This window comes from Schistocerca serialis, chromosome 2 (genome assembly GCF_023864345.2).
Source record: "Schistocerca serialis cubense isolate TAMUIC-IGC-003099 chromosome 2, iqSchSeri2.2, whole genome shotgun sequence".
Classification (NCBI taxonomy): Eukaryota; Metazoa; Arthropoda; class Insecta; order Orthoptera; family Acrididae; genus Schistocerca; species Schistocerca serialis.
The window spans coordinates 756,729,394-756,873,572 of NC_064639.1; the positions used below are offsets into that span (position 1 = coordinate 756,729,394).

Sequence of the window (144,179 nt, forward strand, 5' to 3'; positions counted from 1 at the left end):
TACAAAATTCTGTCAAAAGAATTACAACATAGCCTGGAAAGCCAACTGGATCAGCAGTCAGGGATACCAAGGATGGTTTAGAAGAGGAAAATCTTATACAGAACGAATTTAAATCTGAAATTCATAATCAGGTACAGAAGAATGAGATCCAAAATCATTTATATAACATTCATAGACATTAAAAAAGCATGTGATTCGAATGATATCAGAATATTATTCAACAGCTCAAAAGAGTTTTGAGCTGACAACAAATCAGTTGCAATCATAAAAGGCAAACTAAGGAAAACAAAACTCAAAATTAAATTTTTAGGTGAAACACTGAAGGCTTTTTAAAATCTAAACTGGGGTAATAGAAAGGGATGAATTGACTTCACTGCTTTGCAGTTTTATTCTAGAAAATGTAATAAGGGACTGGAGGAAAAGAATAGAAAAAGCGGAATTTTAAAAAAATCACAATTAGAAGAAAGGGGGATAATGTGAGTTTTGATTGTTTAGCTCTTGCAGATGACCTTGGCATCTTAGCTGACTCAATAGAAGATGCAACAACGTGGGGAACCTGGTACAGGAGACAGCATCAAAAGCAGGCCTACGTATATAATTAGAAAAAAAACAGAGGTTTGCATATGCAGATGCAGAGGAGGTGTCAAAATACATGTTAAATGAATAGGGGAGAATAAAAAGACTATAAAATTTAAATATTTAGATGAAATAATACAAAAATACTTTGGACAAAATAGCTAACTTAGCAAGAACAAGGAAAATGGAGGTGGCTTTTCAACTAACAAAAGACCTGTATAACAAGAAATCTAGTTTCATAAACACAAAACTCTGGCACAATAGCACTGTTGTTACACCAGAACGGCTTAATGCTTCAGTACGCTTTTTGCTAAATACAGCTAGACAATTAGGTGAAACAGAAAAGAATGAAAGAAAAAAAATAATGAGGAAAGTATTGGGAGCAAAATATAAGAATGGGAAATGGAAATTAAGGAGTAACAAAGAAATTTATGGAAAAATAGAAACAATATCAGATACAATTACAAGAGAGGAGCTGTACTCTGTGAACATGGGTAGACGAAAAGAGGATAACAAATAGAACTTTTAACTTTTTTGACAGAAACATGAGTGACATAGGTCAGAGAAATTAAGGCAGACCAGAGAGAAATGTAAACAATGGAGTAAGAAATAGGAGGAGATAAATGTTCAGAGAAAAAGTAAAATTGTTTGAAGGGCTTACAGGAGAAAACAATGAAAAATTCAGGTACAGTAAGGACAGAAGAAAGAAGAATAAACATAGGGAAAAACTGAAAAACTACTGGAGAGAAAAGAGAAAATGTAGAATATAAAATTCTTCAGGGTATCAGACCGCATCGTCTAATTTTAAATGCGCCAACGTTTCGGCCAGCGTTGCAGCTAGCCTTCATCAGGGCCTTACGTTAACTGCTAAATGAACACACTTGGTTCCTTAAATAGCTGCACGAGAAAACCGTGTCGTTACTTGATTGGCTGTAAAAGGAGGAGGAGGAGGGGTGAAAGGTATGCTTTATTGGTGTTTCCTTTATTATCTGTCATTGGCTGAAATAGCTGTTTTCTATTGGTCTTTATATGAATCCACCCCATTGGAGGAGACGGACGAATAGTGAACAGGTGATGGCTGTGACGTCACACTGTTTCCATGCTGTCCAGAAGCCGGCTGCGGCGTGCCATTGCTTTGTGTGCTCGCGACCACTACTGCGGCTCTCCGTGTGTCTGCATGGGCCGCCACGGCTCTGCCGCCGCTCCGTAGCCCTGCTATTGCAGGCAGCCAAGACCTCGGAAGCTTGTACCCGTCCTCTCTATTCATGTTGGCGGGTCTTTTGGCTATTTCTATCGCCTCTCTAATCTTTCTTTTGAAAGTGAGAGGCTGTTTCGCCAGGACGCGGGCTTCTTGAAAAAGTATTGGTTTCCCGCACTCGTCTCGGTGTTCCGCCACTGCTGACTTAGTGTGTTGTTTCAGGCGGATATATCTTTCATGTTCCGAGAGCCTTGTGCTAATCGGACGTATAGTCTCACCTATGTAGACTAATCCACACGCACAACCAATTTCATACACGCCAGCTGCATGTAGTTTGTCAACTGCATCCTTGGTAGAACCGAGCATGTCTGATATTTTGTTTCTGCTTCGGAAAATTGGTTTTATGTCGGCTTTTCGTAGAATTTTGCCAATACGTTCGGTGACCCCATGTACATATGGTAACACAGCAATGCTCTGTGCCTCCTTCTCCTCTTCCCTATTAGTCTTCTCCCTTGTCGACATGGTGCTGTCTATCATCTGCTTCAGTGAAGTGTGGAAGTTAGGAGCTGAGGTACTGGTGGAATTAGAGCTGCAAAGATGGTTTCTGGGTCGTGGTTGGGTAGCTCACCTAGTAGAGCCTTTGCCTGCAAAAGGTGAAGGTTCTGAGTTCGAGTCTCATACCAGCACACAGTTTCAATCTGGTGGGATGTTTCATATCAGTGGGCAATCCGCTGCACAGTCAGAATCTCATTCTGGAACCCCCCCTCCCCTCCCAAGGCTGTGGCTAAGCCATGTCTCTGCAATATTCTTTCTTCCAGGAATGCTAGTCCCTCACGTTCCACAGAACAGATTCTGTGAAGTTTGAAAGGTAGGCGATGAGGTACTGGCACAAGTAGAGCTGTGAGGATGGGTCATGAATCATGCTTGGCTAATTAAGTTGGTAGTACATTCTCCAGCTAAAGGGAACGAGCCCAAGTTCGAGTCTTGGTCTGACACATAGGTTGAATCTGCCAGCAAGTTTCATATCAACACACAAACCATTGCAGAGTTAAAATCGCATTCTGAATATTTATATACTTCTAGATGTGTTTTGGACTCCATATATTTTAATAAATTATAGGACTAGTCAGTGAGGTACCTTCCATTTTGTTACTACGTATATGGAAGTTTCAAATTCCCTGTCTGAAGTCTATCAACAATCTGTTATACTCTTTTACATCATAATACAGAACTGCATTCTGAGCTATAGATAAGGATTCATTGTTGTATGAAAAGTTTTAACATTGTGGTAGCAAACTGTACAGTTTACCTTTAATTAATTCTTGTTATGAACCACAATATTCCATTATGAAATAAATGTATTGGGGCACATAAACAATAATTCCTCTGCCCTGAAGTGGCAGTACACTAGCAATCAAGGTCAACCTAGCAGGAGGGGTTTCTAAACATGAATGGCAGCACTAATACTTTTTGTTAGGTGTGCAACAATTTACTTCTTTTTGCTACAGTTTCCCTGTTTCCTGTATTAAGGGATTATGAGCAGCTGCATCCTTATCTCGATCGCTGTAACCCTTGGTCTTCACTTTCTACAAATGTGTAGCTTCTATATACTGTATCTCAATAAATTCACTAATGATCTCCACAAAACACTGAAGTGTATCAACCTGTAACCTCCCCCTCACTTACCGACCTTAATGACAGTGAAAAATTAAACCGCGTGTACCTAATGGAAATTTGGGAAAAGCAATCGTCACCGAAGTTAATCTGTCGGTAAAGAGGGAGGAAAGGGTTACATCTATATGAAAGGAAAAATGCAAATGAAACTGGTGGAAATTAATTTTGAAAAGGGGTAAAGTTAATAAAGAAAGTAAATGTGCGGCCGTTACGTTAACAATTAACTAGCGGTAATTAGATATTTGAGATTTGGGGGAAATCACGGTCGCCAGTCCTAAGGACAATTACTATAGTAACTGAAAAAGAAAGGTTATTACACATATAATTAACACTAGACGCGTGGCAACTGAAGGTTGACACGTGTAGTGTGAAATCTGAAAGTTTGTCAGAAGTAATAAATTTCGCTACACTCTGACTTAATTTAGCAAAAGAATTAATAAAACCGGAAAATCGAAAGTTAATTTTGTGACTGAAGTTAATAGTGAGCTTTCTTTCTGAAGCACATCGAAATCCAGTAAAATACGGTTAGTCTTGGACTACCTCAACAATCATTTCAAAAGCAACTTGGCTCTACGCAATTTAGAAACAAGAGATTTAACTTTGAACTTGAATTAAATGATTCTGAACTATTAACAATAGTAAAATTTAGTACGTACCAAGCTGAGCTGCAGTCACAGGTAAGCTAAAATATGCTAACAAAACTCGCACTCTAAATTTGTGCTAGTGTAACCTAAATATTGTAGCCAGCTACTGAACTTTGAAATTAAAGCAGTGAAATGGAATTATGCTGGCGTTTGAATTTCAACGACACTCGGGTTCATTTCGGAAAAGGAAGGGACCCTGCTTGGCAATGCAATTGGGACAATGAGCAACAAAGGTTCATGCTAAGTTGCTGTAATTTTGCGAGGCAAATGGAACAAGATTAAAAGCTGAGGTCTGCCATACAGTTCTGAAACTTTACGTGCTTTTAGTCTTCCTTGTTGGTTGATTGAAGGTTTGAAGCCGTCGATCGAGGAGGTGGCGACAGTCACTCATTATCGGCCGTCGCTGTAGCAGAAGCTGGATGTTGGCGCGCCTTCTTCTCGACACGGTCACCAGGCGAAACGGGCTCTTGATGTGCGCCAGCTAATGCTTCCCGTCCGCGACACCATGTCAGAAACTATCATCGCGAGTCGAGCGCAATTACATGCTGCCAAACCCCGAAAGCGCGGCAACTCGCGGGAGCGTCACACAACACCTCCTCCACTCGCTACTCCCGCCAGCTCTCACTCTGCTCCGCCCGCGCTCCACGCGGCAGAGTTAACACCACCAAAGATCCTACACACTTTGATTCTTCACACAACCTATCGATGGAATCGTTCGATAGCAGTTTTCCCTAGGCAAGACCCAGCGTAAAAATACAAATAATCTTTACGAAACAAACCAATTATACATCGACATAAGTGCATAAATATATATATACATCCAAACAGTAAAGCAATTACAATATATAAAGAGACAGAAATGTCATATCTTGCGGTAACAAAACAAGGAAAAAATAATAGTACAATAGATGGAAATAGGAGGATATGCATTTCCGGCGTTACACGTGCCCCACATTGTCTGAGGATGTTCGTGTAACGTAAACAGACTCAGAAAATGTCCCAAAAAAGAAACAGCGGAAATGCATATGCTCAAAACATCAACAAAATTTAGCATTCGTCTAATTAAGCATAAATCAATTTTTAGACCATAATAATTGAGTGGAGACACTCCTAATCTTATTCCACTCTGTCATCTTGCACAAAATAAAACAGGTTGACAACATATATAAATTCATAGAAAACATAGAAAATGGTTTAGCTATTCTAAAATTGTCAAAATTCCCAACAGTATCAAGAAATGGAATAGTATTCACAAAATTAATCAGAGTACATGGTCATAAAAACAGGTAGATCAAAATACGCAAATTAATAATTAATTACATAGAATACACATGTTTACATAACCCTTTCATAATTAATATTCTCGTCATGGGAGTCCATTAAACGCTAAACAAGAAAATAACACACATCAGATCGAAAAAAAACATAAATATTGACAGTAGAATTCTTTCAGCTGTCCAGGAAGAAAAACAATTCCGCCTTCCGTACTCGCAAGTACAAAGAATGCCGACAGCGGCCCAAGAGCCAACAGCGGCACAAGAGCCGACAGCGGCTCGCCTCGCCAGTATTGTTGCGCCCGCGTGTGCGGCACGCTTGATCTCACTCGCCCTTGTGACGGCGTTTCCAGAACGTCCGTTTCACTGAATTCTTTAGGAAAAACTCACTCCCGAGTAATCTCAAGGAGTCCCTTAATACTATCACAGTGGATAACTCAACACTGTCCATCATCACACGCATGTACTACCCTGAAACTTAAAACAGCGTCTAAGTACATCGGCAATGACTAGTAAATCACATATTTATGAAATCTTACAGCTATTTACAAAATCATATTTACATTCCTTAATCTACTGTGACTCAGCTGAAAACTTAAACTAGCAGCTTGGATTTTTCAGTTGATTAGATCATGATTAAATTGATTAAAATTAAATTGATTAATCAAAATGAATTACTTATTAATTACAACTTCTTTAATGACCTTGGTCAGTCAAAAGCATGGCAATCTAGCAAATCGTTAAATCTTACACTCTATTTTACATACTGTATAAATTACCCATTGTGTGGTATTAATCGATCCTAGGTTGGTACAATTTCAAGTCTACAATATTCCGTAAGCATTTGTGTGAGTCATACCAATGACTTTATATGGTCCATTATAAACAAACTTAAATTTAGAGTTTTCATGGTCTATCTCGCTCGATTTCTCATGAGCTTTTACAAGTACTAAGTCTCCGATTGCAAACTTAGCAAAACGCGCTTTAGCGTCATGACGACGTATGCGAGCATCGGCTTTTAGCTTCATTACTTCTCGCAAACGATCTTTTTTCACACCAATACTAATGTTAATCCGTGGAGGGAATTTGATTATCTCTTCCAATTCACTTTCTACACTTTTGTCAATGCCGAAATTCCTCATGTTATGGCAGTTCAAACTCATTCCTACGTCAATGTCATCCGGCCAGTTAACAATGTGTATAGGCTGGTATTGCCTATGCACACCGTCTCCTGCCTCGTTAAAACCAACTACCATTGTTTTATCTAGTGACATACATGTCAAAGTTTTGCTTTCGCAGTTAATCACTGCACGGTACTTTAATAGCCAATCTAACCCGATAATTACTTCCGTAGCTAAGTCTGGCACGACGACAAACTCTTGTTCAAATCGTGCCCCACATATCTCGAAGTTGACAAAAATCTGTTTTGTGACCGGTTTACTGGCCTTCCCAGTAGCACCGATAATTTTCACTCCTGTTACTGGCATAACTACGATGCCAGGTCTGTCTTTCAGTAACTCAAATATTTTCCCAGATACAGCACTCAATTCTGCACCGGTGTCAATCAACACGTTTAGTTGTAGGTCGTGCATATTAACAGACACTACTATCTGTCTACACTTGTCCTCGACTGTTTCTTTATTTTCCCACAGTAAATCCTCGTCTATATCCAGGTCATTCCAGAAAAAACCATCCGGCTTTGATCCTAAATCCGATTTATCTGGCGGCTTTTTCAGCCTCTGTTTACATACAGTTTTAATTTTAACACGTTTGTCCTGAGGCTTAGTCTGTAGCTTCGCCTCCAATACCGAAACCTTTTCCTGTAACTCGTCAACTAGTGAGTGTTGCTTTGCTATCAATTCACTAATCGTCACCTTCGTTGATTCCACTTTGGTCAGATTAATCTCATCCGCCAATCTACCTGGAGAAATGTGCCCAGTAGTATCTGCAATTACTTCCTCTGGATCTGCGCAACCCACACTGCTACCGTCTGACCGTATAACGTCAGCTCTAACCTCGTACACGCTGTAATCTACGTGCTTTCCTACCAATCGTGTCCGGCTATCACTAAAATTTTCGTAATCTTTCTCCTTAATACTCTCGCAATATTTAAACTGGAGGTTTGCGTCGGATGGGTCGGCTAATTCTACCACTACAACTTTCGGTAAAGTCTGCCGGTTAGGGCCAGAACTTTCCGTTACTACTTCAACATTCAATTCCTGCGGGACGAAACACGACGCATCTTGCTCGTGCTCCCCATTAACATCAACTATTTCTAGTAAAGTCTGCCGGTTAGGGCCAGAACTTTCTATCACTTCACAACTACTATCCTCCTGTGGGACGAGACGCGGCAAATCCTGCCCGCGCTCCCTATAAACACTTCTCCCGTACAGGCCCCTATAATCTCTTAGTTCGTCGTATAAGCGACCGAACTGCCGTAACCAGACCTCATCCCTCTCTGCATCCCCTCGCTCAATGACGGACGTGTTATCCGACATCTGATCTTCTCTCAACAATTGCGAATCATTCTTAAACTCAATCTCCAGTTCCGCTGTGGGTATTACAGCTGCCACTTTATAATCGATTTCCGGAACACTACTTAAATTGTTCTCACTGACAGTGAATGTATTTTCTGCTGCCATGTATACAGCTGATTTACTACTTGTGGGCGCACTCCTTTCTCCTAACACTGGCACACTCTCCCGCCGTTGATTATTCCATACGGAATTTTCATAACGACGACACCTGGGTTTTCTCTTGTTATTGGGCCGCCAAAATTTCTCCACGCCCGCTCGGCCCCTCACCGGCGCGGCTAATGGTTTCCCTGTCTCGTCCCAGCAGATACGCTCCCCGGATGCTGCTGAGGCGGCTGATCACACCCTCTGGCGTTATTACTATTCTGTGAAGCCCGTATCACGTTAGTATGATACTGGTTTCTGTCATTCCTGTTATTATTTGCATTGTACCGATTGTTATTACGGTCCGAACCATTATTGTTATTGCTGCGGTATGCATTATTCCCATGGTTATCGTTGTTATGGTTGGGGTGGTACCCGTTGTTGTTACCACGGCCTCTACCACTGTCGCGATTATTGCGCCAATAGTCCTCGTCCTCAACTCTTTCCAGGAAATCATTGATTGTCCTGTAATTGCTTCCTACGTAGCGTTTTGTATCATCTGGAAGCTTCTTGTAGAGTTCCCAGACTATTTCGGATTCCGTGCGGCGATCACGCAAATATCCCAACTTGCGGATCCAGCCCTCACAAAACTCCCTCATCGAACCGCGCGAATTCGCATCGAAAGGCCTCGATACGACAAATTCGCGCCAGACTCTTTGTTGTTTTTGCTCTGACCAGTATTCAGCCAGAAACAAATTTTTAAACTCGTCAAAAGTCAGGTTCGTAATGTTGAGGTTTAAGCCCCAACGCTTGGCATCACCAGCCAGCACATCAATAACCGCATTAATTTTTCTCTCATTAGTCCATGATCTGGGTAAAACTCTTTCACAATTTTTAATGAAATCCGTCGCGTGTATACCGCCTTTTTTCAAGGGGTCGAACCGCTCCTCTTTCGTCAACAATTCCGAACTATGTGCACAGATTGGCACATAGCTCTGTTTTTCGTCAAGTTTCTTTTCTAATTCCGACACTCTCGTAATTACTTGGCAAGTGGTTGTCGCAAGCGTTTCCACTTCCCTCTTTTTCTCTTCGCAGGTATTAGCCTGCTCCCTCACTTTAGTGTCTACTTCGGACACTAAAGCCTTTAAAGTTTCCACCTTCTGTTGATCCTCTTTTTTCACTAATTGAATTTGTTCCGTCACCTTATTCTCGATGATCGGAGCAACTGCTTCTCCTACACTTTTCTCGATTCTGCTAATTTCGGAATCAAAACGAGTATTTATGCTCGCAATTTCCGCCTGAACGCCTATCATTTCCTGTTTAAGATTACCGATTTCGGTATTAATTACAACAATATCTTCTTTGATTTTATCAACTTTTGTATTAACAACTCCAACATTGTTGTTAACAACATTAATAGCTTTGTTCTGATTGTCTAGCTTTCGTTCAATCTTTTCAGACTGAGCTTCTTGCTTGGCAGACAGAGCTATAATTTCTGCCGATTGACTCTTGATTTCATTAATCAAAACATTCAATAAATCAGTTAAATTCCCGGAGACTACCGGTTTTACTTCCGTAGCTGGTTCCTCTATACATGTTCCCCCGTATTCATCATCAAGGGGTACAGATTTGATTTTCGCTTCCGATTCCGAAACATTTTCTAAAGTTTGGAATTCCATTTCTGCTCTTTGTTGCGTTTCGGCGGTCGCGTCTTTCATGCTAGCCGCCTGCCCCTGAACAATGGGAACCGCCGTGCGCGTTTCCCACTGTTCGACCGATTGTTCCGTATCCAAGTCTACCAAATTTTGGTAATTGTTGCCTTCACTCATTTTAATAATTTTCAATATAAATGACAAATCTCAAATGTAATTAGGATTACTCCCACTACTTATTCTCGCTGACGTAACGGCCTGTACGTAACCAGTACTTTGTTACGAGATTTGCACAATGCCAAATTCGTGTCCAGAACAACCTCAAATCCGAAGATTGTCCTGTCACCAGGTCGCCACGTGTAACCTCCCCCTCACTTACCGACCTTAATGACAGTGAAAAATTAAACCGCGTGTACCTAATGGAAATTTGGGAAAAGCAATCGTCACCGAAGTTAATCTGTCGGTAAAGAGGGAGGAAAGGGTTACATCTATATGAAAGGAAAAATGCAAATGAAACTGGTGGAAATTAATTTTGAAAAGGGGTAAAGTTAATAAAGAAAGTAAATGTGCGGCCGTTACGTTAACAATTAACTAGCGGTAATTAGATATTTGAGATTTGGGGGAAATCACGGTCGCCAGTCCTAAGGACAATTATTATAGTAACTGAAAAAGAAAGGTTATTACACATATAATTAACACTAGAAGCGTGGCAACTGAAGGTTGACACGTGTAGTGTGAAATCTGAAAGTTTGTCAGAAGTAATAAATTTCGCTACACTCTGACTTAATTTAGCAAAAGAATTAATAAAACCGGAAAATCGAAAGTTAATTTTGTGACTGAAGTTAATAGTGAGCTTTCTTTCTGAAGCACATCGAAATCCAGTAAAATACGGTTAGTCTTGGACTACCTCAACAATCATTTCAAAAGCAACTTGGCTCTACGCAATTTAGAAACAAGAGATTTAACTTTGAACTTGAATTAAATGATTCTGAACTATTAACAATAGTAAAATTTAGTACGTACCAAGCTGAGCTGCAGTCACAGGTAAGCTAAAATATGCTAACAAAACTCGCACTCTAAATTTGTGCTAGTGTAACCTAAATATTGTAGCCAGCTACTGAACTTTGAAATTAAAGCAGTGAAATGGAATTATGCTGGCGTTTGAATTTCAACGACACTCGGGTTCATTTCGGAAAAGGAAGGGACCCTGCTTGGCAATGCAATTGGGACAATGAGCAACAAAGGTTCATGCTAAGTTGCTGTAATTTTGCGAGGCAAATGGAACAAGATTAAAAGCTGAGGTCTGCCATACAGTTCTGAAACTTTACGTGCTTTTAGTCTTCCTTGTTGGTTGATTGAAGGTTTGAAGCCGTCGATCGAGGAGGTGGCGACAGTCACTCATTATCGGCCGTCGCTGTAGCAGAAGCTGGATGTTGGCGCGCCTTCTTCTCGACACGGTCACCAGGCGAAACGGGCTCTTGATGTGCGCCAGCTAATGCTTCCCGTCCGCGACACCATGTCAGAAACTATCATCGCGAGTCGAGCGCAATTACATGCTGCCAAACCCCGAAAGCGCGGCAACTCGCGGGAGCGTCACACAACACCTCCTCCACTCGCTACTCCCGCCAGCTCTCACTCTGCTCCGCCCGCGCTCCACGCGGCAGAGTTAACACCACCAAAGATCCTACACACTTTGATTCTTCACACAACCTATCGATGTAATCGTTCGATAGCAGTTTTCCCTAGGCAAGACCCAGCGTAAAAATACAAATAATCTTTACGAAACAAACCAATTATACATCGACATAAGTGCATAAATATATATATACATCCAAACAGTAAAGCAATTACAATATATAAAGAGACAGAAATGTCATATCTTGCGGTAACAAAACAAGGAAAAAATAATAGTACAATAGATGGAAATAGGAGGATATGCATTTCCGGCGTTACAAACCGTTTTAGAATTTGCTGCATACGCAAAGACAAGTAATACTGGACTGAATAAATAGCTGACTGAAACACGTTTTTTGCGCCAGATTTGTGATGACCTCCGATTTGTGTGCGCGCATGTGATTTGTGCCCAAAGGTTTGAGTAATTTCGCTCAGACCTCCATCCTGCAGGTTTGCGCACATCTCATATCTGCAAAAATCTGCTATCCATACGCTACGTTCTGTCTTCCCAGATGTGATACGAGCAGACAGATCGTTGCATGTAGTCCGGTCTTTATACAACAGACAAGATTGTATATCGTAAGTCGCTATCAATCTTAGAGAGCAGGTAACATTGTGTATAGTGGATTTAACATTTCAGTAAATCAGATAATTCCAAAACATACACAACCTTAAGCGATCATTACCTCAGCCTATCATTTCTACTCTAGTAGGTGTAAATGCACTAAACTGAATTGTGTTATCACCTTATTCACGTTATCAGCGGCGAGAAATCATTTGATTTCTATGGATTCAAGTAGTCTCAACTTCCACTTTCCTGAAAGTCTTTTTGTTTTTGTAGTTTTCATATAGTACATGACAGTCAACAACTCAAATATCAGAAAAGTGCTTAGGAAGTTATGGCTTCATTATATTCCAGATAATGAATTAGTGATACACGGTGCGAGGAATTTGATAACTCCAAAAGTCAGGCTACACACCTTAGTCAAATTCACAGCAGAATGTCGAAGGCAGTATTGGAAGCCAGCATGTACGAAAAGCCGCTTTTTCCCCGCATTTCTTTGTTGCGCGGCGTAGTAAATCTTTACTCCATTGTCAAGAATTTTGTATTGACTTTTATCCCTACTTCCTGTGTCTCCTACAAAATGTAGTTCTTGTGGTACAATACTGTTAAAGGATTGTAAATAACATTGCAAGTTCATATTTTTTTCTGTTATATGTGTGCAAGTATCTTTGATGCAAAGGTAATGTTTGATGTATTTGTTCTTCGTATTAGAGATCTGTGAAGTTTTAAAAAATATATAGTTGTTCTATTGTTGGTCTTACGTTAAGTTCTGGCACTTTAAAAAATCTTTGCGAGATCATTTAGACGTCGGATGTATATTTTTTTATCCTAACATGGTAGCAAAGTTATTCGACGTATTCGTAAGCGTAAACAGAAAATAAGGGCAAAATATCGTGACTGAAGAAAAACAACAGGTTGAAAAATTAAATGGCGAAGAAAATTGGGGTACCTGGCGTATTCTCATGAAGGCTGTCTTAGAATGTGGCCATGTTTACGATTTTGTAAGCGGATTTTTTGTGAAACCAGAAACAAATGTTGAAGATTGTGTAACGAAATTAAGTGCTTGGACGAAAGCGAATTCAAAAGCGAAGAAACGTCTAGTTTTGTCACTAGAAACAAAATCGCTACTTTGAGTAGCTACATGTGAAACTGCAAAAGATGTTTGGGATAAATTACACCAGATTTATGATATTTAGTCTGCCGAAAATATCGACTTGTTGCATTTAGCAAAGTATGATGAAGTATGAATAAAGATGCCTATGCTAAATAAACCAACAGAGGAAGCTGATATGTTTGCACATTTGCTTCAGACACTGCCAAAAGAATTTGATCACATTTATTTAGCTTAGCATGATCTACCACAAGCTGACAAAACATGGCATAAACTACAGAAAAGGTGTTTGAAATATGGGATGCGAATTCAAGACAGAGAAGAAACAAATGTAGCTGCTGCAATGTTCAAGAACCAAGGGAAGTGTATCTACACAGCAACGAAGCAAAATTAAATTGGGTAATGTGAAAAAGGTGCAAAATTCAAGCTACCGCCATGTGAAGAAATCTTTTTCATGTGGTAAGATTGGACACATTTCGAAAGACTGCAAAACGGGCATAGTGTGTTTTAAATGCAAACGCAAAGGTCATATCTCCAGGAACTGTCCTAGTGCTGGTGGTGGTTCTGCAACGTTATCGGCTGTGAAAACACTGTCACGAGAAATTCCAGAAGAAACTTTGTTTAAAGTACATAATTTACGTACCAATGTAGATGTATCAGAATGTGACAAGTGATATATTGATAGTGGCGCGACACATCACGTTACAAATCGTCAAGACTGGTATGTTTTATACACTCCTTTTGATGTACCACAGAAAATGGACAGTGCTAAAAATGATGTGCATATCGAAGCACTTGGGAGTAGTCGTATTGAAGTTGAAACTTTTAATGGAAGAGAGTGGACCAGACGATATTTTGGAGATGTATGTTATTGTCCAGATGGTTCTTGTAATTTATTTTCTGTTAAAAAGGCTGGAGAAAAAGTTATTGATCAAAGTATCAAAAATGATGGTAAAATATGGCCATTTTACAGAGACAATATTGCAATTGCTATTGCTCTATCAAAAGCAAGAATGAACTTTATCGCTTGGCAGTGAAAGTGATTAAGCAAGGAAAGTCCTGTGTAGTAAAGGAAGCTTCTGATACTCTTCAATTGTGGCATGAAAGATTTGGGCTCCAGAACAAACAACATGTACAAACATTTTTGACTGCTCTTAATATCAATGTAAGGTTAGACAATGAAATATGTGAAGATTGTATGCTAGGTTAACATCATAGGCTAGTTTTTGGCTCATGAGTTGACAAGTCAACTAGCCCAGGCGAATTAATCTTCGCTGATGTCTGTGGTCCAATGGAAGAAAGTGATTTAGCTGGCCATCGATATTTTCTTGTTTTTAAAGATAACTTCTCAGCTTCAGAGTGACATATCTTTTACAGAAAAAGGATGAGTTAAAGAAGAAGTTGCCAATATTTATTGAGATGGTGAAAACACAAGCTCAGTGTACCATTAAAGAACTGTGGACTGATGGTGGCAAGGAGTCTGACAATAAAGATGTGAGAAGATATACTGAGTCAATTGGATTGAGACATTCTTTGACTGTGCCATATACACCACAGCAAAATGGAGTTGCGAAGCGTGAAAACAGGATTATCTGCGAAATGGTACGTTCATGGCTTCAGTCAGCAAAGCATATTCCAACAGCTTTATGGGGAAAAGCTGTACTTGCAGCTACTGCTACTCTGAACCGTACTGGGCTAACAATGGTTAAAGAAAAGACACCAATAGATCAATTTTTGGGAAGGAACAGTCAGTTTAATCATCTAAAAGTATTTGAGACAGATTGTTTTGTCTGGATTCCAGCACAGAAAAAGTTTGATGCCAAATCTTTGAAAGGTTATATAGTTGGTTATGATGACTGCGGCTGTCGTGTATACCTTCCAGATAGGCATTCAGGTATTGTTAGCCAAGACGTAAAATTCAAGGATGAAATATTGAAGCAATCATTGAAGAGTGATGTTACGAAATTAGTTGACTTATCGACTATGAATGATGCAGAAACATCTGATTCTAATGATGACGAAATATCAAAAGAAAACATTACAAGGCTGGATTATCAAGATCATGTAGAAGAGAATGAAAATGCTCATGGTCATCAAGTTTTGAGGGACAGGAAACAATTTGAAGACCGATGCGTTATCTAGATGAACCTGAGCGACCCAAGATGATGATGCTGAGAGAAGATCCAAGGAACTATGATGAAGCAGTGAAATACTCAGATGTAGAAAATTGGAAAGCTGCAATGGATGAACTCACATCAAAAGGTTGGTACTTGGAAATTAGTTGATTTACCAGCTTGATGAAAAATATTATTTAAAGGCAAGAAAACATTTTATTAACTTTGTAATTACAGCCTGGATACGAAAAAAAACACATTTACTGTAAGAAAAAACACAGAAGTTACACACAAGCCAAGAATAAAGATATTGACAGCAGAGTCATGGAGCAGCACATAAATATAGACGTCAAGGAATTTTTTCTTTTCTTTTAACACTTCCTCCAAAAGAAAAAATCATGAAATTATTGCTTTGTCTCTTGCATGCCAATTTCTGAACATAGAAAATTAAATCGAACTCGTTCAAGAGGTTTCGTCAAAATATCTGCCAACTGATTGTGTCCATCAATGTGTTCCAAGAAAATCTCACCGTTCAGATATCTTTCACGAACATAGAAATGTCGGACCTCTATATGTTTAGAACGTCGATGATATTCTGGATTTTTTGCCAACTTCAATGCACTAGCATTGTCAATGTAAAGAACTGGAGGCTGCCCCGACGTTTCCACTAATTCTGACAGCAGACGACGTAACCAAACTAACTCTTTTGCTCCTTCACTATCTGCAATTATTTCCGCCTCGGTTGTGGATGTGGCCACTACTTTCTGCAACTGACTTGTCCATGACACTGCACCACCTGAGTACTTTGCAAGAATTCCAGTTGTTGAGCGCCTTGTCCGGTTATCACCTGCGAAATCTGCATCAGCGTAAATCTTTAACTCTTCTTTTTTATTATATACAATTCCAAAATTTAAAGTCCCTTTCAAATACCGGAAAATGCGCTTTACTCTATTCCAGTCTTCAGTGGTTGGTTTCTCCATAGCTCGAGCAGCTTTATTGACTGCAAAAGTGATGTCTGGACGAGTTACTGTTGAAAGGTACATGAGACAACCAATTGCTTCACGGTAGGGTACAGATGACGAAACTTCTTCGTTTTGATTATTGTCCTCACGTCCAATAGGAGTTGAGATTGTATTGCATTCTGCCATTCGAAATCTTTGCAGAATTTCTTCTGCATATTTCTCTTGACTTATCATTATTGCTCCATCTTAATATTGCTTTATTTTTATGCCAAGAAAATTGTCAAGACTGCCAGTTGTTATTTCGAATTCATGTTGTAAAACATCCATAAAAACAGCAATTTCTTTCATGTTACTGCCGACAATCAGGCCATCATCAACGTAGATTGCCACATAAAGGCTATTTCCATTTTGTCTACGATAAAATAGGCATGGGTCTGCATCACTGTTTGAAAAACCAGCTTTCTTCATGAACTCAACAAAACGTTTGTTCCAGCAACGTGGCGCTTGCTTCAACCCATAAAGACCTTTTTTTAAGAAACATACTCGGCCTGTACCATCTTCGAAACCTTCTGGTTGTTCCATGTATACTTCATCTTCAAGTATTCCATTCAAAAAAGCTGTCTTTACATCGAATTGTTCTAGCAGCATTTTCTTTGAAGCAGCTACAGCCAACAGAGTTCGTATGGTGTCATAACGTGCCACAGGGCTAAAGGCGTCGTCATAATCAATTCCTGCTTTCTGAATACAGCCTTTTGCAACCAATCTGGCTTTAAAGCGAGTACCTCCATTAACTGCGACCTTTCGCCGTAGAACCCAGGGGTTTTGCAATACTTTGGCATTCTTCCGACGGTCAACCAACACCCAGGTATTGTTTTCCTTAAGTGATTGAAGTTCTTCACTAATAGCTTGCATCCATTCTTCCTTCTCGTTTGACTGCAATATTTCTGAAAAACAGTTTGGATCTTTGTATCCAAGTGCATCAACTTTTGTTGCCATACAAAATTCACCACTTTCCATCCAGGTTGATTTTCTTCGTTGTCTTTTATTCTTCTGTTTCTCTTCATTAGAAGATTCAGCAGCTTCTGCTTTTAGAAATTCTGTTAATTCTTTATTTTCTTCAGATTCACTCGACTCTTGACTTTCTCTAGAATCGAGAGTGCCAATTTTTTCTTGAGTTTGGCTTCCTCCAGAAGTGTACAGCCTAGGAGATTTACATTGGTCATCTTTAGATGAATTCGGATCATTAAATTCTTCCCGAGGGACTTCAAATTCAACATGATCACTATGTAAATCACAAACAATTTCTGGCTTAAATTTTACATCGTGACTCAACACCACTTTTCTTTTAGATGGAATCCAAACTCTGAACCCATCTTTGTCATTAACATATCCAACAAGTCGTCCAAACACTGCCTTATCATCAAACTTGGAACGGAATTGTTTGTTAATGTGAACATAGCAGCCTGTACCAAAAATTCTGAGATGATCAAGTCGTCCTACTGGTCGATTAAACCGTAGTTCATAAGGGGTTTTATTTTCAACTGAAGATTTTCCAGTACGATTTATTAGGTAGACTGCTGTGTTACATGCCTCTGCCCACAACCCTTTAGGTAATTTACTCGGATTTAGCATAGACCGGGCAGCTTCAACAATGGTTCTATTTTCCCGTTCAGCCACACCATTTTGTTCAGGAGTGTAAGGAGGAGGAATCAGTAGCTCTATTCCCCTGTCTGCAAGCAGTTCACTGACATTCTTATTGTTAAATTCTTTGCCACCATCACATCTAAATTGTTTGACAACATGTCCATTAGTTCGTGCTTCATTTAAAAACTGCTTAAGCACAGTACACACTTCACTTTTGTGCCTTAAAAAGAAAATTCGACGAAATTTACTAAAATCGTCTTTGAAACATACATGATAATGCTTGCCTCCAAAAGATTTCGTGCTCATTGGTCCATTTACATCCGCGTGGATTAATTCACCAGTACTGGTAGCGCGTATTGTTCGTGTTTTGAATGGCAGCCTATGCATGTTTCCAACCGCACAGCCGTCACAAAATTCACTCTTGGCATCTTCCACATTAATGTTCATTCCTTTTAAAATATTCTTCACATGTTGTTTATTCTGATGACCAAACCTTTCATGGTACACTTGCAATGTTTCGGATGAAGTCATCAAGCTCATACGATTCATTTTTGCATTTCTAGCAACACGCATGTTCAACACATAAAGTCCATTTTTCACATAACCTGTCATAACAATATTGCCACTGACTTGTTTTCGAACACAGACATTATTATAACTAAAATTAGTACTGTAGCCTCTGCAGGCAATGGCTCTCACAGAGAACAGATTAGCACTTGCATCAGGGACGTATAAAACATTGTCCATTCTAGCATTGTACCATTTACTGTTTCGTCGGATTTGGATGTAAACTGTTCCTTGACCGTACGCACACATTTTCACATTTTGTTTTCCCAATGAAATTACTTGAGGAACATCAAATTCGCTATACGAAACAAAATACTGTTTGTTGGAAGTGATATGATTTGTAGCGCCACTGTCGCAATACCATTTATTTGGGTCACTGTGATTACTGGTACACACACCCATAGCGTATGAAGTAAATGCAGCGTGTTCACTGTCTCGCTTCTTCTCTTTTATTTTATTGCTGTCACGAGTGTTCTGTGGACACTCTGCTGCCCAGTGACCTAATTGTTTGCATTTATTACACGGAAACTTCTGTTTTAATTGTGACTTCGTCATCTTTACTTGCTGATTACTTGTTTGCCGTTTTCTTGTTTTAGAAACGACAAAAGCTGCACTTCCATTAACGTCTTGTTCACGCAGTTCAATAGTACAGAGTTTTTCAATCAATAAATTCAAGCTTTGCCTTTCTGTCGGTATCGTATCCTAGAGATCCTTAAAATTGTCGTAGTCTTTTCCCAGTGTAGACAAAATTCGACCATTTAAGATTCTTTCAGATAGCGTATTTTCTTCATGTTTTGATAATTCATCGTTCAGGTCCACAAATAACTTTTGCAGTTTGGCCACATGTGCACTAATATCTTCCGATTCATCACGTTTAACACGGAAAAATGTTTCAATCAACATATTCAAACGCTGAGTACTGCTACGTTCAAATCGGGCGCGTAATTTTTCCCAGATTTCTTTAGCATTCTTGCACGTTAAGACGAGTTCTGCAACAGGTTTACTTAGCGCACTTGCTATAAGACTTGCTGCCTTTGCGTCGTCCTTGTGCCATTCCACGTACGCTTCTTTTTGTTCACTTGTCGCATCTTGCGGCAACTCTACACGTTCACGTGTACCGTTAATAATATCTTCTAGTCCATATGAACGTAGCACCATAGAAATATGCCATTTCCATTTCGCCCAGTCGTCAGGTCCTTCAAGCTTATCAATGCTGACCTTATAATCGCCGCTAGCAGTCATGTTTCTCTACAGACATACGCTCATTTCAAATATTGTTTTAATGAAACTGTGTTGTTTGCCTTTACACGTGTACTGGGCCCATAACCTGATGAAAAATATTATTTAAAGGCAAGAAAACATTTTATTAACTTTGTAATTACACCCTGGATACGAAAAAAAACACATTTACTGTAAGAAAAAACACAGAAGTTACACACAAGCCAAGAATAAAGATATTGACAGCAGAGTCATGGAGCAGCACATAAATATAGACGTCAAGGCATTTTTTCTTTTCTTTTAACATAGATGAACCTGAGCGACCCAAGATGATGATGCTGAGAGAAGTTCCAAGGAACTATGATGAAGCAGTGAAATACTCAGATGTAGAAAATTGGAAAGCTGCAATGGATGAACTCACGTCAAAAGGTTGGTACTTGGAAATTAGTTGATTTACCAGCTGTAAGGAAGGCTATTAGAAATCGATGGGTGTTTGCAATTAAATTGGATCATAACAATGACATTGTACAGCACAAAGCAAGGCTAGTTCCAAAAGGGTTTAGCCAAAGGCCAGGGCTTGATTTTTCTGAAACTTTCAGCCCTGTCATTAGGTTCGAAAATCTGAGAGCCCTCTTGTGTGTTGCTGTGCAAAGAAATTGGAACATCAAACAATCTGACATTAAAACAGCATTCTTGAATGGTAAACTGGAGGAAGAAATTTACATGCAACAACCACAAGCTTATGATGATGGCACAGGCCGTTTTTGCAGATTGCTTCGAAGCAAGCAACAGAATATTGGTGTGAGTGTTTAAAGTTATATCTTAAGAAATCAAATTTGCGAGAGAGTGGTGCTGATCCTTGTTTGTATTTTAATGAAAATGTAATCGTTTTATTTCAAGTGGATAATGGATTGGTAATAGGACCTGGTGAAATAGTTCATAATTACACAAAACAATTACATGACGAGTTTGATACGGTAGTATGTGAAGTGGATTGTTATCTTGGCTTGCAAGTCCAAAGATTTAATGATTGTATGAAGATTAATCAGACTGCATATGTGAAAAGTGTTAGCCAGCTATCATATGCCTGATGCAAAGCCAATATCATTACCAACTGAGCCTGGATGGATACCTGGTAATTCACCACCAGCTACTGATACCGACAGTTACCGAGAAATTATAGGCAGTCTCACATATTTAACACTGGGAACATGTCCAGATCTAGTTTATGCTGTAAATGTTGCTTCAAGAGCGCAAGATTCGCCTACTGAAGCACACCTAAAATTAATTAAACGAATTCTTCGCTATTTGAAGGGTACAATAAATGATGGAATTCAGTATAGGAAAACGAACAATTCTGCTATAGAAGGTTATAGCGATGCTGATTATGCAGGTGAAAAATTGACTAGACGTTTTTAATGAAGTTATATTGTGGAAAAAGTAATGTGGAAAAGTAAACTACAGAAATGTGTCGCACAATCATCAATGGAAGCTGAATTTGTTACTGCCAGTGAGGCAAGTAAATCTTTAGTATGGCTTGATCTTTTATTGAAAGAAATTTACATTGTCGAAAAGAGTTCAGTTCCTACTTCACACATTGACAATCAAAGTGCTATTAAATATATCAAAGGCGCAGGATTCTATGAATGCTCTGAGTGTATTCAAACATGCTATCAGTATGTATGACAGTTAGCCAATGAGAAGAAGATCAATGTCGAGTATGTTTCAACACAAGTTCAGGCAGCTGACATTCTTACTAAGGGCTATCAGCAAAGAAGCTATCAAGAATGAAAACTTTGATTGGGATGGAAGTAACTAATGAAAATAAAGATTGAGTTAAATTCTTGATTTTGTGATGAAATATGAACTTGTGGGAGAGTGTTAAGGGATTGTAAATAATATTACAAGTTCATGTCTGTTTCTGTTATATGTGTACAAGTATCTTTGATGTTTTTGTTCTTTGTATTAGAGATCTGTGAAGTTTTAAAAATTTTTAGTTCTGTTTTTGATCTTACGTTAAGTTCCGGCCCTTTAATGTATCTTTGCGCAATCATTTAGAGGTTGGATATATATATATATATATATATATATATATATATATATATATATATTTAACGTAACAGATATATATCCAAATGTTCCAACTCTCCATATAAAGATAGCAACCTTTTATGTCCTTGCACACGCAATGATCAGCCTACGCAAATTTCTTTGCATGCTACAAATTGCTGCAAATGTCGTGTGTGCATACGACACTAATTCCAATCTACTGCTCGCCTGCCATCTGTCGGTCTAAAGAAAGAAATTTCAGCGACAAGCGATTACATTCTCGCAGCCTCAGAGTGTAAATTCGTAATGGAGAAAATTTGTTGTGGTCTGTGTTGCACAAAAATGGAAACAAAATTGAAGAAACAGAAATACCGATCAAAATTATCTACACAGTGGCTGATTCAGTGAAGGTAATTTTCGCACATAAATTTACCTCTTGGGTTTCACGGCGTACCCGACGACTGACGTACTTATTTTCGGATGGACTGGGAAACGTATAATTATCTCTTAACCTTCACAATTTCTCGTATGATACGAAAAAATACTTCTTTGACGACAGCAATTTCTCCACCTGAGAGGCTGGCGATTACAAAGTTCCTGGTAGCCAGAGACACTCCAAGGATCTAGAATTTTGTAACGCACTTTCGAAACAAGTATGGAGTGAAATCATACCCAACATATGCGAAGCTATTTAGGCTGTTCTGAAAGAGGACTTTATGTAGCCATGTAAAGCACCTCAATCTCCTAATATATCAATTCGACATGTTACACATGATACTTTTACAATTTCAGACGTGTTTGAGACTTCGTATAATTCGCGTTCTTGTCTCGATCGCTGTAGTCCTTGCGTTTAATTTCCCGGAAACATGCGTGATTCGTATACCTTTTACTCAGTTCACCAATAAACTCTCTAGAGCACTGACGTGTATCTGCCAATTTCAAATTCCCTGTGGAGACACAGACGAGAAACACTAGACTGAACAAACAGCTGACTCAAACTCGTTTCGCGCATCAGATTTGCGGGGATCTCCTGTCCACTCGCTACGATTTATCTGCGCAGATGTGATTGGTGCCCTAATATTTGGGTACTTTTGTTCAAATCTACAACTCCCACAGCCAGGTCTAAGCGTCTCTTATATCTGAGCAAATCTTCTTTCCACATTTAACAATCTGTCTGCCAAGTTGTGATGTTTGCCTTCCTTGGATAAATTTCTGTGAACTCCCAAGGCTTTTAGCCATTTATTTAATTATCAACTATCATATGGTCTATTAGTCTAAGTAATCAGTTGATTATGAGAAATATGTTCTTAACATAAATCCAGGCTGGCAATATAGTTAGCTGTTCTTTGAGTTTCGAGGTATTCAGTAACATAAGTGAAAGAGTAAAGATTCCATACTTCACTGCTTTTCATTACCTCAGCGTTAGATTTGCAATGTGATTATTATTACTATAATAACTTACCATTTGTTTTTTAAAAGTGAAAAAATTGCTATTTTGGATTTGTGATTCCGACTTCAATTGGCACCAAGAAACTTGAAAATAATAAAAGACTATTCAAGAAATGTGCTGCCTTGTGATATGCCGCATTGCAAAAATGTTCTGCGCCACGGCTGCCTGGGCAGCTGGTCATGATTCCGCGCTAGAAGCTTATCTTTGGCCACAGATTTGACATTGAAATATAATAAGTGGAGGCTTGTTAATGGCGGTGAAAATAGTGGCGGTGTATATTCGTGTACCCTTATTTGTTGTTATGTGAGGATGTAGCTGTAGGTGGTTGTTAAAGTTCTATATTCGTGAGGGAATGACTGTGTATTTCTACTACTACATGCATGGAATGTTTGTCACAATATTCTGGTAGTGAAAATTTGGCGTTTTTCTTTATATTTTACTGTGACTCGTTTGTTATGGTTGATTAGAAAACTTACTTGGTATTGACCAAAACGTAGGCAGGAGAGCTACGCATGTAGAAAATCGCAAAATTTACGAGAAATTTGAGGGTTGCTGTTTATAACGGAAGTAACGAGGCTCCAGTTTACGTCGCTGCCAGACGAAAAAATAAATCATGACAGGTGTAGTAATTTATCTAAATACATTTATAGATTTTAGTAACTTAGTATCGAAAAGACACATTTTCATAAAAAAGCTCTCATATTAAATTTATCTTGTTATTGTTTCTAGCTCGAAGAAAGACGGTTTTGAAAGTAGTTGTACCCGATTCACCGCCAGTATTGTAAGTGCCCTATATTTGTAAGGAAAATTTGTTTAGCCATACTGTTTTTAAGTTTAATGAATTTTTCGATGCATTAGTTTCGTATATCTCATCAATAAATTGTCACGTTTGTGATAATACATTGAGAACAAAAAGATGTGCTGATTGGTTTGACACTGACGATGCCTCTTTTAACAGCAGTGTTATCGTTGGCCGAATAACTGAATCTGATTTGATTTGATGGTAATGTCAGGTGGCCCCCCCCCCCCAATTCAGAATAATGTATGATGTTATCAAGATATCTTATAGCCTTAAATTTTTTATCAGTCATTAATTTTTCCTTTCATGGCAGAGGTTAGGTTTAACTTCATTAAACTAGTGTTAAGTGTGAGCTGATAATAGGAATTAAGCTAGTCCAGTAATATATATGACTGTGAAGACTCCCTTAAATTGTCTGTCAGGGAATTGAAAACTTACTGACAGTAGCCTTCCCAACATGTTAATCTTGTGTGTAATACATTTCAGTTCATGTGAAATTATAATTTGTTTGAGACTGTTAGTTTTCTGATACAGTATTATAGCTCAAGAGTGCTCAGTCACCAAACTAGATCTTTTGCATAGTATTGATATCTGTGGAACACACATACATTTATTTTTCAAAGTAAATGTGTATTGCGCCATGTGTACTGTTTTCAACAAATTCCTTTCGGAGACACAGCAGGCTATGTGTTATGCAGAACACAGTGCTTACTCCTAGTATTGAAATTCTGACAGCAGGTATTCTAAGACAGTTTAAAAAAATCCCCTTTATTTCATGTGTATATCATGTATAATGACTGACATTTAAATGAGATTTTACTGCTCACACATGTAATAGAAGGGACTAGAAGATACTGATGTCTAATTTCTATCCTTTGACACAGACCTACATCATTTGATGGTTTAAGTACACATGCAGATGCTTCCAATTAGGTGTATTCCTCAGTTGGATGCTTAATGTCCATGCAGGAATTTTCTAGAAATTCTTCGTTAGACATTCAGCAGATTACTGTATGCTGTATACTTTCTCTTTTAGGTATTATTAAGGGCTTGCATTGTAGAGTTTCATGGAAGGCCCCAAATAAAATTTAACTACTTATTTGTTATGGTCAAATGTTTGTTCCTAGTTGATATGATGATTAAAAATATGATGAATGTATGGATGATTAGAGTTTTTATGATGTAGAACCCCGCCACGAAACCTTGATAAAAGAACAACAATTACTATTGGAGAGAAGACTTTTGTTGTAGAGGCTGATGATCTAGAGAAAATTTCTGACCTTGGCAGTGGTGCCTATGGTGTTGTTGAGAAAATGCGTCATATTCCTAGTGGAACAATCATGGCAGTAAAGGTAAGTCATAGTTCTGATTTTTCTGGAATTGTGTCTGAGACTGGGAAAATTTTTCGTGGGATGAATTATGCAATGTATGCACCAAAATTTTTCTGCAGTTTCCTTTATGCATCATATGCTTATAGATGTACAGTAAAATTGAGTTGTTTAGGTGTGCACATTGTTTTATGTATAGAAATGACGATATGGTTATGAAGGAGAGTGAATGTATTACTAATAACCCTATATTTTTAGTTTGCAAAATGTGTGTACCATTGAGTTTATGTTTACTGAGAAAATAACAATAATTGACACTGTTTATTGTGGATGGAGCTGGCTGATGAGCAAGATCCTGGCTAGTGTGTAGTAGTCTCCTCCTTCCCCCCCCCCCCCCCCCCCCCTCTCTCTCTCTCTCTCTCTCTCTCTCTCTCTCTCTCTCTCTCTCTCTCTCTCTCTCTCTCTCTCTGATATGTTGGTTTGTGGTGAGTGATTTGTAGTGTAGCCTGGTGTCATGTTATGCTGTGAAGTGAAAATGTGGTTAGTTGGCAAAGCCAATGAATGTGAGTGTGAAATGACTGTTGTAACTGGTCTGTAGTATTGGCTAATGTCTAAATTCATCCATATTTAACACACTTTTCAGTGTAAAAACCAAAACTACAGGATAATTAGCAATGTGTCTTACATAGTGAACAATTTTGATGCGCACTTTGTGTATGTCATTCATAAAGTATGAAAAATATGTGGAGTACACTATGTGTAGAACTTTTGCCAAGTACTGCTTACATATTAAGGAATGCATTTTTCATAACAGCTTGCAAAAAGTAAACATGTCACTGCTAGCACTAATAATCAATTAAACAGTCAGAGGAAAACGAAATCTTAAGACAGCCACCAGAACAAGCACAAATAGAACACGAAGTGACACACATGTTAGATATAGAAGAAAAATTTCAGCTGACATATATAGAATACAAAGACACAAATACAGACATTAGACCATTCTTGCATAGACCGCCAAATAACCCACAAGTCGAAACAACAATGAAAACTATCAACACAATCATACACAGCAAAATAAATGAAAACACTAATATGGAAGAGTTACAACTACTGTTTTATATAGGAGCACTCACTACACTAAATATACACACTAGGCAGAGATCAGAACCAACCAACACACAGAAGAAACCCACAAAACCGGCATGGCAACACAGGCTACAGATCAGAATAGAAAAACTGAGAAAAGACATCGGACAGCTAACACAATTTATAACAAATGAAATGTCAGAAAAAAAACGAAAAAAGGTTAGGTAAAATCTCACAACAAGAAGTGATAGAGCAATTAGATGAAAAGAAGCAGAAATTACAAGCATTGGCCAAACGACTTAGAAGATACAAAAAAAGTGAAAATAGAAGGAAACAAAACCAAACATTAAACACAAACCAAAAGAAATTTTACCAGACAATAGATAACACACACATTAAAATAGACAATCCACCAAACATAACAGACATGGAACACTTCTGGAGCAACATATGGTCAAACCCGGTACAACACAACAGGTATGCACGGTGGATACAAGCAGAAACAGATACATACAAGATGGTACCACAAATGCCTGAAGTGATAATTTTGCAACATGAAGTTGCCCAAGCAATTAATTCTACTCACAATTGGAAAGCCCCTGGAAAAGATAAAATAGCAAATTTCTGGCTAAAGAAATTCACCTCAACACATTCACATCTAACTAAATTATTTAACAGTTACATTGCAGACCCATACACATTCCCGGATACACTTACACATGGAATAACTTATCTGAAACCTAAAGATCAAGCAGACACAGCAAACCCAGCTAAATATCGCCCCATAACATGCCTACCAACAATATACAAAATATTAACTTCAGTCATTACACAGAAATTAATGACACATACAACACAGAACAAAATTATAAATGAGGAACAAAAAGGCTGTTGCAAAGCAGCACGAGGATGTAAAGAGCGACTGATAATAGATGCAGAGGTGACATATCAAGCTAAAACTAAACAAAGGTCGCTACACTATGCATACATTGATTACCAAAAAGCTTTTGATAGTGTACCCCACTCATGGTTACTACAAATATTGGAAATATACAAAGTAGATCCTAAATTGATACAGTTCCTAACAAAAAATTGGAAAACCACACTTAATATCCAAACAAATTCAAATAATATCACATCACAGCCAATACAGATTAAGCGTGGAATATAGCAAGGAGACTCATTAAGTCCTTTCTGGTTCTGCCTTGCTCTCAACCCACTATCCAACATGCTAAATAATGCAAATTATGGATACAATATTACTGGAACATACCCACACAAAATCACACATCTGCTATACATGGATGATCTAAAACTACTGGCAGCAACAAATCAACAACTCAACCAATTACTAAAGATAAAAGAAGTATTCAGCAATGATATAAATATGGCTTTTGGACTGTAAGAAAAATAGCATAGTCAAGGGAAAACACACTTAACAAGAAGATTATATATTGGATAACCATAGCGACTGCATAGAAGCGATGGAAAAAACAGATGCCTATAAATATCTAGGATACAGACAAAAAATACGAATAGATAGTACAAATATTAAAGAAGAACTAAAAGAAAAATATAGACAAAGACTAACAAAAATACTGAAAACAGAATTGACCCCAAGAAACAAGACAAAAGCTATAAATACTTATGCTATACCAATATTGACCTACTCATTTGGAGTAGTGAAATGGAGTAACACAGATCTAGAAGCACTCAATACACTTACACGATCACAATGCCAGAAATATAGAATACATCACATACATTCAGCAACTGAAAGATTCACACTAAGCAGAAAGGAAGGAGGAAGGGGATTTATCATCTCTACATTATGGACAGGTAGACAATTTAAGAAAATTCTTTATAGAACGAGCACAAACTAGCAAAATATACAAAGCAGTCACTCGTATAAATACATCGGCTACACCACTGCAATTTCATAACCACTTCTACAACCCTTTAGATCACATAACATCAACAGATATGAAGAAAGTAAATTGGAAAAAGAAAACACTACATGGCAAGCACCCGTATCATCTAACACAGCCACACATCGATCAAGAAGCATCCAACACATGGCTAAGAAAAGGCAATATATACAGTGAGACGGAAGGATTCATGATTGCAATACAGGATCAAACAATAAACACCAGATATTACAGCAAGCATATTATTAAAGATCCCAATACCACAACAGATAAATGCAGACTTTGCAAACAACAAATAGAAACAGTAGATCACATCACAAGCGGATGTGCAATACTAGCAAATCAGAATACCCCAGAAGACATGACAATGTAGCAAAAATAATACATCAACAGCTTGCCTTACAACATAAACTTATAAAACAACACGTTCCCACATACAAGTATGCACCACAAAATGTACTGGAGAACGATGAATACAAATTATACTGGAACAGAACCATTATAACAGATAAAACACCACCACATAACAAACCTGACATCATACTCACCAATAAAAAGAAGAAATTAACACAACTAATCGAAATATCCATACCCAATACAACAAATATACAAAAGAAAACAGGAGAAAAAATTGAAAAATACATCCAACTGGCTGAGGAAGTCAAGGACATGTGGCATCAGGATAAAGTTGACATTATACCAATTATACTATCAACTACAGGAGTCATACCACACAATATCCACCAGTACATCAATGCAATACAGCTACATCCAAACTTATATATACAACTACAGAAATCTGTAATTATTGATACGTGTTCAATTACCCGAAAGTTCCTAAATGCAATGTAACATATACCGTACAGTTAAAAGGAAGTCACGCTTGATCAAGGTCCACGTCACCTTCCATTTTTAACCAGGCATAATGTCTGAGACAAGAAAGAAATAATAATAATAATAATAAGTTTGTGTTAATAGACTGCTTTGTAGTGTAACATGAAGCCAGATTAGATTATAAGGTGACAGTTTGCGAGATGGTGAAGCCAACAAATGTCATGACTCATTTTTAAAATACGTTTCACAGTCCTTAGTTACATTTATATCCCTGATGAAAACTCCTATTTTCTCACAGTGGTTTGTTGTTATCAAGTTTTTATTGTGCTTGAAAGCATTAACAAGACCATCCCTGCCCTTGTCCTCCATATTCCCATGGGAGTGGTGCTAGTTTGTTGGTTTTTGTTTTGCTATTGGTTTGCATGCTTTGATGTCATTCATTGGTAACATCTTGAAGTTCGTGTCGTACTATGTTAGTAATAGTATCACTTTGTTTACTAACCTCATCCTTCGATAATATCGCAACTGATACTTTGCTTTCTTGTGTCAAAGTTGTTTTTCTTCAGAGTCTCTCTGATGTGTATGTAAATGACTTCCCTACAATCATTTCTGGACTCAGTCCAAAAGACATTTTGAACGGAGGAAATAAAATTGTATACATGATCCACTTAATAATCATTTTATGATACTACACTTCTGTCTCCTCCATAGGTTGTTTGGCCATTTGGTAATGGTATATGGGAACATAAATTGTAAAGAGTAGACCAGAATAATTGGACCAGCTTTCTCTTGCATGAGTAAAGTAAGCAAGGATGGTCAACCACGTTTACCTACCGCCTAGTTTTGTGTCTTTTGAGTAGTTAAATTTTCTAACCGTCTGCCGATGCCTTAGTAATGGTGATTTATAAAGTATGGAAGTAACTTCACAAAATTTGTGAAATTGAGTTAGAGTACCTTAAAGCATATGATCATAATTACTTACCAATCACTTTGTCAAAATTTTATGGAAACCTAATTAAAATGTTTTTAAATACCCTAGCACCTACCTCCTACTATGGAACCTGGAACACCCACTACTGAGTGGTAGGAACCAGGTTGACTACAACTGATGTACAGTACAGTCTCAAAGGTCTGATGTCACTATTAGGTCATTGACAAACTAGTGTCTGCACTCCCTATCTCCTCGCTGACCACTGAATTTTCTTAGTTCTTCTGGACTCCACCAATGCGATGTTGCACCAAAATTTCATGAAACATTTTTGTCTGTCTGCAGATACAGTCTATTGTGTGGAATTGCGCGTGCCAAATTGGTGCGGCTAGGAAATGGGGCGCTCATACATCCCATTGTTCCGTTAGCTGTGAGAAATTACATTCTCAGATCTTCTGACAGTTTTGGCTGGTCACAGATGACAGTACTGGCATATGTTTGGTGTTGGTTTCTGTCGCTAACACTTACCTGATTGGAATAATATTCCACAATTATCCTTCATGGCTCATTATTAGAGACTTGTTTTTACATGACAACATAACTTATTGCAGTGAATTATATTTTCTACCATGTACAGAAAATGAATTAATAACTCACAAAACCGTAGTTATTTATCTGTATTGTTAACAGTAAGTCTTGTATCGCCACCCAAAAAGGAAAAGAAAGTAGATTTATTGCAATCAAACCCAAACCATCTAGGATCTGTAGTTGTAGTTGCTAAAGTGCAACTATTGAGAGCGAGCGAGCGCACTGTGATTTGGTGGAGACTCGTCTGTGCAAACTGAACTTTCTTTCTACCCAGGCAGACAAGTGTACCAGTTCAGTGTCAATATGAAGAAAGCCAGAACATTTTATGGGTACTGACCAGTAGAAGAGCATACCTAAAATCATTTCGTCAGAAAATCACAAAACTATTTTGTCATTCACTGCAAGACTTCTGTTAGTGGTGCCACTCCCCAGCCCCCTCTGCCCCTTTGCTCCACCTGTCGCCAACTGAGGTCCTGAGCGCACACTGGATGATGGTGGCTTGTTATCACAAGACAAGTGTGTGCTATAGATGTACAGATCCAAGATGCTAAAACTAAGGGCCGTTACAGGGTGTGTCACGAAAGACACCCAGGAGGGACCGCAAGTTGTGGAGCGCATTTCCTGGCTGTTGCTGCTGCATCTGCGTAGTTCTCGGATACAGATACTTAACATGTGCCCCCTACACTGTGTGATTGAGTGTACTGGTGTTTTCTTTTGAGTTTTTTTGTCAACATTTCAAATATTGTTGCTAGACGTCATTATTGCAATTGCGTCGAATCTACATGCACATTGACATTCTGCAAGCCTCCATACAGTGTGTGGTGGAGAGTACCCTGTACCACTACCAGTTATTTCTCTTGAAAAGGCTATCTATATGCCTCCATATGAGCCCGAATTTCTTGTATCTTATCTTCATGGTCTTTGTGCACAAGATGTGTTCACAGCAATAGAATTGTTCGGCACTCAGCTCCAGATGCCTGTCTGTCTCTAAATTTTCTCAGTAGTATTTTTCGAAAGAAATGTTGCCTTTGATCCAGGAATTCCCATTTGATTCCTCTAGCATCTCCGTAAGACTTACATGTTGTTCAAACCTACAGGTAACAAATCTAGCAGCCTGCCTCTGAATTGCTTTGATGTCTTCCTTCAGTCCAACCTGGTATAAATCCCAAACACTTGAGCAGTACTCAAGAATAGGTTTCACCAACATCCTATATGCAGTGTCCTTTACAGGTGAACCAGTCGTTCCTAAAATTCTCCCAATAATCTGAAGTTGGCCATTCACCTTCCAACCACAGTACCCTCATGCTCATTCCACCTCATATTGTCCTGCAGTGTTACACTCAGATATTTAAACGACTTGACTGTGTCGATGAAGACACTAGTAATACTGTATCCAAACATTACAGGTTTGATCTTTGTTCTCATCCACATTAACTTACATTTTTCCACATTTGCAGCTAGCAGCCATTCATCACACCAACTGGAAATTTTGTCTTGAGTTATCTTGTATCTTCTTAAGGTCATTCAGCTTCAACATTTTACTGTACACCACGGCATCAGTAGCAAACGACGACAGATAGCTGCCCAAATCATTTATGTGTATAGAGAACAACAGTAGTCCTACCACACTTCCCTGGGGCACTCTTGACGATACCCATGTCTCTGATGAGCATTCGCCTTAGAGGACAACATACTGGGTTTTATTATTTAACAAGTCTTAAAGTCGCTCACTCATCTCTGAACTTACTCCACATGCTCTTAACTTCATCAACAGCCTGCAATGCGGCATTGTCAAATGCTTTCTGGAAATATGGAATCTGTCCATTGCCTTTCATCCATAGTTTTCAGTACATCGTGAGAAAAGGGTAAGCTGAGTTTGCAGAAGTGATGCTTTCTAAAACATGCTGATTCATGGACATAAGCTTCTCAGTGTCAAGGAAGATTATTATATTTGATCAGAGAATATGTTAAAGTATTCTGCAGCAAACGGAAGTTAGGGGTATTGGTCTGTAATTTTGCTTGTCCATTCTTTTACCCTTCTTTTATACTGGAGTCACCAGCACTTTCTTCCAGTTGATTGGGGTTTTGTGCTGGGCAAGAGACTGACAATAAATGCAAGCTGGATAATGGGACAGTGCTGTAGTGTACTCTTTGTGAAATCTGAGATTCTGTCTGAACCTAGTGATTTATTTGCTTTCAGATATTTCAGTTGTTTTGCTATGCAAGGTATGCTTATTACTATGTTGTCCATACAGGAGTCTGTCCGGTGGTCAAATGGCAGTGGGTTTGTACAATTCTCCTGTGTGAACGATTTCTTGAATGTGCAATTGAAAACAACGGGGGACTGAATAGACGCCTTAGACCTGCCTAGCGATTTTACATAGTCTGGGACTTTCCTTGTCAGTGTGTCAGTGGGCCCAGTCCTTGGACAGAAACACTGTGTGTGTCTTCTATGCTGTGCGAATGAATGTTCGGGTGTTCTGTATTGCGTTTCCTGTCAGCTTGAATTCATACAAAAATATCCTGGTGTGCAATGTCCCCCAATGATTCAGTGACACACAGATTAGTGAAGTAATTTCAAGAGACTGTATCTGTGTTACACAAACAAAGGCCTAGAAAACCTAGTGTTTTAAATGAAAATAAATTGATGAAATAGGGGAGGCCTTGAAAAGAAGTTGGAGAAAAATCACTGCACCGTTTGGCACTTCAGACTGGTGAGTCAAAAGCACCTGCTCACAGAGCTGTGCGCAAACTGAAATTGAAACCATACAAAATAACAGTAGTGCATCAACTGAGGAACTCGGATACTGCTGCTTGTCATCGTTATTGCAACTGGCTGTTAGTTAGTCTGTGTATGATGGGCAAGTTGGTCCTGACCTGCTTTATTTCTTCTGAAGAAGTATGGCTGCATTGTCAGGTTTTGCAAATTCTCAGAACAAATGATGTTGGAGCTCTGAAAATACTCATGAATTACATCAACCATCTCAGCATGATGTGAAAATGGGAGCATGGTGTGCAATTGGGGCAAGACAAATTATTGGACCACTCTTTTACCATGAAACAATTCATTCTGACAGGTATTCAATCAATCATTCTTTCCATGTTCCACATGTGAATGGAACAGGAAGAAACCCTAATAACTGTTACAACGGGGTGTACCCTTTGCCACGCATCTCACGGGGGTTGCAGAGTTTAGTTGTAGATGTAATGAAAAGATATAGGTTATTTCATGCAGGACAGTGCAAGACCACACACATCGCCAATGCTTCTATGAAAGCAATTCAAAGTAGTTTTGATGATAGAAGGGTTGTCAGGCCATCTCGTTCTCTAGATCTAAATACAAGTGATATTTATTTTTGGGGAATGTTAAAAGACAAGATATCTACAACCAATCCCCACACGCTTGAAGAGTTGGAAGACAGGGTTCGGCTAGTTATCCCAGATTTTGGCAGCCAAAATTTGTCGAGTGTTTGCTAATGTGTTCAGGAGATGTCAGGCTGCTCTTACATCTACATCTACATTTATACTCCGCAAGCCACCCAACTGTGTGTGGCGGAGGGCACTTTACGTGCCACTGTCATTAACTCCCTTTCCTGTTCCAGTCGCGTATGGTTCACGGGAAGAACGACTGTCTGAAAGCCCCCGTGCGCACTCTAATCTCTCTAATTTTACATTCGTGATCTCCTCGGGAGGTATAAGTAGGGGGAAGCAATATATTCGATACCTCATCCAGAAATGCACCCTCTCGAAACCTGGCGAGCAAGCTACACCACGATGCAGAGCGCCTCTCTTGCAGAGTCTGCCACATGAGTTTGTTAAACATCTCCGTAACGCTATCACGGTTACCAAATAACCCTGTGACAAAACGCGCTGCTCTTCTTTGGATCTTCTCTATCTCCTCCGTCAACACAATCTGGTACGGATCCCACACTGTTGAGCAATACTCAAGTAGGTCGAACGAGTGTTTTGTAAGCCACCTCCTTTGTTGATGGACTACATTTTCTAAGGACTCTCCCAATGAATCTCAACCTGGTACCCGCCTTACCAACAATTAATTTTATATCATCAGTCCACTTCAAATCGTTCCGCACACATACTCCCAGATATTTTACAGAAGTAACTGCTACCAGTGTTTGTTCCACTATCATATAATCATACAATAAAGGATCCTTCTTTCTATGTATTCGCAATACATTACATTTGTCTGTGTTAAGGGTCAGTTGCCACTCCCTGCACCAAGTGCCTATCCACTGCAGATCTTCCTGCATTTCGCTACAATTTTCTAATGCTGCAACTTCTCTGTATACTACAGCATCATCCACGAAAAGCCGCATGGAACTTCCGACACTATCTACTAGGTCATTTATATATATTGTGAAAAGCAATGGTCCCATAACACTCCCCTGTGGCACGCCAGAGGTTACTTTAACGTCTGTAGACGTCTCTCCATTGATAACAACATGCTGTGTTCTGTTTGCTAAAAACTCTTCAATCCAGCCACACAGCTGGTCTGATATTCCGTAGGCTCTTACTTTATCAGGCGACAGTGCGGAACTGTATCGAACGCATTCCGGAAGTCAAGGAAAATAGCATCTACCTGGGAGCCTGTATCTAATATTTTCTGGGTCTCATGGACAAATAAAGCAAGCTGGGTCTCACACGATCACTGTTTCCGGAATCCATGTTGATTCCTACAGAGTAGATTCTGGGTTTCCAAAAACGACATGATACTCAAGCAAAAAACATGTTCTAAAATTCTACAACAGATCGACGTCAGAGATATAGGTCTATAGTTTTGCGCATTTGCTCGACGACCCTTCTTGAAGACTGGGACTACCTGTGCTCTTTTCCAATCATTTGGAGCCTTCCGTTCCTCTAGAGACTTGCGGTACACAGCTGTTAGAAGGGGGGCAAGTTCTTTCGCGCACTCTATGTGGAATCGAATTGGTATCCCATCAGGTCCAGTGGACTTTCCTCTGTTGAGTGATTCCAATTGCTTTTCTATTCCTTGGACACTTATTTCGATGTCAGCCATTTTTTCGTTTGTGCGAGGATTTAGAGAAGGAACTGCCCTCTAACCACAGAGGGACATCATTTTGAGCGCATACTGTAAATAAAGGTAAGCTTAAGTAACATTGTTTGTGCTTAACTCTGGGGAAGCCTACCTGCAGATGACTACCAGTATATTAGTGTCAGGTTATTGGGCGCAGTGGCGGTGGCCATGCCGCGAAGCCTGCGGACCCGTCCCCGGTGTCTTTTGCGAGACACCCTGTGTATATACGTTGCTGACTAGAGGTCAATTTTGACTTTAGTTCAGAAATTGAGCTCTGTTCTCGAGTCCACTCTAATGTGTAACACTAAACGTGAATCCACTGAAGGAGTTTGTGTTGATCTAAAGTAGCACATAAAAAGCTTGGCAAAACCACAGAAATCGTCTAACATGACTTTCACACTTTGACCACAGATGGTAATGCAAAGGTGTCGTGTTATAATAGAGAAATGTAAGCAGAAAAAAGGGTAATCATCAAACTTCCCTTCAGCCACAGATGATTTACTGCTGGAACTCATATTTGGTCGGTATAAAGAATATTATAAGGTAAAAAATGGGTGGTTGCTATGGCCATCAAAGAAAAGTAGTGGAAAGAAGTTTCTGTTGACTTTAATTCACGGAACATAGGACAAATAGTGACCGAAAATGTTTGAAAATGTTCTAACAATGTTAAGAAGAGGAACAAGAAAGCATTCACACATGTCTGTATAATTGTAAGATGAAATTCACAATTATTACATTATGTGGAGAAAAGAAGTGTCAAAACGTTCGAGTGTTGAAACGCATGAAACTTGAAGCACTAATTTTATCAGGCTTAGTGTTACAGAAAATAGACAGATACTAATTGGATGCCTGAAACCACAATTTATGCCTATTTCAAACCTGTAAGATGACAATAGATATTTATCCCGAAGTTGTATGCGGTGGTTTGTATAAATTTTAATGCGCTTAAATAATTTTTTTAAATGAATTTGCTGTGTAAATGGTAGTTTATAATATTTGTTACGTTCTTGTTCATTTCTTGTTCCAATACAGATTTAAATAACACTGAAGATAGCAGTTAATTCACATCGTCAATGAGTAGACAACTGTAACTTCAAGTGAACAATATTGTTCACTTCGTTGATGACAAGAAAATGGAGGAAGAGAGAGTAGCTTATGTTAAGTTGGTAAGAACGATAGTGTTAAGTTAACTATGGCAGTAATACACCCTACTGGAATTTCTTCATAGACTCTTCTCCTAACAAACATAGTGTCATCCATTTTGTGCTCATTGTCTGACACACTGATAGCTATGCATTATTGGCAAGTAAAATGCTGCAACTATAACAACTGCCACACAATTTAGTTTTACTCTAAGTCTTGAACATTGCCAGAGGTGTGAGAAATGACAAGTGGGGAAAAAAATTTTGAGAACTGATTGGGATCAAACCTATGATCCTCCAGAGTATATTCTAGGCCACAACCACTGAGCTGCCACCTGTTTACTACAAATTCTCTTATGCATACTTTTTACCAGTTCTCTTCGTCAGTGTATGTGCAGTTGTCATAGCATTTTAAGGACTTGTTTTTTAGTTGAGAATTTAATATGAATTCTGTATTTATTGCTATTAAAGCTTATAGAAGATTATTTTTTTCTAAGTAGTGCTCAGTTGCTATTGCATGCTGTGAGACTCCACGTACGAAACTTTTAACTACAAATATTTAGAATTTACATTTCTTTCTCTACCGTTAAGTATCTGTAAAATGTTTTAAACTAATCACATTAATTAAGTTGTCACAATGAACTGTTGTGAAATCAGTTTTATCTGCACTCATTACATACATAGCTGATAATTGCCTTACGTTAAGGCTCAAAAGTGCTATTTAGAGCTTCAGCAGCTTGAGAGTGGTGCATTCTTACAATTTTTTGTGTATTGTGGTGGGAGGTCAAAGTGGCTGATTGAGAGCAGGAAAGGCATCACAGGGCATTTTAATTTCCACTGCCAGTACCTTTCCGAATAAATTTATATTTTTTTCTCAGCACATTAGGAAGGATTCCGTGTTCACACTCGTAGCAGTGAAAGTTCTGAAACCTAACAGATATTTTTTTCACCCTCAAGTAAAACTGTTCATTTTTTTCACTGACTTTTGGATGCACCTGATGATGTAGTTACCCTTCTCTTCATAAGTAAGAGTTTCTTCGATGTGTACAAAGCATACTTGTAGATGTTTGAAACTCTGGAATTTATTTAATTGATGAAGAAATAAATGAACACTTACATTTTAAGCTTGATGTTTAGAAAAAACTCAGAATTTGTTGTTAATTATTTCAATTTCTGCTACATTTTTAATAGATTCGGAAAATTCTATTTTGCATTTAGGAGGTTGGGTTTTGTAAGCATACCAAGTTTGGAAGTAATATGACTTATACTTTGTTATATGTACCTATGTACACAAATTTGTTTTGCGGAAAATGCCCATTAAAGTTTCTGCTTGTGTTTTGGATTCTTTTAGAACCGTCCAGCACCATAAGCTGCTTCTCTTTTCACTTTGTGTATCAGTTTTCTTCCTTTTCACATTTCTATGAAACTCTTCTTGATTGTGTCACCCCCAAAAACTATGCCCTCTCTATCACACACAAAGCTTTCGTATCATTCACTTCAGGCTTAGTTGTATTTTCTCTAAAAGATATTTTCTGCTTTGCACACCATCATTAAAAACATGAAACTGTATCATAAACACCAATAGCAACTGCATTTCTTCCCAGAAAAATGCTTTTTGGCAATCTTTCCCATACACATTGGTTAAAACTCGCATTTGGGTTTTGGTATCACCATGAAGACATTTATTGAATAAGTTTCCATTTGAAAGGTCTGTGAATATATATTTGATGACTTCCGTTACAGCAATTGGTAGAGAATTCTTGTGATGATATTCATCATCTCCAGCAATTGACCTTTGGAAGCCACACCATTATTCACTTCCCTTCAGGTACAAGTTGTGGATAGGATTATTGTCTGTGGACATTTTATCGAAATATAAGGCCCATGTTTTTCAGGTTCCCCGCATCCTTTCTTATTGCTAAGCAATGTATGTAACCCTCTTGTTTTATTCCTTTCATCAGATAATTTTTCCTGACAGATCTTGCGTCAGCTTCTTAACTCTAGGGCCAAGTCTTTCCCGTACATGTCCCACACATTCTAACTTCTGCACATTAGTGTCAGTTGCAAGTGGAGCACATTTTTGATCCTCAAGGAAAGGTTCACTGTCCCATGACCAGGGTACTTCCCTTATATCAGGCTACAGGAGGCAGCTGATATGGTAAACAGGCTGACAACTCCCTGCACTTGATTCTCTATAGTTCATATTGCGTTTCATGATCTGGGATCCGTTTCACGCAACTGTGACAAAATCTGCTCAAACCTTTGACATCTAGTACTTTACTATAGTTGAATTCTTTTATCTTGGCGGCTCGCGCATGCCCGCCCAGACGCTGGAGATTGCTGCGTTGCCAGTTGCACGCGACGCACGCGCCAATAGAAGCAGCGCCATAGTATAGCATAGTTCGCAAGCTTACGTGTAGGGGGGAGCGCGCAGTTCATGAAATAAAGCCACCACGGCAGCATTAACTCTTTCGCTGCTACAAAGACGTGCTCCCTGCATTACGCGCTGTGGGCGATTTTGTCACTGCACTGCTCGCCTGTGCAGACACATTGTGTTCCGACTGCTTTGACACTCTTTATCATTCGATTCCACAAAAACTATTTAGCTCAAAAATTAGATTTTTACCTATCTTCTTGACTGATACCTTCCCCCCATAAATGACTTAATTTTGTTTCGATGTTCAACGCAGTTATTATGCAGCATTAAATATAGTAAACCTTTGCACGAAATTTTGAAGAGTTTGCAGAGGTAGAAGTCCATAGAGTATACTTTCCGTATGGTCGATTTTAGTTGCCACAATGTTGAGAATGAAATGTGGACAAGATAGCTATATATTTTATTTAATTTAAGTACCACATATGTGTCGTATGTAATATTGAGAAATATTCCACCTTTCGCGACTGTAACAAAAGTTTTACTTACACTGGGCACGTTTGACTTTATTTTAAAGCACTTCAGTCAATCAAAAGGAAGTAGACAAAATACATTAAACAAAACTGTGGACTTACAAAAGCATTAGGACTTGAATATACCGTCTGTCAGTGAAGTGCTCAGAGCTATGTCAAATATAATTTTGTGTGTGGCACACACAAACAGCATTTATTTGCTAAAACACTGATGAGCCAACACAAACGTTGAATATTGTGCTACCGCAGCACAAAACTACGAAAGGTGACTTGGCACTGGAGGACACAAAATACAGTCCTCTTATGATGCTTCAAAAGAGAGACACGCGTCTGGTCTAAATAAGTCGCTTATTACAGTTGCAGAAGAGGGATATATTTCAATACCATTGGTAAAGCTGCGACTGTGGAACAAAAACAAGAAATAGAACATGAATACCATTGTGTATGTGCCATACCTTTCATCGATGGAAGTGCTTTAAAATAAAGCCAAACGCGCTGTGTGTATATAAAACTTTTATTACAGTCGCGAAAGACTGAATATTTCTCGATATTACATAGGACACCTATGTGGTACTTAAATTAAATGAGATATTGTTATACAGTAAATATTATATGAAATTTAGGTATCTTGTCCACATTTCATTCTCAACATTGTGGCAACTAAAATCGACCACACGGAAAGTATACGCTATGGACTTTAACCTCTGCAAACTCTTCAAAATTTCGTGCAATGGTTTACTACATTTAATGCTGCACATCCAAACAAAATTAAGTCATTTATGGGCGTAAGGTATCAGGCAAGAAAACGTGTAAAAATCAAATTTTTTGGCCAAATAGTTTTTGTGAAATCGAATGATAAGTGTGTCAAAGCAGTGGGAACACCATGTGTCTGCACAGGCGAGAAGTGCAGTGATGACAAAATCGCGCACAGCGCGGAATGCGGGGAGCACGTGTCTGCAGCAGCGAAAAAGTTAATGAAGAGGCAAAGCACTAGAAATTTCATTCAAACGAATAAAATTCGTGAAATAAGGCACTCCAATATTGTTTTTAAATAAAGAAAATATTAAGCACCACACAAGGATTGAACTCATAACCTCTCACTTGTCAGCCCAACACCTTGACTGTTCCACTACCCCAGCTCATCGAGCAGTGTAACTTTATAAAGACTCTAACACCTCACGCAACTACTTATAAACATTGTTGGTATGACTATGAATTACTCACGCTTCGTCGAAGTACAATAGGAAATAAACAATTACCGCTGTTCTTTATTGCGAAAAAGCAGTTCGTGAGATTGAAACAAACACCTTTCCTTGCTATCGCCTGAATTAGGAGTCTTATTGCTTGTTTGGTTTAATTAATTAATAGAATATGAAGCAATTGGTATAAAGAATGCTTTTTCCAAACTTTCTGTAAAAGAAAGTCTGCTATCAAGACATTGCTTTTGTTCTATTACTTTATTTATGACTGAACGTTTCTAAAACTGAAGACACTCGTCCGTGCTCTGCACTGCTGTCGAGATCTGGCAACGTTGTTCTCTGTTCATTGGCTGACTGTGTTTTGTGATGTCAGATGCGCAGAACAAACCTAAACTCGGCCGCCAAGATATATGACGCGCACTTTAGTATCAACATGGGCCACTATGTCCGTGTCACCATAGTTTTCAGCAGTAGATTCTTTACCAGCAGTTTTCATTGATAATTCTGCAACTTCTCTTACTCCATTGAGTAGTAAGCTACATTATCTCTTAAATATTGCTGGAAGATGTGAAAGATTCGTAACAGCACAAAGCTTCCTTGGTGCCTTCTGTCCTCTACTGTTGGAATTTAGAATTGATGTCTCTGCTACATATTACCTTTGCTGCAGTTGCTACGGACATTTTTATAGGTGTTCCTATTTATGTGTATGTGTTTTGCGTACCCTTGTGTTACATTCGTTCTGTGTGTGTTAATAAAAGCTTTTATGTTTACTTTCAAACTGTAACCCCGTGTTTATTTCAAGTTCAGTAACAGGTTATGGGCCCAGGCAGAGTCACACAGCAGTTTATTTGAAGTGAATAAAAACTGTTTTTTTCGTCACGTCAAGACACAGGTACAGAACGCCGATCTCATGAGTTCAGTCAGTGCTAATTCCTTGCCGTTAATTGAAAAAAAACCGAAAGGAAGAGAAAATTAAAATACATGGCAATTTGCAATGAGAACTTATTTACAGCACAAACAATTGTGGCAGTGTATAACGGCGAGATCAAAGATGAAGTTAAGATATGCACCACAAGGGCCAAAATAATCTTATTAGTTGATCCTGCTATTTATGTGCATCTGCAGAGCACGTCGTCTGCAAAAGAAGTGTGGGATAAATTAAAACAAACTGGCGAGGATTCAGGACTTTATCAGAGAATAGGCTTGTTGAGAATACTTTTAACAACACGATTAGAGAACTGTTCATCTGTGGAAGAATGTGTGTCGCGAATAATTTCAACGTCAAATAAATTGACTGATCTTAACTTTGAAGTGAAAGACGAGTGGATAGGATGTCTCTTGTTACCTGGGCTACCTAATGTGTACAAACCAATGATAATGGGTTTAGAGAACTCCAACATGCCGATAATGGGCGATTCCATTAAAAACAAATTACTACTGGAAGTAAAGGATGAAGCATGTGGCAACTCGTATGTTAATGATGTGGCTCTCCAGGCGAATAAAAAAAAGCGAATCAGCTCACACCACAATCCCAGAGGTCCAAGATGTTGAAACTGTAACAAATATGGACACACAGAGCAAAACTGTCACAGTAAAAACAAGACAAGCAAAAAATCAGTAACTAAAGAATCTGGTTACAAGGGATTCTTCATGATGCCACCATCAACTAAAGCTATATACAAAGACTGATTTGTGGATTGTGGTGCGTCAGCTCACATGTCAAACCATCCATGTGATTTAAATTTCGTATCGTTAGTTCCCAGTTCACAAGTGGCTGTGAGCAACAATGAAAATTTTCCCATTAAAGGAACAGGTTGCACATATATTAAAGCTGTGACAGGCAGAGAGAAAATAAATATTAAGGTGGCAGATGTATTTTATGTTCTTCAGTTGAGTAAAAGTTTACTATTCTGTAAGCAAAATAGTGCAACAGGGTTACTCAGTCATTTTTGACAATAGAGGGTGTCGCATTTGAGATACAGGGAAGAAATTGATACCTACAGCATCGTCAATCAACAGAATGTATAGGCTGGACCAACCAAGTAATCAGTGTGCAGAAACAAAATATGCATCCTTGTCTATTGATGCGAATCTATGGCACAGAAGATTAGGCCACCTACACTCAGATGCGATAGAATAATTATGAAACGGTTTGGCTAATGGCATGAAATGTAAAGGAGCCGTTGACACTCCGTGCGTTACGTGCCTAGAAGGTAAGCGAGCTAGATTTTCCTTTCCTCACTCCACTTCTAGAGATAAAAGAATTTTGGAGTTAGTGCAATCAGATTTGTGTGGTCCAATGCAAACCACATAAGATTGGTGGAGCTAAATATTTTCTAACTCTGATTGATGATTGCTCTAGAAAGATTTTTGTACACTGTAAGCAATAAATACCAAATACCTGACATTATACGCAATTTTATAAATTCATAGGGAATCAGTCAGGCGAAAGGCTTTGTATCTTGCGACTGATAATGGTAAAGAATATGTAAACGAGAGACTGATGAAATTTTTAAGGGAAGAAGGAGTTAAGCATGAAACCACTGTTCCCTACACTCCAGAACAAAATGGTGTTGCAGAAAGGTACAATAGAACAATCGTGGAAAAGGTAAGATGTATGTTATTTGAAGTGAAATTACCTACGAATTTATGGCGAGAAGCAGTCTCCACCGCAGTTTCTCATCAACAGATCACTGACAATAGCTTTGAACAACATAACGCCAGAGGAAGCTTTCTCAGGAAAGAAACCTGACCTCTGATATCTAAGATTAATCGGCAGTAAGGCATCTGTCCACATACCAAAAACCATTAGGCGCAAATGGGACAAGAAATGTGTTCAGAGCATACTTGTCTGACACTGCGAAGACAGCAAGGCATACCGGTTGTTCCATCAGGTTCAACAAAGAATCATTAAATCCAGAGATGTGATATTTACAGAAGAAATAATCCGAGAGAGTAATAACAAGCCAGGAACATGTGATCGTTTGCTGGAACCAAATCATATATTTATTCCATTCACAAATGAGGAGGAGAAAATTAGGATTCAAGATGACTCGAGGGACAAAAGATCAGATAACAGCATTTCAGAAGAAACAGGCTCAAGTGAAATAGAAGAAGAATCAGAACTGCCTCAAGTGCTAAGATGATCTTCCAGAATACCCATATCGAAGAAGATGGATGATTATGTGACCTGTTGTACTAAAGAAGATTCACAAGAATCAGAGCCATCAACTTTGGAAGAAGCTTTGCAAACCAAAGATTCAGATAAATGATTTCAAGCAATAGAAGAAGAATTGAAGTCGCATGCTGAAAATAAAACTTGGCAATGAGCTATCCTGCCTCAAGGCAAAAAAAGCAATTGATGCTAGGTGGGTCTGTAAGATAAAAAGATACTTAAAAGGACAGGTAATTTGCCATAAAGCTCAACTTGTAGTTAAGGGATGTTCACGAGTTAAAAGGTTTAGACTATGAAGAAACATACTCACCAGTGATACAATACAGTTCACTCAGATATTTGTTTTTATTCTAACTGCTAAATACTACTTGGACATTGAGCATTGTGGTGTGGTGACAGCATTTTTGCAAGATGAGTTGAAAGAAGAAATTTATGTTAAAATTCCCACAATTGACTACGTGACAAAAACAGTCAAATATGAAGGTATTAAGACTCAAGAAAGCAGTGTATGGACATAAACAGGGAAGTCACTGTTGGAATATCAAACTGGACGAAGTTCTACTAAGTTTAAATTTCAGCCGATCCACCACTGATCCATGTGTATCACAGAAACCAAGGAAGTGATATATGAAGTGTAGCTATTAACATAGATGACATGCTGATATTTTGTAACAGTATGCAACAGAAAATTGCATTTAAAGAACAACTAAAGGAACAACTTAAACTAAAGGACCTTGGAGAAGTATCCAATTGTCTAGGGATCCGAGTGACAAGAGATCGTAAGTTTGGACTTTTATGGTTGGATCAGACTCATTACATAAATCAGATTTTATGAAAGTATAACATGGAAGACTGTAATCCAGTATCCACTCTGCTTGACAATAACAAAGTATTAACTCATGAAATGAGCCCAAAAACAGAGAGAAAAAGAGATACCATGAAGAAAGTCCCATATAAAGAAGCCATAGGTAGCCTGACTTTTGCACAGCTAGGTACTTTACCAGATCTAGTTACACAATTGGAGTTGAGTTGGTTTAATAATAACCCTGGAATATCCCACTGGCAAGCTGTAAAGCGAATCCTAAGGTATATAAAGAGAACTAAATACTTCAAGCTACAATTTTCCAAATAAGATCATGATATCACAGGATACACTAATGCTGACTGGGCTGGGGACATTGGAGATAGAAAATCAACCACTGTTTTTTTATTTATGTCACAAGGTGCAGCAATTTCATGGAATAGTGAAAAACAACCAGCAGTAGCTCTCTTGGTGATAGAAGCAGAAAACATAGTTTTAACTTCTGCATGTCAGGAAGCACTTCGGCTGCAAGGTCTGCAAAGAGAGATATCCCCTTTCCCAAAAGAGGGTCCGATAAGATTGTTTTGCGACAACAAAGGTGCACTTGATCTGTCAAAGACAAGTGGATGCAAAGGTCGCACTAAACACATTGACACCAGGCATCATTTCATCAGGGAAAAGAGAGATACAGGAGAAATCACAGTGGAGCAAATTTCCGCAAATGGAATGCTTGCAGATATGATGACAAAGCTATTGCCAAGAACTAGACGTCAGCAACCAACACAAGAATTTGGACTCGGAGAATGAAGTACTGAGAGACATCGCTTCTAGTGGGGGCGTTGGAATTTAGAATTGATGCCCCTGCTACATATTTATCTTTGCTGCAGTTGCTACAGACGCTTATAGATGTTCCTATTAACATGGATGGGTTTTGTCTACCATTGTGTTACATTTGTTCTGTGCATGTTAATAAAAGCATTTATGTTCACTTTCGAACTGTAACCCCGTGTTTATTTCAAGTTCAATAACAACATCTACCAATACAGCACATGCCATGCACTATCCTCACATTTACATTGTATCCTTTGTTTATGATTGTAGATGGCATGCAAGATGCATCCCTGTATTCAGTGTGCTGCTACATATCAACATGTTTACGTATCATAAAAGTTAATTTTTGATTTATTAAATAGTATGCAAATGAAATTTGCCCGAATGCTACCAAAATTAAATTGGCTGTTTGGATGAAAATGACTGCAACATTTTCTAACAGTTACTTATGATTAATAGAATATCATCCTTCCATTGAACTCAAAGGAGAAGCAGTTCTTTTCTTCCTAGAATAGTATTTCTGTTCAGTAAGCAAGCAAAATGAGAACTAATTTGTTACTGACAACTTTTGGCCTTTGCGTGCCATTTTGTGCAGTTGGTAAGCTCTCATTTGCAGTATTAGTTTTATGTAGGGAAAGGTAGTAAGTAAAAAAGCGAAATTTTTTAAGGAGAAGCAAAAAATAGTTTGTGATGACGCTGATACCAAATGAAAGTGCTGTCATGTTGATAGACACACAAACATCACACAAAATTCAAGCTTTCGCAACCAACGGTTGCTTTTTCAGGAAAGAGGTAAGGAGAGGGAAAGACGAAAGGATGTGGGTTTTAAGGGAGAGGGTAAGGAGTCATTCCAATCCCGGGAGCGGAAAGACTTGCCTTAGGGGGAAAAAAGGACAGTATACACTCGCGCATGTGTGCGCGAGCACGCATGCACGGGCGCGCGAACATCCATCCGCACATTGGTGTGTGTGTGTGTGTGTGTGTGTGTGTGTGTGTGTGTGTGTGTGTGTACGTACCTGTCCTTTTTTCCCCCTAAGGTAAGTCTTTCCGGTCCCGGGATTGGAATGACTCCTTACCTTCTCCCTTAAAACCCACATCCTTTCGTCTTTCCCTCTCCTTCCCTCTTTCCTGAAGAAGCAACCGTCGGTTGCGAAAGCTTGAATTTTGTGTGTATGTTTGTTTGTGTTTGTGTTTGTGTGTCTATCAACATCATCTTTGTTTTTAGATATATTTTTCCCACGTGGAATGTTTCCCTCTATTATATATAATGTAACTTACCAAACGAAAGCGCTGGCAGGTTGATAGACACACAAACATACACACAAAATTCAAGCTTTCGCAACCAACGATTGCTTCATCAGGCAAGAGGTAAGGAGAGGGAAAGATGAAAGGATGTGGGTTTTAAGGGAGAGGGTAAGGAGTCATTCCAATCCCGGGAGTGGAAATTAGTTCATACTTCCACAGAATAGAAAGTTCAATTCAGTCAATTCTCCTACATTAAACTCTTTGTTAGGTACAAGTTCCCTGTAAAATAGACACTTTTCATCCACAAAGTCCGTTATTAGTAATAAGTCTTCTCGTTTGCCACATTCAGGAATATTCTTCCCCTAAGTACTGCAAACTCTGAAGATTGATGATGGCCTTGATAACTGATAGCTTTTGAATATGTTATTCTTTCCATATTTCAAGCAGATTGAATGGCTGCCTCACTTTAATCATAAGGAAATATTCTCTTGAAATTTGAATCCAGTTGAGAGTGCTTATCTTAAGAGAAGTCACATCCAGACATTTATCGGCTACAGCAGGAGAGTCAAAAAGTCTTCTAATGTCAGTATCATTACTTCATAGGGCTGGTGGAAGACTTTAGCACTGTGAATCATTTCATCTACTTCTCCTGGAATCATATTCCTACACTACTTTTTTGTCTTTTCAGTTATGTAAAAATCCTGGTCAACGGGCACATGGAATTATTCAGAAACCCGGAATTTAAATATTTTTTTGCAACAGCTTAAGTCATAACAATTGATATTATTTGATTCTTAGTCTGCCCAGCACATTATCACACATTATTTGCAAATTTCATTTCTCATTGATACTGGAAGAAAGAACTTTCAGCACACAAGAAGTGATCTCGTTCACACCACATTCAGCAATACTCCACGCCACAGCACATGAAATTTTGCCCTGTGTCATCAATGTGAAGGTGCAAGCTATAATTTGAAAGTTGCTGACAGTAAAAAAAGTTGGAATGTATTAGTGTAGGAATCGAAATAACTTATTGCATGTCGACACTCAAAGTTGATGATGTACTCAAGGGCATACATGATTCGGTGTTATCAGAGTGGAGAGCTTTTGTAGCCTTTCCAGCTTTGTATGGATGTAGTTTTTGCCACAGTGTAGAAGAAAACTTTTCTGACCCAACTGCACATTTGATTTTCATCTTTTTCGGTCCCAAATCATACAAGTATCATCATGATACCTACGAAATAACAAGCTATGATCATTGTTTTTGTTGAGTTTGAACATCCTGTAAATGTTGAGGCCATCACTAAACTAATGTTTTGAAGATTTAGGAGAGGAGTATAGCTTTCTTTTTACAAGTTTCAGTTTGAGTTTATTTCACTTTGTGACTGTGTGTGTTAGGTTTATTTCACTGGTGTTCCCCCCCATCAGTTTTTCAATCGCAGTGAACACACATTTGTGTGTTAGTCCTAACATGTCTTTAAATGATCTGCTGCACACCACAAAGTTTTCATTGTCAGAGGGTAAACAGTAGGTTACCAAAACTTGCTGCACACCTCCAAGTTTTCATTGTCAGAGGGTAAACAGTAGGTTACCAAAACTTGCCTTTTACTTCACTCTTGATCATTGTGTTTCATGTTCAGTCTTCTCCGAATGTTGATAATGTTAATCAGACATAGTAGAGATGTGCCTTCAACATTAGTCATTTGCCTCAAGAACTTAACATGGACTTTTCTTAAAGCCTTTTGAGTGAAACTGTGGCACTTTTAATGACATTTAAAGAGCAAAATATATGTTAGGTTATGTTTGTTTGCAAAGTAGTTCCTTATAACCCCATCTATAAAAACAGCAATAATAAAGTGATGATACAAATTTCCAAAATAATGCTATTTGAACTTACCATTTTAAAAGAAAAGGCCTTGGGCAAGGTTATTTGCAACAATACATTCATTATCACTTCCAAGCATCACACTGCCAGCTCCCATACCCAAACTTAAGAGATTGAGTTTCAGGCATCAGAGATGTACAGATTAAACAGCAATGGAGCAAGGACAGATCTCTGATGTAGTTTGCCATTTAATATCTTTGAAGAGCTTATCTTGTTGCCAGCGTGACCCTGAATGACCTGCCAGATAAGCTCTTCAAAGACACTAAATGATAGGCTACCTCATGGATTTGTCCTCACCCTATGTTGTTTAACCTTTACATCTCCAGTATGCCTGAAATTAGATGTCGAAAATTTTGATACACCGGTGGATAGGTGCTGGCAGTGCGACATCAAATTTTGAAGAAATGGAAGCAGTCTTAACATGATCCGGCAATAAATGGGAACGCACTTTCCAGTATGGAGACAGAAATCAAACCCCACCAGATTTGTGAGTAGTTAGCTCCATGTCTATTTTGGTGACAAAGCGCTTCACCACAATCACTAGTCTCATTCTGACTGAATTGTGGTTGTCTGGTTTATGGCTCTGTGGCACCTTCAGCTTTGAAATTGTTTGACCCAGTCTACCATCACAGTGTTTAACTGGCCACTGGTCACTGGTGCCTTACAGATTAGTCCCATAGACAGTTGCCTTGCTGAAGTGGAAGTCTTCTCTCTTCAGCTGATGGTACCAACTGTTGTTATATGCAACACCATCTGACAGTTTCATCGTCCAACGTATCATGTTCGTTTTGCATAAGAGGGGCATTGCCCCTGCCGTCTGCCCTCGACGGAGTCACCAGTTGGAATGCACCCTGCAGCCATCTGCCGAGATCTCTGCCTAAGCACCTTGAAATCTACTCCTTGCGTTTTTCCACACTACCCCCCTTGGTTGGTACCAAGGCCATGAATTAGGGCCTGCATATTCCACAGTCCTCAAATTTCGATCGCCCCCCGACCTTTAGACACGTGACCCTTTCAGTTCTCCTAGACTACCAAGGTGCTACCATCATTTACACAATGGCTCTAAAACGATGGATAAGGTGGAATATTTTTTTCTTTTACTTATCTCACTTGTCAGGTGCTGGAAACACACAGTGTTTGTATTTTGGAGATGATAGCCATTAACAAAGCCCTGCATTTTATTAAACAAGCTGCCATTGACTGCGTTTTAATTTGCAGTGACTCACTAAGCAATCTCAACATTGACCACTGTTTCTCTCGTCACTCTGTGATATGTGCTACTCATGACCTCTGTCATTAGTTATACTGCCTGCTCAGCTGTTTTTTCTCTAGGTCACAGGTCATGTTGGTATTCCATAGGAATGAACTGACTGACCATTTGGCTAAAGAGGTGATAATCCACCACACATTTGTTTCGATGATCACAGGTGTGGATGTGCGGGTGCAATTACGGCCTCTTTTCTCGTATAGAGGTGGAACATTATACAGTGGGCTACTGCCCTTCTAATAAAACTCTGTACTATCAAGGAGACTACTGTTGCATGGCGTTCCTCCTCCTGTTCCAAATGGAATCCACCTGCATTGGTCATACCAGACTAACCCATAGTTTTATTATACACAACAAACCATCTCCCACATACTTACAGACAGTAGCTCCTGTCCTAGTGGAATGCCCCCCTCCCTCTGGCCCTCCATGCTGCCTCTTTCATCCCTTTTTTACTCTGTTTTAATTGCTTTCAGCTGTGGTTTGCCTCTTTCTCCTGCACCCAGTTTCCCCTCTTAGGGATTGCTCTCTGTTGAATAGTGGGAGCTGTTAAATGCCTTGATTGTATGGATCAGGGACGGGACAGCTCTTGTCACATACAGAGCCCCAGGGACATCCATCTGCTGCCATTGTTTTATTCTCGACAGTCCAACCTGATGTCCACTACATTTTTAGCTTCCTCACTGTTCTGAATGTCCCACCTAGAATGCAATCTATGCTATATTACTACCTTAACCCGTAATTGGGTTGGTAGGAGTCAGATGCATATGGGGTTTCTCTCACCATAATTGAGTTCTGAAACACACACACACACACACACACACACACACACACACACACACACACACACCTCTGCTCCTTCAATCGATGTATTAGCCCAGTACACATACATCTCTGTAAATTATTTCTCAGCCATGACATCAGTGTTGTCTTCAGTGCTTAGATTTTACTGCTCCTGTACATCAGAACATGACCCTGGTAGACGTCACAAAATCCAGATGAACTATCCCTGGTCCAAAGGAATGATGACCTCACTGTTTAGTCCCTTAATCCTCAACCAACCAACCAATCCAGATTAATGTTGGTCAAATACTTTATATATAGGTGGTATCAGTAGCTGCTGTGTCGATATCTATTAATATTAGTACTGTGTATGCAGCAACTGAAATGATTTTTCTCGATTCACTGTCCCCCAACCCTTGCAATAAATGTTGTTTTATTCAGTTAAATATAGGCTTTTGTCATTTATTTCTTGCTTGTAGTGTGTATATGATGTTTGCATGTACATTTTGCTAGACGTTTCCCCATTTCTAATTGCTGCTGTACATAAAAAAAGTCAACTGGGGGATCATAAATGACAGTGAAACCCAACAAGGCTGACATTGAAGTCTATTGGTAAGACAGTATATTCAGGATGGCCAGTAACACAGACCAATGGCAGCCACAGGGTGGAAGGGTGCGAGGGTAAGGAGTGTTTCTCCACTTCAGCCCTCACTGGCATATTTCTCAGCTGCCTACTGCTTTGATAATGAAGCTGTCACAAGTTAGAGTTCTTGCATAAAGTGTTCAAATAGTATCTCACAATATTCTTCATGGATTATCATAAAAGGGGCAGAAAATATCAGTAGTTTCGATCCCATTGGCCCTCTGTCAGTCAAAGCATCTACTCATAAACACTCCATGTAGCTGCAAAGGATATGTTTAAATGTATGTGTGTACAAGTGTGTGCTTAAACTGGAAGAAGTGGTAGCTGAAAAGCTACTCTCTGTACTGCTTCACATCTCCATCTGCCATGTATCAAAAAGTTTAAGAGTGGTTGACTTGCTTAATATGTCATGGCCAAACTAACAATAGAATGAGGTGGTGCAATGAACCATTTCAGTGGCCCCATCATTGACACCATGTGTACCTGAATCTTTCTTCATTCCATTGCAATATTGACGTTTTCTGTCATTGTTTCTGAGTAAATTTTAAGTCTGGTGTATTTTTGGAAAACTGCATTTAAGCTGTCCATTTGATGACAGTACATTATGACCATGTCAACCATGATTATTGCAGTATATTTCTTTACTCAAACTGGACTAGTGCTAAAGTGCAAGAATGTAATTATTATTTTTGTATCCAGGTCAGGAAAGTACAATTACATACAAATTCAAAACATATCTATAATAAATACACAAGACTTTGTACGTGTCAAATTGATTTCAGGAACAGAATATGGCAGTCTTCATTGCTGGAACATTTGCTGAAACCATGTCATTCAGCATGCAGGCTTCAGGCAGACAAAGATATGCTCAGCATGCTCCCCATTTGCAAGTTGCGTCTCCACTATTGCAGCCGCACCACTTCAAGTTTCGTTTGCACCACATCACACCAGTTTGCAGTCTGTTCAGTGTCTTCTGCATGTGCTAGTTGTAATAGGAAACCAGCAGCAGACTCTTTCTTTAGGTTTTGGCTATTACTTCAAGTTGCATTATTCTGCCACAGTTGTATTTAGTTGTTCGAAGAAAGCTCTGTCTAGACTTCAGCCTAGAATGTGCGATGTGGTGCTTTGCTTCCAAATATGAAATGCCCGAAATAGTTTTCCCGTTTTTTCTCAACATCTGCCACTGTTATTCATCTAATATCCGAGGGTGCTAAGCCTGCAAGATGGTAAACTATGTCAACTGGAGTCGGTTGTAGGCAACGAGTTACGATGTCGCCTGTCTCATTAAGAATGGTGTCAATGAGCCTGGTGTGCTGTAGTGAGCATGAGTATAATATTAGTGCAGACTTTGAACTTCATGTAACCACAGTGGTAGTGGAAAGTAATTGTGCATTAGTTTTACTCAGAGGTATGAAGGGATGTCCCAGTGTTGTAGCTGTGTTCCCGTCCAAGTTACTTAGTTTTTTTCTTAGCTTATCTGTTTCTCAAGTGAAATGCACAGACGTGCTTTGGATGGTTTAGGCTTTAAATGGTTGTTGTCATAGTATTCTGCAGATCTTGAAGGACTGCGGTCATTTTCGTTTCTACCTCCTGAAACGGTCTTCCTCGGACTGCAACTGCTATATTGTTGGCATAAATTATACTGTGCAGCAGTGATGACAGCACACTGCCTTGATGAAGACTGGCCTTCTGGATTCTCCATCAGCTTTTGTTGCTGTTCAGTGTGACAAAAAATGGCCTGTTTTGTAGTAGGCTTTGGAAGAACTGCATTAATTGGCTGTCCCTTGTGACTGTATACATCTTTGCGAGTTTGTGATGGTCTAGCCCCATCCGAATCACTTTGTGCAACTCGTAGGTCGTCTAGGCCTGTAGCTTTGTTATTCTTCATCCTCTAGTTCCACGAAAGTGAAAGGGCAGTCTTTTATTCGACGTATGTTTGTAGCTTCATCCTTTCAGATCGTATTTGGTTTTGCCATTTAGTAGCAAATAATGAGCTGCGATTGCATTATACATTTCGGCGGAAACTCCGGTGTGGTCATCACTGAGGGTTTTCGTGAGTTTCTGTGCTTGATGACTACTGTGCTTCATGTCTGTGTCACTAGTTTGCACCGATTTTCTTTTGTGGAGGAAGATAATTGTTCACCTGTTTGAATTGTTTCTACAGACGAGGGTCTTCATTGAATAGTTCATGTTTCTCCAGCAGTGCTTTTGCAACTTTGTCAAGTCCTGGGATGTATGTAGTTCTACAGACCCTACAGGTGAGATGTTTTTCACTAGGGTGGGAAATTTGACAAATTGATCATACCTTTCTGGGATAGTGTCCACACGGTTCAAGAATATATCACTGATCGTATACAAAAAGGAAAAGAAAAAGAAATGTGTATATGATATTTTTTCCCAGGAGCCCCCTTCTGGTCAGTTCGGCTGCCTGGTACAAGTCATTTTGACGCCATTTCGGCAATTTGGGTGCTGATGGTGAAATGATAACACATCCAGTTCTGAAAAAGAGAATTTCCTGCCCAGTTGGGAATCAAACTTGGAGTTTTGTGATTGAGAGTCAGCAGCAGTATCCCCCGACCATGGGCTTCTGATTGATCTAAACAGTGGTTGATAATACTGACTACTGCAATTATGTATGAAATCATTTTGAAGTGTTACAGATAGACGTTTATCTGAGCATACTGTCGGCAGAAGTATTAGTTATCCATGATAAAATGTGAAAATATTTCTTCCATGTCAAATAAAGTAATGTTTTTAGGCATTCTCTCATAGATTAAGAGTGTAGTGGAAAAATATTGTTTTTTAATTATTTTTTATTTTTTTATTACAATATACAGGTCTTTGCCTATTAAGTGCTTTTGGTGATAATGTTGACATAAGATGATATTCAGCAAAAACTCTAGATTTAGATTTAATGAATTTATAAAATCAACAGATACCACATTTCATTATGTACTCTACACCATTGACAGGGACTTGGTGCAGTGGTTAGCTTGTGAACTTGCATTTGGGAGGTGCATGGTTCTTATTACTCCCAGGCAATGCTGATCTAGCTTTTCCACTTTTTATCTGTATCCTATGTTTGATCACTACAGATGGCAACAGGTGCTCTGTAGAGATCTAGGGGCGGGGGAGTAGTCAAGAGTTTTTTATGAGCGTTTGTTTGGTGAACACGAGCCCAAAGTCCCTACAACATTTCTGTTTGTGTCTTGAAAGTCTAATTTCTGTCCTTTATACTCCAACTAGGCGTTGAGCCAGTAATGGTTATGTAAAAGCATGGCAAACTTGGATTTCCTGAGCTGGAGGATACTAAGTGCTGTCAGTCCCCTACCACTGGGGTGTGGCAGTGGAATGTTGCATGTCTCGGACAAGAAGTTTTGGCTTAAATACCCAGACCATGGGAGGGTGCAATAAATGTCTTCGTGTGTTCTGAGCTGATGTGATGATTGTCTATTGAGTTCAAGTAGTGGTTAGCAGAAAATGTCTCTTGTACCATTTACACCAAAGTTATATTAGGCTTTTCAGGTATGCAGGACCTTAAGATCTTAGTATTGACTGTTGATGAAAGGTCAGCTGGACAGGTTTCATGCTTTCTCAAAGAGTGTGCCTTTTATTTAATGATAAGACAAGACAGTACTCAAGTTGGCAAGTGGGATGGTAGTGTAAGGGATACCTCCTACTGCATGTTGAGTCGCGGGGGAACCTTCGACTGTGCCTAACCCACTTGCCAAACAGGTAATTCTCTTTTACCTTCTATTGTATTTCACATTTCCAATACTTGCTATGCTCACAGCTCTCCTACACAGGAGCCCAATTTTCCTTGCATTTTTACGTTTCTTAAAAGAGCCTTTGAATCTTAGTGTCACCAGTATTCTAAACATTTGTTATACTATTTTCCTTATGGTGAGGTACAACCCTTAGATGACTATTATTTTTGGTTTGCAGTTGTGTTCTCAATGAATTTGTACCATAAATCGTACTTTTGTCCCTTAATCTCTATACTTCCAACCAATCTGTTCCTGTAGAGATGGAAAGAACTATTGATTATACAATACATACTTCCACAGCTAATATTTATAAACTTGTTGCCATTGGTTTTATGGGCATTAGACCATGGTCTAAGGCATGTTTTTGTGCCCAATGTTCGTCAGAGGATGTCTACCACAGAGATGAAATGAGGCACAGAAACAAGGCTTAGACTACTGTCCTAATTCCGCGTGGGGGAAAAAAATATATAAAAACAAAGAAGCTTTAACTTACCAAACGAGAAAGTGCTGGTATGTTGATAGGCACAATAAAATAAAAAAAAACCCACACACAAATATTCAAGCTTTCGCAACCTATGAAGCAACCATGGGTTGCGAAAGCTTGAATATATCTGTGTGTGTGTGTGTGTGTGTGTGTGTGTGTGTGTGTGTGTGTGTGTGTGTGTCTGTCTCTGTCTTTAAACAAAGATGATATAACTTACCAATCGAAAGTGTAGGTATGTTGATAGACACACAAACACACACACACAAAAGTCAAGCTTTCGCAACCAACGGTTGCTTCATCAGGAAAGAGGGAAGGAGAGGGAAAGACGAAAGGATGTGGGTTTTAAGGGAGAGGGTAATGTATAGGTAATGTGGTTACAATCTTAACTGGCCAAAGCTACTAGGAAAACTACCATCATCTATGCTTGCTTATGAGAGTCTACTATAGCCTTCAATAGTTTCGCAGGTTTACACAACATTGTAATAGTGGCATCTGCTTTTACATCAAGCTTACTTATTTCATCACGGGGAAAATTCTAAACTGATATATGTGATGATAATTTGATTTAGTGAATCAGAACTATAAAATATTCTTCACCCTTTTTGTGTATGTCACTTCTGTTATTCATGCTTGGAGTCATACAGACTTTTTTGAAGGAAGCTGTTTGTGCATGAAAAGTTTCAGCAACTGAAAATTAAGTTTATTTTTCAGGTCATTCAGAGTAATTGAAACTTGCATGAATAAAATGTAGCCTCTAATTGAAGAAACAGCAAGGAGGAAAATTCACTTAAGGGGACTGGTTCATGAACACAAGGGAAAATCTTGAAAAATTTGTCAGTTTCCTAATAATTGTAGCTTAAAGAAGTTGTAAGCCTATGCAATATTTACCATCTTTTTAACAGATCTTTTGGGAAATACTTGCTGTATGAACCACAGCTTTTGGTCTCTCACTTTTTTGTGAATTGGATTTTGTATTACAAGTGAAATAAAGCATGTTAAGAGGGGGGGGGGGGGGGGGGTAGGATGACAAATGGGCCAACTTAGAGCAGGAGAGGCACCACAGGACATTTTAATTTCCAGTGTCTATACTTTTACAAATAAATTCATAAAACTTTGTCAGGGTGACCAGGAAGGATTCAGGATTCACTCTCATAGAAGTGGAAGTTCAAAAACATAACAAAATAAATATTTTTAAGTGTGGAATTTCTTCAATGAATATTGCATAGCATACAAGCCATACTTCCAGGTGCATGAACTCTAGATTTATCCAAATCTGTTAAAAACTATGGTAAAAATTGAGATACTTAAATATAAAATTGGAGTTAATTCTAAACGCAAAGTTTAAAATGTAGCAGCTCATTCATTTTTTCATAAATTCAATAAATTCTAGAGTTTCTTACACCTGTAAGGAAGGACACTCTTTCGTTCTCATCCTGTACGGTAAGTCTCTCCTGACCTGTGGTTCTGGGTGACTTTCCCAAAATCTACACCTTGTCCTAGACCTCTCCATTCCTTTTCCTTCGCCCCTCTTCCTTCCCCTTCTGCCAGAAAAAGGAGCCACTGGCTCCGAAAGCTTGACAGTTACAACTGTCTTTTATGTGTGTCTTCTACCACCACTTGGTGAACTACTATTTTGCTTTATAAAACTGAAAATAAGAGTTTCCTTATCTTTGGTTGTAAAATTATTCTCAGTCTCTGTCTCCCGTTGTTTTGTGTAACTAAAGCAAAAAGTGCCCTGTGATTACTCTGCAATTCACATTTAAGTGCATGGCAGAGGATTCATCGAACCACAATCATACTGTCTCCCTGCCATTCCACTCCCGAACAGCGTGCTTTGTGAACATGGTGCTCCATTCCTGGCTAGAGGAAGGGGTTTTCAAGGTGCTGGGTGGGGGTGCCGGATGTATTATGGTTAAAGGAAATAAGACTTTCCAAGGAGTAGGTGTGAAAGTTGCCCAGGAACCAATGGTATGACCAGGCATGATGACACTGAACTATTAACAAGCATATCACCTGCAGCATCACACTGTTTTGTTCAGAGTCGTCTGGCTTATGCCAATTGAAGACTAGAGACAGAGGAAAATACACTCCTGGAAATTGAAATAAGAACACCGTGAATTCATTGTCCCAGGAAGGGGAAACTTTATTGACACATTCCTGGGGTCAGATACATCACATGATCACACTGACAGAACCACAGGCACATAGACACAGGCAACAGAGCATGCACAATGTCGGCACTAGTACAGTGTATATCCACCTTTCGCAGCAATGCAGGCTGCTATTCTCCCATGGAGACGATCGTAGAGATGCTGGATGTAGTCCTGTGGAACGGCTTGCCATGCCATTTCCACCTGGCGCCTCAGTTGGACCAGCGTTCGTGCTGGATGTGCAGACCGCGTGAGACGATGCTTCATCCAGTCCCAAACATGCTCAATGGGGGACAGATCCGGAGATCTTGCTGGCCAGGGTAGTTGACTTACACCTTCTAGAGCACGTTGGGTGGCACGGGATACATGCGGACGTGCATTGTCCTGTTGGAACAGCAGGTTCCCTTGCCGGTCTAGGAATGGTAGAACGATGGGTTCGATGACGGTTTGGATGTACCGTGCACTATTCAGTGTCCCCTCGACGATCACCAGTGGTGTACGGCCAGTGTAGGAGATCGCTCCCCACACCATGATGCCGGGTGTTGGCCCTGTGTGCCTCGGTCGTATGCAGTCCTGATTGTGGCGCTCACCTGCACGGCGCCAAACACGCATACGACCATCATTGGCACCAAGGCAGAAGCGACTCTCATCACTGAAGACGACACGTCTCCATTCGTCCCTCCATTCACGCCTGTCGCGACACCAGTGGAGGCGGGCTGCACGATGTTGGGGCGTGAGCGGAAGACGGCCTAACGGTGTGCGGGACCGTAGCCCAGCTTCATGGAGACGGTTGCGAATGGTCCTCGCCGATACCCCAGGAGCAACAGTGTCCCTAATTTGCTGGGAAGTGGCGGTGCGGTCCCCTACGGCACTGTGTAGGATCCTACGGTCTTGGCGTGCATCCGTGCGTCGCTGCGGTCCGGTCCCAGGTCGACGGGCACGTGCACCTTCCGCCGACCACTGGCGACAACATCGATGTACTGTGGAGACCTCACGCCCCACGTGTTGAGCAATTCGGCGGTACGTCCACCCGGCCTCCCGCATGCCCACTATACGCCCTCGCTCAAATTCCGTCATCTGCACATACGGTTCACGTCCACGCTGTCGCGGCATGCTACCAGTGTTAAAGACTGCGATGGAGCTCCGTATGCCACGGCAAACTGGCTGACACTGACGGCGGCGGTGCACAAATGCTGCGCAGCTAGCGCCATTCGACGGCCAACACCGCGGTTCCTGGTGTGTCCGCTGTGCCGTGCGTGTGATCATTGCTTGTACAGCCCTCTCGCAGTGTCCGGAGCAAGTATGGTGGGTCTGACACACCGGTGTCAATGTGTTCTTTTTTCCATTTACAGGAGTGTGTTTCATGTAAATATTATTTGGCAATTTGAATAAGACTTTGGACATAAACTCCAATGATTTTTTTTAATTGCAGTGAAAAAATATGAAAATCAAAATTTGCGTTAGATGCCTTTAAAAGTATTCTCCAGAAAATGAATTTATCTAGTTCTGATGTAAATGGAATTCTGTTCATAGCTTTGTGATTTTCCTTTAGACACTATTAATTTATTTAGATTTGAGATACATTACATGTATAAAAGCAGTTAATTTGTTGTTAATTTAAGTCAAAGTTTATTTACTTTTTGTGTCCGTTTTCCAGAGAATAGCTGCTACTGTGAATACCCAAGAACAGAAAAGACTGCTTATGGATCTAGATATCTCGATGCGCTCTTCTGATTGCCCATATACAGTTCAATTTTATGGTGCATTATTTCGAGAGGGTGACGTATGGATTTGCATGGAGGTTATGGACACAAGTCTTGACAAATTTTATGTCAAAGTATACAAGCATGATCGCACAATCCCAGAAGATATCCTTTGCAAGATAACATTTGCAGTAAGTATCTACATCTAAGTTTGTTTATAACCGTGTTTTGAAAACTAGTGGTTGCTTAAAAATGAACTGTTGAATCTGTATTTTATTTCATACTTACATGCACTGTCAATTGCAATGTAGGCAATGTTATCGGACTAGAGTACGCAAGTTACAAGGGAATACATAGGATAAAGTCTACTTACTGATGAAAACAGATTGACAAATGTGTATAGAAGTGGACAAGTGGATTGATAAATATGTATAGAATTGACCTTTTTATGTAACTTTGTGAACATGGTGCTCCATTCCTGGTTAGAGGAAGGGGTTTTGAAGGTGCTGGGGGAGGGGGGGGGGGGGGTATTATGGTTAAAGGAGTAGGTGTGAAAGTTGCCCAGGAACCCATGGTATGACCAGACAGGATGGCACTGAAGTATTAACAACATGAAATATCTAAAAACCAGAGAAATAACACTTCAAAAGTGAAAGACGAGATAAAATGTGATAGAAGTATAGAAGAAACAGAAATGGGGAAATGAGGTTCTTTGCATGTTTGCATGCATGCAGGATACCTGAACCTTTTTCTGATTACTTATAATTAGTTACTTATAATTTGAAAGGGAAGAAAATTTGAAGCATATCATTGGAGACTCTCCAGAGATCTATGCTACTTAATGCTGTGTTCCACTTTCTTCTATCTGCTTGATGATTTGGGAATGTAGTTGCCCATAATTTTGTAGCGTGCACAACATTTCATCTGGGCATCTGCCAGACATCTTCATATTAGCTGTCAGAGATGGTTTGGTAAGAAACAATTTGGTAATTCCCATTATTGAGATATAGCACACTACCTTTATTCATACATAATAGATGAGGAAATAAGCATTGAAGAGGCACAACCTTTGTAGCTTCAGTACTTGATCACTGCCTTTCTTATCAGGCTTATCTAGGGGACAGTGGAAGTCCTCCTCCACCTCAAATAATAATGGTTAAAGCCAAACCTGATACATGCAAAATTCGTTGGTTGATGGTGTCAAATATTTTAAGTGATCCCCTATTTACTTTGTCCACAGTACTTTAATAGTACCTAAATTTTTCATAACTTCAGCCTCAAAGATTCAAATTCACTAAAAATACTTTTTGTTTTTTGTAGTTCCTCTTGTTTTATGTAATCGTCATGTTCCTGTTTGTCTTCAGTCCATTTCAATTGAGGTTCTGTTGTTGCATATTTTTTTCTGTTCTTGATGGAGAAGTTTATACTTACACACTTTTCAGTCACAGAATAGAAATTTAAAAAATTTAGAGAGATGTTACACTGAAAGACTACCATAATGTCATTGTGTTGTGTAATTCTTGATTACAGCTAATCAGTTACTGATGTCAGTGATACTAGTCATCTTCTCAGCATTTGGTTCTCCACACTTAGGAATATTCTTCATACCAAATAGTGGCATGTTGTAGAGGGAAACAAGTGAAAGATGGGACAATTTGTGGAAAAAACTGAGATGAAAATATAAAAGGGATTTATGTCAATAAGACTAGCAGCACCACAACTTCAAAAAATTTATTGTAGGGCCAGTTTTTTATCATTTTTGTTTTTGAATCCTCTACATTATTCAAGTTTATGTTCATAAATCTCATTAGATAGTGACAAATAGTAGGTGCAAGAAGTCCAGGAGAAATTAACCATGAATAATGTACCATTTTGCCCTCTGCAGCAAGCAAAACAATGAGAGACCAAAATGATATTTAATTTGAACACCATATAAAATTTGATATAAATAATGAATTCATAAGATTTCTTTGAGGTTGTGTGAAAAAAAAGTCTGGGATCAAATTTCATGTCTTCAATTTGTAGACTTAGTTCTTACTGATTCTGTATGGGTCACACATTCCTCTCAATTTTCTGTCAACTCCAGTTTAGTTATTGTCTCCTGCTCTTGAAGTATTTGAGGCATTGGAATGTCACTTCTTTCACGTTACACCCCTTGATGACCCTTGGCCTCCTCAGCAAGATACCTACATACTTCACTCTTCTCTGGTTTTCTCTTTAATCCTTGAATTTTCGTCTTTGTAAGATCAGCCAACACATTGTCCAGCCATCCAGCTCTTGGTTGGCCCTTCCTTGTGGTGGAATACAGTGTGCCTCTTATCAATCGTTTAGGAATCCTGTCATCTCTCATCTTCTCCACATGTCCTAACTGCTGTATTCTTAGAGATTCAACCAACTTCAGTATGTCCTTCACTTGCATAAGACCTTGTATTTCATGGTTGTAACTTAATCTCAAACATTCAGCATTTTATAAAGCCCTGAAAGGCTTGGGGACATGAGATGAGCAAAGGAGGGTAGGTGAATTTACATTGAAGGCCACAAAGGCAAAAGTAAAGGTGAACAACAAAATGACAGAGCTTTTAACGTTAAAGATGAGTGAAACAGGCTGATTGTCTCCCTGCAGTCCTGTTTAACTTACCACTGCTTGTCTGATAGGGGGAAAAAAAGAAAAATAGACGATAGGAACAGTAATGATGAAGTACAATCAGATATGTGCATATGCAGACAATATTGCAATTGTGGTAAGAGATGTAAAAATCTTTAGACACATTTATGAAATAATGGAAACCAAAGGCTTGTTGTTGTTGTTGTTGTTGTTGTTGTTCTTGTTGTCTTCAGTCCAGAGACTGGTTTGATGCAGCTCTCCATGCTAATCTATCCTGTGCAAGCTTCTTCATCTCCCAGTACCTACTGCAGCCTACATCCTTCCGAATCTGCTTAGTGTATTCATCTCTTGGTCTCCCTCTACGATTTTTACCCTCCACGCTGCCCTCCAATGCTAAATTTGTGATCCCTTGATGCCTCAGAATATGCTCTTCCAACCGATCCCTTCTTGTCAAGTTGTACCACAAATTTCTCTTCTTTCCAATTCTATTCAATACCTCCTCATTAGTTATGTGATCTACTCATTTAGTCTTCGGCATTCTTCTGTAGCACCACATTTTGAAAGCTTCCATTCTCTTCTTGTCCAAACTATTTATTGTCCACGTTTCACTTCCATACAAATACTTTCAGAAACGACTTACTGGCACATAAATCTATACTCCATGTTAACAAATTTCTCTTCTTCAGAAGCGCTTTCCTTGCCATTGCCAGTCTACATTTTATATCCTCTCTACTTCAACCATCATCAGTTATTTTGCTCCCCAAACAGCAAAACTCCTTTACTACTTTAAGTGACTCATTTCCTAATCTAATTCCCTCAGCATCATCTGATTTAATTTGACTACGTTCCATTATCCTTGTTTTTCTTTTGTTGATGTTCATCTTACATCCTCCTATCAAGACACTGTCCATTCCGTTCAGCTGCTCTTCCAGGTCCTTTTCTGTCTCTGACATAATTACAATGTCGTCGACGAACCTGAGTTTTTATTTCTTCTCCAAGGAACACACATTTTTTTGTTTCCTCCAAAAACATTCTGCTCTGAGTTACAGCCCTCCAAAGGTAACACTGCGCATACCATTTTGAAGATGCGAATTTTGGAAAAATTTTTTAAATGCTGTGTCTCTGGGACAGTTCTAGATATTTTATTGTAAAGTTCTTTTACTATAGTGTTCCGAACTTTTTTATAATTTATGGAAAATTTTTAAAAATGCAAATCAATAAAATTTTGATTTTTTTTATTTTTTTTATTTTTTTTCTGTTGATTCGTAGTATATGGTTCTACATTCACTGAAAAGGAGAGCTTCCACTTTTAGGTTGAACAGGTTTTATAAACAATCGAATTTTTTGTCGTACATAAAACCTCTTTTACTACCACATTATCACATGACAGGCTCATAAAAAATCAAAACCTAGCCTTATTTAACATAATTTTAGTTTTGAAAGATGAGTAAGGGACTCATTTTTAAAGCATTTTAAGTGGTTCCTAAATGTATTTGTGAAAGGTCCCAAGACTCAAAGGTTTCAATTTATACAACTTCTGTGCACTCTGTTTTGTACTGAAATTAGCCAGTCAATGAACTGAAAATGTGTTCCACTGCTTCAGTATCTTCCTTTGATATAGAGTGATGCTGTCCTATTGAACCATTACGAACTGGAGCAATTATAGTCTTCAAAACATTGTGAGCAGGAATTGGGTACTGATAGCATTGTTGCTGTCCTTCAGCTGGAAACCTATATCCAGCAGCTGATACCCATGGTAGCATAAAGTTCACTACAATTTCGTTTAACTGGTGTCTATAATCTCTGAAATCCACCAGTCATACACATGCACCACAAACATCCCCCTTCTCAGGTTGTGAATCAGAATATTATCCTGCTGTTTCTGAGATGTTGGCCAAATGAACGAAATTTCTTCTTTCTTGGTCTTTAAAGTGCATGCAATATGAGTTTGCCCATCACTGTGAGTCCAAAAATGTCTTCTGAATTCCTTTCACAGGAGCTTGTTTGGACCATTCTTCTTTTTCCTGCTCACGAAATTCTTCGATTTCCTCTTTGTACAAAAGCATGAGGTCTGTGGATGTGTAAGATTTTACGACTCTTGTAAAATCCTCAGCATTCTGAATTGCAGTTGTATTTGGTCTTGAAAGATTATGTTTTGTAGCATGGTGCTTCAGCAGGCCTCCTACACCATCACAAGGCTCCTTTTTGTGACCAGTGGCACCGTACACCCAGTCAGTTAGCACAAGCGACTTAACTCAATTCAAACAGCTGGTAATGATTTTTAAAATGATTAGGAGCTCCATGAGAAATAATGATCTTCTCTGCCTCTGTTTGCAGTTGAATTTTGCGCATTTTTAGCAAAGCATGTGCCGAGTCATGTCGTGTGTCATCACCTGTAACTGCAACGCTTGGGGTCTTGTTTTGAAAATGTCAGTCACTCCTTTAAAAAATTGAAACCTGGTCATTACTCCAAAGATAACCTTGTACTTCTTGTGGCAGAATTGCAGACCTGTTCTCAGCAAAATCACAGTGAAGCACTAAACGTAGTTCTTCAGCCTGTACACACCCTTTCACTTCTGCAATGTGCTGTTGTTGCAATTTCTTCAGATGCTGGTGTGTTACTGCTTTCACTGACCATTTGCAAGTTGATCAATGAAACTGTCAAAGGCAACAGTTTTCTTAATTAGTTTATTTTCCTCCCATGCTGCATATATAATTTCTGCAGAGTTATCTGCTATGTCTTCCAGGCCAAGTGTCTGTAAAGACAGTCTTCCCTTTCCAAGACAGTCACCACATTCTTGAAACAAACAAGTCTCTCCAGCACTACATTTGTGAAACAAACAAGTCTCCCTCTTTGCGTCACAAACTACTAATGACTTCACACGCCCAATCAGTGTTGGTCACTTGCTCCAGTGAGTTCTTCAAAATTACCACACAAATTTCAAAATTAGCACAGTACACACACAAAAAATTTTCTCTAGGTGTGTGTGTGGAAATACCCACTTAGGTCGTAGTACACAAAATTTTGATCTTCTAATATCTGAAGTTCTATAGTTGCTCTTATAAATTGCAAAAGTTTCTTTAATATTGCGAGTCATGTACTTCTTCACTTTCACAACTTTTTGACTATCAACTGTTACAGTTATTAGTGTCTTTTTGTTGGTGCTCTGGTGAGAGCAGTCCCATTTGTCTTCCAGATAAACTGACTGCACTATTTGAACGTGAGCTGCATTTGCAGAATGACAATAATAGGAATCTGGTCTTCCAAAGATTCCTTTTACAGACCTCACATTTCTTGATTTGTTTGCCATGTACTTTGATACTGATAGAATGTGTTTCAAAATTGTGTTCTTTGAAAATACCTCTGGAATAATAGTTAAAACTTGCACCTTTTAACTGTAGGATGCACAATATTCAACAGCTGAGTTGATATTTGTGAAAAATTTGTGGCAAGAGGTGCAAGAATGCTTTGGTTCATTTTCTTCTGAAGATGGAATTTCTACTTTGAAGAGTGTAGTCAGTTTTACTGTAGTGTATTCATCCATAGCTTTAGTAATTTCTCTGCACTGTCTTCAACACACAGAGCTTATGACTTGACTTTACTGACCACGGTTTCTTAACAGGACTAACACCTACCTCTGAGTTGACTGATTATGGGTATTTAATTCAGAGTCTTCAAATGAGAACACTTATTTCCAACCCGAACAAAGTCTGTTTTTTTGTTTGTATTATATATCACTCTTCTGTGGATATGTAAATAGTCAGCACACTTCACTGTCCTGTAGCCCCGGTCAGAAGACATTTCAAACAATCTGTTTCACAAAACACACTGCAACTGTGCCAACTGGCAAATTCCTCACAAAAACACAAAACTCGCTGGATGGTCTCAGATTTCTTAGAAGCCTCTTCACTAAACAAATCGGCACTGAATGGCTACAATACAGAAACCCGCAATGAACAACCCAGACAAAGAAACTGACAAGAAACTACAACAAAGTGTACGAAATATCTGCAACAATGAAAGTGAAAAGAAGTAACTGCAACAAAGACAGTAGAAACAAACATTGTAACAAAGAAATTAGTAAGAAACAACTTCCGTGAAGACATACTCTTTTTTTTTTAAAAAAAAAAAAAAAAATATTAAACCTGTCCAACTTAAAAGTAGCTCTCCTTTACAGAGAATATAATACTACATAGTACTAATCAACAGAAAAAACTCTAACTTTTCTGGATTGGCATTAAAAAAATTTTCTGTAAATTATAAAAAATTCAAAAGGTGACAGTAAAAGAACTTCGACAGGTATGTCTAAATGGAGCATACCATTGTAATCATAAAGCAGTTATCACTCAAATAAAAAAACTCTAACAAAATATCTAGATTTGTACAGATACAGCATTTAAAATTTTTTTCCAATATTCGCATCTTCAAAATGATGTTTGCAGTGTCATCTTTGGAGGCCTGTATCTCAGGGCAGGAATTTTTTTGGAGGAAACAAAATTGTGTTTCCTACTTACTCCTGAATTTTAACATATGAATAGTCCAGCGGAAAAACCTGAGAAGTCACAATTCTTATTTCTTTCAGGAGATGAAATTTAAAGTTTTAAGACTCATAAAATTTTAGTTTTTCAAGTTATGTGCTTCATTTTTGTTTTAGACCTTAATGTATCTTACAGAGAAAGAGTACTGCAGCAATTATACACATCTGAATAGGATTTACAATAATATGGTGCATTTTTATTACAAAGGCAGGCCATACAGAGGAAAAATGACAAGTCCATAACATACTGTAGGTAACTACAAGATTTCAAATTCGTGTTACAACAAATTATCTCATATAATCATTTAATATTCTTCTATAAATGGTCCTGCACTTTTTCGATGGTGGATTAATGCAAAAGACGATCAAAATACACTTGCACTTCACTACGGCTAAATCTTTTCAAGTCTTGTAAATCTCTGTATTTTGCAGCAGATATTTTAAGATCACCTGCAAAAAATCAGAATCTCTTAATTTAAATAGCTATATGCCTAATACTAAAAAATACTTATTTCCATAAATAAAAAAAACTTTCAAATCATATTGCTGTAAAAGAATTACTGTACCTTCATATTTAGCGGAGGGTAGGCTGAACTTGTCTTCTTTCAGGCTGGAATCTTACCCTTTCTTTCCACAAAGAAGTAATGAAGCTTGCTCATATGCTCCATTGTAGCTTCCTCTATACTGTACCAGTGCTGCATGGTGTCGTGTGACTTCCAAAAATGGTTCAAATGGCTCTGAGCACTATGGGACTTTACGTCTGAGGTCATCAGTACCCTAGACTTGGAACTACTTAAACCTAACTAACCTAAGAACATCACACAAATCCATGCCCAAGGCAGGATTCAAACCTGTGACCATAGTGGTCGTGCGGTTCCAGACTGAACTGCTTAGAACCGCTCAGCTATACCAGCCGGCTCGTGTGACTTCCAATTCTCTTATTGGCCTGGACTGGAAAGGGAGTTTCTTCTTGTATATTGTATTATCCAAATGCTCTGTCCAGCATTTGATTATCTCTGGTTTCTCCTCAACATCAATGATGACAAAAGGCGAAGGGTGTGTGCGTGAATTGTGTAAAACCTGACACCAGTCCTTTGGAATTTGACATTCCTGAGTTTGGTCTATCATACCAACATTTTTATCACATTCGAGGTACGGATGACCTCATATGGGGAATGTCATCTTTACATAGTCCAATCGGTTTTTCTGTATCAGCAGATGGTGAAGGAATCTGAACACAGTGGCATTCTTGTTTTGCCCTCTGCTGAAGTCGCAGAAGATCTCCAGATGTCTGACTTCTGGATTTAGAAAATTGCGCGCAAAATGATGAAGGAATGATGAAACTTCGTCTGCTCCTTTTCGGCCTGTGCTCTCTGGATACATGTAAAAATAGCTGTCCCCTGTTGCCAAAACATGAACATTGAATATAAAGACAGAAAGCTGTTGTTTATTATAAACTTCATTTGTCATCATATTTGGACAAGGAAAGTTCATTGTTAAGTGCAACCTTTGATGGATTTTTTGACATTCCATCTTTGACTTTTTTTCCTGTCGTAGAACACTTTTTGTTTTCTGAGATGCAATTCATGGGCTGTTTCATTGGATCGAAGTTCGGAATGAAGCCTTACTTTATTTTCAACAGATGATGTTAAAGTCTGTTCCTTCTCCACATTTTTCTTCTTGGCTGGATACTCCTCAGAGGAGCCACAAGTATCAGATCGTGGATATCCAAAACTTATATTGAAATCTGAATTGAATATAGTGCGGTATGTTCTGATCCTGATACGTCTCCTTGAACATATGGAACATTTTTTTTTAAATATTCAAAGATTCTGGTAGATAAATTTTTTCTGACTTTGTCAAACTGTAGTGGCTGTTACGACCTTTAAATGATTTAATGTGCCCTGTTATTATTGCACATGTTTCATCTTTCAAAGCCTGTGGGTGGAATCTGTTTTTCCCTTGGCTGTCTCGTAGAGGTTGATCTCCGGATTTAAGTTTCTTCAGTAAATGATCTACACTGCCCTTCTTTATTTTATGTAATGACATAAATGCTTGCTTGCACACATGTACTTCTTGGACACTTCCATTAATGGTAATACAAACACTGAATTTATATGATGCATCACGAAACTTTGCTTCCTGCTCTTATCTTCTAACAAGGGAACTTCCCCATCGCACCTCCCTCAGATTTAGTTATAAGTTGGCACAGTGGATAGGCCTTGAAAAACTGAATATAGATCAATCGAGAAAACAGGAAGAAGTTGTGTGGAACTATGAAAAAATAAGCAAAATATACAAACTGAATAGCCCATGCGCAAGATAGGCAACATAAAGGATAGTGTGAACTCAGGAGCGCCGTGGTCCCGTGGGTAGCGTGAGCAGCTGCGGAACGAAAGGTCCTTGGTTCAAGTCTTCCCTAAATTGAAAAGTTTACTTTCTTAATTTTTGCAAAGTTATGATCTGTCCGTTCGTTCATTGACGTCTCTGTTCACTGTAATAAGTTTAGTGTGTGTGTTCTGCAAGGCCTATCCACTGTGCCAAGTCATAACTAAATCTGGGGGGGGGGTGCGATGGGGAGGTTCCCTTGTAAGACGCCTGCACTGTACAGGGACCACTGTGATTAAACCACTTCAACAGAGGTTTAGTTAGTGATTTTGAAAGTGGTTCATGTTATTAATAATATTCCTTTTATTTTCATCACTGACAATATCAAAACAATTGTTTTTGCACTTTACATGGTTCTCCTGTTTCAAATGACTGCAATTTTAAACATTTGACGGCATCTCTAATGTGACCATACTTCTTCCTTTTCTTTGTCAGTTTCTTTGATGACATTCTATGTTTTCTTCGCAAGTAGATGAGTCACTGTGTTCTTTATTCATTTTACACATACAGAAAAGAATGCTAGATCTAACTTCCTTCACTAGCTCCACAAAGCTAACAACAATTGTCAACTTATACGCAACAATGATAAAATGACGATAACATTAGTGAAAACAAACCTGCGCAGGCTGGGAATCATTGTCATAAAATTTTATTGTTGCATTCTCTGGGGTTGTCAGGATATTCCCATTTTGCATGGACTTAAGTTTTTTGCCTGCATATGCTTAAAAGATATCAGAATATATCTTGACTCGTCAAGTTTTTGACCAGTTCTGTAAAACCAGCTGAAACTACACTGGCTGGTCTATTAAATTATGAAAAAAAACCAAAATTTTGGAATTTTGGACTTATCAGGTTTTTCCCCCCGGACTCTTCATATGCTAAGTTCAATAACATTGGAGACTATGAAGGTAACCCCCTGCCTGAAGTCATTATGCTACAAGAAGCCAAAATTGGACTTGCTGTAAATGAAAACAAGACAGAATACATCGTAATGACTGATTGTATGGCCGAAAAACCACCACATGACCTGAAGGCATCTAATAAATGTTTCAAAGTTGTCAGTTGCTCCCATTATTGATCAGTGATAATAATGAAACAATGGATTGAAGAAAAGATAAAAGCAGGAAACAAAGCCTATAACAGTATTTGAACTTTTAGGTATTTAAGAGTTGTCTACTTTCAAAAACAACCAAGTTACAAATATACTACTCCTTTGTTCACACTGTTGTTGCATACAGGGCAGAAGTGTATATGAACAACCAAAGGGCATTCTCTTGGAAGAAATGTTATTAAATTCCACAGCAAAATATGCATTTGGCATCCATACAATTTGCTGAAATGTGTAGTGTAGTTTGCACTGGTAGAAACTCTTCATTCACAATAAGAGGTAGCAAATGAAGTATCCAAGTCTTGTATCATAAGTTAATACTAAGACTTGAGTGTGAAGACAATTGCATTTACATCCAGAAAGCATTCAAAACAGCCCCAGATGGTTATAGTATATGTCAGAGTACTGTGGAGGTTGATTGAAGATGTGGGCAGACTTTAGCATTGGCTGACATATCAACCTCCTCATGGACCAAATGGTTTTTGACGTCTGAGGCATATAAAAACGTTCATTTCATTTTGTGAACAAAAAATGGATTCACTATGGAGGTGAGGCAGTGAATGAAATATTGCTTAATTTGGACATGATTAAAATTGGTGTTGGTCATGGAGTGGTTTTCATAAGGTGAAGCATTTGTGCTATTTGTCTGAGGTGATCCAGTTGAATTTCAAGCAATCGGTCTCATTAGCCTTAGAGGAGTGTCAGCCCCAAATCCCACATATGATAGGGAGTGAAGCATCTGTTTCAAGGGTTGATAATGTGTTTGAATTTCGATGAATAGTCACTATGGCCCCACAAAACAGAAAAGTGTGATGTTATAATTTTGTTAACAAGTGAATTACTTCTTTCAAATGAAACTGCCTTTTCAGTTCCAGAATAGTAATTCCATCCGGGCTCTTGGGATCTTCGCATATTCTCAATATATTACTACATAATTGCCTAATTGTTCTTTAACTAAAGATCATTGTCATCCTAAAAACATTTACAGATTTATACTGCTAAGACACTAAATAGCTTATGAGCAGCATAAATTAGCTGAACTTCGGTATGTTGTCATGTCGTAACCACAGTCGCATCCAAATCAGAAAACTGGGTCATCAATGTTAAGTACAGCACTTAGCTCTTAAAGCACCTTTATTATGGATGCAAATATTCAGACAAAACAGCACTACCTCCTGGACATACACCACTGTTATTTATAGAAACATAAAATATTCCAAAATATGCAAACATTACAAACACAAGAAATTTTGGGTACCTTCAACAAATGATAAATGCTAAATAACAAGTAATTGCTCAGGATTGGATTTGAACTGGCAACTTGCAGCGTGCCAGCCAGTGACACTAACCATTACTCGAACATTCCATGCAGCACAACTCGTGGCATTGCTGCTCCTTCTGGAGAAGCAGTGACCCAATGTTTCAGAAGTTCTCTCTGGAACTGACTACAGCATCCTAGATCTAGATCACTTCAGTTTCCTCTATGTGGCGCTGCTGTAAGATACTTGCATTTGAGGCTTGTCACATCCTCTTCACTATGGGTAGCATCAAATGTAGTCCCTCCCATCGAATCTTTGTGATTGTTGGATGAGCTGTCAGTTTCCTTAAACAAGATGCCACCATCATTAGTATGCTCATCAGGACTATAATAGGGCCTCATACTGAGGTCATGGGTGATCTCTTTGCACTTTTGTCTTCTTGATGAAGGGTCATAACCTTAGATGGCTGTCATGGAAAATTCCACAGTCCATACTAGTGAACAAATCCATACCAAGTCTCCTGGACAGTACCTCAGTGGCAGGTGCTTAGCATTATAGTGCATTCAGTCCTTCTCCTGACTGTCCAGGATCTATCTTTGATCCTGATGATGTGGTGTTTCACATTGTCATCCTGAGTATTGCCCCGTTGAAATGGGGGCAGTATATCCAGTGTTGTCATTTCGGCTGCAGGATGGTGAATCAGAACGTTACACCTTTAGTGTCATTGATGGGCATTATTGTATTCCAACCTCTCCATATAACTTCAATGTACACTGAGAGAATATCTACACCAACATCTTGTGAAAGTATCTTGTGAGGCCAGTTGTCTGTGGATGGTAGACAGTTGTCAACCTGTGGGTGACATCATAACGATAAATTCTCTTATACTAGTCTTAGCTGGAAAAGTTTCCCGTGATCAGAGATCAGCGCATGGTGTACTCAGTGCTTCTGAATGATGTCTTCCACAAGAAACAATTAATAAATCATTTTAGTGTAAGTGAAATACTTTAGCATTATTGCTATTCATTTTAGTTTTGTTGTTTTCTAATTTGTTTATTTCCTTTTATTTAGGTTGTTAGTGCATTGCATTATCTGCACTCAAAGCTGCGTGTGATTCATCGTGATGTAAAACCATCAAACATTTTAATCAACAGGAAGGGCGAAGTGAAAATGTGTGACTTTGGAATTTCTGGTTACCTTGTTGATTCAGTTGCAAAGACTATTGATGCAGGATGTAAACCCTACATGGCTGTGAGTACAATGACCCTTACTGTATAAGTTGTCAGTTCCTTATTTAGTGTTCAGAAATAGCTGGGCCTTGATCATTGAAAGCATAGTGCACTCCTAAATTTTTAGCCTTGAGATTTAGGTTATTAGTGACTTCAGTCAAGAGGACCACCCCTAATGCAGTTAATTCAACATTCATTAGAAGCTACACATCCTTCTCTATAGGATAACTAATTCCGTTTTGGTATGTTTTCAGATATACCAAGAATTATCTAAAATATGTACATGCAAAATTTTACAATTTAAGAAATTTGCAGTAATTATGTCTTATTTTCTGGAAAATCTAACTTTCATTTATCTCAAGGACATCCCATTCTTGAAAGCTAAATTTTACGTTTTCCACAGAGAAACCACCCCAAAACAAATACCCCAAATCAGAGCTTTCTACAATTACTTCAGGAAATAATTCTACCTGACCTTTGAACATTTTCCATTACAGTGTAACTTCCTGATAACTTTGAATGTTTTTGGTGCAGTGAATTCTTCTAAACCTTTTACAACCCACAATATTGAACTAGTATACCAATTATCAGGGATGTATGTTAGCCATTTTGTGACAGGCACCACCTGAAGAATGATGAAAACTTTTGCATCTTCTTCTGAAATTTCTACAGTTCTCATGTAAGCAGCCCCTAAAGACAAGTATGGCATAGTGAGAGCCAAGAATTTGTTTTAATTACCTATTACACGTTTAGGGAACTTGACACATTGTATAAACATAATCGGAGGTGGTAAGGTGGGGATTGTTCTAAAATCTGACCACTTCACATGGAATGACCAATACATTTCTTTTGTCATTCACTCATTAGTTTGATTTGTGTGATCTGATGCTTTCATGGCACAGAGATTACTTGAAAATGCTCTTTGTAGTGTGTGAACATGGAAATGTGTGATAGCAATATCCGCTTTGGTTGCTAGTCAGATAGGGGGCAAGTGCAGAGTTCATCAGAAGTACTGCAGCACAGGCGCAAAGGGACCAAATATTAATATTTCTGTTGCATAATACTTCCATTTTGTTTTATTTTGAAAATATTTTAACCTCAAAACAAGTTTCTAGTGTCCTCATTTGCTGTTATCTCATTCAAATTAGCCTAAATTTGATAATCTCTATTTAAAGCACCACAGCTGGCACATCTCATATCTCATGGTGTCCTAAATTTTCTCAGTAAATAGAATAAAATCAAAATTACTTTTTTCCGAAGTAAAACAAAGCAAACAACTCTGATGGACGATTTCTTTTGAGTGGAGATACACTCCTGGAAATTGAAATAAGAACACCGTGAATTCATTGTCCCAGGAAGGGGAAACTTTATTGACTCATTCCTGGGGTCAGATACATCACATGATCACACTGACAGAACCACAGGCACATAGACACAGGCAACAGAGCATGCACAATGTCGGCACTAGTACAGTGTATATCCACCTTTCGCAGCAATGCAGGCTGCTATTCTCCCATGGAGACGATCGTAGAGATGCTGGATGTAGTCCTGTGGAACGGCTTGCCATGCCATTTCCACCTGGCGCCTCAGTTGGACCAGCGTTCGTGCTGGACGTGCAGACCGCGTGAGACGACGCTTCATCCAGTCCCAAACATGCTCAATGGGGGACAGATCCGGAGATCTTGCTGGCCAGGGTAGTTGACTTACACCTTCTAGAGCACGTTGGGTGGCACGGGATACATGCGGACGTGCATTGTCCTGTTGGAACAGCAAGTTCCCTTGCCGGTCTAGGAATGGTAGAACGATGGGTTCGATGACGGTTTGGATGTACCGTGCACTATTCAGTGTCCCCTCGACGATCACCAGTGGTGTACGGCCAGTGTAGGAGATCGCTCCCCACACCATGATGCTGGGTGTTGGCCCTGTGTGCCTCGGTCGTATGCAGTCCTGATTGTGGCGCTCACCTGCACGGCGCCAAACACGCATACGACCATCATTGGCACCAAGGCAGAAGCGACTCTCATCGCTGAAGACGACACGTCTCCATTCGTCCCTCCATTCACGCCTGTCGCGACACCAGTGGAGGCGGGCTGCACGATGTTGGGGCGTGAGCGGAAGACGGCCTAACGGTGTGCGGAACCGTAGCCCAGCTTCATGGAAACGGTTGCGAATGGTTCTCGCCGATACCCCAGGAGCAACAGTGTCCCTAATTTGCTGGGAAGTGGCGGTGCGGTCCCCTATGGCACTGCGTAGGATCCTACGGTCTTGGCGTGCATCCGTGCGTCGCTGCGGTCCGGTCCCAGGTCGACGGGCACGTGCACCTTCCGCCGACCACTGGCGACAACATCGATGTACTGTGGAGACCTCACGCCCCACGTGTTGAGCAATTCGGCGGTACGTCCACCCGGCCTCCCGCATGCCCACTATACGCCCTCGCTCAAAGTCCGTCAACTGCACATACGGTTCACGTCCACGCTGTCGCGGCATGCTACCAGTGTTAAAGACTGCGATGGAGCTCCGTATGCCACGGCAAACTGGCTGACACTGACGGCGGCGGTGCACAAATGCTGCGCAGCTAGCGCCATTCGACGGCCAACACCGCGGTTCCTGGTGTGTCCGCTGTGCCGTGCGTGTGATCATTGCTTGTACAGCCCTCTCGCAGTGTCCGGAGCAAGTATGGTGGATCTGACGCACCGGTGTCAATGTGTTCTTTTTTCCATTTCCAGGAGTGTATAATGACTTAAAACACATGTAGTGTAGTGTAAACAGTTAAAAGAAAATTTCAGATTCTGTCAGTCAGATAGTTCCACTAATTACCCATGCAGCCCCACTCCCCTTTCCCTTGCTGCATTGAGAATCTTGCGTGGTGTGGAACAATGCGGTTACTGCCAGGGTAAGAACTTGATTGGCATGAGATTATATCCTTGACCTCCAAGCATGAAGTGTTAAAGCTGGTGGTTGTATGGTATCATCCCATAGTCTCTAATTAAAACAGTAAATTTGGTTTATGCAAGTGCTGTTCATGAATACAGTTACCTGAATTTACTGATTATACTGAAGAATAACTGTAGTGTGTGATCTACAAGGATAATTTTTTCCAGTGTAAACAAATCGCGTGAATATTCATGTAATATGTAGAATTGTCCGGTAAAGTAAACTTATAATTTATTTTTGAATTTGTGGGTACTCTCAAATTCGTATCTGATGGCTGTGGGCTGCTTGTAAAGGACGTTTATGCCTAGAAAACGTCGCTTTATACCTTAAACAAGAATACAGAATCTATATAGACGTTATTTTGTATCTTTATTGTGGGTGTATATAATACAGACTTTCGTATTAGTAATAAGTTCATTTGTGTGCAAATGTAAGAGTGCAAATTCCCTTAGGTTTTCTGCACGCATAAATAAATATTATTTTTCGTTTGCAGCCAGAGCGCATTGACCCTACAGGCAATCCTTCACAGTATGATATTCGCTCTGATGTTTGGAGCCTAGGCATCTCTCTTATTGAACTTGCCACAGGCAAATTTCCCTATAAAACATGGGGTACACCATTTGAACAATTGAAGCAAGTTGTGAAAGATGATGCACCAAGACTGCCTCCTGATACATTCTCACCAGAGTTCGAAGACTTCATCTGCCAGTGGTAAGAGAGAAGTTGTCACATTTTTATGTGTCAGGGAAAAATATTTATAAAAGTATTATTTCCTCTTTGAAAATAGTTATTTGTTATTAAATTGAAAATTTGCTTGAAAGATGTCTAGTTGTTGTATAATACAGAATTAAAATGCTTGTTTGAGAACCATAGACATTGTTAATAGTATGTGTGGATGCAACACAATGTTCATAAAGTGCACACAGGAGCACAGAGTGCATGCAGTGCTTTTCTCAGATCACAAATGAGTTGTCATTCCTCATGGATGCAGAAAAAGAAGAGAGTAGCTGCAAAGCTATAAATTTGCAATAGCAAAAGATATAATACTTTTAAGTTATGTAAAATGTAATAGTACATGTATTTGGAACACATTCCAAAATTGCTATATCCTTTCCACAAAAGGCACTTATGCCTTCATAAGTAAAGTATTCAGTGCTGCTGCTTTTTTTTCCATTGGTGTTTACATCATGCATAGAATAAATGGATTATTACATTCAGTATGCTTGGCAGCTATTTTTGTATTTTTGCATTTTTGCATTAGTTGGATAGCTCCACTATCCATTGTTTAGATATCTTAAGGTTGTGGGAGAACCATTTTGGTGCATACTAGTACAACTTTAAAGGTGAATGTGTTGTTTCATTGTGTTTCAGCTTGCAGAAAGACTTCACAGAGAGACCCAACTACGAAAAGTTGCTCAAGCATCCTTTCTTAACTCGGCATCAGAATGTGGACGTAAATGTTTCAGAGTTTGTGAGTGAGATTTTAGACCTGAAAGATGAGGAAGCATAGTAACTTCACTCGGGCACATGAAGTACAATATAGAAATACATTGTGCTCAGTATTCCTCAGTTTTTGGAAAACTGCATGTTGTTAAGTTTCTAGTATTGCACCACAGCAAAGATTCCAAAATTTTTCTACTGCCAGATGACACATTGGTGTTAACACTTTGTACATTTGATTCACCTTTGTTTAATAGCCTTGTAAATAATATAGAGGTATCTTACTGTGTAGAAGTGTGCCTTTTGAGTCCAAGCAGTTTTAAACAGTGTTTGAACATCTAGAACGTAAAGTTGTCAGTGTTCTGAGCTGTGTACTGTGATATGTGTAATTTAGGCCATTACTGATTTTCAGTACTTCTTCATAACAGGTGCCTTTGCACGGTGCATTCTGTTGTGGGTTTAAAGTATGTGTTACTATCCTGCAATTTCCTGTTGAATCACTGTAGTGATCAAAGACAGTTTGTAATGATCTATTGCAAATTCTTGAGGTTATCAAATTTTGTCTTGAACTTTGTAAAGCATCTATCTAAGAACATAAAATCCTAACTGTAAATGAGTATCACACTGCAGAAACCAATATTATTATTGGTTATGTTGCAGGACAAAATTTAAGCATTTAGAAATTTGTTGTTGGAAGTGTGCAGTTTTGACACCAGGCAACTGTCTCATTGATTTATCAAATTTGTTTTGTATACTAATATGTCAACTGTGGCAGCTGTGCCTGTCTGCAATGTACTAAGTGCAAAACATAAAGATGTATTTTCGTTGTTGTTGTTGACAAATAAACTGGCATAATTATTGTAGCCAACATAAGAAATATACCACTTGTGCCAGTCCATTAGCATGCGGTTTCTATTCTGTAAAAAAAAAAATCAGCTTGTGCAGTTACTTGACTTGTTAGACTCTTTTTAATTGGAGCCAATTAAAGAAATGAATATCCATATTAAACATGGTTCAAATAACATACTACTATGAACTGATATACTTATTCGATTTTCAAAAGTTTTAACACTTCAGATCATTTTGATCAGCCAGAAACACAAAAAAGTCATGTGTCTATACAAATTAGATGAATGCCTACTGGGGCTCTCAGGTTAACAGTTAACAGTGAAAATACACGCCACAAATTACTTTGTTTGGGACACAACTGCACATCTGACTCTTCAGTTATCAACTGGGTGAAATTCTTTATAAATACTGTATGTTGCAGAAAGTTGTACAATGAATGGAAAATGAAAACCAGTAGGGGGATCGTTGAAAATATGTTGACTGTTCAGATTGCTAGACTGACAGTTGGAAGTAGGCTATTTTGCTGCTTTTCTTAGTTAACTGTGTGTCTTTGATTTTGTTCTTCCAATATAACATGCAAGTTTTTGGAATTTTGTCATATTTCATAGAGGTTTGAAGAGGTAGCACTATTTTCAGTGCCTTTATTTTGTTTGTGCTTAACAAAAGTAAAAATATTGTGACTTTTAAGCTCTTACAAAAGGGGTGCCTTATTTACTCTTCTTAGTTAAGGAGTCAAATTTAAATTAATTTATTAAAGACGAGTATCTCCTCCTTGGATGTATTATTCAGCTCATTCATTTTAAGCTTCAAACCAGTTATTTTTGCAACATTCTACATTGTCAACTTAACTGAATAATCCAAAAAGAAGCATTGTGGCACTACTGATACATTTAATCTATCTGTATGTATTATATTTTTTAGTTAATAAATCAACACATACAGTAATGTTCTTTTAAAATTAACAGAGACTTACCTGCCTTGAGTTGAGACAAACAAGCACAGCCTTTAACAATGAGACTCAAATTCTTAATCATGTCCTTTCAACCACGCCTTTGAACATGCATAAACAAAAAATGATTGGCTTCAAGTCAAAAGGACTAGTCTATTATTGATTTTTAAGTGTTGTTTTGTCTTGGATGCCTCTTATGTACTGAAGGTAGGAATTCAGATCTTTTACAGTATATGATGCACATGCACTTGCATGCACCTCCCCCTCTCTCCCCCCTCCCAGTCCCCCTCACAACTAGACCAACTCGGAAGGCAGAGGAATAGGTGTGTGTGTGTGTGTGTGTGTGTGTGTGTGTGTGTGTGTGTGTCATTGGAGGTGTTCTACCATTACCTGCAGTCTCATTTTCATTTGCTCCTATAATAGAATGAATTCCTCGTATTGTAATAAATTATTGTTGGATATGAAAATAAAAATTCTAAAATTATATATAAAAACAAAGATGAGGTGACTTATCGAACGAAAGCGCTGGCAGGTCGATAGACACACAAACAAACACAAACATACACACAAAATTCAAGCTTTCGCAACAAACTGTTGCCTCATCAGGAAAGAGGGAAGGAGAGGGGAAGACGAAAGGAAGTGGGTTTTAAGGGGAGGGTAAGGAGTCATTCCAATCCCGGGAGCGGAAAGACTTACCTTAGGGGGAAAAAAGGACAGGTATACACTCGCACACACGCACATATCCATCCACACATACAGACACAAGCAGACATATTTAAAGACAAAGAGTTTGGGCAGAGATGTCAGTCGAGGCAGAAGTGTAGAGGCAAAGAAGTTGTTGAAAGACAGGTGAGGTATGAGTGGCGGCAACTTGAAATTAGCGGAGATTGAGGCCTGGCGGATGACGAGAAGAGAGGATATACTGAAGGGCAAGTTCCCATCTCCGGAGTTCGGATAGGTTGGTGTTGGTGGGAAGTATCCAGATAACCCGGCCGGTGTAACACTGTGCCAAGATGTGCTGGCTGTGCACCAAGGCATGTTTAGCCACAGGGTGATCCTCATTACCAACAAACACTGTCTGCCTGTGTCCATTCATGCGAATGGACAGTTTGTTGCTGGTCATTCCCACATAGAATGCATCACAGTGTAGGCAGGTTAGTTGGTAAATCACGTGGGTGCTTTCACACGTGGCTCTGCCTTTGATCGTGTACACCTTCCGGGTTACAGGATTGGAGTAGGTGGTGGTGGGAGGGTGCATGGGACAGGTTTTGCATCGGGGGCGGTTACAAGGATAGGAGCCAGAGGGTAGGGAAGGTGGTTTGGGGATTTCATAGGGATGAACCAAGAGGTTACGAAGGTTAGGTGGACGGCGGAAAGACACTCTTGGCGGAGTGGGGAGGATTTCATGAAGGATGGATCTCATTTCAGGGCAGGATTTGAGGAAGTCGTATCCCTGCTGGAGAGCCACATTCAGAGTCTGGTCCAGTCCCGGAAAGTATCCTGTCACAAGTGGGGCACTTTTGTGGTTCTTCTGTGGGGGATTCTGGGTTTGAGGGGACGAGAAAGTTGCTCTGGTTATTTGCTTCTGTACCAGGTCGGGAGGGTAGTTGCGGGATGCGAAAGCTGTTTTCAGGTTGTTGGTGTAATGATTCAGGGATTCCGGACTGGAGCAGATTCGTTTGCCACGAAGACCTAGGCTGTAGGGAAGGGACCGTTTGATGTGGAATGGGTGGCAGCTGTCATAATGGAGGTACAGTTGCTTGTTGGTGGGTTTGATGTGGACGGACGTGTGAAGTTGGCCATTGGGCAGGTGGAGGTCAACGTCAAGGAAAGTGACATCAGATTTGGAGTAGGACCAGGTGAATCTGATGGAACCAAAGGAGTTGAAGTTGGAGAGGAAATTCTGGAGTTCTTCTTCACTGTGAGTCCAGATCATGACGATGTCATCAATAAATCTGTACCAAACTTTAGGTTGGCAGACTTGGGTAACCAAGAAGGCTTCCTCTAAGCGACCCATGAATAGGTTGGCGTACGAGGGGGCCATCCTGGTACCCATGGCTGTTTCCTTTAATTGTTGGTATGTCTGGCCTTCAAAAGTGAAGAAGTTGTGGGTCAGGATGAAGGTGGCTAAGGTAATGAGGAAAGAGGTTTTAGGTAGGGTGGCAGGTGATCGGCGTGGAAGGAAATGCTCCATCGCAGCGAGGCCCTGGACGTGCGGAATATTTGTGTATAAGGACGTGGCATCAATGGTTACAAGGATGGTTTCCGGGGGTAACAGATTGGGTAAGGATTCCAGGCGTTCAAGGAAGTGGTTGGTGTCTTTGATGAAGGGTGGGAGACTGCATGTAATGGGTTGAAGGTGTTGATCTACGTAGTCAGAGATACGTTCTGTGGGGGCTTGGTAACCAGCTACAATGGGGCGGCCGGGATGATTGGGCTTGTGGATTTTAGGAAGAAGGTAGAAGGTAGGGGTGTGGGGTGTCAGTGGTGTCAGGAGGTTGATGGAGTCAGGTGAAAGGTTTTGCAGGGGGCCTAAGGTTCTGAGGATTCCTTGAAGCTCCGCCTGGACATCGGGAATTGGGTTACCTTGGCAAACTTTGTATGTGGTGTTGTCTGAAAGCTGACACAGTCCCTCAGCCACATACTCCCGACGATCAAGTACCACGGTCGTGGAACCCTTGTCCGCCGGAAGAATGGCGATGGATCGGTCAGCCTTCAGATCACGGATAGCCTGGGCTTCAGCAGTGGTGATGTTGGGTGTAGGATTAAGGTTTTTAAGAAGGATTGAGATGCAAGGCTGGAAGTCAGAAATTCCTAGAAGGTTTGGAGAGGGTGATTTTGAGGAAGAGGAGGTGGGTCCCGCTGTGACGGAGGACGGAACTGTTCCAGGCAGGGTTCAATTTGGATGGTGTCTTGAGGAGTTGGATCATTAGGAGTAGGATTAGGATCATTTTTCTTCGTGGCAAAGTGATACTTCCAGCAGAGAGTACGAGTGTAGGACAGTAAATCTTTGACGAGGGCTGTTTGGTTGAATCTGGGAGTGGGGCTGAAGGTGAGGCCTTTGGATAGGACAGAGGTTTTCGGATTGGGAGAGAGGTTTGGAGGAAAGGTTAACTACTGAATTAGGGTGTTGTGGTTCCAGATTGTGTTGATCGGAATTTTGAGGTTTTGGAGGGAGTGGAGCTGGAAGTGGGAGATTGAGTAGATGGGAGAGACTGGGTTTGTGTGCAATGAGAGGAGGTTGAGGTTTGCTGGAAAGGTTGTGAAGGGTGAGTGAGTTGCCTTTCCGGAGGTGGGAAACCAGGAGATTGGATAGTTTTTTGAGGTGGAGGGTGGCATGCTGTTCTAATTTACGGTTGGCCTGTAGGAGGATGCTCTGAACAGCCGGTGTGGATGTGGGAGAGGAAAGATTAAGGACTTTTATTAAGGATAGGAGTTGACGGGTGTGTTCATTGGCTGAGTTGATGTGTAGGTGAAGGATTAGGTGGGTGAGGGCAATGGATTGTTCAGTTTGGAACTGGTATAGGGACTGATGGAAGGAAGGGTTGCAGCCAGAGATGGGAACTTTAAGTGTGAGGCCTTTGGGGGTGATGCCAAATGTCAGACAAGCCTGAGAAAATAGAATATGGGAGCGTAATCTGGCTAGGGCGAAGGCATGTTTGCGGAGGGAATGTAAATAAAACTTAATGGGGTCGTTGTGGGGGTGTTGTGAGGGCGACGTGGTATTAGAAGGTGGAAAGTGTAACATGAGGTGAAATGAAATCTGGACTCACAGTGAAGAAGAACTCCAGAATTTCCTCTCCAACCTCAACTCCTTTGGTTCCATCAGATTCACCTGGTCCTACTCCAAATCCGATGTCACTTTCCTTGACGTTGACCTCCACCTGTCCAATGGCCAACTTCACACGTCCGTCCACATCAAACCCACCAACAAGCAACAGTACCTCCATTATGACAGCTGCCACCCATTCCACATCAAACGGTCCCTTCCCTACAGCCTAGGTCTTCGTGGCAAACGAATCTGCTCCAGTCCGGAATCCCTGAATCATTACACCAACAACCTGAAAACAGCTTTCGCATCCCGCAACTACCCTCCCGACCTGGTACAGAAGGAAATAACCAGAGCCAGTGTCTCGTCCCCTCAAACCCAGAATCCCCCACAGAAGAACCACAAAAGTGCCCCACTTGTGACAGGATACTTTCTGGGACTGGACCAGACTCTGAATGTGGCTCTCCAGCAGGGATACGACTTCCTCAAATCCTGCCCTGAAATGAGATCCATCCTTCATGAAATCCTCCCCACTCCGCCAAGAGTGTCTTTCCGCCGTCCACCTAACCTTCGTAACCTGTTAGTTCATCCCTATGAAATCCCCAAACCACCTTCCCTACCCTCTGGCTCCTATCCTTGTAACCGCCCCCGATGCAAAACCTGTCCCATGCACCCTCCCACCACCACCTACTCCAGTCCTGTAACCCGGAAGGTGTACACAATCAAAGGCAGAGCCACGTGTGAAAGCACCCACGTGATTTACCAACTAACCTGCCTACACTGTGATGCATTCTATGTGGGAATGACCAGCAACAAACTGTCCATTCGCATGAATGGACACAGGCAGACAGTGTTTGTTGGTAATGAGGATCACCCTGTGGCTAAACATGCCTTGGTGCACAGCCAGCACATCTTGGCACAGTGTTACACCGGCCGGGTTATCTGGATACTTCCCACCAACACCAACCTATCCGAACTCCGGAGATGGGAACTTGCCCTTCAGTATATCCTCTCTTCTCGTCATCAGCCAGGCCTCAATCTCCGCTAATTTCAAGTTGCTGCCACTCATACCTCACCTGTCTTTCAACAACTTCTTTGCCTTTACACTTCTGCCTCGACTGACATCTCTGCCCAAACTCTTTGTCTTTAAATATGTCTGCTTGTGTCTGTATGTGTGGATGGATATGTGCGTGTGTGCGAGTGTATACCTGTCCTTTTTTCCCCCTAAGGTAAGTCTTTCCGCTCCCGGGATTGGAATGACTCCTTACCCTCCCCTTAAAACCCACTTCCTTTCGTCTTCCCCTCTCCTTCCCTCTTTCCTGATGAGGCAACAGTTTGTTGCGAAAGCTTGAATTTTGTGTGTATGTTTGTGTTTGTTTGTGTGTCTATCGACCTGCCAGCGCTTTCGTTCGGTAAGTCACCTCATATTTGTTTTTATATATAATTTTTCCCACATGGAATGTTTCCTTCTATTATAAAAATTCTAAAATTTATATATGGTGGTTTCCCAATTTGTCGTCATTTGAGAATAGTGCAGTCTGCTTTATTAAATCATGTATGCTCCCAAAGATGAGCGAGAGTATCAAAATACTAGCCGTTAATTGCCGTGGTATTCACAGCAGTCTCACAGTTCACATGTAGTCATTCTTGCATGTACTTTTAACTGCTAGAACATCATAATGTAGCAAAGGTGCTGTAAGATAATAGTGCTAAAGTGTCAAGTTTGTAGGTGTGATACCCTTACTTTAATAAACTTGTATTTCGTCAAAATTTTTTTCTTATTCTGTTTCAGGTCATGACAGTCATAACAACATAGTACAAAAATTATGCACCAAGTGTCTTTTGGATCATACTTGGTGCAAAAAAAAAATATTTCATTTTAATTGTCAGAAAATAAGTTTTAGTTGGGTCATCAGTTCTACCAGTGCTGAGACACATACTGGATGTACATAATTTCAATGGCATTGAATCTTTCCTATTTGCATTGTATGTATTGAATCAGTCAGGACATATGTAACTCAGTTCACCGTCATCTGAAATTGGTGGCCATGTGCCTTATTAAATTATGTATTTTCCCAAAGATGAGTGAGGATCTGAAAATATTAGTTATGTCAGGGTATTCACAGCAGCCCCAGAGCACTCACCTCATAGAATGCTGTTGCTTCACTTCATACTAGGAACTGAGTTCATTGAAACCCAAAGTTGAGAGTAGAAATTTTCTACAATATTTGGAACATACACTGGAAAGATAGAGGAGATTCTCAAAGAGTAGTGCTTTAAAATAGCTTCAGGAATAGTAAGTATAGTGAGATCCAAATAAATCTGATTTAAAAACTAATACAACAATAGTTGGGGTTGGTGGACTTTTTAAGTCATGAAATGTGTGTACTGATCACCAGATTCAGCTGCCTCGGTAATAGAGCTAAACACAATACTACAAAAATACTAGCACTGTACTGATGTAGTATGTGGTGACATTAACCTGCCAGCTCAACTGTGAAAACTACGCATACATAACTGGTGGAAGTGCTCGAACAAGTAGTCTGATAATCCACAAAAATTTGACATTTTAGACCCGATGGTTACAAACATCTTTTTTTGAAGATGTCACCAATGAGCAATGGGTTAGTGAACATGATGCTCTTAAAAGAACAAGTCACCAAAGGCAATAAGATCTCAAGAAATCTAAGAAACTTGGATTTGAAGAAACTAGTGAGATCTTTTTCTGTAAATCCATATAACACCCCTACCAACACAGTCAGCTGTGTGTATTAGTTTTATTTAATTGCAACTGGTTTCAGAGGTAAGATCTACCAAATTCAGGCTCTTCTGATACAGATTGATCGCACTTTCAATGGGAATCATCACTATATTTGTAGTAATAGGACCAGAAACCATTGGCTTCTGTGGAACTTATCTTGTGTGGTGTGTCTGGTTAAAGCTCATTAACTCAACTCAGTTGAGTTGATGTTCTCGCCTCAATAAGCAAGCCGCTTTGCTCTCCCCCCCCCCCCCCCCCCCTACCACTTGAGATTCCCACCCTAACTGTTTCCTGTAACCTAGCAGCCAGCCCCTGGCTGCTTATGGCTCACATCAGTGGCCTGGCTGCTCTACTGAGAGCCACGCCTAACTAACTTATTTCAGCCACAACATGACATCTTGCTGGCCACAAACCACTTAGCCAGATATTTTGTGCTCATACAATTCTTAGCAGGCTATTTGCTGTTCTTTGCATGAAGCCCTCATTTGTCACCCATACATTTGAACCCAACACCTGCCGTTCCAAACTGAAACCTTCGTGGATGGAGGATTGAAGTCTGCCATACCAAGTAATCCCCATGGAGCTGTGGAGAGTAAGTTGTGAAGTTACAATGGCACACAGAGACATACTGTGCTTAAATATATTCTATATATTTATTCTGATTTTCAACACCGCACTACTGTACACAAAAGCAGACTTAACAACAGCTGCTACACCCCCCCCCCCCCTCCTTCCCTCCCTCACTGTGTTGTGTGTTTGTTAAATTGACAAAATATTTAGCAAGAATTAATAAAAGTCTTTAAATGTATTGTTTTGTAATGCGAAAAGTTTTCTGTTATAAATTTTGTAAAATAAATCGATTTTAAGTTAAGATACACACATGTAAGATTTCATAAAAAACTAATTATCATTCTAATAATTACAATAATACTAACTAGAATGCCAGATCTTTATTATTTTGTACAAAAAAAAAAATCTCCAACATGTACCTAATACTACACTGGTATGCTAAACTTCAGGACGCAAGAACTTGCACATGATGTGCCACTGCCAAGTAACACAGCTCAATGAAACTTGAACCATGCATTGCAGTACAGAAGGTAACTGAAACAAATACGCAGTGAGAGTAATATAAATGACACTTTCCTTCAAAGATAATAAAAACACCGAAGTCATCGTGATTTATAATGACCCCCTGGACCTAACAAAAGGAAGGACATAGTTCTTAATAGGATGTGTGATCACCATGGACAATAGTGCATGCTCTATTAGCTGCTGCCATCCTGACAACAAGGTTAGTAAAGCGTTCTTATGGTAGGGCATTCCATTAATCTACCAACATGGTTGACAACTGCAGGATGGTCATTGGTGCATGTGTACATACAGCAATACATCTCCCTAATGCATTGCACATGTGCTTGATGGGATTTAAGTCAGGGGATCGAGCAGGACAGTTACTTGCTAAATTTCCTCTTGTTCCAAGAGCTGCTCCACCTGCACTGCTAGGCACAGCTCCACATTGTCATTCATAAAAATAAAGCCATGGCAAAATGCAACCTTGAAAAATTTGTTATGGGGAAGTACAGTGTCATGATGTTGCACAGTCAGTGTACTGTGTTCAATGAATTGGTGTCGGTATGCCCATGCAACGTTAGGCCTCTTAACACCATAACAGTTGGACCACCAAAACAATCATGTTCGAAAACGTGCCTGGGTGTATTGTGTGTTCCCACCCCTTGCCATATGACAGTACATCCAAAGCCACTGCTTGTACTGGATTTCTCCCATCCGAGAGCAGCACGCAACCCCGCTGTTTGGTGGTCTGTTCCTCACAAGTGACTCCTAATCGGACTGCGTGCCTTTGTAGTATAGCTTCAGTTGTGTGGCTGGATTCATGAATTCCTGTCAGAAAGGCCACCACACATAGTAATCGATGGAAAATAGAATAAAACAGAAGTGATATCCAGTGTTCCCTAAGGAAGTGTTAATAGACCCCCAGCTGTTCCTAATCAGTATAAACAATATAGAAGACACTCTGAGCAGCCCTCCTACATTGTTTGCAGATGATGATGTCATATACTATCTAAACACATCGGTTCTGAGCGTTCCGGAAAGTGTATAGAAAATTGGAATAGAGATCAACATAAACATCATTTCCGCCCTTTTTATTGCTCATGAGAACCACATGTTGCATGTTGTACCACTATACAGAGAGACCTTCAGACGTGATGGTCCAGATTGCTGTACACATGGGTACCTCTAATACCCAGTAACATGTCCTCTTGCATTGATGCATGCCTGTATTCGTTGTGGCATACTATCCACAAGTTCATCAAGGCACCGTTGGTCCAGATTGCCTCACTTCTCAATGGCGATTCAGCGTAGATCCCTCAAAGTGGTTGGTGGGTCCATAAACAGCACTTCTCAATCCATCCCAGGCTTGTTCGATAGTGTTCATGTCTGGAAAACATGCTGGCCACTCTAGTCGAGCGATGTCGTTATCCTGCAGGAAGTCATTCACAGGATGTGGACGCGAACTGTCGTCCATGAAGATGAGTGCTTCGCCAATATGCTGCCGATATGGTTGCACTATCGGTTGGAGGATGGCATTCACATATCGTACAGCCATTGGGGCAACTTGCATGACCACCAGCGACATATGTTGGCCCCACATAATGCCACACCAAAACAGCAGGGAACCTCCACCTTGCTGCACTCGCTGGAAAGTGTGTCTAAGGCGTCAGCCCGACCAGGTTGCCTCCAAACGTGTCTCTGACAATTGTCTGGTTGAAGGCATATGTGACACCTATTGGTGAAGGGAACGTGATGCCAATTCTGAATGGCCCATTCGGCGTGTTGTTGGGCCCATCTGTACTGCACTGCATGCTGTCGTGGTTGCGAAGGTGGACCTCGCCGTGGACATCGGGAGTGAAGTTGCACATCACGCAGCATATAGCACGCAGTTTGAGTCATAACACGACATCCTGTGGCTGCATGAAAAGCATTATTCAACATGGTGGAGTTGCTGTCAGGGTTTCTCTGACCCATAATCTGTAGGTAGCGGGCATCCACTGCAGTAGTAGCCCTTGAGCTGCCCGAGCGAGGCATGTTATCAACAGTTCCTGTTTCTTTGTATCTCCTCCATGTCTCAGCAACATTGCTTTGGTTCACTCAGAGGCGCCTGGACACTTCCCTTGTTGAGAGCCCTTTCTAGCACAAAGTAACAATGCGGACGTGATTTAACTGCGGTATTGACCGTGTAGGCATGGTTGAACTACAGACAACACGAGCTGTGTACCTCTTTCCTGGTGGAATGACTGGAACTGATCGGCTGTTGGGGTTTGGTCATCTGATGTTTTTAATACAAACTGATTACGCACGATACCTGTATGGTGCAAAAAGTGGCAATTGTCTCTGAATATGGAAAAGAGTCCACCCCATGAACCATGGACCTTGACGTTGGTGGGGAGGCTTGCGTGCCTCAGCGATACAGATGGCCGTACCGTAGGTGCAACCACGACGGAGGGGTATCTGTTGAGGGGTCAGACAAATGTGTGGTTTCTGAAGAGGGTCAGCAGCCTTTTCAGTAGTTGCAGGGGCAACAGTCTGGATGATTGACTGATCTGGCCTTGTAACAATAACCAAAACGGCCTTGCTGTGCTGGTACTGCGAATGGCTGAAAGCAAGGGGAAACTACAGCCGTAATTTTTCCCGAGGGCATGCAGCTTTACTGTATGGTTAAATGATGATTACGTCCTCTTGGGTAAAATATTCCGGAGGTAAAATAGTCCCCCATTCGGATCTCCGGGTGGGGACTACTCAAGAGGACGTCGTTATCAGGAGAAAGAAAACTGGCGTTTTACGGATCGGAGCGTGGAATGTCAGATCCCTTAATCGAGCAGGTAGGTTAGAAAATTTAAAAAGGGAAATGGATAGGTTAAAGTTAGATATAGTGGGAATTAGTGAAGGTCGGTGGCAGGAGGAACAAGACTTTTGATCAGATGAATACAGGATTATAAATACAAAATCAAATAGAGGTAATGCAGGAGTAGGTTTAATGATGAATAAAACAATAGGCGTGCGGGTAAGCTACTACAAACAGCATAGTGAACGCATTATTGTGGCCAAGATAGACACGAAGCCCACACCTACTACAGTAGTACAAGTTTATATGCCAACTAGCTCTGCAGATGAAGAAGAAATTGATGAAATGTATGATGAGATAAAAGAAATTATTCAGATAGTGAAGGGAGACGAAAATTTAATAGTCATGGGTGACTGGAATTAGAGTGTAGGAAACGGGAGAGAAGGAAACATAGTAGGTGAATATGGATTGGGGGTAAGAAATGAAAGAGGAAGCCGTCTGGTAGAATTTTGCACAGAGCATAACTTAATCATAGCTAACACTTGGTTCAAGAATCATAAAAGAAGGCTGTATACATGGAAGAATCCCTGAGATGCTAAAAGGTATCAGATAGATTATATAATGGTAAGACAGAGATTTAGGAACCAGATTTTAAATTGTAAGACATTTCCAGGGGCAGATGTGGGCTCTGACCACAATCTATTGGTTATGAACTGCAGATTAAAATTGAAGAAACTGCAAAAAGGTGGGAATTTAAGGAGATGGGACCTGGATAAACTGAAAGAACCAGAGGTTGTACAGAGTTTCAGGGAGAGCATAAGGGAACAATTGACAGCAGTGGGGGAAAGAAGTACAGTAGAAGAAGAATGGGTAGCTCTGAGGGATGAAGTAGTGAAGGCAGCAGAGGATCAAGTAGGTAAAAAGACGAGGGCTAGTAGAAATCCTTGGGTAACAGAAGAAATATTGAATTTAATTGATGAAAGGAGAAAATATAAAAATGCAGTAAATAAAGCAGGCAAAAAGGAATACAAACGTACCAAAATGAGATCGACAGGAAGTGCAAAATAGCTAAGCAGGGATGGCTAGAGGACAAATGTAAGGATGTAGAAGCTTATCTCACTAGGGGTAAGATAGATACTGCCTACAGGAAAATTAAAGAGACCTTTGGAGAAAAGAGAACAAATTGTATGAATATCAAGAGCTCAGATGGAAACCCAGTTCTAACCAAAGAAGGGAAAGTAGTAAAAAGGAAGGAGGATATAGAAGGTCTATACAAGGGCGATGTACTTGAGGACAATATTATAGAAATGGAAGAGAATGTAGATGAAGAGGAAATGGGAGATAAGATACTGCGTGAAGAGTTTGACAGAGCACTGAAAGACCTGAGTCGAAACAAGGCCCCGGGAGTAGACAACATTCCATTAGAACTACTGACAGCCTTGGGAGAGCAAGTCCTGACAAAACTCTATCATCTGGTGAGAAATATGTACGAGACAGGCGAAGTACCCTCAGACTTCAAGAAGAATATAATAATTCCAATCTCAAAGAAAGCAGGTGTTGACAGATGTGAAAATTACCAAACTATCAGTTCAATAAGTCACAGCTGCAAAATACTAACACGAATTCTTTACAGACGAATGGAAAAACTGGTAGAAGCCGACATCGGGGAAGATCAGTTTGGATTCCGTAGAAATATTGGAACACGTGAGGCAATACTGACCTTACGACTTATCTTAGAAGAAAGATTAAGGAAAGGCAAACCTACGTTTCCAGCATTTGTAGACTTGGAGAAAGCTTTTGACAATGTTGACTGGAATACTCTCTTTCAAATTCTAAAGGTGGCAGGGGTAAAATACAGGAAGCGAAAGGCTATTTACAATTGGTACGGAAACCAGATGGCATTTGTAAGAGTCGAGGGGCCTGAAAGGGAAGCAGTGGTTGGGAAGGGAGTGAGACGGGGTTGTAGCCTCTCCCCAATGTTATTCAATCTGTATATTGAGCAAGTAGTAATGGAAACAAAATAAAAATTCGGAGTAGGTATTAAAATCCATGGAGAAGAAATAAAAACTTTGAGGTTCACCAATGACATTGTAATTCCGTCAGAGACAGCAAAGGACTTGGAAGAGCAGTTGAACGGAATGGACAGTGTCTTGAAAGGGGGATATAAGATGAACATCAACAAAAGCAAAACGTGGATAATGGAATGTAGTCAAATTAAGTCGGGTGGTGCTGAGGGAATTAGATTAGGAAATGAGACACTTAAATTAGTAAAGGAGTTTTGCTATTTGGGAAGCAAAATAACTGATGATAGTTGAAGTAGAGAAGATATAAAATGTAGACTGGCAATGGCAAGGAAAGCGTTTCTGAAGAAGAGAAATTTGTTAACATCGAGTATAGATTTAAGTGTCAGGAAGTCGTTTCTGAAAGTATTTGTATGGAGTGTAGCCATGTATGGAAGTGAAACATGGACGATAAATTGTTTGGACAGGAAGAGAATAGAAGCTTTCGAAATGTGGTGCTGCAGAAGAATGCTGAAGATTAGATGGGTAGATCACATAACTAATGAGGAGGTATTGAATAGAATTGGGGAGAAGAGGAGCCTGTGGCACAACTTGACGAGAAGAAGAGACCGGTTGGTAGGACATGTTCTGAGGCATCAAGGGATCACAAATTTAGCATTGGAGGGCAGTGTGGAGGGTAAAAATCGTAGAGGGAGACCAAGAGATGAATACACTAAGCAGATTCAGAAGGATGTCGGTTGCAGTAGGTACTGGGAGATGAAGAAACTTGCACAGGATAGGGTAGCATGGATAGCTGCATCAACCCAATCTCAGGACTGAAGACCACAACAACAACAACAACAAGGAAAAGAGTGAGGTCATCCATATGATTATGAAAACAATTCCTTTAAATTTTGGTGCAACAATAAATTGCATAAATTTAAAGACTGTCAGTTCAACAAAATACCTAGGAATTGCAATTACCGCCAACTTAAACTGGAATGCTCACATTTGTAATGTTGTGAGGAAGGTAAATCTGAGGTTACGTTTTGTTGGCAGAACACTTAGAAGTTGCAACTTGTCTAGTACAGAGATTGCGTGCACTATGGTTGTTCATCCTGTGCTAGAGTATTGCTGTGCTGTATGGGACCCTCACCACATAGGACTGATGGAGGACAAAGACAGTCCAAAGAGGTGCACCTCATTTTGTGTTATTGCAAAATAGGGGAGAAAGTGTTATGGGAATGATAAGCAAACTGAGACGGCAATCATTAAGCAAAGACTTTTTGCATTGTGGCAAGATCCTTTCATGAAATTTCAATCACCAACTTCATCATCTAAATGTGAAAATATTTTATTGTTGGCCATGTACGTAGGAAGAAGTGAGAAATCACAGCTTGTACAAAAAGATTTAAGTTTTAATTTTTCCTAGGTACTATGAGAGAGTGGAATGGTAGAGAAATAGAAGTTTGTTCGAGGAACCCTCTGCCAGGCACTTAATGTGAATTGCATAGTAGTGATGTGGAGAAGATGGTCTAGTCCTTATACTCTTGGCATCATTACAAACTGTGCCATTGATGTGTGAGTGAGAATGGAACACATGCTGGTTGTTGGGCAACGAGACCACCCCAAGGCAGTAAATATGGAGTATGAGATTTTGTGTTGTGCAGTCCTGTTAAATGTGGTTACAAATAAACACCGTTTGTCGTGGGTCTCTTCTTGCCTATTGCACAATATAGTGACCATCTGGTGCTGTAGGTGACCATGGTCGACTGTGTCCTCTCCTTCAAGCAGCAGTGCCTGCAGTTTGGAACATTCCTCTTGCACATGTAACAATGCTGTGAGCAGTAGAGATGGGCAAACATATTCATATTTGGAAACTAGTTTATTGGTGATCATGCCTTTTTGGGAACTGTTAGTTTTTATTCACACACCAACCCTGTTTTATCTTGATTGTGCATGCTACATGGATTTTAGATAAATTCCAAGATAGAATGTATAACATTAATTACTTGACTCAACATGCCAGTGACTGCAGGCAGTAAAGAGAGGCCAGTACAGGCTGAATAGAAGTACGTATCGCAGAACCTGTTTATGACAACATGGACCACCACAGCCGTAATCCACTTTCGAAGCAAGCTTGTAATCGTAGAAAGTACAGTTTGTTTTTCATTCATTTACAGAAAATACTGTGTACTCACATCTGCTTTACTAGCATGAAATAATTGAAAGTAAATTGGGTGTGACGTCATAAGCGCGTGACTGCGTGTGAGATTGCTCACTAAGTTTTCATCTATTTTTAGGTTGCAGATATATATTTTAACGGTTTTTGTGATAATATTTACTATATAAGTGACTTATTAGTGGTTTCTTCATTCACCTCTGCCTTTCTTGTGTTGTGACCTGATATTTGTGAGTGTTTCGTATTGAGCAACTTAACGTTTCGTATCGAGCAACTTAACCTCTTACCCGTGTTTACATTCCGCGCTGACCAGTTGCAGCTGTAGCGGCGCATCGAAAGCTAAGTACTTATTAATTGTTTGTGTATAGTAGTTTATTTAGGAACTTTAGTAGTCTTCAACCGGTGTTCTTGGTGTTTTCCGGTGAAATAACTTCAGAAGAAATTTTTGCGAACTGCTTTCAGTTTCGTTACTGTCATTAGACGTTTGATTTTCTTTCTGTGTTAGTATTTTGTTATATTCTCATTTGTTGTTGATTAATACTGTCAATAATAGTAGTTACTTTCCTTGTAGAGCAAGTTTGTGATTATTGTAGTCAGTTCTTAACATCTTCTTATTGTAGTAGCGGAACTTAAATAAAGTTGTTTTCTTGTTTCAATAACTGTAAAATTTTACCATGAGTGAGAAGTGTGGGCTTTGCCGTAGGTTCGTGAGTAGTGGATTGCGGTGTGAGACTTGTTTGAAGTATTTTCACTGGGGGGAATGCAGTGGGGAAGCCAGTGGGCATTCTGGTGAGATCCTCTCCTGGAACTGCAGGTTATGTAGCAAGAGAAAGTTGATAGAGGAGCAGGAGTGTAAGATCTGTGCCCTTCAGGTGCAGTTGAGAAATGCACAGGAGGAGCTAGATAGGATGAGGAGGGAGAAGGGGGTTGGGGAATGGGAGCTGGGTGTTGGCAAGAGATCTACTAGGAGGAGGAGATTTTCAGATAGTTTTGCTATTGGTGTTTGTAATAGATATGACCAACTGTCAGAGTCTAGTGGAGAGGAATCTCTAGTAGCTGTAGATGTAGGAAGTATGCAGCAGACCTCAGCAGTTATGGTGGCTAGGACAGTTGCAAAGTCTAAGAGAAAGAAGAAGGCTCTGCTGTTAGGTAGTTCTCATGGTAGAGGTGTAGGCCAGCAGTTGCAGGAAGTTTTGGGGAGTGAGTACCAGGTCACCAGCATTGTGAAGCCTAATGCAGGATTCGCTCAGGTGACTTTTAACATAAGGGGGGTTATGTAGGGATTTTACAAAAGAGGATCAGGTAGTGATTGTGAGTGGGGCTGGTAATAGTATTGATAGGGATGGGGAGTATGACATAGATGGTGACCTGGAAAAGATAGCCACTCAGACTGGCAACACGAATGTGCATTTCGTGGAACTGTTTCAGCGTCACGATCGGCCACATCTTAATACAGGCGTCAGGCGTAATAACATGAGACTTGGGGATGCGCTAATGACCGAAGCCATGAATCACATTTCAGTGGTGTCGGTGGAGTCTATCAGCAGGACGGGTTTCACTAGACGTGGCCTGCACCTCAACAGGTATGGAAAGGGGAGGTTGGCAAAGCTTATAGGTGACAGCATAGTTGGGGGTGGTGGGATCACTCATGGGAAAATTCCGGTAGTTGTGGGTGTTACAGCTGTATCTTTTTTAGATTGAAGTCAGCTGATAGGTTTTCCTGTGTAAGGGATGTCTCTCTAACAAAGAAACCACTTTTGACAAAGCTTAGGTATCCGATTAATGAGGGAATTAGTATATTTCATCAAAACATACAAGACATTAGAGATACAGTTAGTGAACTGCTTATAGATGTTGACTCTGAAATTATTGGTATATCTGAACACTTCATAAATAAGGAAATAATTCAGAGGCTTCCTTTACCAGGATACAGGTTGGCTGGCAGCTTTTCTAGGAGCTCTTTGAGGTGTGGGGGAGTAGCCATGTATGTGAAAAACGGTATCCCATTTGAGTCAATTGATGTTTCAAAGTACTGCACTGAAAAGGTGTTTGAATGTTGTGCAGGTGTGGTTAAATTTAGTGGAGCTAAACTTCTTACTGTTGTTATTTATAGATCCCCAGACTCCGATTTCACAACATTTTTGCTAAAGCTAGAGGAGGTTCTTGGTTCACTTTATAGGAAATACAAAAAGTTAGTTATATGTGGTGACTTCAATATAAATTGTATAAGTGACTGTGCAAGGAAAAGGATGCTCGTAGACCTCCTTAATTCATATAATGTTATGCAAACCGTATTCTTTCCAAAGAGAGTGCAAGGGAACAGTAGAACAACCATAGACAATATTTTTGTTCATTCGTCATTACTAGAAGGGCATTCTGTTAGCAAAATGGTGAATGGCCTTTCAGATCATGATGCACAAATTTTAAGTCTAAAAGATTTTTGTACTGCAACACATGTTAAATATAGTTACCAACTTTTTAGGAAAGCTGATCCAGTTGCTGTAGACACTTTTGTAAACCTTATCAAGGAACAAGAGTGGCAAGATGTTTATAGTGCTGATACAGTAGACGATAAATATAATGCTTTCCTCAAGACTTTTCTCGTGCTCTTTGAAAGTTGCTTTCCGTTACAACGTTCAAAACAGGGTACTAGCACAAACAGGCAGCCTGGGTGGCTGACTAAAGGTATAAGAATATCTTGTAGAACAAAGTGGCAATTATATCAAAATGTTAGAAACAGTCACAATCTAAATGCAGTAGCCCATTACAAACAGTATTGTAAGGTGCTTAAAAAGTTATTAGGAAGGCAAAAAGTATGTGGTATGTAGATAGAATAGGATAAAATTAAAACCGTATGGTCAGTCGCAAAGGAAGTGGCTGGTCTGCAGAGACAGGTCGAGGATATAGAATCAGTGCGTAGTGGGAATGTCCGTGTTACTGATAAGTCGCATATATGTACAGTATTTAATAATCACTTTCTGAATATAGCAGGTGAACTAAATAGAAACCTAGTCCCAACAGGGAATCATATAGTGCTCGTAGAAAAAAGTGTTCCAAGACTGTTACCTGAAATGCTCCTCCATGATACTGACAAGAGGGAGAGTGAGTTAATAATTAAATCACTAAAGACCAAGAACTCTCATGGATATGACGGGGTATCTAGCAGAATACTGAAGTATTGTTCTATGTATGTTAGCCCAGTACTTAGCCATATCTGTAACTTTTCCTTTAGGAGTGGTCGGTTTCCTGACTGATTAAAGTACGCGGTAGTGAAGCCACTTTATAAAAAGGGAGACAGGGATAATGTTGATAATTATAGACCTATTTCTATGCCATCGGTGTTTGCTAAAGTTATCGAGAGGGTTGTATATACAAGGTTACTGCAGCATTTAAATTCACATAATTTGCTGTCAAATGTACAGTTTGGTTTTAGAAATGGCTTAACAACTGAAAATGCTATAGTCTCTTTTCTCTGTGAGGTTTTGGACGGATTAAATAAAAGGTTGCGAACGTTAGGTGTTTTCTTTGATTTAACAAAGGCTTTTGACTGTGTTGACCACAAAATATTACTGCAGAAGTTGGAACATTATGTAGTAAGGGGAGTAGCTTACAATTGGTTCGCCTCTTACTTTAAGAACAGAAAGCAGAAGGTAATTCTCCACAATATTGAGAGTGGTAATGATGTTCAGTCCCAATGGGGCACTGTGAAATGGGGCATTCCCCAAGGATCGGTGCTGGGGCCACTGCTGTTTCTTATTTATATAAATGATATGCCTTCTAGTATTACAGGTGATTCAAAAATATTTCTGTTTGCTGATGACACCAGCTTGATAGTGAAGGATCTTGGGTGTAATATTGAAACAGTATCAAATAATGTAGTTCATGAAGTAAGTTCGTGGCTTGTGGAAAATAATTTGACACTAAATCACAGTAAGACTCAGTTTTTAAAGTTTCTAACTCACAATTCAACAAGAACTGATATTTTAATCAGACAGAATGGGCATGTTATAAGTGAGACGGAACAGTTCAAGTTCCTAGGCATACGGATAGATAGTAAGCTGTTGTGGAAAGCCCATGTTCAGGATCTTGTTCAGAAACTAAATGCCGCTTTATTTACCATTAGAACAGTATCTGAAATAAGTGACATTTCAACACGAAAAGTAGTCTACTTCGCATATTTTCATATGCTTATGTCATATGGTATTATTTTTTGGGGTAATTCTTCTGATTCAAAAAGGGTATTTTTGGCTCAAAAACGGGCCGTTTGAGCTATGTGTGGTGTAAGTTCGAAAACCTCTTGTCGACCCCTATTCAATAGTCTGGGAATTTTGACATTGCCCTCACAGTATATATTTTCTTTAATGTCGTTTGTTGTTAGCAATATTAGCTTATTCCCAAGAGTTAGCAGCTTTCACTCAGTTAATACTAGGCAGAAATCAAATCTGGATGTGGAATGCACTTCCTTGACTCTTGTGCAGAAAGGAGTGCAGTATTCTGCTGCATCCATTTTCAATAAGCTACCACAAGAACTCAAAAATCTTAGCAGTAGCCCAAACGCTTTTAAGTCTAAACTGAAGAGTTTCCTCATGGCTCACTCCTTCTATTCTGTCAAGGAGCTCCTGGAAGAGCTAAAAGATTAAGTAATTCCAGTGTTACATTCTTGATTTTCTTTATTTAAACTAACAACGTGTCGCCTGAATATGTTTCTTATATTTCATTTTATCTGTTTCTACAATTGTGTTATAATTTCATGTATTGACTCGTTCCATGACCATGGAGACTTCTCCTTAATGTGGTCCCACGGAAAAATAAATAAATAAAATAAATAAATAAAAATCCAACATTAATAGTTTTCTTTTACAATTAACTACACATCCCCTGCAGGGAGCTCACAACTTTTTTGTGAGCACGTACTTGGCTACCACAGGGCCTCAGCCTTTGCAGCATTACTTCCTTTCCGTGCTGCAAGATTATACTTCCACTATCCTTTTCCCCTCTGCTCTCCATTGGATGGTTTCCTTGGTGCAGACCCTGCTTGGACGTGGTTTATGACTGGGACTAGTTTCCACTTCTGTCATTTGCTACAACTTTTCATTGAATAAATACGTGTCGTCCCCCCCTAACCCTCCCCCCTCCCCACCCCCAATGTTTATTTGACCTGCTGAGGCGGGGCGGGTTAAAATATATGCCTTCAACATTCGTCGTACTGTTCATATTAAATGTCCACCTACCTCAGTACGGCTTCCGCTCGATGTCTCGTCACTCTGCAATTGTAGGTACTTACTAGACAGTGAAAAAACAGCATTGAAGTAAACGTCACCTAATATCTACCCAGCAGAGTCCGCTTAACTCTAGTGGTGGAAACAATTCCTGAAAGTTACTATTTATCAAGATTTCGAGTGGTAGTATGGTGTATTTTTGACTGAAATAAGCATCCTAAAATGTCAAGACCAGTAATGTTTGTTGCTTAATAACACACGTTTATGGGTATCAAGTCCACATTTAGTGAGGTACTATTCTATCATTCTCAGTTCCCAGTCAAACAACAAATTTCACATGCAAAGCAGCCAGAAGTGCGATCCGTTCATTTTGGGATCTCAGTCTCTGATTCACCACTGCTTGCGAGTTCTACATTTGGTCTCATTCAGTGGTCTTACATAAAAGACATGCTCGCCAAATACTCCATAAATGAATACAGAATATGCCATGTGAAATTTTCACTAAGGCTGAAAGTTCCCCCACTAGTAACTTTCCAACAAAACCGTCCAGAAACTTCAAATTTTCATCAAAATGTTTGTAACTGCGACAGGTTTAGTCACGAATTGTACTAAATGCGAGAACTCAATATTTCTTCATTTTACACATAAAGAGCACCGTGACATTTACCCTGACCTTTCGCGTCCGGTAGCTGGCGATCGACTCTCTCGATGCATTCCCACTCCCTGCATATCTAACTTTCGGTGTGCAGGAAGATGTTAATTCTGATTAACTGGTAAGTCTGACTGACCAATCAGAATGATCCTTCTAGATCAGTGGTCGTCAAACTTTTTTGCTCAAGGGCCAAAAGTAACAATATGTTGTGGCACATCGGGTCGCAGATTTCCAGGTCTTTTTATTAACTGGCAAACCATGTAAATGGTGTGTTATGAACCTCCAATAGACTAGCTATAGTAATGAAGCGAGAGGTTTACCATTGACTTTCTAGCACATATCGTTAAAGTCTACACCATTCGGACCACTACGTGTAGAATATTCTCAGTTTCAGATTGTAGCCACCCTCAATGACCCGTAAATTGTAATACTGTAATTGCACGACGAAATGTTGCTGCATTGTCTTTGTGAACAGATGGACTTATACGTAAATGTATTATGTAACATGAGACATGATCACAACTGTTTTCTACATGTTTTGAAAGTCATTTTTCTTCAACTCACTTGACTGAACTACAACAGCCTTAATTTTATGTCATACTAGGTGAGGTACCTGGCATTGGCTAGATATGTATTTATTCCTATCTTATGTTCTTCTGTCTCTTCCTTCCCTCACTCTGTCATCCATCTCGACTTTCCCCTCATTCACCATCTCTTCACCCCTTTATCTGTCCATTTCACACTTCCCCTGTACGTGTCCATGTCATCCTAAATTTTCGTAATTTTGACTGGTAAGAACCCATACTCTAACAAAGGATATTACTATATCCTGCTACTGCAGAATAATACTGCAGCAATAACGGATTAAAGAGAGAAAATAAAATAAAAAATTGCTTCCGATGAACGTGATGTCACAACTGTTTACATTATAGAGTCGTTACAGCAGTTATGAGCAGGCTCACGCGCATGCGCTTCTGGCTACAGAAATGTGGCTATTGGCTGTGTAAGCAGTCGCAGTAAGCACCTAGATGCTACCAGAAAAATTTTACTGGCATGCCCAAGCTGCCAGCCTCACACATGCACAGAATCTAGGAGGGGCGGGGGGGGGGGGGGGGGCTCAAACCGTGGTATCTGAACCAGTTGGCAGTTTCGGGAGGGGGGGGGGGCATATTCATATTCTTGAGGAAAAAAACTTTGTTTTACAAAGAGCTTAGCATCCAGCGCACGTTGGTCTACCGATTATTCATATGAATTTGAACGCATCGATGTTGGTTTTTTAACATTTTTGAACACCTTCTAACTTGATTTATGAATGAATCATAAGTTGATTTTTGAATGTGTGCCTAGTGTATGTGATGTCTGTCAGGGGAATTCTCGTCATACCTAGAAATAAACTTCCCTGCAGACAAAAGGGGACGGAGCTATGCGAGCTGAGCGGAATAAAGCCGAGCGAATGAATGCCAATCGCTGTCTGATTACGTGGTTGATTGGGTTTGGAAATGATCAGCGTTGTTAAATTTACTAGCAAAATCTATAGATTGAGACTACCAGAGTGGAAATGAATGACTAACAGGTAAGAAAGATTACATATCATCTTCTCAGTGTATCCAAGAAAATGAAATTTTGACAGAAATTTTTTGGCCAGATCCCAGTTGTACCGTCCCAGGCTAGCAGCTGCGTATGTTCTGTTCTAGAAGCAGTGCGGAAAATGTGTCCTATGAACATTTAACAACCCCTGACCGGAGAATAATCACAGGCTAACGAAATTGATGATTCTGTCAGGGTTAGTGAAGTTAACCAGCGAAAAAGTTTATACAATGGCAAGAATAGTTACAGAATTAGTGATAAGATTGTTTGTTAGAACGAGGAAGGAGAAGAAAAGGGGACATCACACAAATTATGGAAAAGTATCACGATTCCAAATTTATAGAAAAGTTTCATACTTCTGCTTTTCTATCTTATGCTCGAGAAACTGGAGTGTATAATGAAATGTGAAACTATTACCTTTTTGTTTGTAGTAGGCTAACAGGCATTTGATACTGGTACTTCGTGAATTATATTCTGTCGTGTTATAAAAATGACCATTTGTTTCAAAACAGTCCCAGTTATTTGATGTGTGTGAAAATTGCTGCAATATTACAAAGGCCTATTTTGTTTTATCAAGAAAACAATGACAAAATAGACATAATCAGATCGAGAAACCACAGAAGTCTTGGGAGCTATTTCTATTATTTGTTTATTTATTTATTTACACGTCAAGTTCCATAGGACCAAATTGAGGAGAAAATCTCCAAGGTCATGGAACGTGTCAGTACATGAACTTACAACATAAATGTAATAACAGATAAAAATAAATGCTCATGAACCTGAAATAAAATCAGTCCATAAGTTTAAGCAAACGCTATCAGCATTACAATGAGATCAGCTTAATTTTTCAAGGAACAGAGTAGAAGGAGTGACCCATGAGGAAACTCTTCAGTTTCGATTTGAAAGCGCGTGGATTACTGCTAAGATTTTTGAATTCGAGTGGCAGCTTATTGAAAATGGATGCAGCAGTATACTGCACACCTTTTTGCACAAGAGTTAAGGAAGTCCGACCCAAATGGAGGTTTGATTTCTGCCGAGTATTAACCGAGTGAAAGCAGCTTATTGTTGGAAATAAACTAATATTGGTAACCAGAAATGACAATAAGGAATATACATATTGAGAGGCCAATGTCAAAATACCCAGACTCGTGAACAGAGGTCTACAAGAGGTTCGTGAACTCACACCACTTATTGCCCGAACCACCCGTTTCTGAGCCAAAAATATCCTTATAGAATGGGAAGAGTTACCCCAAAACATAATACCATACGACATAAGTGAATGAAAATATGTAAAGTAGACTAATTTACGTGTCGAAGTATCACTCACTTTTGATACCATTCGAATAGTGAAAATGGCAGTATTAAGTCTTTGAACAAGATCCTGAACGTGGGCTTTCCACGACAGCCTACTATCTATCTGAACACCTAGGAATTTGAACTGCTCAGTTTCACTAATCATATGCCCATTCTGAGAGATTAAAATGTCGGGTTTTGTTGAATTGTGTGTTAGAAACTGTAAAAACTGAGTCTTACTGTGATTTAATGTTAGTTTATTTTCTACAAGCCATGAACTGCACTACTTGAAACCGAGTGAATGTTACACACAACATCCTTTACTACCAAGCTAGTGTCATCAGCAAACAGAAATACTTTAGAGTTACCCATAATACTAGAGGGCATATCATTTATATAAATAAGGAACAGGAGCGGCCCCAACACTGATCCCTGTGGCACCCCCCACTTGACAGTACCCCACTCAGATCCCACATCACAGCCGTTATCAACATTGTGAATAATGACCTTTTGCTGCCTGTTGCCAAAGTAAGAGGTGATCCAATTGTGAGCTACTCCCCTTATTCCGTAATGATCCAACTTCTGGAGCAATATTGTGAGATCAACACAGTCAAATGCCTTTGTTAAATCAAAAAATACACCAAGCGTTCGAAACTTTTTGTTTAGCCCATCCAGTACCTCACAGGGAAAATAGAATATAGCATTTTCAGTTGTCAAACGACTTCTAAAGCCGAACTGTACATTTGATAGCAAATCGTGTGATATAAAATGATCAATTAACCTTACATACACAGCCTTTTCGATAACTTTTGCAAACACTGATGGCATAGAAATAGGTCTAAATTTATCTACACTTTTATAAAGCAGCTTTACTACTGAGTACTTTAATTGCTTAGTAAACTGACCATCCCTAAAGGAAAAATTACAAATATGGCTAAATACAGGGCTAACATGGGCAGCACAGTACTTTAATATTCTGCTAGACACTCCATCATAACCATGAGAGTCCTTAGTCTTAAGTGATTTAATTATTGACTCAATCTCCCTCTATTCTGTATCACAGAGGAGTATTTCAGACGTCAATCTCAGAAAGGCATTTTCTAAGAAATTTATAAGGTTTCCTGTAGAAACTAAATTTTTATTTAATTCACCAGCAATGCTCAGAAAATGGTTGTTAAATACTGTTCATATATCTGATTTATCAGTAACAGAAATATTATTACTGCAAACTGACTTTATATCATCAACCTTGTGCTGCTGACCAGACAGTTCCTTCACAACTGACCATATGGCTTTAATTTTATCCTGTGAATTAGCTGTTCTATTTACATACCACATACAGGGTGTTTCAAAAATGACCGGTATATTTGAAACGGCAATAAAAACTAAACGAGCAGCGATAGAAATACACCGTTTGTTGCAATATGCTTGGGACAACAGTACATTTTCAGGCGGACAAACTTTCGAAATTACAGTAGTTACAATTTTAAACAACAGATGGCGCTGCAAGTGATGTGAAAGATATAGAAGACAACGCAGTCTGTGGGTGCGCCATTCTGTACGTCGTCTTTCTGCTGTAAGCGGCCTCGGGTTTTCGTTCGCCGTGTTGCAGCTGCGGTCCAAATGACGCCAACGTCCACGTATCGTCTCATGCGCCAGAGTTTACACCTCTATCCATACAAAATTCAAACGCGGCAACCCCTCAGCGCCGCTACCATTGCTGCACGAGAGACATTCGCTAACGATATAGTGCACAGGATTTATGACGGCGATATGCATGTGGGCAGCATTTGGTTTACTGACGAAGCTTATTTTTACCTGGACGGCTTCGTCAATAAACAGAACTGGCGCATATGGGGAACCGAAAAGCCCCATGTTGCAGTCCCATCGTCTCTGCATCCTCAAAAAGTACTCATCTGGGCCGCCATTTCTTCCAAAGGAATCATTGGCCCATTTTTCAGATCCGAAACGATTACTGCATCACGCTATCTGGACATTCTTCGTGAATTTGTGGCGGTACAAACTGCCTTAGACGACACTGCGAACACCTCGTGGTTTATGCAAGATGGTGCCCGGCCACATCGCACGGCCGACGTCTTTAATTTCCTGAATGAATATTTCGATGATCATGTGATTGCTTTGGGCTATCCGAAACATACAGGAGGCGGCATGGATTGGCCTCCCTATTTGCCAGACATGAACCCCTGTGACTTCTTTCTGTGGGGACACTTGAAAGACCAGGTGTACCGCCAGAATCCAGAAACAATTGAACAGCTAAAGCAGTACATCTCGTCAGCATGTGAAGCCATTCCGCCAGACACGTTGTCAAAGGTTTCGGGTAATTTCATTCAGAGACTACGCCATATTATTGCTACGCATGGTGGATATGTGGAAAATATCGTACTATAGAGTTTCCCAGGCCGCAACGCCATCTGTTGTTGAAAATTGTAACTACTGTAATTTCGAAAGTTTGTCTGCCTGAAAATGTACTGTTGTCCCAAGCATATTGCAACAAACGGTGTATTTCTATCGCTGCTCGTTTAGTTTTTATTGCCGTTTCAAATATAACGGTCATTTTTGAAACACCTTGTACTTTTTGCCTTGCTAATAACATTTTTAAGTACCTTACAATACTGTTTGTAATGGGCCACCGTAGCTTGATTGTGACTACTTCTAACATTTTGATATAATTCCCGCTTTGTTCTACATGATATCCTTATCCCACTAGTCAGCCAACCGGGCTGTCCATTACTGCTAGTACCCCGTTTAGAATGTTCTAATGGAAAGCAACTCTCAAAGAGCATGAGAAATGTGTTATGGAAAGCATTGTATTTATCATCTATATTATCGGCACTATAAACATCTTGCCACTCTTCTTCCTTGACAAGTTTTAAAAAACTCTCTATTGCTGTTGGATTAACTTTCTTACGTAGTTTGTAATTAAATACGACGTTGGTTAGAGTACAAAAACCTTTTAGTGTTAAAATTTGTGCATCACGGTCTGAACGCCCATTCACCCTTTTACTAACAGAATGCCCATCTAGTAATGAAGAATGAATAAAAATATTGTCTATGACTGTGCTACTATTCCCCTGCACCCTAGTTGGAAAAAACAGTTTGCATCAGATCATATGAATTTAGGAGATCTACCAACATCCTTTTCCTTGCACAATCATGTACAAAATTAATATTGAAGTCACCGCATATAACTAATTTCTGGTACTTCCTACAAAGTGAGTCAAGAACCCTCTCTAGCTTAAGCAAAAATGCTCTGAAGTCGGAGTTAGGGGACCTATAAACAACAGCAATTAGAAGTTTAGTTTCACTAAATTCAACTAATGCTGCACAACTTTCAAATATCTGTTCAATGCAGTGTCGTGATACGTCTATGTACTCAAATGAAATACTGTTTTTTATGTACAGAGCCACTCCCCCACCCCGCAAGGAACTCCTTGAGAAACAGCAAGCTAATCTGTAGCCTGGTAAAGGAAGCCTCTGAATTATCAAATTATTTAAGTGGTGCTCTGATATACCAATAATTTCAGAGTTAACATCTATTAGCAGTTCACTAACTTTATCTCTAATACCTCTTATATTTTGATGAAATATGCTAATTCCTTCTCTACTTGGAAACATTACATCCTATGGAGGTGAGCCCTTAGTTAGAGGCACTTCCTTTAAGCAGGTATACCTATCAGCTGACTTCAGTCTAAAAAAGGTGCAGCTCTAACACCAATTACTACAGGAATTTTTCCATGAGTGATATCACTACCAGCAGCACCACCACCACCACCACCACCACCCACTACACTGTCACCTATAAGCTTAGCCAGCCTCCCCTTCCCATACCTATTGAGGTGCAGGCCATGCCTAGTGAAACACCATCTACTGATAGACCCAACTGGCACCACTGAGATGTGATCCATGCCCTCCACCATCAGTGCCCTCCCCAGCCCCACATTAACGCGCCTAACAGCCGCATTAAGGTGAGGCCGATCATGACACTGAAACACTTGCACGAAATGCACATTAGTGCCACAAGTTTGAGCAGCTATCTTAACCAAGTCACCACTGACATCGTATTCCCCGTCCCTATCGAGACTGTTCCCTGCTCCACCCACTATCACTTCTATTAACAGCTTTTTCAATATTAGACAACGACATTTCGATTTTCACGTAGAAAACGTTTGACGACCTTTGATGAGGTAACAGATTCTTTCACAGAAAGGAAAGCATGCCGTGTAAAGCTGTAGCAAGATTAGAAAGAAAAAAATGCTAGGAACTGAGGACTGAAGTAATGTGTACTGTCCTGCTTGTCTCTTGTCTTTACTGGTTTTATGTATCCTACATTTAATTTTATGTCACACAAAACAGCAAGTTACTAGCTAATAGGCAATAAGAGTGCAGATTTTCTGAAGAGTTCTTGTCCTACTGTTTACAAATATTCCCATCCAATATTAATTGCGAGCTTCTTTAAAAAAAATGAAAAAGAGAGGCAGGATGTCAAACCGGCCAACTGGAAGCAGGAGAGGCACCACAGGGCATTTTAATTTCCACTATCCTGAATATAGTTTGTTGGCATCCATTACAAAATATACACGTTTCAATTCCACAGAGCGAAATACAGTGACGTGTGATTGAAGAATGCTGTGTGAAGAGGCACGTTGGCGCACTGTCTTACATTTCCTCGAACACACGTTTTACGTATCAGATTCTTCAGAAAGATGTGTGATGCAAAACAAACATATATTTTTGAAAATTCCATTTTTTAAAATTTTTTTACCTCCTATCTCAATCGCTCGGGGGGTGGAGGGTCGCTATCAACTATTGTCCCGGTTCAGAAATATCATTGATCCAGGGCTGATGCGCAGAGCAGTCAGAGTTATAGTGGGGAAGTGGGTAGTCTCCACGTGACCCGTGATTTTGCTGCTTCCTCTTCGTTTAATGATCTCACATCAAATGAAAACAAAACGAATTTCTGTGGCTGGAAGCTATCAAGTGAATTAAAATACATTCACATAATTACGGAAGGCAAAATTTGTTATTAGTTTCAGATTTTATTTTATGTCCACCTTTCTGATAGTCAAGCATTAATCTCCTGGCAGAAAAATGAAGCTGTTTTTGTCGGTATGCTAAAGAAATTTGGCTTTTATTAATCTTTTCCGCTGAGGCAGTCAGTGTATTTGAAATGAAGTGTTTAATTCCACACTGTTGGCTAGGTTCAACTGTTCGCTGCATTTCAAGTGTACGTTTTCATCTTCTAGCACGTGTGGCGTTATGCCATAATAAAGAACCAAACATGAGATAATACAGTACTGGTACTCCAAGAAACTTTACATCCCGAAACACACTGAAAAGCTTATAATATCAGGTCAAGGACTATTTGATTGGGAATCTGGACTTAGAATGTGCACTTTAAGTATGCACTTTAAATGTGCACATTCCGATGCTTTTGGGGTATCCTCTGATGTCTTGTTTCTTTTATGACTTAATATAAGATCTTTTAATGTTTTACAATTACTGTCATGCAAGATGAGATAGATGTATTATTAAAATATTATATTACATTACTCAAATGGCCACAAAAACTTTATTATAATTGCATTAATCTCAAACTTTCAAAAAATGTAGAAATAAATAAAAAATTTAAAAAATAAGAAAAGGACAGATACGCTACACATGCAACAGGCTTCATAAGAAAGCTACAGGTCTCTTATTGAAGCTGATTGATAATTCATTATAATTGCAAAGCAAAAGTAAATAAAAATATATAATTTTTCATTAATGTGACTTGTGATGTTGAACTTTTTGGCTTTGTCGTCTACATCTGCATCGTTTGGGCTGCATACAATCCTCATTGCATCTTCTAAATGACTGAACAACCGATTACAATATTTATTTTTCAGGTATTTCAGTTTTCAAAATGAAGCTTCACAAAGGTAAGTTGAAGGAAATAGTGTTAAAATGAACTGTGCACAGTCTTGTAAATTTTTATAATTGTTAGGCGCACATTTCCAAAATTCAGTGTACTGTTGTGTTTCACAATGTTCTATAAACAGAGCTTTAAGCTGGGTGTCATGCTGAAGTTCGATTATTTCATTTGGCAAATTAGTTTCAGGAAATCCAAATTGGCTGAATAATTTGAGATCATTATGTCCAACATTCCAAGGGTTCTCTATGAGAATGAAACAGCTTCGTATATTTCTAACATCTGCAAATCTGTTTTTTATTTCTTCCAAATAGGCTTCAAAATATTCTTTCATATTTTGGTAAATAGTTTCAGCGATAGTACAGCCTGACTGGAACATAGCAACAGTCGGAAAATTAGACAGATCTTTTACTTCAAGTTCATTTATATATAATTGCAGTTTGGTTTCAAACGAAAATATTTTGTTAGTCATTTGCCCCATTATCTTGTTTGGTCCTTGGAATTCCAAGTTAAGTGTGTTGAATTTTTGTGTAATATAGGTCAAAAAAGCTGTAAGTATCCACCATTCATCATCATCAAGTTCAGGGTAATTTTTGCCACTTTGTTGTAAGAATAAAATAATTTCAGATTGACAAACCGTTCCAGCACTTTCCCTTTGCTCCATCTGACAGTAGTATGTAGGAGAACATCACTGTAATAAGCTTGCAATTCGTGCAGAAGTTCTTCAAATTTTCGGTGATTAAGTTCACGGGCACGAATGAAATTTATAATGCTTATAACCGTGTGCATAAAATTCTTCAATTTGGTATTCGAAATTTGACATGCCAGACTTTCTTGATGCAATAAGCAGTGAATGGAGAGTAAATTTGGCAAATTCCATTCCTTCTTAATCAGTGCTATCAAACCATTGTTGACGCCCGTCATTGATGGACACACATATGTACATACTGATATTAATTTGCTCATAGATAAGTCATTTTTGTTTACATATTCTTTAATTGCATCCACAAAATCACATCCTTTTGTGTGACCTTTCATGGTTATAATTGCTGACAAATCTTCCTCTATTACCCCATCTTGTGCAGTAACACACAAATAATGAAAACTGAGCCATCGAAGCTAAATCTGTACTGGAATCACACGCAAGACTGAAGTATTTGCATAGTCTGACTTTATTAATTATTGCCTCAAACATATATTTTAAAATATCTTCTATACAATGTTGAAAGGTAGATCCTGAAAGTGTGAACTTATTTATTTCAGCTGATATTTGTTTACTGTTGGAGAAATTTTGAAACAAAGTTTCAGAAACAGTCATCATACATTGCTTCACTAATTCAGCATCAGTGAAAGCTTTCATATTTTTTGCCAGAATTGCTAACATAAAGTTTTATTGACGACGAATGGTAGATTTTAGATGAGCAATTTTTTCCTTTCTTTCATTTGAACTCAAAGGAAAAGCTACTGTAAATGAATTGTGCTTGCTTGTATAGTGGCGAATTAAATTGTATATCTTCAGTCTCACAATTGTATCCCGGCATATTAAGCAAGTAGCAGTACCTTCTGTGTGTCCACTTATAGAGCAAAACTCTTTTTCCCATATTTCTTCGTAACTTCATTTCTCTTCACATATTTTCATCTTAGTTACAGTCCTTGAGGGTACATCAGACATTATTTATTCCACTAATAATTATTATCACCAAATATGAGCACAAATACACTTAATACGCGACGAACGCTCAGGAGCACCGAAACTTAGTTCACGGCTGACACACTGACACAACAAAGCTGACAATGAGGCGGCTGCGGGACAAGCCCGCCGCCGACAAACAAGCAGCAGTGGGCATGCGGTGCGTTTGATGCATGGCTCACATTGTTGGCCTGCAGGCCGTTCACACATTTAGCGCTGCAGAACACCGGCAATTGGCGCGTTAAATTAAAGTGGTGGATGGTTTTCAGTTACCTAATTACTTCCCTGACTTTAATCACAATTTTACGCAGTTTCCATAAACAAAACACCACTATGCCAGACAAGCAGATAACTAATGCTACCCGCGCAAAGCCGAGGAGGGTCGTGGGCCGCACGAAAACATGATATGGGCTGCATGCGGCCCGCGGTCCACAGTTTGATGAACACTGTCTAGATAGTTCTAGCGGCAAAACTTGCCTTAGCCAATCCGTAAACAGAAAGTCATTGTCATTCTAAAAAGCAAATATTAATATAATGTTTAAAAAAAAGACTGAGAAGAAAAATAATCTTGAAATTAATTTAGAAACCAATTACACTTTAAACTGATATTTTTGCTGCCTTCTTACAAAAGCAATCACACCTTGACATACGTCATCAGCAATGTGGGTACAATACAGCTTTCCCATGATCCAATTATGTAATGTTTTACAGAAAGTAATATCAAATTTTACCTATGTCCCACATACACACTCTCATTCATTCCCGTAACAACATAATAAACAAATAAAAATTTTTCATGAATTTCATACTACCAAATGCAAAATAAGTTTTTGAAAAAAAAAACTCCCAATTAAATGATTCTACACATTGAGAACTCTGGTTATGATTTCAATTGATAACAAAAGACAAATGGTTATTGTTCCTAACTGAATTTTATACCCTAAGTGTCGTTTTATGGTTTTTAGGCAATTTTCTCAATCTCTGAAACTGTAATAGTTAGAAAGCTGTAATTTGTATGAGATCTTCTACTGAATAACAAAAAGTAGTATAACAAGTTTAAAAACAATTGGTAAATATTTACTATGATTTATTTAGATTTGTAGGGGGTATGAGTGTACAGACAATAAGAAATTCAGCCTTCAGTTGCAACGTAAAATTTTTTTAGTTTACCTAGGTTTCGATGCCAATAATGGTATCTTCTTCAGAACTTATAAATTAACACATACGGACATATATTAAACATTGAACTACATCATCAATCTAATGATTTCATAATAAGGAAAATCATGATACTTCCAAAAATAAAATTATTCTGAGGGCCAAACATTGGCCTTGTCACAGAATAAAACTATTATACTGTGACATAGCCAACGTTTGGCCCTCAAAATAATTTAATTTTTGTAAGTATCACAATTTTCCATATTATGAAATCATTAGATTGATTATGTAGTTCAATGTTTAACATATGTCTTTATGGGTTAATTTATAGGTTCTGGAGAAGGTACCATTATTGGCATTGAAACCTAGGTAAACTAAAAAATTTTACGTTGCAACTGAAGGCTGAATTTCTTATTGTCTGAACAATTCACGGTTGCTGAAATGCTGCATTATGTTAAAGATTTGTATGAATATATAGTCGTACTACGTGACACAGTAGCCCGTTCGTACAGCCACATAGTGTCAGCTGTGCGGTGATTCATAGCTGAGGCGTCTTCCTGCAGCTTCCTCACAGCCACCAGCTCCACATCTACGTATCTTACTGCAATAAATGTTATCCCGTAATAACTTGCAATGTCACACTGCCAACAATTTTCAAAATTCTCCAGAAGTGCGGATTGTGCAGCAAAGGTGTCCAATGCGGTATATCCTCCACCTCTGTGCCTTTCCATGTTTGCAACCTTCCCTTTAATAAGGTAATATGCCCAAAACCCAGCATGGTAACCATCCCATTGGGGGGGGGGATCATCAAGTACCCGCAAGGTGGTAGCCCCCCAGACCATGCAGGTATCACATTGTTGGTGCCTGAGCTGAAAACTCCCCATGTATGCCAAGGAGTATGTGTGCATCATGACTGGGGCACAGGGACTCTGAGCGACAGATTACTGGCCTGGCAGTTACTGCTGAGGCTTGGTGACGCCCATAGAGGAAGCCCCCATTCCGAGTGGGTGGCATCATGGCAGATGGCTGCAAATGAAAGGGATGAAGTTATCTCCCGCTAATGGCCATGTGGCTCCCGAAGTCTCTGTGGAACGAAAGTCCTCTTTCTTAATGCAGATTGATATGATCCTAAAATGTTCCCTTCCCTGGCTGCGCCATGGGAGGAACACAGAGCAAAGCGAAAAGCAGAGAAATAGTCCCCCCAATACTTAGTTTGCGCAATGACTGATGGGGATTACTTCTCAGTCACAAAGCTCTTATTCTCTGTGGAGAACTTATAAGACAAATTTGAGGAAGTGGCAGCCATTTCTAAAATAAAACGTGGGTTAATTTTGACCAAAACAGCATCCCCAGCCAGTCACAGGTGCTGCTTGTTTGTAACAAGTTGGGTAACATAACGGTGACTGACACTCCCCATAATATTCTAAATATGGCTCATGGCATCATTTTCCACCAAGACCTGCTCTTGCAGTCTGATGATGAGCTACGTGTCAACTTGGAGCAACAAGGTGTACATTTTGTCTGTCATGTACATAGGGGGCCAAAGGACAATAGGGTTGCCACTGGTGCCTTACTCTTGGCCTTTCAGGGTGATTCATTGCTTGAAATGCTCAAGGTGATGGTATATCGATATAGTGCTTCAAGTGTTTGAAATTCGGGCACATGTTTTCACATTGGAATGGTAGATCCATCTGTAGAGATTGTAGATGAGCGCTGCATGCGAGCACTCCATGTGCCCCTCCCCCCATCTTTGTAAAGCACCATTCTCCCTGCTCACCAGATTGCACTGTTTTTCAGAGAGAGAAGAAAATACAAGACTCTGGATAAGCTAACTTATCAAGTGGCCAAGCGGTAGCATGAGTGGTGGCAACCAGCTTGTCAAACATTGTCTTATGCTACAGCTAAAACGACGTCACCTCTTTTGGAGAGGGTAGTCATGCCTGTTTCACCTCCTAAAGTGGACACTCTGGACTGCTCAACCATGCCTGCCATTCTCATGGTTGGGGACTCCCCTCTTGCTGCTCCCCCACACCTTCTTTGGGATCGATGGCTTCCCAACCACCAGAGCCATTGGTCCTTACCTCTCAGCTGGAGACAAATTCCTACAGCTTCTTTGGCAGGAAGGGGTCCGTAGGGACACTTCCTTCCAAGGTTTCTGTCAGTCTACAACCATACACCAGCCCAGTGATCGAAGGAGCCATCTTTGCCTGAAACTGAATCATCGAAATCCTCTAAGGAGAGGTAAGAGAAAAGAAAAAGTTATCCAGGAAGGACAGCCAGGTGGCTCCCATGCCAACAGATCTTGCCTCCCCCCCCCCCCCCCCCCACTTTCTCTCTGGCAGAGATTCTGATGGCCCCTGTGGCCCTGGTTTGCACCACACAACAGAACTTGGAACCTATGTGTACTGATGCCATAACCCCCCAACCTGTGACAGCAGGTGGCCAGTGGGCATAACCTGCCTGCTTAGTCCCTTCATGGCCTTGCAGTTCAGCGACAACATTATTCTCCATTGGGATTGTAGCTGTTTTCTATATGACCTGGCTGAGCTACGACATCTTTTGAGTACTTCCCCAGCCTTCTGCATTGCCCTTCAGGAGACGTGCTTTCCAGCAATGTGGGCCCTGGCCCTTGGTGGACACCAGGGATGTTATAAGAATTGTGCTACCTATGACAGGGTGTTGGGTGGAGTTTGCTCATATGTTCTGGACACTCCATATAGCGAACTTGTGCCACTTAATATACCCCTGGGGGCTGTGGCTGTTTGGGTAAGGGCATTTCAGGATATTACCATTCATAACATTTACCTCCCTCGATGCTGACATGTCTCAGAACATACTGTCTGCATCGGTTTCTCAGCTACCCCCACCTTTCCTAATCTTGGGTGATTTCAATGCCCATAACCATTTGTGGTGTGGAGCCAAAAACTTACTGGTACAACTTGACCTTTGCCTCTTGAATACTGGTACCCTATACACTTCAATGAAGCGCACAGAGCTTTCTTGGCCAATGACCTTTCCGTTGGCAGCCCTTGTAATCTCCCATACATCCATTGGAGAGTCCAGTATGACCTGTGTGGTAGTGACCACTTCCTCATCTTCCTGTCCCTCCCTCAGCATCACTCCTTTGGACGCATGCCCAGATGGTTTCTCCGAAATGTTAACTGCAGTGCGTCTGCCTCTACTGTCGTCTTTGGCTCCCCATCACATGGAGGTATCAATGAGGCAGTCCAGAATAAAACTACAGCCATTCTGTTGGCAGCTTGATGATCCCCTGTTCCTTTGGCCCACCCCAATGCAAGACAGCACCTTGGTGGGCATCAGGAATTGCAAAGGACATTAGAGGTTGTAGGTGGGCTCTCCACTGCCACAAGTGGCACCCATTGATGGAACACCGCATTGCCTTTAAATGGCTTAATGTCCAGTTCCACCACCTAATAACATGACAGAAACAACAACATTTCAACCGTTAAACCATGTACCTCCCTTTGCAGGTTTCGCAAAAATCAAGTGTATGTACAGATACCAGACACCAGTAGATGTACCTGGTATTACTTTGAATGGAGCTGTTGTGGGGAAGCAGCCTACTCACGCCGTATAAAATTCACATCAGTCTTTCCATTATGTGTCAGCCTAGTCCGCTGTAACTAGCTCTGACATCATAAATGTTGTGCAATACTTTAAAAATCAAGTAAATAACCTGAAACATTTCTAGCATGTCAGGAGCAATACTAAATCAATATGTGTTGAATGCCAGTTCAATAACTTTAACCATTTCGAAATTTGCACATTTTTCTGTAAAATTCATTGGCGCAACAGAAAAGAGCTAGAAACTTAAAAATTTGTATTTAGATTCCTTTTGCATAATAATTTAGTAGAAACAGTATTCTGGATCTCACAAATTAAAATTTTAGTTGAAATTCATGATTTTCTGGTTTTTGTCTTAGAAATTAAGGAAGCAAGATAGATTAAGTAGGTGAATAAATAAGGCTAGGATATTTAAATTTAAGTAGAAGGGAGATCCGCTATAATCATAAAGATGTGAGAAGTTCAATTGAATAACTGTAAAACTATAGTGATAGCTTATCTCCAAAGGGCAAGTTCAGAGCTCGTCTACTGCGTGTAGTGTAATTAAATTAATTCTCTCGCCCAAAATATTTGACTTAGCCACGTCAGACTTTTATTATGATTACTTACCTGTGTGCTGAATGCACATTTAAATTGAGAGCTTCATCGGCCATCAGCAAAGGAAGCGATGATTTATTCGATAACTTGAAGTGGTGCATTACTAGGCCAGCGGCTAGTCGGGAGAGCAATTTTGATCAGGCGTTCCCTTAGCCGTCCGCACCGGGGCTTTATATATAAGAACGCTGTGCGAGAAAGAAAGGCCCTAGTTCTCTCCAGACGCTGATTAGCACACCATCTGTGTCGGGAGTCGCGTCGCGTCGGTATCATTGCTATAAACAGCCTTGGATGCCGTAATAAGTTACTCGGGATACGCGTAACCATGAAATCATTTTCGAGTGTAGTGTTAATTCTGGGATGACTTTAACGATCTATCTTCAGTTTGCGTATGTCGTATTTTCACGTGCCGCCGCGGGACAGACATTCTACCTTTATTTAGCGTGGCGTTTGATGAACATTATCATCAAATTATGGCGAGCATTCACTTAAACATTTAGTTTGAACAGTTATAATTGCATCAGCGCATTAGACTCTGAACTGCTCTGGTAGTTGGATTGTGTGGACTCTTTTTGGTCTGTGACTTTCAGAATATAGTGAACATTTTTAGAGAATCGTTTTTGATTTTGAATCCCAGACAATCTCCTAATTCCTCAGAGCTATAAGCTGTAGCTATAAGTGTATTTCTCAGATGAAGTGGGCACCAGGAATTCTGATTACAGGCTTTACGTTTTGCTAATCACTTTCTGGTTGCCAATATTGTAGTTAGTGAGCCAGTGTTGAGAACGGCAAAAGAAGCATTAAATAAATAATAGGAACATTTATATGACAATTAATTCCACCCGCCGCCCCACATATGGTTAATCGGCCGGGAAATGCATCTTTTCTACATTACATTCTACATTTATAAACCAATTAATTCCACCAGCCGCCCCACATATGGTGCATCGCCCGGGAAAGAAACTGAGTAAAAGTGAAAGTGATTTTTAAATATTCGGATTCGGGAGTGAAATGCGACACGCAACTGAGTAATAGAACAGTGATAGTGTTACGTGTGCATGTGGATGACGCAACTGGATTAACAACGCATCTGGATTGACAGAGCTGGCACTGAGTCTAGCAGCGCTGCCGGCATCGTGAGAAGCCAGTTTCGCCTCACTGCAGTCGTCTGCCGGAGCAACTGGAGTCGCGCCTGCAGTTGCGGGCCACGCAAACACATAGCAGCCGTCGAAGTGCTGTCTGCAGTTCAACGCACCGCGTCGCATCAGTAAGCCCGGTACGCCGCGCCAGCAATGCCATACGTCGTGCAGAAGGAACTAAGTTAAGTGAAAAGCTGTTAAAAATTTTACTAACCTGCACTAAAAGACTGTCGGCGATGGAACCGCCAGAAGAAACTGAGATTAAACTTAAATCAGAACCTATGTCTGTTGAGGGAACTGCAAATCCAGACAACGGTTCAAGTGTAAATATGCATGAAAATATTAATGTTAAAGTGAAATATGAAGTATTGTCTCCTGACAGTAGTGTGAAAAGGGGCAATGATTCAATAATAGAGACCCCTGTAGTAAAGCAGAAATTGTTAATTTATTGGATGATAGTTTCTCTGATGAATTAAAAATGAAACAATCATCAGAGATGGTAAAGTTTAAGGAGAAGTTAGATATGACTGATCAATCAGAAGTTTCATTTAGTTTTGATGATTCTGGTGTTGGTGTTAGTTTTTCGTCACCTGAGTGTGATAAAAAGCCAGCTAGTGAGCAACCCAAAGATACTGGGGCTATTGATTTAAATGTTATATTACAAGCAATAGCTACCAGTAATGCTGAATTAAAGTCTGAAATAACTGAGGTCATAAGCAGTAATGCAAAAATGTCAGCCAGTAATGCTAGAATGACAGCTGAGTTAAAATCTGATATAATTGAGGTAAATAACAGGATTGTGGCCAGCCAAACCAATTTTAATAAACGATTGGAGGTAATGGACAGTACCTTCAAGGCTGGTTGCAGTAAGTTGAAAGAGGACCTGGACAGTTTGAATTATAAAATTGATTACAATCATGAGGATATTAAGAAAAAGGTTGCTCAACAATTTTCTGAAATGTATAAAACAGTAAAATCCGAAGTTGCTGAGGTTCGCAAAGCCTTCCAAATGGAAGATACGAAGCTGGAGCACAAGTTAACAGAAAAGATCAAGGCGGAATCTGAACTGTGCTCAGACAGGTTTAAAGATGTTAATATAAAAGTAAACATATGTCAAGCAGAAGTAGACACAATCAAAACTGATACTACTCATATTGTGCAAAGAGTAGATAATGTTGAAATGAGAGTAGAAAATATTAGTACTAACATTGCTAACATTGAGAGTAAAGTAGCTTCAGTAACTTCTGGTAATGGTAGTATGCAACAAATTGTAGCTGCAAACGCCGCTTTTATCGGGTGTCAGCAGTTCTTGCGGTTCGATCCAGATAAAAATATCCACCCGCTAGATTTCTGGAACGATTTTGAAGATGTGATTCCACCAACTTGGTCTGAATGAGAGAAAATCTCATTTATTAGAAGCCATTTAGCAGGTGACACCATGCGTTGGTCAGCTGATGTTATGTGGAAGTGTAAAACATTAGCGGAATTTAAAACAGCTTTCATTAATGAGTATTGGTCTAAATAAGCAAATTGAAGTGTTGAGAGAATTTTGGAGTGGAAAACGCTTCAATGCAGGCAAGGAATCTATTAAAGAGTTTGCTAGGTCATGGATCTCACGTTTGTCACAATTGGCCGAAAAGCTAAAACCTGAAATGATAATACTAGGTCTTGAAGCCAAACTGCCATGGTATTGGCAAACTAGAATTATATCTGCCCCTAGAGACAATCTGGATCGTTTCATTGAATATTTGGAACGTGTAGAGCGTGTGGCTGCCAATGAGGAGCAAGCACGTAATAACAGAAATACTAATAACACTAGTAGTAATTTTAAGAACGAGCAGAATGGCAATGTAAACATCATAACAGTAGGTGTTCACCATCCTAAGAGAGGTAGGAATTGGAGAAACAATTGTCAGAACCAACAATGGCATCCAAATGATAGTAATTTTGTTCCAAACAAGATTATGCAGGTAAACAACAGTGCGGAAAGCAATGCTGTGCCAGTTAACTATAATGGAAATAAAGGAAACAGTAGTAGGCCGAGGCAGGAAAACTAGTTCCCGTCTATGAGGACACTGGCGCTCACCAGGCGGTTACTTTTCCTAAGCCGGTAATTACAGTAATTGGTAGGACAGATCAGAATACTCAAACTGAACATGTGGATGAAGGGTCGGTAGCATCTAAGGATACAGCAGAAATATTAGATCACTCACAGTATTTGATAGATACTTTGTTAGAGACGCTTTCTAAGTGGGAAGAGAAAGAGAAGGCGCAGCAGTGTAACGGTAGGGAAGAGCTACAAGATACTGAATTGTCAGGTGAAGAAGCAGAAGAAATTCATGCTTATATTTACGATGAGGATGATGTGCTCTTATCTAAAGTGCCTGTGTAGGATGTTGATACTGTACTAATAGATTTAGGACAGGAGGTAAGTGAGAATGTAGAGGATAGCCTGTTGGGGGTCGATGAACCCAGTAGCTGTGACCAGTTGTCACTTGAGAAGGAACCCGACGATAATAGTGAAAGTGGTTTAGCTGTAACTAGTGTTATGCCCGGTCTGGAGGTGCAGAATCGCTCAGACTACAGTAATTTGGGTCATGTTCAGCAAACTAAATGTAATGAAGTCGTGCGGTGTTTCGATTTAAAATTAATAGACCGACTGGAAAAGGCAGCTGAGAATGTAATTCAGGAAACCCCTACACACTTTGACCTAAATGTAATGAAGTCAGATGTCGATCACTTTAGTTGGAGACAAATCCAAAAGGAACTATTGGATGAGTTTGAGGAACCACCTGTACAACCTAGAATAAGCCACCCTATAGTAACAGTGAATATGTTTGGTATCAATGTACGTTGTCTCTTTAGACAGTCGAAGTGAGGTGAGTGCGATATCTCAGTCCTTCTTTGATGCATTACCTGGTAAAGACAAGCTTACAGTAATGAGGGAGTCAGGACTAAGAATAATTGGTGCTACTGGCAAGGTGTCAAAAACGGTAAAGCAAGAAGCTTTGCTGCCCTTTAACATTAATGGTAATTTAACTGATCATCCATGTTTAATTGTAAACAATCTCAGTATTGAGGTTTTAATTGGCATAGATTTCTTGTCGAAATATCAGAGTGTTGTTGACTTTGAAAGAAGCCAGTTAAAATTGGTCTTGCCGATAACTGGAGTAATTACGGTACCTTTTATTGATAAACATGTAGTAACTAATGATCAAACTTGGGAGCTGCCTATACGAGTTCTGAAAAACAGGAGATATTGGGACGAAGGTGTTAATCTTAGTAAAAGTAAGCTAAACACAGAAGAAGAAGAAGCAATTATTTTGGACAAAATAAAAGCTAAATTGCAGGAAATCGATAAAATTTCAGCTAATCAGAAGGAAGAACTGAGACAGGTTTTAAAAAGGCATCATAAGGTATTTTCAAATCGACCTGGCGTGGTCAAAGATTATGAATGTCACTTAAAGGTGAAACCTGGCCAAGTGTTTTTCAGGAAGCCATACCAAATACATGTAGCTAGGAAGGAGGCGGTTCGAAAGGAGATACAGAGAATGCTAGAGTGGGGTGTGATTGAAAAAGTGGTCAGTGAGTACAATAATCCTCTTGTTGTTGTACCAAAAAGAGACGGGAGTGTCAGATTGGTCTTGGACGCTCGTTGGCTGAATGAAATAGTGGTTAGGGAAAGTGATAGACCGCAGAACATGGATGAGTTATTGCAAAAGTTCCGGGGAGTAAAATTCTTAACCTCTATGGACATCATGTGTGGATATTGGAATTTGCCACTGGCGGAAAGTTCAACGAAGTACACAGCTTTCTTGTACGAAGGAGTTTGCTACCAATACCGTTTGGTACCTTTTGGACTTAATATCTCTGTTTGTGCCTTCGTATGTGTGATGTGCCATGTTTTAGGACCAGCCTTAATTAATAAAATCACAGTTTACGTAGATGATCTGTTAATAGCAACTCCTACCTGGGAAGAACACATAGTTTTATTAGAGGAAGTGTTAGAGGCTATTGAGAGAGGTGGCATGAAACTAAAGATTGAAAAGACAGAGTGTGTTAAAGAGGAAATAGGTTTCTTGGGATACATGATAAGTGGAAAAGGTATTCTGCCTGACGCAGGCAAGCTAGCAATCATTGAAAAATTTGAGGCTCCCAGAAACAAGAAGCAGTTGAGATCGATGTTCGGTCTTTTCGGCTTCTATAGGCTTTTAATGCGCCCTGTCTTCTCCTCCTGCTGAAAAAGAATACCCCTTGGGTTTGGACAGCAGAATGTCAAAAGGCGTTAGAGGTGCTTAAACAATCTTTAATTAATAGTCGTATTTTACATCATCCTGATTTTGAAAAACCATTCTGTATGTCTGTTGATGCTAGTGGCTATGGTATAGCTGTGGAGGTATTCCAAGTAGAAATAGAGAATGAACAAGAAGTGCACAAGACTATAGCTTTCGCAAGTCGATCTTTACAGGCAGCAGAGAGAAATTATGGCATCTCAGAACTGGAAGCATTGGCAACTGTATTTGGGATACATAAATTTGAGCAGTATCTATTAGGTCACAAGATAATTGTTTACAGTGACCATAAGGCGTTGACTTTTTTAAAGACCTGTAAGTTGAGGAATGCTCGTTTGGTAAGATGGTCATTGTATCTCCAGCAGTTTGACCTTGAGGTTAGATATATTCAAGTGAAAGATAATTTGGTAGCTGATGGGTTATCTAGAAGTGTGGAGCTCTGTAATGACGCGGGAATTACAGCAACACACCTAAGTGAAGTACGAATGTTTGTGTTGCACGAAGTAAAGGAAGAAAGTGCATTGAAGAGGGTGATTAAGAACTTGAGACGTGAGCAGAATGCAGATGACCAGCTGAAATTAGTAAAGAGCTATTTGGGAGATGTGAACTATCATAAGGTTTCGCAATACTACTGTCTGCATAAAGGTTTTCTGTTTAGAAGGAAAAAGGTAGGTGTTTCTGAGCGGAAGCTGTGCTTTCCCTCAGAATATGTAGACTTACTAATCGACTATGTACACCTGAGGTATGGGCACCACGGGGCAAAGAAGTGCATTGCAAAATTAAAAGAGAAAGTTGTGTTTGACAACATGTACCACCGTGTTGCCAAGCATCTAGCATCTTGTGTAGTGTGCCAGAAAGTCCGTGCTGCTAACACCAGAATACAAGGGGATATGCATTCAGTAGAGCCAACTGAAACCCTAGAATTACTGGCTTGTGTGTGTGTGTGTGTGTGTGTGTGTGTGTGTGTGTGTGTTTGAGATTTACGGGTGCTAAACAGCGGGGTCGTCAGCGCCCAAACGCAAAAAAACAGGAACACATGCAGTGAAGGGACTAAGACGAACAGCGAACAAGGGGAACAGCTAAAAGACACAGACCTGACGCAGTTCCAAATCCTCACATACAGAGGCAAAACAAGAGGAGAAGGAGTGCACTAAAAAAGGAAAGGAAACACAAGGAAGGGAGGACAGAAACCGAAGGGAAACAAGGAGGTATTCGTGACTGGCGGACCTCTTACCCAAAATCTGGGTGAGCCAGTCATCCAGCAGCACATTAAAACCCTCTCCCTAAAATCCGTGGCAACAAATTGGACAGGACACAAAAGCGTAAAACCTTCACCACACACGATGCGTCGTCTTTCAAAATAGAGGGTAAATCCGGTGGCAAAGAAACCACCGCCCTCTGGTCAGAGAATAAAAGACAGTCAAGTAAAATGTGGCGGACAGTAATCTGGATGCCACAAGCACTGCAGATTGGGGGATCCTCCCGCCGGAGTAAAAAACCATGCGTGAAGGGACTGTGCCCGATGCGGAGGCGAGTGAAGAGAACCTCATCCCGCCTGCATGACTGGTAGGACGTACGCCATGGCCGCGTGGTGGCCTTGACCAGACGCAGCTTATTTTCACCGAGGGGAGGTAACAGCATGGAGGGGGACGGCACATTCAACAACGTGAGGGAGGGAACATGCATCTTTGGCAGCCACATCCGCCAGCTCGTTTCCCCGAATACCCACGTGCCCCGGCACCCAGCAGAAGGAAACCGCCTTCCCCTGCCGCTGCAGGTGGATGGGGGATCATGGATGTTCTGGACGACCGTATCCGCTGGGTACAAGTGTTGCATGGTCTGAAGGGCACTCAGGGAGTCAGAACAGATGAGGAACTTACGACTGGGGACACATCTCATCTGCTCCAATGCCCGCAAGATCGCAAACAATTCGGCATCAAAGATGGTAAACGCCGCAGGAAGCCGTAACTTGACGACTCGATCAGGGAAAACAACAGCACAACCAACAGAGTTCCCCTGTTTAGAGCCATCCGTAAATACGGGTACATGGTCGGGATGCTGGTTTAAAATATCGTAAAATAAGGAGGTAAAAACAAACGCAGGAGTGCAGCTCCTCCAGTACTCCGACAAGTCTAAAAGGACGCTGGGCCTCTGGAGCAACCAGGAAGGCCGGCGAGTAAAACCTTGTCTTTGGGGGGCCACACGCTCCACACCAAGGGACTCAAGCAAATGCTTGGCACGAATCCCAAATGGTCTCGTTGCCCTGGGACGACTGGAAAAGAGACGTTCCATAGGCGGTCGGGCAACGGTAGGGTACGCAGGGGAGGTAGGACAGGCAAGGAATTGACACACCCGTCGCACCATGAGGAGTTTCCGCCGGATGGCGAGCGACGGTTCCCCTGCCTCAGCACACAGGCTGGGGATGGGACTAGTACGGAAGGCACCAGTGGCCAGCCTGATACCCTCATGGTGTACTGCGTCAAGAATCTTCAGATACGAAGGCCTTGCTGACCCATACACGGTGCAACCATAGTCAAGACGCGATCGGACGAAAGCCCTATAAAACTGCAGCAGACGCGCCCTATCTGCTCCCCAGGACCGATGGCTCAGACACTTCAAAATATTCAGTGCCTTCAGGGCCCGCACCTTGAGGTCCTTAAGGTGAGGCAACCACGACAACTTTGAATCAAAAGTGAGGCCCAGGAACCGCACAGTGTCGCTAAAAGGAAGAATGGTGTCCCTCAGACGCAATTCAGGGGAGGTAAAAAGATGTCGAGAACGATTAAAATGAACACACACACATTTGTCTGCAGAAAAGGTAAAACCCGTCTTCGCAGTCCATGCCTCTAATCGCTGTATCGTAAGCTGCAACTGCCGACTAGCAGTGACAAGACTGGAGGAAGAACAGAAAACAGCAAAATCGTCCACAAACAAGGAGCATTGGGCAGGACTCCGGATAGTGGACGTGATACTGTTAATGGCGACGGCAAAGAGGGTGACACTTAAAACGCTTCCCTGAGGAACACCATTCTCCTGCACATACAAATCAGATAGCACATTACCAACCCTATAGCGAAAGAGGCGGTGGGAAAGAAAGGACCGAATGAAGATAGGGAGACGGCCACGAAAGCCCCACTCATGGAGTTGACTGAGGATATGGCGGCGCCAAGTAGTGTCATACGCCTTATGAATGTCAAAGAAGACACCTAGACAATGCTGGTTACGCAGGAAGGCCTGCTGGATGGCCGGCTCAAGCAGGGTCAAGTTGTCTATAGTGGAACGACATCTCCGAAAGCCACACTGAGAGGGGCTAAGGAGCTGCCTGGTCTCAAGCAGCCAAACCAGGCGACGGTTGACCATGCGTTCCAACGTCTTCCCGACACAGCTCGTCAAGGCGATACTTCGATAACTACTGGGATGCGTTCGGTCCTTCCCTGGTTTGAGAAGGGGTATCAAAATCGCCTCCCTCCACGAGTCAGGGTACGTGCCTGATAACCATATCATATTAAAACAATTCAGGAGAACTTCCTTGGAAGGCAGTAACAAGTGCTGCAGCATGCTATACCGGATTTGATCATGACCAGGCGCAGTATCATGAGCCACAGACAGCGCCGAATCCAGTTCCCACATTGTGAAGGGGCAGTTGTAGGGTTCAGAATTAGGAGACCAGAAGTCCAAGTGACCCCTCTCGATGGCAGTGCGGTAGCGGCAGAAATCTGGATCACAGTTAATAGTGGCGGTAGATTCCTCAAAATGCATGGCCAGTGTCTGGGCAATGTCTCTCGGCACCGTGAGGAGACTTCCCTGATGCAGCAATGCCGTGACAGGCAGCTGGCCGAGTTTCCCGGAAATCCTCCTGATGGCTTCCCATACTTTCGTAGAACTAGTGGAGCGGGAGATGGAGTTCAAGAACGATTGCCATGACCGTCGTTTGCTCTCTTTAATCACTCGCCGCACCTTGGCCCTTGCCACCCGAAAGGCCGCAAGATTGTCAGCTGAGGGACGGCACTTGAAGCGGCGCAGAGCTGCACGGCGGGCTCGGATAGCTGAGCGGCACTCAGTGGTCCACCAAGGGACAGGACGCCTCTTGGGATGACCGGATGACCGTGGGATTGACAATTCAGCAGCATGGGAGATCACGGCTGTAACATGGTCTACCCATTCGTGGACACTGGCACGGTGTTCCAGAACAGCCAGTTGGCTGAAAAGTGTCCAGTCAGCCCTGCAGAGGTGCCACCGTGGCGGTACCGGAAATGCCATAGCCTCATCCAGGAGGCGAATCCAAAGGGGGAAGTGGTCACTAGAATGGAGGTCAGCAGCAACCTCCCACAGAGCAGAATCCGCGAATGCTGGAGAGCAAAAGAAAAGGTCAATAGCTGATGACGACCCAGAAGCAGTACAGAAATGAGTGGGAGCACCAGAGTTGAGGATGCACAGTTCTTCAGACATCATAAGGCTGTCCAGAATGCGACCCCTGAGGCAAGTAGTCAAAGAGCCCCATAAGACATTATGAGCATTGAAGTCCCCCAGAAGAAGAAATGGGCGGGGAAGTTGGCTAATAAGGTCTGTGAGAGCCTCAGAGTCTATCGCATCCTGAGGGGGTAAGTAAAGTGAACAGACTGTCAGCCTCCGACCCACAAGAAGGTCAACTGCAACTGCTTGCAAGTCTGTAACGAGAGGGAGCTCAGATGAGGGGTGCATGTCACGGACAAAAACCGCAACACCACCCTTTGCCCTTTCCCCTGTCAGATCATCTTTCCGATAGACGGTATAGCCCCGTAAAGAAGGAGCATCAGTGGCCCGAAAACGTGTCTCTTGGAGACATAAGCACAAAGGGAACTCACGTACAAGGAGTTGTAATTCGGCCACACGCGTCCTGAACCCATTCAGGTTCCACTGTAATATGGGAGCCAGTGATCAGGGTGGCTGAACTTTCACCCTGCCTCTGTGTTTTGGAGGAGAGCCCGTACTGGCCGGAGATTTATTCCTGGGGCGAGAAGATCGCCCCCGGTCGACATCAATGTCCATCAGCTCCGATGACGACCCACGGGAGATGTCAGACAGTACGATGGCCTCGTCATCGGACCGACCCTGACCAGTCTCCTCAGGTGGCAAAATCTTCACCTTCGGCGTCTTTGTCTTAGGGGGCTTAGAATGCAGAGCCTTGTCAGCAGTTGGAGCTTCACTCACCTGGGCAGAAGGCGCCATAGGGGAAGAGGCAGGAAGTACCCCAATGTCAGCAACCACGGCCTTGTCCGACGTTGCGGGGAGAGCCGCAGGTTGCAAAACAACCGCAGCAGCACAAGTGCACTGGCAAACGCAGGTATTAGTGCTAACACTAGCAACCTCCGTTTGCGTAGCAACAGTGGCCATTTGTACTGGTTTTTTCAGGGCGGAAGCGAAAGATGTCGTAAACACAGGAGGTTGCATGGCCTTAAAGAGCTTCTTGGCCTCACCATAGGGGATGCGCTTAGATGTTTTGATCTCCTGTATCTTCCGTTCCTCGAGATAGATGGGGCAGACCCGGCTCCAGACAGGGTGACTCCCAAAGCAATTCACGCACTTCACAGGCGATGAACAATCGGCTCCTTCGTGGGCAGGCTGACCACATTTACCACAAGTGGCTATCCCATTGCACCCCAATGTAGTATGCCCAAAGCGCTGACATTTAAAACAGCGCATTGGCTTGGGGAAATATGGCCGTACTGGCAAACGTAAGAACCCCGCTTTAACATGCTCTGGAAGTCTCGGGCAACTGAACGTGAGAATAAACGAGTCGGATTTGACTAGGTCCCCATCGACTCGCTTCATAATATTCTGCACGTCAACAATACCATCGTCAGCCCACTCAGATTTCAACTCGTCTGTGGAGACATCCACCAAGTCCCTACATGTCACAACACCTTTACTATAGTTGAGTGTGGGGTGGAGCTCGGCCTCGATAGCGTACTCTCTGAGACTGGGTGCTTTCCGAAGAGAAGCAACTTGGCGGGAACTAGAAGTCTCAACTAAGAGAGTACCACTGCGCAGTCGCTTAACAGATTTCAGTGTACCTGCAATTCCCTCAAGACCCTTGTGGATGTAAAAGGGAGAAACCCTCTCAAAGCTACCCTCCTTCCGTTTAATAATCAAAAACACATTCTAATTTTCAGCATGTGCTCTGTTACGACAGTCTGATAAATCTCTAGCAACACCAGGAGCTGGAGGACTCGCAGCATGAAGTCGCTTTTTCGATGGGGTGTGTTTTCCTACCAGTGGCCCACCCAATCCACTGGTAGGGGGAAATGTAGAGGTCGAAGGGTCCATTGCGGTCCCACGAGCAGCTAGGGAACTAAAGGTCCGCTCAGACAGAGCCCCGCGTGCCTGAGTAAGCCGTATACAACTGGGGTGCGGCAGGTGCCCCAGAGGTTGCCCGCTTGCGACTGTTCCACCCCAACAGCCATGCATCTTATAGGCGCGCAGCACACCATAAGATTGAGGGGTTTTTATAGAGGTTTACCTTCCTCGCAATCCAGGCGGTCAAGCCAAGATTACCATTCCCCGCAGCACACAACATTCCACCGCCGCACTATACGGTGGTCGCTGAAGCATGTCCGGGGGTTACGGTGACAGGAGACTGGTGGCGCTGACCAGTCCCCAGCTCAGGACCCCGGGGTCGCCAAGCCCGTACTCAGTAAATGAACGCTGAGCCCCTGGGAGCACTGGCTTGTGATTTGTTTGGCCCTCTTCCTGCTTCGACAGGTGGGTGCACCCGTGTTTTTGTTGTTGTAGGTGGATTTAGTAAATATGTTAAGCTATACCCAATTAAAAGAGCAAATGCAAAAACGCTGGTAGAAAAGTTGGAAAAAGATTTCTTCGTGAACGTTGGCGTTCCGAAGAATTTGCTGTCAGACAATGGGCCTCAATTTACTTTTGATAGATTTAAAGAATGTCTGGATAAGGCCAGAGTGAAACATCTGAAAATATCTGCGTATTTCCCCCAAGGAAATATGAGTGAACGTATTATGAGAGAATTGAATAGGCTTTGCAGGACTTATTGTGCTAGGAAACACTCAAGTTGGGCAGAGCACATGAAGTATTTTGAGAATGTAATTAACAACTTAAGGCATGATGCAACTGGTTTTGCGCCTTGCGAATTGATGTTTGGCCAAGAACCGCATAATGTGATTGCAGATATGGTAGAATTCCCTATTCTAACGCAAATATCCACAGACGAAAAGAAGTTAAAGGCTAGGGCAAATATAAGAAAAAGAGCATTGGAAAGGAAGAAGCGTCATGATGCAAAAGCTGTACTCACCAGTTTTGAAATAGTTAGTCCTTGTCAAAACCAAGGAAAAATCAAAGGAAATAAATGCAGAAACAAAGAAATTCATGTTCGTATACCAAGGACCTTTCAGGATCATAGGAAAACCACATGCCAATGCATATGGGCTAGAGTACCCTAAGAGTAAAAAGCTATTAGGTCTCAGGAACGTGATCGACCTAAAGAAGTTCATAGGCAGTGAATGAATTCTGTAGGGAGGAGGTTGTTCTGTAACCTCTACACAGTGTGGCAGCTGTGCAGTCCCAGCTGTGTGAGATCTTCTTTCCTTTTCAGGTCTCACTCACTCTTCATCTTTTCTATCCACCTAAAATTTTGACCCCTTCTTTCCAATACGAAAATTTTCTGAAACCAATGAATTCTGTAGGGAGGAGGTTGTTCTGTAACCTCTACACAGTGTGGCAGCTGTGCAGTCCCAGCTGTGTGAGATCTTCTTTCCCATTTCAGATCACACTCATTCTTCATCTTTTCTATCCACCAAAATTTCGGCTCTTACTCTTAAATACTAAAATCTTCCGGTATGACTATCAAGCCAGCATTAAGCTAATGAATTCTGTAGGGAGGAGGTTGTTCTGTAACCTCTACACAGTGTGGCAGCTGTGCAGTCTCAGCTGTGTGAGATCTTCTTTCCCATTTCAGATTTCACTCTTTCTTCATCTTTCCCATCCACCAAAATTTCGACTCCTTCTCTGCAATACAAAAATTTTCCGTCATGGCTATCAAGCCATGAGTTCTGTAACCATTCTGTCCACCAATTAGTGAAGAAAATACCTAATGTGACATAAACAATAGAGAAGTATGATGTAATTATGATACAAATGTATTTGAGTAAAAAGTATGTATAGAACCCTGGTAATATTGTAAGTACAAAGTGTTGTTTTATTGGAAATGGTCCTGCAATAATATTTAAAAAAGATATACAAATTCGTGTACAAGCAGGATCTGAAGTGGCAGTGAAACCTATTGTATGCTGTAGAGCTAAGAGATTGCTTAGTGTTATGAAAAATATGCAGATAAGTTGTAAGAATGAACTCACCTTGTGTAGCAAGGAATGGCAGTGTAATAGAATTGAACAGTGTTTGTGGTTGAGACGTGAAGGACACGTCTTTGAAATATTTATAAGGTTGGAGCTGGCCGTTATTTGGTGTTGTGTGTGACAGGACACACCTACGTGTATTGAGGTTATGAGTTGGAGGTGTGAATGCAACCATAGGTACCCTTATGTTAGATGAGACAGAGCAGCTCATAGTGTCCTATAGTTTTAAGGAATTTAGCATTACACTCGTCCATAATTACTTAATGCACTTTAGTGGTAGGTCGAGAGAGACTACCTGTGGTTTCAGCGTCCGATCGAGTGGAAATGGATTGCCACGTGAGCAAACTGATCAGCTGCAATACACTATAGATATGAAATAAATGTGCTATCCTATGCTTTAAATGTTAATAGAGTGAGTGTTAAATAAGTACATACACTAGCAACATAATTGAGTAACATAATGGCAGACGTGAAACATTATTTATAGCTCAGCATAAATACACTTCGATGAAGTAAGTACATAATTGCAGATGTGGAACTGACACAGCAGCAGAGGACCAATAAGTGGATTTAGTAGTCAACTAAGCGTAGTGTGTTTTGAACACTCAGAACTGTACTATTACCACAAGTTACTCACATGTACAAAGAAGCTGAGAAGACAACTACTAATCAAATATACTCATACTATCTCTAAGAATAAGGTAATCGAAGATGAGTCAGGTAAGTAAATAAAATACAAATGTATCAGGAATGTACAGAGCATTGGTTCAGTGTTCCGGCACAGAAATAATAAATTGAAATTAAATAGGATTTATGATTGTATGCCTTGAGCATAAATTTTCTCTAGTACATGACTAACGGTGTTTTGAGCCATTTGTTTATCGATTTTATGACAGTTAAGTAACCGCAAGAGTAAAATTGAAAAAGTTCTGTTGACTTTGTTCCAGTAACATATTGAAAGATAAAATGTATATATCCCCATTTCATTGTGACCCACCCTTAGATATTAAGTGAACAGAGTCTGAGGCACTCTTTTTGTTTTGTTTTTTTTTTTTTTTTTTGTTCTACAGGACAAACCAGATAATGGCAGCCTGGTAGCTGCGTGAAAGCGTGGAGTGACTTGGACACAACTCACAGTGACCCCTCCCCTTTCCCCATGTAATTTAGAGTGAACATGAAGGACGCACACCATAGCAACTTCCCCTCCTCTACCCTTGTGAATGGAAGTGTAGAACGCCAGCCAAAGCGGCTACAACCACGTGTGTAAAAATGAAATTGTCATGATTTGTGAAATTTTCTTTCAGGTTTAGAAAAGACTGCTAAGATATAATTATCTGTTTATGTATAATGAATAACTGTGTTATTTTCTTTGAATTTCTGTATGTAAAAATGTATTTAATGGATTTAAGATTTTCATAATTTTACATATTTTATGTGTTTGTCTGTCTAAGGCAATATGTATGCCAAAGTGTTTCATTGATTTTGCTTAAATTTTGAGTGATAATGCTGCTTAAGAGGCAGTGAACATGCCAGCAATTTAAATAATTGAAGTAGTTTTCTTTTTAATATTTCTATATGTTTACATTTAAATTTTAATTTTTTATAGGGATTTAAGCTGTACTCTTGCTTCCCTTTTGTAATTAATTTTTTTCTCTTCTTTTTCTTTCCCATTTGCATTCAAAAAAAAAAAAAAAAAAAATAAGTAGAGGGTGATATAGGGAAGCAGCCTACTCATGCCGTATAAAATTCACATCAGTCATTCCATTATGTGTCAGCCTAGTCCGCTGTAACTAGCTCTGACGTCATAAATGTTGCGCAATACTTTAAAAATCAAGTAAATAACCTGAAACGTTTCTAGCATGTCAGGAGTAATACTAAATCAATATGTGTTGAATGTCAGTTCAATAACTTTAACCATTTTCGAAATTTGTACGTTTTTCTGTAAAAATCATTGGCACAACAGAAAAGAGCTAGAAACTTAAAAATTTGTATTTAGATTCCTTTTGCATAATAATTTAGTAGAAACAGTATTCTGGATCTCACAAATTAAAATTTTAGTTGAAATTCATGATTTTCTGGTTTTTGTCTTAGAAATTAAGGAAGCAAGATAGATTAAGAAGGCGAATAAATAAGGCTAGGATATTTAAATTTACATAGAAGGGAGATCGGCTATAATCATAAAGATGTGAGAAGTTTCAATTGAATAACTGTAAAACTATAGCGATAGCTTATCTCCAAAGGGCAAGTTCAGAGCTCGTCTACTGCGTGTAGTGTAATTAAATTAATTCTCTCGCCCAAAATATTTGACTTAGCCACGTCAGACTTTTATTATGATTACTTACCTGTGTCCTGAATTCACATTTAAATTGAGAGCTTCATCGGCCATCAGCAAAGGAAGTGACGATTTATTCGATAACTTGAAGTGGTGCATTACTAGGCCAGCGGCTAGTCGGGAGAGCAATTTTGATCAGGTGTTCCCTTAGCCGTCCACACTGGGGCTTTATATATAAGAATGCTGTGCAAGAAAGAAAGGCCCGAGTTCTCTCCAGACGCTGATTAGCACACCGCCTGTGTCGGGAGTCGCGTCGCGTCGGTATCATTGCTATAAACAGCCTTGGATGCCGTAATAAGTTACTCGGGATACGCATAACCATGAAATCATTTTCGAGTGTAGTGTTAATTCTGGGATGACTTTAATGATCTATCTTCAGTTTGCGTATGTCGTATTTTCACGTGCCGCCGCGGGACAGACATTCTACCATTATTTAGCGTGGCGTTTGATGAACATTATCATCAAATTATGGCGAGCATTCACTTAAACATTTAGTTTGAACAGTTATAGTTGCATCAGCGCATTAGACTCTGAACTGCTCTGGTAGTTGGATTGTGTGGATTCTTTTTGGTCTGTGACTTTCAGAATATAGTGAACATTTTTAGAGAATCGTTTTTGATTTTGAATCCCAGACAATCTCCTAATTCCTCAGAGCTATAAGCTGTAGCTATAAGTGTATTTCTCAGATGAAGTGGGCACTAGGAATTCTAATTACAGGCTTTACGTTTTGCTAATCACTTTCTGGTTGCCAATATTGTAGTTAGTGAGCCAGTGTTGAGAACGATAAAAGACAGCATTAAATAAATAATAGGAACATTTATATAACAATTAATTCCACCCGCCGCCCCACATATGGTTAATCGGCTGTTAAATGCATCTTTTCTACATTACACTCTACATTTAAATAACAACATATATTCCACCTGCCGCCCCACATATGGTGCATCTGAGGAACGTAGAACATTAACATTCTCAATAATTCCACCAGCCACCCCACATATGGTGCATCGTCCGGGAAAGACAAACAAAACATTTATTATTAACAATTAATTCCACCCGCCGCCCCACATATGGTGCATCAGTCGGGAAATGCATCTTTTCTACACTATACATCTTCCTTATTATTAACAAAAATTCCACCCGCCGCCCCACATATGGTGCATCGGCTGGGAAATGCATCTTTTCTACATTACATTCTACATTTATAAACCAATTTATTCCACCAGCCGCCCCACACTGTCTACACTGATACAGACGCTGTCGCTGAACATTGTGTGCTGTCTTATGGTTGAGTCTCTGCATCTTAGAATTAGCAACTTGCCCTTCGTTTCCTAAAGCAGCAGGTGGAGCAGAAGCAATTATCTTTTACTATATTCCACCTGAGCCATATTGTCACGTAGAGGAAGGTGCAAGTAGATGAATGACGAACACTAACTTCACTTAGCGAAGGTTTATTCAGCACTTGCACATACAAGAGCGCGGAGCAAACTGCCTCTGGCCAGAACACACATGGTATATATATACAGCTACAGAACATTCCAGTACAATTATTCTCGCCATTTTTGGATACTTCTACAATATACTCGAACCGAAGATAGAAATTAAAATGTTTAACTTCAGGTGAGATTTGAACTCACGACCCTCCATGCAACAATCTAGTATCATAACCACTACACTACGACGACTTTGCTACTCAGCTTCTTCTGCGACATTGCTCCCTCCTTAAGAGAACAGCATCTTGGTGTTACATCCTCCTAGTCTGGTAACGAGTCATCGGTCCTGCATACTCCGACTCCCGATGACTGATGTTCACCCTGGCGGTGATTTTCTTAGAACTCCCCTTCTGCTACATTCTTCATTACCTTTCCGCTTGTTGCCTATCACTGGCACTTCGAGTTTACCCTGGGTTGCAGGATCCTTATAGGGCTTCATTCGATGGACGTGGACCATATCTCTGATCTTTCGTCGTCTTGTGTTGGGGTCAAAATCTTCAACTTCGTAAGTAACATCAGACAACTGTCTTACAACCTTATAAGGTCCAAAGTAGCGCCTGAGGAGCGTCTAGAGAGACCAACCTTCCAAACAGGAGTGAAAATCCAGACGAGGTCACCTGGCTGGTAGACAAAAGGGCGGTGGCTCACATCATACCTGCGGCGATCGTTTTCTTGAGCCTGCAGCGTGCGGAGTCGAGCTACTGCCGAGTTTCCTCAGCTCTGGTTCTTCTTCTGTAGTGGTCAATCCAAGGATTGGTTTGCAACAGCTACAATGGCAGCTTGTCTCCATTCTGTGCGTCTTTCAGCTTTTCTCTTCATTTCTTTATAGGTGCTACATCCCACATCTTTCACGATTTGATCCATGTACCTCAGTCGTGGTCTTCCTCTTGGTCTTTTTCCCTCGACATATCCCTCTATGATTGTGTTCAGGAGTCCTCTGGTTAACACCTGGGTAATGTAGTCGTCGTCCACGTCATCAGGATATAATAGAAACACAGTGTCCATCGTTGTTGTCGCTTCACGCCCATGCACCCAGGAAATATGGCGTAAATCCTCTGGTGTCTTGTTTGGCGGTTTTGTAGGCAGATGTCACGAAGGGTAGCACCTCACCCCAGTTGCTCTGCTCAACGTTGATGACATTGATAGCATGTCGGCCAAGATCTTATTAAGGCATTCAGTAAGCAGGTTAGTTTGTGGATGGTAGGCAGTCGTCATGTGATGAGTAATGTTGCACCGACGGTTTATCTCTGTTACAAGATTCAATTGAAAAACTTTCCCTCGATCCATAATTAACGACCTTGGAGCACCGTGTTTTAATACAATGTCTTCCACGATGAATTTGGCTACATCAATGTTTCGACTGTTTTCACGGCTTTTGTAATGGCATAGCACGTCAGATAATCAGTGCAAACAATAATCTAACTATTGCCACTAACAGACGTTGGAAATCATCTGAGGAGGTCAATCCTAATACGCTGGAAAGGCATTTCAGCTGGTGGAATTGGTATGAGTCGGCCAGGTGGTTTCTGAGGAACTGCCTTTCTCCTCTGGTACTCTCGACAGTGCGACACATAGTGAGGACAGTCCTAAATAAACCTGGCCAGAAAAATCTCTTGCTGATCCTATCGTATGTCTTAATAAATCCTAAATGTCCAGCCTCAGGTGTGTCATGGAATTTCTGTAGAACATCTAAGTGCATGTGTTTAGGAATCACTGGTAGCCACCTTTTTCCAAATGGATCAAAGTTTTTCTTTCAAAGTAATCCATTAACTACCTTAAATTGTCCTTTCACATCCTCTGACTGATTTAAGGCAACATAATTTGAGATACCTTGGTGTCCTCCTGCTCAGCAGAGAGATCCTGGAGTGCAGCGAGACAGTCACTATCTTCATCAAATCTTGATGGTCTTGCACAGGGTTTCTTGAGAGACAGTGGGCATCTTGGTGTCTTCTTCCACTTTTGTACACTATGGTAATATCATACTCTTGAAGACATAGTGCCCACCTGGCAAGTCGTCCTGTTGGATCCTTAAGACCTGTCAACCAACAAAGTGAATGATGGTCTGTAACAACTGTGAATGGCCTTCCTTAGAGATACTGTTGAAATTCGCACATGGCCCAAATCACAGCAAGACATACTCTTTCTGAATCTGAGTAGTTTCTCTTGGCTTTTGTAAGTGTCCTAGAAGCATAGCTATAACCTTCTCTTTTCCGTCCGAAACCTGCACCAGAACAGCACCAATCCCATACCCTCTGGCATCTGTGTGTAGTTCTGTAGTTGCTCTCTCTCATCATACAGACAAAGTACAGTGTCAGTCGTCAGAGCTTTTCGCAGCACATCGAAAGAATCTTGTTGAGCTCCACCCCAGATAAATTTAGCATCAGCTTTTAACAACTCTTGGAGTGGCCTGGCTTTGATACAAAAGTCTTTGATAAAACGATGGTAATAAGAACACAACCCGAGGAAGCTTCTCACATCTCTAATACTTTTAGGAACAGGAAATTCCGTTATAGCTTTCACCTTTTATGGGTCTGGCTGCACACCTTCATTTGACACAAGGCGCCCAAGTATTTTGATTTCTTTTGCCGCAAAATGACACTTTCTTGGATTAAGTTTCAGTCTGGCTTGTTGGAGACACTTAAGAACGGCCCTCAGTCTTTTTATGTGTTAATCAAATGTCTCTGAGAACACTATAATGTCATCTAAATAACAAAGACACATTGTCCACTTCAGGTGCCTTAGAAGATTATCCATCATTCATTCAAAAGTTGCTGGTGCATTACACAAACAAATGGCATTACCTTAAACTCATATAGGCCCTCAGGGGTGATGAATACAGTTTTCTCATGATCAGCCTCATCTACTTCGACTTGCCAGTATCCCAAGTACATGTCCATGGCTGAGAAAAACTTAGCCCCCTTCAGACAATCTAGTGTATTGTCAATTTGTGGAAGAGGGTAAATGTCCTTTTTAGTTATCTTATTAAGCTTCCTGTAATCAACACAAAAGTGCCAACTGCCATCCTTCTTCCTGGCAAGAACCACTGGTGATGACCATGGGCTCTGCGAAGGCTGAATGATGTCATTCTTCATCATTTTCTCTACCTTGTCACGAATTAATCAACGTTCCGTTGCTGACACATGGTATGCTCTCTGGCTTGTTGGTTGATGGTCTCCAGTGCTAATCCGGTGCTTCACCGTTCATTTGTCTAATTTGCTCTTCACTTGTGTATTGAAGCATTCAGAGAACTCTTGAAGAATGGCAAGTAGCTTCTTCTGTTGTTCCTTAGTGAGATCTGGTGATAGTCGAGCTAGAAGACCTTGTCTCATAGTGGTGGCACTAATAACGCCCACAGTTCGGCATGGGAGGTTTCTATGACGCTCAGCTGTTCTGCAATTAATGGCTGAGTGTTTGCTATACACATGCACCTTGGAAGGATCTGCGGTTCTCGGCGACAATTAACTATCCACAATTCACTGAATCCATTCTTAAACAAGACGACAGAGGCTGGGATGGCCAAGTTATTCTTCAGTGGTATGCTTCTCTTACATTCCACTGCAAAGATCCATGGGTTGATGCATGTTATGACACATGACATCTACCTTTCTAGTGCTGACTGCAGGAATGATCACTTCATCCAGCATGCATAGTCTCCACACACTCGGATGCGCATCTTCCTGTCCACAGTAGCTCATCTCATCTAGCATAATCTTCGAGCTACCACAATCTATAATTGCTTGAGAAGCTTTCAAAAAGTCCCATCTGAGAATAACATCATGACTACACTCTTGTAAGATGATGAATTCTAAGGGCTCTGTATGGCCACTTATACCCACACGAATGGTACATCTTCCTGTAGGTTTTACATATTTCCCACTAGCTACCTTCAGCAGAGATGTTTTGTTGTCGACGAATACGGTTTTCTGCAATTGGCAACAGTACTTCTCCAAAATGACTGAATATGGTGCTCCAGAGTCCACAATAGCTTGGGCTGGTTGGCCATCCATCAGGATATTTATGTAGTTTCCTATCATTTTTGTAGTGATCAACGACAGAGGATTTTTCTCTTCGTCGGCCTCACCTCCAAGAAAGGCTGCACCCTTTAATTTCCCAGGTTGCAGTGGCTAGGTGATCGGCTGGAGTTTGTAAACAGCAATGGAGACGTGTTGGGTAGCATCCTCTCCAGTGGCTAGCTTGCAGCGATGGTGACCTACGTCGCCCTGTACCTACATCCTCTTGTTCATCTTCGCCGTCCCGGAGTTGGCATCGGCTAAGATTGGTCTGCTGTTTTCTGGCACGGGCGTCATCAAATATCCGCCGCCTTTCTTGACAGTAGCATACCACATGTCCCAGTCGTCTGCAGTGGAAATATACTGGTTGGTTATCCTGGATCTTCCAGACATCAGTCTTCCTTGCTGCCCAAACAGTTTCCTCATGCAGCATTGTAGGAATGTAACTTCACCTGGGTCTCGACTTTTTCACCATGTTAAAGGGAAATGAAGGACGAGAGATTGGGTTCAATGTCTGTTCCACTTCCTCCCTTATGACCTCTGGAAGCCTCTTGCTTTTTTGCTTGCTGTGCAATCCAAGTGCCTTCTGAACTTCCTCCCTCACTATCTGACGAAGAACACATGTGAAATCATTTCCTTCCTCCACCACAGACATCGATACGATGTTTGGAAGCTGTTCAAGTTTCTTGCGTGTAATTCTTTTTTGATGCATTGTCTCGATATACTGGCACCATTTTATGAAGTCGTCTACTGTCGAAACCTCCTTATGGAGTAGGGCTTGATACATGTCCTCAGCAACACCCTTCATGAGATGTGCAACCTTATCTTCCTCCTTCATTTGAGGATCCACTGTCTTACTCGGCCCCAAGACGTCTTGAATGTAGGATGTTGTCGTTTCTCCTGCACGCTGTGCCCTGCACTTTAATTTATCTTCAGCTTTGCACTTCTGTTGTTGTATGTCACCGAAATACTTGCGCAGTTCCACTTGGAATACTTCCCAGCTTGTGAACATCTCCTCGTTGTTCTCATACCATTGCTTGGCAGTGCCCTCCAAGTAAAAAAAGACATTACCCAAATACACGGTGTCATCCCATTTGTTAAATTTGGCTATATGTTCATATACCTTCAGCCACTTGTTTGGATCTTGGCCATCGTCACCAGAAAACCCAGAAGGATGTCTCATGTGGTGGCACACAGTTGCTGTCATCATGACGTCCTCTTCTTCTTCTGTCTCTGACAGATTGCGATCTCTTGAATATGGCTTGAAACCAGATTTCTCGCCACGTAAACGGCAGCTCTGTCGTGGCCTGATGGGAGCTACTGTGTCATTGATAATGTAAGGAAGGTGTAAGTAGATGAATGACGAACACTGACTGCACTTAACAAAGGTTTATTCAGCACTTGCACAGACAAGAGCGCAGAGCGAACTGCCTCTGGCCAGAACACATATGGTATATATACAGCTACAGAACATTCCAGTACAATGATTCTTGCCATTTGTGGATACTTATAGAATGTACTCAAACTGAAGATAGAAATTAAAAAATTTCAGTTCAGGTGAGTTTTGAACTCACAGCCCTTCATGCAACACTCTAGTATCATAACCACTACACTACGGTGACTGCGCTACTCGGCTCTGTCTGCGACAATATAATGCTCCATTCAGCGAGTGAGAATTCATCAGTGACCTAGCCCACTGTTCTGATACAGCCTCAGTGCTGGACCACCCCCACAATGAAATGATCAATTACCTATCAGTGGACTCTCAACCTTACCCTTTAATTACATCTGGTGTGAGGTGAGTTCCCACCACAGTGGCAAGAAAACATAATTTTCCAAGTATTGAAATCGGGTAAGCATCCTCTAGAGATGGAAAGTTTTTTCCCAATAAGTCTCTGTAAGCTGTTTGAATGCATGGTGAGCTGGAAAATGTGTTTTCTCCTCGAGTCTCAGGGTCTTCTGGCTCTGTCCCAGGGTGGTTGTCACCAAGACCATTCCACTACTTATAATCTGGTTTACCCGGAGACTGCCATCCAAATAGCTTTTGCCTGTATTCTTCAACTTGTACAAGGTATATGACACCACATTCTTGCTATCTTACATGACTGGGGTCTCCAGAGTCCACTTCAGATTTTTATCCAGAACTTCCTGTCACCTTGTACTTTCCGGGTTCAAGATAGTGCCTCCACAGTACCCCCATAGCCAAAAGAATGGTATCATGCACAGTTTTATACTGAGTGTCCCTTTCTTTCTAGTAGTCATGAATGGTCTAACAGTAGCTGTGGGGTCCTCAGAATTACCCTCCTTGTATGCTGATGATTTATCTCTACTATTGCTCCTCTAGTGTGGGTGTCACTGAACATCGACTGAAAGGCACAGGCTTGGGCCCTTGCACATGGCTTTTGGTTTTCAGCTGCCAAGACTCACGTCATGAATTTTATGTCAACGACCAACTACTGAATTTGGTGGGGACTTATTGATTGCTTTTTAGGTCTGGTCTTCGATTCTCAGTTGACATGGAGGCCCCATCTTCACCAGCTTAAGCAAAAGTGCTGGTTGCACCGTAGTACACACCAGCTGGGGTGAAGGTTGCGTTACCCTTCTGCAGCTTTACAAAGCCCTGATACAATCCTGTCTTGATTACGGGAGTCTGGTGTACAGTTCAGCATCACCCTCAGCATTGCAGATATTGGATCCAATACACAAGTGGGGCGTTTCGACTTGCAATAGCAGCCTTTTGGACTAGCCCTGCGAACAGCTTACTCATGGAGGCTGGGGTCCCGCCAATACGGATCAGGCACCAACAACAGCTTTTCAATTATGTTACCTATGTTTGAAGTTACCTAAGCTTCAGAATTACCATCTCCTCTTTCGAAACATGGAAATCTATCTCCCGCAATGGCGGCCCAGATCAGGGATAATGATCGCAATCTCCGTCCGGTGCCTCTTCTCTGAACTCCAATTGTTTCCTCTTCCACTCCTCTGGGCCCACTCACATACACTTCTATGGTGTTTCCCTTGGCCACAGCTTTGCCTCGACCTATCACGAGGTCCAAAAGACTCAGTTCCTTTCAAGGCCCTCTGCCACCAATTTTTCTCCATCCTTAGCACATCTGAGGGTTTAGAAGTAGTCTGTACTGATGGCTTGATGGTTGCTGGTCACATGGGCTTTGGTTATGCTTACATGGGACATGCTGAACTGCACTCCTTACCGGATGTCTGTAGTGTTTTCACTGATAGCCATCTCTCATGCTCTTGAACCTATCCACTCTTGCCCTGGTGGATTGTTTCTCATCAGTGACTCCTTGAGCAACTTGCAAGTTCTCGACCAGTGTCACCCTTGCCTTTCCTTGGTCATTACCATCCAAGATTCCCTGTATGCCCTTGAACAATTAGGACGCTCAGTGACTTTTGTCTGGACCGCGGACCACATCAAGATCCCAGGGAATGAACTCGCTGATAGCCTGCCCAGACTCACTACCAGTAAACCGATTCTTGAGATCAGTATTCTGCAAACAGACCTCCAATTGGTATTATTTCATCAAGTTTGAGGAATCTGGAATATGGAGTGGCTCACACCGTCTTCAGCAAACTAATTACATGTGATACAGCAGACTACAGATCTGTGAAGGTGGTCCTTGCAGGCCTCTTGCAAGGACTCTAACATCCTTTGCTAACTCCTCATCAGCCATACTTAGAGTCTCACAGTCATCCCTGTCATGAGGACCCACCCCACTGTCATTGTGGTCCCCGTTTGTCAGTGGTCCACACTTTGTTGGAATGTCTCAACCTAGCTGCCCCATGGCAGACTCTTAATCTCCGTGACTTGCTACCCGTGGTGTTAGGAAACGATACCTCAATGATTGACATGGTTTTATGTTTTATTTATGAAGGGAGCTCTTTACGGAAAGGCCACTTAACCTTTCCGGCCCATTGAGGGTCTTGTAGAACACACTGTTGCCTTCTGTGCCCAGACCAGGCTGCGGCTGTCCGAATTGGTGGTCCAGCCCAGCTCTGACCCTACCTGCTCTTTTACTCTTCTTCTACCCTCTCTCATGGTGCACTAGACTTGTTCATCTTTTGTCTCTCTGTGCTTCTATTGCCTATTCCGTATTGCTAGTCTTCCGCAGGCCATTTCTGAGTGGGGTACCTCTGGTAACTCACCTTTGTTGACCTTTCATAGACCTTGGGGTTTTCTTCCCCTGAGTTTCACGCAGTAGGCTATCTCTGATCTACAGTCATGTAGACCTGTATGTTCAAGGAAAAAAAAGAGACTGATGGCTTAGTAGTTTGGTCCCTTTAATCAACCAACCAACCAACCAACTACACATCAACTACACATCTTCGGACACAGAAGCAGAGAAATTGTGTACTAAAATTAGGAGCTTTATACAAGCAACTGGGGTGACAACATAAATATTCTTGGAGATAGTCAAAACTTACTAAGTGAAAAGCAACGTTTTTCAAAATCTTCTAGTGTAGCACACATCATTGTGTTGAAGATCTTTACAGTTGAAAAAGATGACCAGTTTTTGATCAGTCACCTGCTGAAAGGAGCGCCAAGGTTCATGCTTAAAATCAATCATCTGTTATTTTAGAAAGAGCAGGCCGCCATTAACAGACAAGAGTGAAACAAGTATGAAATTCAACAAATCATTAAATACATATTCATTATCACCAGTCATTGTGCTCATTGTTGAGCATCGTGACCCCATGAACTAAGCATTTCCCTCCAGGCCAGTTAACAGCTTCTCTAAGAACCTGTTTTAAGAGGTAGACGAAGATGATCTAGATCTGATCTGTCCACCTGGTCGCTGCTCCTCCCCTCGGTCTTCCCCTCTATGATCATTTTCTCTAGGTTTTCTCCATCTGTTCTCACAATATAGCCAAAGAAACTGGAGACTTTTTGAAGAAGGGTGCCTGGAGATGTGCAGCATCCTATGCTGGCACCAAAGCTCAAATGTATCAATACGCCGCTTGTTTCTGGCCTTAAAGGTCCATGTTTCTCAACCATTAAGGAAGACTGAAATCACAAGTGTTTCAAGAAGCCAGACCTTTGTAGTGTTTGCTATTGCTCTGTTCTGCCAGATCTTGGTGAGGCACTTGCCCTGGTGTGATCCATCTTATCTCATCTTCACTGCTTCCCATGTGGCAGGTGTTTGACCCAAGATAGATAAGAGAATTCCTGACTTCCAGTTCCTTTACTTGACCTGTGAGTTGAACCTGTGTTCCTCAATCAGTTATGATGAGTTTGGACTTGCTGATATTGAGGTCCAATCTATATGATAGACTAATGTCTGTTGTTTTGTTAGAGGCTCGGTAAGTTCATCTTCACTGCTGGCTAAAAAGATAATGTCATCAGCAAATCGGTGGTTGTCAATAGTTCTTCCACCAACTGAGATGTCTTTATCCAACCATCGAGCATTCTTTAATGGCATGTTGTGCATAGAAGTTGTACAGTTGTGGGGTTAGAACACAATCCTGTATTACACCTTCTGACATACTGAAGAAAGCAGACATGCTAACACTTATCATCACAACTGCGAGATGATTACTGTATAGATTTCTATTTCTGATCTGTGCTGTCAAGTGTGGTTTTCTGAGACAACATAGTCAAAGACTTTCCTATAGCCAAGGAAGAAGATGAAGACAGCAACTCAGAACTCTCATGATTTATCAGTTATTTGTCAGAGGTTGAGAACCAGTTCATGAGTTCCTTTTCCTTCAACAAAACTGCTAGTACGGTGGCCATGTGAGGCTGAATGTATAGCTTCAAATGCTGGTTCAAGATTTAGAGCAAAATTTTGTTGCATGGTGTATGGGAGCAGTAGTTTGGTAGCTGGAGCAGCTCCTGATTGACCTTTTCTTTTGTAGGGAGATGACAAAAGATTTCAACCAGTTTTCGTAATGTAATATCAATTTTGCATATAAATGTGTGTGAAAATAAAAGAGAATTAAAGTTCACTACCAATTCAGCACTGACAATTTTACACATATTTTGGTCATTTCACTTACTACAGAAAAGGACAGGGAAAAGTTGTCCACGAAACTTGTGCTGAATAGCTTTAGTTTCTTTCACAACAGCATAAAATAAACCACTTTTTAGTGGTGCATGTATTTTGATCAAAAACATTTTGTAAAAGGACCTCTTGTATTTACTTTCAGGTATAAGATGTGTGAGAGGATTGTATTTGTATTTTTTCAGCTAACTATGAATGAAGAAATATCTTATGGACTTAGTTTTTCATGCTCCAAGGGGATTCACCATGCAACATGGATGGCGAAAGACACATATGTATTGAAAAAGTTTGTTTTGTGATGAAGTTTAATTATGCCCACAATTTTCAATTTCCTTACCAGTATTAAGTCGAAGCATGATGTTGTGCTGCTTCAGAAGCCAAAACACCATATTTGGATTCCCAGAGTCTTTCAAAACTTTATATATGTACATCAGATCATTGGCAGTGATACCCAGTATATGGATTCACAAAAACTGAAAAATGATTTATGGTTCCTGTCTTCTGTTCTGTCGCCTTGAACTTCTGAGACAAAAATGAAAACAGTCACTACACTGAATCATTAAGCAGAACCGACAAATGAAATTATGTAAGAATTCAAGTAGGACAGATACCAAAATAATTGACTAAAGTGACTGAACAGTTCCTTTACAATAAAATATAGTATATTTTTAAACATTTGATTTGAGTGACATGATCCTTAACACAGGTTCTTCACAGTGACATGAAAAGGAAGATATCACACAGTACATCTAGTTACTAAACTAAAGATGGTAAATTATATGGCTCAGGCACCAACCTCATGGAACACTGCAGGCCAGCCCTGTTCGGTTCTGTAGCCATGTTGACCTCATGCCTTGTGACATCCAACTTTCATTGCATGACTGGGAGATCTGCAGCAACATGCTCCCACACCAGTTTTCATTTTCACCAAGTATTTAATATATAGTGGCAGGAGGAACAGAACCTCTGGTCAGATGAATACAGAATTCTAAAGAGAAAATCAATAAGAGCTCTGCAGGTGATATAGCGATTGAAAAATGTATGATGAGGTTAAAGAAATTACTGAGTTCATTTTTTAAATTTTTGTTGTGATGGGGGACTGAAATTTGATTGTAGGCAAAGGAAGAGAAGGAAAAAATATTAGGATAATATTGACTGGGGAAAGGAATGCAAGAGGAAGATACCTGGTTGAGTGTTGCATAGAGCATAATCTAATCATTGCTATGACTTGTTTTAAGAACCACAAAAGGTTGTATACATGGAAGAGACCTGGAGACACTGGAAGGTTTCAGATTGGTTATATAATGGTAAGACAGACATTTAGGAATCAGATTTTAAATTGTAAAAGATTTACAGGGACAAATGTGGACTCTCATCACAATTTATAGGATATGAACTGTAGATTAAAACTGAATAAACCAGAAAAGGGTCACACA

General features: G+C 40.4%; 1 protein-coding gene across 2 annotated transcripts; it reads left to right on the top strand.

The window, feature by feature from the left end:
- The first annotated feature begins 23,204 nt into the window (after positions 1-23,204).
- Positions 23,205-77,919, top strand: LOC126457956 (dual specificity mitogen-activated protein kinase kinase 6). 2 transcript variants are annotated; one of them, XM_050094690.1, is made up of 8 exons: positions 23,205-23,395; positions 23,488-23,610; positions 23,720-23,771; positions 24,976-25,141; positions 59,472-59,708; positions 72,487-72,666; positions 76,072-76,289; positions 76,950-77,919. In XM_050094690.1, exons 2-8 carry the CDS (start codon positions 23,604-23,606, stop codon positions 77,086-77,088), a joined length of 999 nt encoding a protein of 332 aa, XP_049950647.1. In that variant the 5' UTR covers positions 23,205-23,395; positions 23,488-23,603; the 3' UTR covers positions 77,089-77,919. The 2 variants fall into 2 exon arrangements, with proteins under 2 accessions (XP_049950647.1, XP_049950646.1); XM_050094689.1 differs by having other exon boundaries at positions 23,205-23,610.
- Positions 77,920-144,179: the final 66,260 nt, after the last annotated feature.

What these genes read in the sequence shown, in the direction of transcription:
- LOC126457956 (XM_050094689.1), top strand. An exon ending in GAACAATCATGGCAGTAAAG is followed by an intron (nt 25,142 to 59,471) that starts GTAAGTCATAGT and finishes TCCGTTTTCCAG; the next exon opens with AGAATAGCTGCTACTGTGAA. An exon ending in TTTGCAAGATAACATTTGCA is followed by an intron (nt 59,709 to 72,486) that starts GTAAGTATCTAC and finishes CCTTTTATTTAG; the next exon opens with GTTGTTAGTGCATTGCATTA.